Source organism: Pleurodeles waltl, chromosome 5 (genome assembly GCF_031143425.1).
Source record: "Pleurodeles waltl isolate 20211129_DDA chromosome 5, aPleWal1.hap1.20221129, whole genome shotgun sequence".
Classification (NCBI taxonomy): Eukaryota; Metazoa; Chordata; class Amphibia; order Caudata; family Salamandridae; genus Pleurodeles; species Pleurodeles waltl.
In genome coordinates this window covers 1,728,567,692-1,728,711,870 of record NC_090444.1, presented here as the reverse complement: position 1 = coordinate 1,728,711,870, position 144,179 = coordinate 1,728,567,692, and positions in this window count along the sequence as shown.

The window sequence follows — 144,179 nt, the reverse complement described above, 5'->3', positions numbered from 1 at the left end:
CACATCCACCACACATAAGCATACTAAACAGGCCCCTGCATCCACGTCCGGCACACCTACACCTGAAACAAGCACTCCCTCAACCTCCACTCCCAGACCTGCCTCCAAATCCCCTCCAACTGCACCTAAGAAGCTTTTCCTATCCTGTGTTGACCTGTTTGAACCTACTGCCCCACCCTGTCATGTGCTTCATTATTTGGCAATCCGGACCGCCAGCCTGTTGGCGGCAGTTACTGCCACCGCCGGAGGGGCATTATTTACTGCCATGTTCATAATGACCACCATATTCTTTACCCCTATGAGCTTTTGTTCAATGACTGAAACATTGACTGATTGCAAAAAAAAATACAAAAGCATTTTGTGGCTATACACCTGGCAGCTTCAATCTTTTGTGATTGTATCACAGTAAATGGTTATTAGCTTAATTCCATATAGATATTGATACGGATTGAACATCTTGAAATTATTTATTATTTAATTTACATTTATTTGGTTTAAATAACTCCCTTGTTGGCACCTTTACCTTATCTTTGTCTAATGTATGTCCCAAACTCAAAAGAAAAGGGATACCTTCATTTGCTTGTGTCCAAACCCCCATGCAAATGAGTGAACATGTGGTGGTGATAGTGCTGGAGCTATATGTGTGCAAGTGCTATCTGTGTTACAGAAAGGCCCACACAAGTGTCTGTGGCTCTTTTGGTAATACAAAAGTGTCCTAGGGATGCAAACAGCAGCTGCACATGCCCGTTACACTCCGGGCCAAATCTCTCATACCGACCCAGGTAGTGCAGGGCAGCTCAAGAGGCATTTGACAGGTACTGTTGTAACTGGGCATTACAGAACATCGGTGACACACAATTGTTTCAGCAAAACTCTGTGGGAGCGCAATTCACAAGTTATGGTGCAGGGAAGTTCAAAAAGTGTTCTGGTTGTGCTGGCCAGCATCAAAATGGAATCTCAGATTTGGTTTGAGGTTGTGAACTATGGAGCATTCCATTACTTTATCCCTGCTCAAGTACTCTAATTGGTGCCTTTAGCAAACACAGGCACCCTTGCCCAATGGTGCAGCAGTGTCTGCATTGTTGACACAATTGCTTTTGTACTGGAAGGCACTCCATCCTGCACAGAGACATTCAGTGGAAGTGTTTTCCATTATGTATGTGTGCAGTGGCGTGCACACACATACAATACTGAACAACGCAAAGATAATTGCTGATGATCTTCCTCATTATTCCTCCCCTGAGTAGGCGCGGCAATGAGACCTCCCATGGTTTACAGAGTTTTGCAATTCTGGGAAGGTGTCAAAACACATTTCTTTTGTTTGGGACAGCAATTGCAAAGGAAAAGGGATGCCCCCTTGACATAGAATATAGCTATGCTGTGCTTTTCACTGCCTTGCCTTTCTCCATACCTCTGAATGCATGCTAAGCCACGCAGGGTGGCTTTGCATGGCCTAATAGAAATGATTGAGAGGGCCATGCTACTGGAACACTTCTTATAAATGACACTCCAGTGGTTCACGCCTCTTGTAAGGGGCCCGACATATGTTACACGTGACCCCACTCACATGTAACTTTATCGAAATGTCTGCCAGGCTGAATTAGACACATCTGAATATATCTCATATATGTTGGTGTGCAATTTTTCAAAAATCTTTTTTGGGGCTTCAGAGGACATGTATGGACAATATATTGTACTATGCAAAACTACCACATGCTCATGAATTAAGGAACAAGGATGGCTACTGTGTGATGTATAATAGCATTTTCATGGACATGTAAAGATATGAGAAAGGCACGGGTATTGTAATACCTTACAGAGGGGGTCATTTTGACCTTGGCGGACGGCGGAGGCCGTCCGCCAAGGTACCGCCGCTGAATGACCGCACCGCGGTCAAAAGACCGCGGCGGCCATTCAGACATTTCCTCTGGGCCGGCGGGCGCTCACCAAAAGAGCGCCCGCCGGCCCAGAGGAAATGCCCCTGCAACGAGGACGCCGGCTCAGAATTGAGCCGGCGTAGTTGCAGGGGTGCGACGGGTGCAGTTGCACCCGTCGCGTATTTCAGTGTCTGCTTAGCAGACACTGAAATACTTTGCGGGGCCCTCTTACGGGCATTGGCACTGCAGGGGCCCCCAGGGGCCCCGCGGCACCCCCTACCGCCATCCTGTTCCTGGCGGGAGACCCGCCAGAAACAGGATGGCGGTAGGGGGTGTCAGAATCCCCATAGCTGCGGAGCACGCTCCGCAGCCATGGAGGATTCACAAGGGCAGTGGTAAACCGGCGGGAGACCGCCGGCTTACCCTTTCTGGCCGCGGCTGAACCGCCGCGGTCAGAATGCCCTCGGGAGCACCGCCAGCCTGTTGGCGGTGCTCCCGTGGTCGGTGACCCTGGCGGTCACCGGCCGCCAGGGTCAGAATGACCCCCAGAGTGTGGTATGTGAGTTTTTAGGTACACAGACCCATGACAGTCAGCTACTCATGTAACATTTTGTAGTGAGGTATTTGAATTGGTTCCTCAATCTGGACAGGAGATGCATGTTTTGGATCATCATATGTGTGTCCCCTTCAGCCTAACTTTAAGGCATGTCAACTGTACCATTTGATTCATTACAACCTGAAGAGTTACATAGCTACTTGCTAATCATATGTACTGTGCTTCACTTGCCCACAGTGTATGTGTTTTACATTCACAGTGCACTGTATCATGTTATGTCTTCTAGGTGTACCCGACCCGTACACAGTCGGTGAGGTGGAGAGCTTCAAAGATCCGGATATTACCAGTGAGAGTCGTCCTGAATGCTCATCGTTCAGTGCAAAGATTGTGGGTGTTGTAAGATGCTGTGTGCAATGCCATGTTCAATGTGCATCCCTAACATAAAGAAAAGATATGCCATATAAAGAATAGTTCAGAAAACTAAATTTTAATTGTAGCATGTGCAGTAGCATTTCACTTATGTTCAAGTAAGTATGTTGCCAATCTCTGCTGGACCACATGATAGATGGTCTCACAGAGGAGCCATGGTCGAAATGCCACAGTCTGTGAAAATATGTGGTAGTGGATTCATAGGTGAACATTGCGGGGGATGGTAAACCTTTCAAATGCACATTTCTACTGTAGTTGCTCACATTGCATTCTCTGTCTTGTTTGTATTGCTAGTCCACAGAAGAGGTGACGAATCACACCACAGTAAAGACATAAAGACTATGGGCCATATTTACAAAGGCCTGAAAAGCCAGTCAGGGTGACTTAACATGGCTTTGTAAATATGGCTCTGCTGTGTGCGCCACAGAACCGTCACTGAAAGTAAAGTTCCAGAGGGACAGAGGGGATTGCAAATAAGCCCCTAAATGTAGAAAGCCCATATGTCACCATTCTACACATGGTATTGCATTTGAGGGCCTCACTCATGTTGTCTAATGCCCCATACTCTATGGTGGATACATAAACATATCTTTGCCCTTTCTTCTTAACTGAAATTCCAAGATGTGTTTGACCAGAGGCATGTCTCCACAGCATAGTCATCCAACATGCCATTGCAAAATCCACCTTCAGATTGTGTTGCCTATGATAGTTTTCAAAATTTATCACAACCAGCATCACACTTTGGACAACAATTGCCATTTACATCAAGATACCTGGGCAGATGATATTAGGAGAATGCATGCTCACACCAATCACATGGATGTGCTGAGTGCTGATGTGCAGCAAGGTGACATTTATATATGACACATAGGGACTAACAGTAGGCTGTGTAGAGGGACACATACTATTACACAGGCTGCATGTAATGAGCCTTGGCATGGCCATCCATGGACTTACATCATTTCATATAGTAGATGTTTCATACATCTCAGTGTGATGTGGCTATCCAACCTCCATTCTTAGATGTAATACCTGGCACATGTGAAGTCAATGTTGCAATGTGTCCAGGTATGTGTCCTTGCCATATCAGGTATCCAACATTGTGCCACAATACATGTAGTTTCCAGACATTGCCCAACTTACTACTTTGGCTAATGGCAATGGAATCAAGACCATTGCAGGATGCAAAAGGGGCACTAATGATCAGTATCATGACATGTGTACCATATCATGTGTACACAACAGCATTGTTCCTGCGCATGCTCTTGGCCTCATTTACAAGAACTGACACATTGACATTGATGCGTCAGATTTCTTATGCCTGACGCAAATGCCCTAACAATGCCATGGATGCGCTTTATTTATAATACAGAGCCCCATACTGCTAAATCTGACGGCTCTGTTGGCGCTAAAGTGATGTATGCATCATAAAACTGACGCAGAATCCAGCAATCAGAACACATAGGAAAGTCCTATGTTAAAAGCCCTGCATAAATCCTTATGTCTGGTCTGAGCAGACATAAGAATTTTGATGTAGTCAAGTCACAGAGTGGCTCAGTGAAAAGTTATAAATGTTACTGCGTCACTTTCGTGAGGCTTTTAACAGGGGAACGCCTACCCTACATGCATAATACCTGATGCAGGTATAATGTGAAGCAGGCCTCCACAAACTGATGCATTTGGCCCAAAGCATCAGTCTATAGATATGGAGCAGTGTGGAGCACTGATTGCGCTGCAGCTGCGCCAAAAAAAATAATGCAACAGGCATGTAAGCTCTGTAAATGAGGCCTTCTGTACTGACATGGTCATACCTAGATGTGCCAAAATACTGCAATTGCATTGGCCAACATTTGCTAAACCTTTGTACTTTGTCCTTAGTGAATTTGTTGATGAGAAATATTAGGTAGCTGTATGCTCACTTTAACCTCACAGATCATTTTTGGGTTAAGGAAATGCCACATGTGATGTTTGAAACTTAAATTACGTATCTGAATGATTGAACCAGTTCCTAGTTACCCTTTGTGTGACAGTTTTCCATTCGGCTTAAACAGACAACATGACCCTGGAGCAGAAGTGGGTACACTACATCACGCAGAACGTTACTGTTACATCAGGCCAGTTGCCAAAGCTTATAAGGCAATGGGGAAGCAAATTCTGGAGGAGAGGGCACCTGGGAAATGGCGCATCACAACACAGGCACCACCAAAACCTAACAAGCCTGACAAAGACAAGGATGTCACAGCAGACCAGGGTGGTTCTGCAGAACCTGTTACCAGTACCTCCATCAGCCAGCCTGCGGGACAAGCGACACCCCAGGCTCAGACCACAGGACAGGTTAGCTCCTTTGAGCAGCTTATATTAAAGGACATTTCTGACCTCAATCACTGAGTTGCTGGCCTGGAGCACAAGGTGGCTACAGTTATTCGGCTCCTCCAGGATCTTCAGCAGGCTGTGTATAAACTTTCACCCCCACCTCCATAATAAGCTACAGGGACCCTTCCTGCCCTTCCCCATGTATATAGTTGTTTTTAGAAAATAATGTTTTTATAGCTTAGTTTAGGGTTAGCTAATGTAGATATCCTATAGCTAGAGTAGTTTTAAGGTTTTAGGTGGGGTGGGTAAAATTTTTGCGGGTAGTGGTATTTAGGGTTTTTGTCGGTGGGGGTTGTTGTTTTTTATATGTGTTTTCCAAAAAATAAAAAATAAACAAAATTTTAAAAAGTACAAAAACATATATTGTTTATATTTATTTAGGATTATGTGTAGGTAGTTTTTGTATTTAGATGTGTATTAAAGGGATGGGGTTGATATTTAACCTCCTGTGTTATAGGTTGAGAGTAGGCTAAGTTAAGATAAGGTTGTTGTTAGACCTGATAGCCTTAGGGTGGTCATCCCCCAACTTTCTGCCTGCCTCCCTCCACTTTTCTGACACAGTTTTTGCTGGTTTTAGGACTCTGTGCACTTTACCACTGCTAACCAGTGCTAACGTGCATACGCTCTCTCCCTTAAACATTGTAGCACCGGCTCATATCCAATTGGCATATTTAATTTATTTGTAAGTCCCTAGTAAAGAGCACTACATGTGCCCAGGGCCTGTAAATTAAATGCTGCTAGTGGACCTGCAGCACTGATCGTGTCACCTACATAAGTAGCCCCTTAACCATGTCTCAGGCCTGCCACTGCAAGGCCTGTGTGTGCAGTTTCACTGCCACTTCGACATGGCATTTAAAAGTGCTTGCCAAGCCTTAAACTCCCCTTTTTCTAAATATAAGTCACCTCTAAGGTAGGCCCTAGGTAACTCATAGTGCAGGGTGCTATGTAGGTAAAGGGCAGAACATATACCTGTGTGTTTTATACATCATGGTAGCGGAAAACAACTAAATTCATTTTCCACTACTGTGAGGCCTGCTCCTTTCATAGGCTAGCATTAGGGCTACTCTCATACACTGTTTGAGTGGTAGATTCTGATCAGAAATGGGTAAACAGGTCATGTTTAGTATGGCCAGACTGGTAAAAGAAAATCCTGCTTATTGGTGAGGTTGGATTTTAAACTGCTATTTCAGAAATGCCACTTTTAGAAAGTGAGCATTTCTCTGTACTTAAAATCCATCTGTACCTTACAGCCTGTCTCCAATCAATGCCTGGGCTGGACTGGTTGACAGCTTCCTTGTGCATTTCACCCAGACAACCACAAACACAGGATACTCAGTCACACCTGCACTCATTTGCATGCTGAATGGGGCTTCCTGGGCTGGAAGGGTTGGTGGCCTGACACATTTCAAAGGCTAGTGGCCTGCCCTCACACAATGGACTGCCAAACCCCCTACAGACATACCTGTACTGAAAGGGGACCTTGTGTACTTCGAAACCACTCTTTGAAGTCTCCCCCACTTCAAAGGCATTTTTGGGTACATAAAATGGGTCTCTGACCCCACCAAATCAGACACTTTTGGACCTGAACCTGAAACCTGTCAAGAGGTACTGCCTGGCTGCCCAAAAGACTCACCTGGACTGCACTGCTATGAAGGATTGCTGCCTTGCTGTTGCCCTGCTGCCTTGCTGGCCTCTGACTTTTCTGAGAAGTGCTCTCCAGGTGCTTGGATTGAGCTTGCCTCCTGTTTTCTGAAGTCTCAGGGCCAAAAAGACTTAGGCCCTCATTACAACCCTGGCGGTTGGCGGAGAAGCGGCGGTTATACCGCCAACAGGCTGGCAGTAAAAAGTTTTGAATTATCGCCATGGTCATCCGCCACTTCTCCGATCCGTCCGCCAGGGCGGAGACGACCGCTGGGCTGGAGACCAGGGTCTCCAGCCCGGCGGTCGTCACAAAACCGCCGGCGGTATCATGATCCTGCTGACCACCATGGATTTCCATGGCGGTGAGCACTATCAGTGCCAGGGAATTCCTTCCCTAGCACTGATAGGGGTCTCCCCCACCCCCCACCTCGAGTCCTTCCCCAACACCCCCCACCGCCCCTGCCACCCCCAAAGGTGGCAGGACCCCCTCCCCACCCCTACCCCCAACATTACATTACACATTCACACCCGACAAGCACGAAGGCACCACCAACACACATACCCGCACACACACCAACATACATGCCAACAGCCACACACACAGTCATACGCACACACCCACATTTAGACATACACGCACTCATCCATACAGACATACATACAGACACGCACTCATTTCCAAACACACAACACCCTGCATGCATACACGCACTCACACACCCCCTCTATATACACACATGCACACCCCCATGCCCCCACACATCACACAACACCCCCCACCCCCCTCCCCTAACGGACGATCAACTTACCTCGTCCGTTAATCCTCCGGGAGGGGACGGGATCCATGGGGGCAGCCCCGCCGCCAGCATCCCGTCAACAGAACACTGCCACGCCGAATCACAGGACGTGATTCGGTGGGTGGTGTTCTGTTGACGGGGCGGTGGAGGTGGAGATACCTCCACTTCCCCGCCATCCGCCATTATGGCTGCTGGCGGCTCTCCATCCGGAAAAGGACGGAGGGCTGCCAGCGGTCATAATGCGCCGAGCGGAAAACCGCCTGCACTGGCGGTCTTCAGCACGGCGGTCCCTCGGCGGTCTTGTAAAAAGACTGCCGAGGTTGTAATGACCACCTAAATCTCTTCAAGGAAATTCCTTGTGCGTCAAAAAAAGACGCACAACCTGCCTTGCAATGAGAAAATTGCCTCACAGCAGAACCGGAATGACCCAGCCTGACTTCCCGAGTAAAGATCGACACGGCGCCTGTGTTGTGACCGGAAATTAGATGCACAGCCCTACCGGATCGATTCTCAGCCGAGCCGGAAAAATGCAGCCCGACTTCCTGAGTCAAGAATCGACGCAGTGCCTGCCATGCAACAGACAAGTTTAGTCATCGCCTACCGGATTGATGCAATGCCTGTAACTTTGTACCGCACGGCCAGGATTTCCACACATCGTCCCTGGGCGTCAAAAGATCCCCACATCGCAGTGAGGAACCAAGACTGCATGCCAGAAATTGATGCAAAGCTCCTTGCAGTGTGGAAAGAAATGACGCATCATCTGTGCCACATCAGAAAATTCAACACTCTTAATGTGAAAGGGGAGACAGGCCTCACTTTATTGCTCTGTGTGTGTGTCATGCCACATGCAATGGAGGTGTGGTGATGTAAAACCATTGTCACGAATTCAGGGCCTCCGTGGTCACACACTGATTGACAGGCCCTTATGCACTGAGCATTTACTTGTCACAGCAGTGCAGTTTTTTGGCTAGTGTCCATTGAGAGACTCACCACTAGTGTTGTGAAGTGATTCAGCCTCAACATTGATTGAATGTTAAATGTTGCACTTCATGCTTGGGACCTTGGGTGACTCCATGCTAGTCTACATACATAGAGGGTTCACATGATCTATTTCCCTCAACCTGTGGAGCAATGTCCATGGCACCATTACACGTGTGTCCCTTTGGAGAGTATGTTTTGTTTTTCCACCAGGTTCTATTTAGTCCACCAGGTTCTATTTAGTCCATACTCCTACAGACATACACCACACACATTTAACTCAGTGCATTTATTTACATGTGCATCTTTTGTCGGATAACAGGCACAGTTCTTACATCAACGATACCACACAGTTTGAATTGACATTGAACGACCAGTGTCCATGGGTGAATCACTGCATGTTCCAAGTGGAGTGGAGAAGTGTTTCAGTGATGAGGAGAATAAACAAATTGGCAATACGGAAGATAAGATACATTGACAGTCCAAAAATGAATGAGCTCAACAGGTGGGACTGCAAATGGAGGACATTACCAGTTGTAACATTTACTGGCAGAGCCATCAGCACCCTGTCAAATGAGGAACTGGCATTTTGGCACAGAAAACTGCTACCGGGCAGTTTTATGTTGGAAAGAGGGAAAGTCCACATCTTACGCCTCTGATGGGTTTGGTGCTTCACTTGAGGGGGGAGCTGGAGGTGCTGGAGGTGACGGTGAAGGAGGCACACACACACATCAGGGGCAGAAGATGTGGGTCCCCACTCCACAGCAGCTTGTCTCTATGCCAACAAGTGAGGCAGCACTGCACTGAGAAGGGCCTGCTGGTTTATCAACAATGTACCAAGGCCACAGTGGTAGGCACTAATAGTGGCCTGTATGTGTCCTACTTCCACTCCATGGACTCCAGGATCTTGAATATAGCCCCCAGCTGTGTGGCAACCTCACTAGTGAAACTTTGGCAGAGCAGTTGTTTATTCCTCTGCCTCATCAAACCAGAAATTTCAGCCACAAAGCGGAGTGTAGATGCCTCGTATAGAGCGCAAGGTGTCCTGACTTGGATTGAGGCACCTATAGACTGCCTCTTAAGTGTCCGCCATGGTATCCATCCACACCAGCACAGCATCTAGCATCTTCCGTTGGACTCTTACCGCCCGACATTGTAATTATACTTGGTGGTCCTTAGAGTCCAGGACTGGGGGTGGTGTGGCAGGTAGTTTTGCTGTGTGCTGAGTGGATCCTCTTGAGACCCTGCAAAACTGTTGGCCATTCCCGCAACCGGAGATGGTGTGTCAAGGGAGCCCAGGATTTTCCAGAAGGTATCTTGATCAAGGGTGGGCAGGCTGTCATACTCAGCCAGATCGTCATCCCAGACAGACAGCTGCTCAGGAGGTGTAGGTACATCCTATGCAATAAGAAAGCAATTTTAAAGATATCATTAGTGAGATGTTGACATTGGTAAACTATTTAACAAACTGACTTGGTAATGTTTGACTTTCCCAAAAACATTTTTGTATAGGATGACTGTTACAAAGAGTCTTTGAGTACAGGTTGCACTGTACTTGCCTTTCGAATGGCAGTATCTATGCCTTTTCACCACAACCACTGTGTGCCCAGTCAGACATTTGGACTCATGACATATATTGGAACACTGTTACACAGGTCACTGGGCCTATGAATCCTGCACATAGAAAAATATATCATGTGAACATCTGTTAAGGTAATTTGAATTGATTGACATGGTGCCAATGGTGATTGCATTTTGAAATGTTGACCCCACTACTGTTCAGATTGCATCTAATCCCCAGGGTGGTTGCATTTCCTGTGCCAATATTCATCCCAGTGCTCCTGTGAATGTGATGTGGCTCTGCTCAAGATTTTGTTATGAATGTGCCATCTGGGTTTCACACTGTGCACTATGGGACTCTGCCTTGTTATGCTGTCTACCACGCACATCATGCATTCATGTGTGCAAGTGCTGATTTTGTTACCTTGCACAGGTCTACACACATGAAAGAGTTGAGAGCGCTGCACCGTGGGTGAACTCTCCTTGAAGTCACTTTTTTCCTAAGCTGCTTTTTGGTCAAATTATTCTTACTGTTTTTACTGTTTATCTGGCATTTTAACTTGGTGTAGTTTTTCAAGTTTGTTGGTTTGAATAAGCAACTGGGAAGAACGTAAATACTACAAGGCTTTGCTGTATTAGAGTGCTCCAAGGGGCGGGAGATCTTGGAGTTGCAATTTTCCCACCTTTTTACCATTAACTCACTGAGAGGTTGGCCCTCTAGTAGTCTGCCAGCCATCCCTTCTTTTGGTGGCGAGAGACAGGCATGTAGGTGAGAGCACTGCACCATAGGCAAATTTTCCTTGAAGCCACTTTTTTCCTAAACTGTTTTTTGGTCAAATTATTTTTACTGCTTTTATGGCGTTTTAACCTGGAGTAATTTTTCAAGTTTGTGGGTTCTGAATGAGCATCTGGGGGGAAAGTAAATACTAGAACGCTTTGCTGTATTGGAGTGCTGCAAGTGGTGGGAGATCATAGAGATGCAATTTTTTCACTTTTTGACCATAGAGTGGCCGGGAGGTTGGTGCTCTAGTGGCCTGCCGTCCACCCTTTTTTATGGCGGCTGAGAGACGGGCATGCAGCAGCCACACACCGATGGCGCACTGAGGGCATGCCAAGGGCAAGCCTGTCCATGCCCAAACAGGACCAGGGGCCAGGAACCCTGGCCTAATCACTCCCCATCATGTAAGTTACACAGGTCAGCAATTACTGGCTCTTAAGCCGCCGTGCAGGGAATTGCCATGCTCAGTCTTGGGCCAGTATAATTCAGATATAACAGGTTGTTGCTGTTGTTCCAAGTGTAATTTTGAGCTAAACCCTCTGTCACCTCCGAAGAAAGGGATAGGTGTTCCACCCAAAACTAAGAAATATTGGAGGATGGGAATAATTAACAGTAGATCACTTCTGAAACACAAGATAGAAATTAGATCACTATTAGAAGAGGAATGGGTGGACATTTTCTGCATCACTAAAAGTTGCCTTGATGAAAATGATGGCCCTGATTCATCGATGGCTCTTCCACTAGACTATTATATATGTAGGCTCGACTGCACTGATAAAACCGGCGGAGAGATTGCCCTTATTTTAAAAGCGGAATTTAGATGTCTAACATCGCCATTACCCATCTCTGCCTGTGAGAATTTCCAATTTAACATTTCACTTTCCCCAACTTATACATTCTCTGGATTACTAATTTACAGACCCCCCCAGGCCCTAGTACCACATTTGGGGAAGCCATACCTGCGATTTAGCTAGTCTACTGGTGAAGAACGATCATATCACTATTTTTGGTGATCTTAATGAACACCTAGATGAGACAAATGATTCGACCTGAAGGAGATTACTACTGGACTTAGAGAGTGTCCAACTTACTCAAAATACATGCCCCCACAGACGAGAAGGGACACATCCTGGATCCTATTTTTAGTAATGACTTAAAGCTTCAGGTAAAACAGCCTGTTCCCGTACCCTGGTCAGATCACTACTTAATTCCTTTCCTGTTAGAGAAACCCTTGACAAGACTGATAAATAACTCTGCCCTCCATCCCAGACACCATTGGTCCAATCTCTCCCCCACAGGCTGGCTGACTGCTTTAATGGTGTCAAGACCAGTGCTAAAAGAGAATTTAGATGGGAACTTTGGAGCGAGTAATCAGTAGATGAGTGTACCCCTATAACAAGAATAGGAGCTAAACTTAATAAAAAGAGAGCCCCTTGGTTTAACAGCCACCTCGCTTCATTGAGGAAACAGGGTAAGAAATTGGAAAGGAGATGGAGGAAAAATTATGAATCTAAGTTAAAGAATGAATACAAACAGGCCATTAAATTTTACTATAAGGAAATTAAGAAAGGCCAAGCCATGTTCTACGAGGAGAAGATCCGCCAGGCTTCCAATTCTCTGAAGGAGCTGTTTAGGATTGTTAAATCTCTTATGGACGCTGTATAGGGTAACATCCTTCTGCCATCTTCACTGGCTTGATCTAATGAACTAGCAGCTTTCTTTCAGAAGAAAGTCATGGATGTCTATGAATCCTTGCCAGCTAAGGCAGCTGTTCCCATAGATCAAAAAGAACATACCCTTCCCCGTCCAGCCTCTGTTGCCCTATCACATTATCCAGAGGTGAATGATGAGATTACTTGAGCACTGATCAGCAACGCAAAATTGGGCTCATCTCTAGACCCAGCTGTAATGAGCACATTACCTAAGGGCCTGCAAGCGCTACTTCAATCCATAGTCACTCTAATGAATTTGTCAGTAGAGGCAGGTACTGCCCCCCAAAAAATTGAAACATGCAGTGATTAGACCTTTGCTGAAGAAACCCCACCTTGACCCAGCCATACCTGGCAATTATAGTCCCATCTCCCTGCTACCAGGGATAGAGAAAGTACTAGAAAAGCATTTCAACCACATACTGTCACATTTCCTAGAAGACAACCATCTGCTATACTCCACTCAAATGGGTTTTGTGCACAAACCAGCATGGAATCAGCACTCCTAGTATTGATGGAGGAACTTAAAAGCTTACTTGACCAAGGAGGCACTGTGGCTATTCTTCTTTTAGATCTTAGCACAAGTTTGACACTACAGATCATACAACCCTGGTAGACAGGTTCAGAGAGGTGGGGTTTCAAGATAAAGCCTTGGAATGGCTTTCATTTTTTGTGTGAAAGATAGAACCTACCAAATAATGAAAAACATGTGCTTCTCAGACATCCTGCCTTGCAAGTGTGGGGTTCCACAGGGCTCGTCACTGAGTCCCACTGTGTTTAATATCTACATGCATCCGCTTGCAAATACTGGGCAAGAATTTGGGATATCCCTAGTCTCAAATGCGAATGATACACAATTAGTGGTTTCTTTTGCAAATGGCTCCAATCATCTCTTGGTGCCCTGTGTGGAAAAAGTGGCTAATTGGATGGCAATTTGTTGTCTAAAATGAAATGGTGAGAAAACAGAGCTAATGTTTATGGGAAATAATCCTTCCCTACGACCTGTTGTCAACCGGCCCAGTTGTATGGGACCCTCCCCAGCTCCCAGCTCTATAATAAAGAGTGTGGAAATGTGGCTGGCTCAATACCTAGCGAAGGAATCCCAGGCAAAAAAACTTGTGGCAACCTGCTTTGGCCTACTCTGAACAATCCAGAAGATATTGGAAGTCATCCCAGAAAACTAAAAGAGAACGGTGATTCAATCTTTGGTGGTCTCCCGACTGGATTACAGGAACTCACTTTTCTTAGGCTCTCCAAAATGTGGTTTAAAGAAACTACATATAGTTCAAAACACAGCAGCTGACTACTCCTCAAGATACCCAGTTGAGAACCAGTGAAAGAGGCCTTGAGGAATCTCCGCTGGCTGCCTATTGTTGCAAGCATCAAGTTTAAAGCTCTATGCCTGGCACATAAAGTCATTCACAACAAGGGTCCAGCAAGGATTAGGACCCTTCTTTCTTCTTATGTTCTGTCCAGAACTCTAAAATCATCTCACTAACAGCTATTGAGAATTCCGAAAGTTAGAACGACAAGGTTGGGCAGTAGATCCTTCTCTTATCTGATCCCCAAACTCTGGACACTATGCCCCACCAGTTAAGGCACCTGAAGGAGGAAACTAGCCTTAAGAAAAAGCTCAAAGCTTGGCCTTTTCCCTAGTAATATCTGCTCTTCTTAGCCACCTTCTCTACGGTGAGTTGTATCTACCAGCTCTTGGAAGTCCCTGGGCAGCCATGTGCTCTCCAAATACAAGAAAAGAACTTGATAGACTGCAGGAATGTGTAAGGGCATGTACATCCCATATAGTTCCTATTTCTGTCTCCTCATTTATAATGACTGAATACAACAAAAATAATTTGACATTGCCAAGCCCAAGATTGAGGTGACTGCTGTAGACATCGCCTCAGATGTGATGAGGCCTGTTACATAAACTGTTGCTGAATGTATGAGCAAACAGCCCCAAGAGGGAACCAGGCTTGTAGAGTATCAAAAGATTGGCACTATAGAAAGTGAAAAGCATCATGGCAGAAGGGCTACCCATACTGTATAATAAAGGTGTTGCCCTGCAAATGTCATTGAAAAATGAGCCCCTCAGTTCAGTGTTATTTTTTTTCTCTCAAACCCACCCATACCTGCTTTAACACAACTGTTTCATGGAAGTCTCACTTCTTGTCCCTCTAACTGCTTGGGAACAAATAGAGATTTTACATCTGGGCCCACAGACATTTATGTGGATTTCATCAATATTCAGTTGCATCTGATCTGTCAAATATCAGAAGTGAGGAGCATCAAAATAGAAGATGATGTGAAAGGTGTGATAATCACCTGATATCTTTTTAATCAAAAAGGCACCATCTTGTTACCTTCCGCAATAGCATATATGCTTTCAAAGCCTGTATTGAAAGTATTCTCCATTATAACACCAACACCATGGAAACCCATCTTTCAATAAGGCTCTCCTATGAGCACATATTTTCTTATTTTGAAGCTTAGGAACTTGCCAGCGATAAGAAAGGTTTTGTAAATAGAGAAAGTTTTGCATCCAGAATGAAACAGTTTGCCCTCTATACCTGCAAGAAATGCAAGACTCTTGTAAACAAACCTCAAAAAATCTTCCCAGCCCAGCTCCAAAAATAACAGGAGAGCCTTGAAAGAAATGGGTTTTTCACATCTGGGCTGGTTTCTCCCAGAGGTCTGGGTCATTGTATGGTTTCTTATGTATCATGTACAAAATGTTGATATCCTTTCAATATCCCCTGTTGTCTCAGAGCCTGAAATGAAGGTTTGCGATAACATTACCTTATTTAAAAGCCACTTCCTGTGACAGGTTATCAAATGTTGAGTCAGAAATGGTACGCAATTGGTTCTTGGAAACACAACATCATCTGGATCTTCATATACTGAATGTCAACAATTGTGTTATTGTTCCCCTGACCTGCAAGCATTTTAGCAAGGGAGAGTACCTGTCACTGACTCCCTGCTGTTCTACAATACTACTATATAGGCAGACAGTATTCCTGGAGCACTGGGATATCAGTTTATATAATTAGTTTACGAGAAATTGTTACCAACTTATCAGGGTAACATCCCAGCCGGTAGGCCAATGGATCTTTGACGTTAGATGAGATTAACCAGGAGCTGCACATCAATTAAATGATCATCACACTCTCAATTTATTTTCAGTCAATAATGAGAATTAATGTGAGTTTAAAATCTTTATTATTCATTCTTTTAGAAGCTCATCTTTATTGAGTCAGCATTAATTTCATCAATACGAATCATCAATTAATCAATAATCAATTATAAGCAATCACTAATTCATAATGAATGCATGAAGCATGTTCCATAAAAGAAAAAATCCCTATTCTAAGAATGAGGGTAGTTTAGGGAGCAGAACAAAAGGTGTCAGTCAGAACCCATAACAAGTTTTACATTGAGAGATCAAAGCATACGACTTCTGTGTCAAATAGCAGACTCCATCACAGCAGAACTTCCCATTAAAAGAGGTTCAATAGAATCAGTAGAGCCTCAACGTGAGCAGGATAGATTAGGGCAAGGGAAGTGGCATATGAATGAGTCAGTCAGAGATAGCCTACTGTGGGAACATGCACTTTTTTAGATAGTATAATCTTAGCTTTTGCAGAATGTTTCTTCTTCATTCTTCAATCAGTGAATCAGCTTTTGCTGTCTTCATGGAAACAGGAACACTCCGTCTTCTCAGTGGGACACAATACCACAGATGGCAACATCAAGTGACCGCAGCCATTTCTTATCACTAAATGTCCTTATTTTTCATGCTGTATGACCCAATCTTTTATTCAGAAAAACACATTTTGCCTATAGGAAAACTCACGCCTAACCTTCTGAATGAACTTCTCTATTCTTCTATCAACAGTGGTCCTTGACTTAGTAGAAAAACTTATTTTTATCAATACAATGCTTAGTTTTACGGTTGATTCTCACCATTCATTTGCTTCCATAAATTGCATTTTAACATATAAGGTTCTACATTACCGCACTAAAATGCAAGCTATCTATTCATCAATTTTACAGTGTTCTTTGTGTAAGTAGACACAATTACAGGGTTAGGCGACAACAATGTTATTCAACTGATACATTTTATAAAACATAGGCATATGGGAAGGTCAGAAAAAAAAAACTTTCACATTCTTGGACAAGGTCAGTTTGTCAGAAAATGCTGCTTCAGCTATTCAAGCCGAATATGTGTAACTATGATTGTCTGGACATTTTATTCTTTTTGTCAACAAATTAAAAGCATCTTTTTTTTCTTCTGAGACCTACATGTTAATTCTGCACACTATTAATGTTAAATGCATTATTTTCTTAATTTTATGAAAACTGCTTCTTCAGTATAAATACCCCATTAATATTAGAACATACGGGTCTAGCAGTGAAGTGCTTTTTAAATGGTCTACCTTTTCAAAACCCCTTTTTAAATTCTCTGGACACCTAAATTCTGTGTCAAGCTGGGGAGTTGACATTATCTAAAAATAGCTGATAATTTGCAGATGTGTTGAAGCTGGGTAGGGCTTTGTTCAAGGCATCAATCACAGTTGTGATGGTGAGGTATTGCCTCTTAGGAAATCTTACATATCTCTCTACACCCTGTGTGGACCATTAGGAACTTTTTTTGTAAATCCTCACTGTAAAAGCTATACAAACTCTTCACTGTCATAATCTTTTAAGAAATAAATACATATACCTTGTTTGAACACAATGTTTACCACTATAAACATTTCTTCACTAAAAGTCTACTATTAAAGTTTTGTTAAGATGCCTTTCTGCTTAGACACCCAAACATGATCATAAACCTATCACTGTACAGAGTTCCCTATAAGAATGAAAATTCTGTGGCATTACTGATTTGGATATATTTATTGGAGCAACGGTAACTATCATTATAAACTTCTAGAAATTATTGTACTAGGTTCATGTAGAGGTATGTAGTGTAAGCTGTAAAATATCTTCACATCTTACATTTTAAGGTTCTGTTAAAACATCCTATTACCATTGTTTCACCTTCATGTGTGTAATAAAATTAGGAATTATGTGCTGTTTAACAATCTGTGAAACAGTTTGTGTAAATATTCTTGCCAAAATGTTCTTGTAGATTTTGAGGGCTTCCCCCTTTACTTAATAATGCCCAAAAGGCTTAACTGATGTTAGGAACTAGGGGCCCCGATTTATAGTTTGACAGAGCGGGTACTTTGTTGCAATTGCGACAAAGTACACTCTCCATTAAACTGTTGCTCCACCTGCCTGATTTAGAGGCAGGCAGAAGTTCAGTATCTCAATGAGAAAGCCCACTTTGGTTCGTTACCAAGATAGTACTCTGACAGTCAGACTGAGGGCCTCATTCCAAGTTTGGCGGTCTGACGGTAGGACCCCACGGTGCGGTAGCCAAAAGACCACCAAGTTGGCACTCATATGTCTGGCGTATTACGAGTCACAATATGAACGCCGCCAATAAACAGCCAAATTGCAGAAACCACCAGGACAATGGAGGACGGAAAAGAGGCAGTCCCACCACCAGAACCACCAGCCTGACAAAAATCCCCCCATCATATTATGATCCACAAATCACAACAGCAGTTCTTCCATGCCGGAAAACCATTGGTGGTGCGAACCGCGACGGTCTCAACTCACTTCAATCAGTACACAACACCACATTGGATAGTTTGAATACCCAATACCTGCCATGCATCCACACACCTGACACACCTACTCACTGCACTATAAATCACACCCCTATACAACCCACAATCCTATGCATCCAGAACACCATTCAAATACACCGAGAAGTCAAAGAAGACAGATTTGCTATTTTACACCATAGGCACACATACACATTTCACTTAGCACTCACCCCACATCTGCACAAAATTCACAATACACACATCACTAGTACATACAATCCACTACAACCGTCACCCCCTCACATCACGGGCACCTACACCTCACCATTTACCAAACACTACACCCTTCCACTTACAACACCCAGACACACCGTCTCTGGAACCACTACCATGTCCCCACAAAAACACCCACATTTCACTGATGACAAGTTGAGGGTCATGGTGGATGAAATTGTAAGGGTTGAGCCACACTTGTTCGGAGCACAGGTCCAACAAACATTTATTGCCAGGAAAATTGAGTTGGACTGGTTCAATTCTGTAGGCAATAATCCACGCAGAAGGGAGGACATCAGGAAGAGGTGGCATGACCTACGGGGGAAGGTACTTTCCGTGGCATCCAAGCACCAGCTAACCGTACAGAAAACTGGCGGTCGGCCCCCACCTCCTCCCCTTACTTACACATCATGGGAGGAGAAGGTCCTGAACATCCTGCATCTTGAGGGCCTGACACGAATACCTGGGGAAGTGGAGTCTGGTAAGTACCCCCAATATTCATGTCACACAGTTCTCCTGTCCTGCATGCTCCCTCCCCACCTAAATCCACCCCAATTAACATCCACCCACTACACGTCTGTCCAAATCACCTAATAACCCTCCCTGGCATGCCACGTCTCCACTGAACTCATCTGGCCTCACAGCCCTTGGAAGTGGCACAGGTACAACTGGCTAATCACATAACTACAACTCCCAGAATGCACTATCCCATCATTGTGAAAACCTGAAATGTGCACAAAAGTCATGCATGTTCAACTAATTTAGCATCTACACCATCGTGAGTTTGCTAGTGTGGAACAGTACATGGCAATGACACCAGTGCAATGGCTCACTCACACTTGCATCCCAGGCACAACACAGCTATAGCTGGGTGCCCATTAACAATGGTCACAGATTAAAGATTCCAAGCTAGAAATTGACTCACCTGGATTGGAAAGTCAGATGTCTGAGTCGATGTACATGCAGTACATCCAGATATAGGTCTATGTCCCTTGCTTACTAACTTACTGTGTTCCTACAAGGACACCATTGTGCATTGTACAGCTCTCTTTTGTGCCATCTAGCATGCCTGACTGTTCGCTAGGTAACAGAGGTGAACAGTCATGTCTATAATCAGACAATATCCAATGCCATCAACAGTACAATCCCTACCAACCTAGTCTAACAACTTTTTACATGGCGTATGGAAACCAAGTCACAGAGTTGTATGTATAACTCGGGTATGCTGGGCAGCAGCTGTCAATGTCATTGCTGTGAATCATGTTAAGGCACTATCTGCATATCACACAAATGCAACTATACACCCATCTTAACCGGAACTCTGTGTGTCCTTCCCTCCACAGGTAACCTTGCCATAGCCACCATGGAGAGGATACCAGAGACTGTCACTCCCCCTCTGGATGAAGGCCCCAGAGAGGACAACACCCTTGGATATCTGGACACTGATGAACAACCTGGCCCATCTAGGACACCTGGGATACCTGGGACAGTCACCAACTCTCAGCTTCACCCTGCCCACATCAACTCCTCCCAGCCCTGTTGCATCAACATCAGGGGCAACCATTCATCCCCAAACCTGTGTCCGAAGGACTGTATCATCTATTGTGGGCCCCACAGTACAAGTACCTGATCTAACCTTGCCACCTCTGAGAATGATGGACCTGCAACCACTGGGAGTTGGCACACTGTGCCAGGGTCACAGGCACATGGGGGTAGGGTGTGTGGGAGGGATGCTGTGGGCCAGAAAATGGGGCCTCAAAGGGACACAACTGACCAGGAAACCATCTCCCAAGTCTTGAGAGCCTACCAAAGTTCCCAAGGCATGACGGGCCAAGTCATCACCATGGTGGGGGAAATTCAAATGCTGCAGCAGGACCACCACGAGGAAGTCATGGTGCAGTGGCAGACACAAAATACCCACCTGGCTTCCATTGCAGGGGTGCTGGTGGACCTGAGTACCACCCTGATTAGGTATTGTACTCAATATCTGGTCTTTTCCACTAGCAATGAAACATCAGCCCCTTCCACATCTGCAGCTGCTAGTGGAATGGAGACCCTGCCAGGTGAAAGGCATGCCTCAGACACCCCACCCTCTGTAGCTAAAGAACCCCTCCCCCCGCAAATGTGGATGTCCAGCCAGACCAAACTCACTGCCAGGAAGTGAACCTCTCCTGATTTGTTCCCCTTGTGTGCCAGAGATACACCCTGTTGACTGTTCTGAGACCTAACTCAATTTTCCCATGGTACAAGGACACTGAACTTGTGTGTACAACTGGTGTAGCAGCTAACCTGGTGATTTCATCCACCTTGACTTCACCCATCACATTTTCTTAATGTATTTCCTTTTATAGTCACAGATAATCTTTTGATGTGCATAATAAATCAAACTCAAACACAGGTCCTGTGCATGTGTCTTTTATCATTCATGTATAATAGTTATGCATGCCAACTTTGGTCAGGTCATGTCCCTCTTTATTGTGCGCCCATTGGTATGGACATCAAACGGGGACTCCATCAGCAGGAGACTCATTTCAACAGAAATGTAACAGGACAGATTTCCAATAAGTTGAAATCTAGTTCTACACACATTTATAGGTAGAATTGCAAACATCACTTAGAGCATGACCGAGAGTAGCATGCTGAGGATGTATGCTAAGGTGTCACACAATGCAAAAACACAGGATACAGAAGTCAGGGTCATGGTACACATCCTACAAGGCAGGAGGCACACTGATAGGTCCTCTGTATCACCTGGTATAGCCTCATCACAGATCCATACCATGGTTTTAAATTCACAGATCCCATGGAACATACATACATGAATATTGAAGTACCCATTCTTGGAACCTTTTACTTACATTGGTCTCATACCTGTAGGATTGTCACTCACCTATGTCAGTCTACAGTGACATGCACCTTGTTAAACAAAGTATGAGCACAATGATAACTAGGTCCAATGTAGCTCACAAACAACTAAACCCCCTGTGATGCGAGACACTATGATCCAACATTTACACATGAGCCAGACACATCTCCGGACACAAAATACACCATTTGACATCCTCCTGTACCCAACAGGTGAAATATACGGAAAAACACTTTTCCACCCCAGTGTCCAGACAGTATAACAATCTTGGTTACACCCCACTTAAACAACACTAATATCACCTGGTTTCAGTCATGTCCACTTGTCATGTCTGTTAGCAATTCCCATTTACTTCTGACGCTGTTTTCTATTAGCCAAGGCCGCTGAGCCACACAGGATCTAGGGCAATCTGTGAGTGAAAGGAAAAAGGGATAGGACATAGCAGAATACAATCCTCACCTCAGAGAAGGCATGTCCAGAAGTGTAAGTTTGCATCTGCTTTTACAATACATGATACTGTAGATCACACTTGCCTGTACACAATGCAAACTTTCAGGTTGCATTCACAAGTGACTCATTGGCATTGAAGCTCAATACACCCCCACAGATGATGTAAGTAAGGAGGTGACATGCTAGCCATCAATATCTGGTTGCACAATTACATCACAACAATAGGTCAACTTCACATATCTATTAGTCAGCTTAAGTAATGATTGATGAGATCTGCCCTAGAGTCTCCTGCTTCATCTTCCTCTGGCTCTTCATCACTTGACATTTCTGCATTTCTACCCACAAGTTCTGCCGCCTCCCTTTTATCTGGTATTAATGGTATCTGACGTCTCAGGGCAAGATTGTGGAGCATGCAGCAGGCAACTATTATTTGACATACCTTGGTGGGTGAGTAGAGGAGGGCCCTTCCTGATAAGTCCAAACACCTAGATTTTGCCTTCAGGTGCCCAAAAGCCACTCAGCTACCTGCCTTACCTTCCTGTGGACCCCATTGTAGCAGGCTTCCCCTGGCGTGGTTGGGTACCTCACTGGTATCAACAGCCAAGGACGGTTTGAATAGCCAGAGTCACCTGTGAACACAATGGTTGAACAACACAAACATGTTTGTGTGACATGCAACATTGTGATGGCAGAAGACATACATTTCAAACACACATTTCTATAGTAACTTACCAAGCAGCCAGGCCCTCTCTGTGTAGAGTTGTGTCATTAGCTGTGGGGCATTGCTGTTTCGCATGATGAAGGAATCATGGACTGATCCTGGATACTTTGCTGTGACTTGTGAAATGTACTGATCTGCCAGATACACCACTTCAACGCGGATGGAGTAGTAGTTTTTCCTGTTCCTAAACACCTGTATTGGCACTGGGGGGAACCAAGGCTACATGAGTGCCATCAATGGCTCCAACCACATGTGGAATGTGTCACATTGCATAAAAGTCTGCCTTCACATAAGCCAAATCCGCACTTTGATGAAACATGATGTAGCTGTCCAGGTTTCAGACTGAACACAGGCTGAGACATCCCTGCTTTTAGAGCCGCTGTATTCTGAAAGGAGCCAGTGGCCAGGAAGTGTAGCACTGACAAGACTTGAACAATGGGAGGTATGCTATAGAGGGGCAGGCATCAGATCTGGCTCCAACTGTGTACAAAGATCCATAATAGTATGACGATACAGACGATATGTCTGAATACAATGTCTTTCCTCCATGGTGTGCAGGTCTACTAGTGGACGGTACACTGGTGGTCGTCTTTCTCTCCTCATGGCAGGGTAACTATGTGAGAACATGTAAACATAGACATGTAGCATGCACACATCAAGTACAGTTAATGAAATTACTCACACATAACAGGTGTTGAGGATGGCTACTACCTCTGACACATACAGTACATATGTATGTGCCTGATGACACCCTCCTTGGTGCACATTGCCTCAACTTCATATGGGATTACACTTAATAATTAACCTGTTAGTGGACATGTTTGTTAGACCAATCGTTTAGACATGCGTCACACATATTTTGGGAAATAACCAACATTATTGAGACACACAGGAACCTCAGATTAGTTGTACATTGCAGTCACCACATGTCCTCCAACCACACTGCAATTGCTTCAAAGATGCACAAAAAGTCACCTAATCATGAGGGCAGTACTTACAGATGTACAGCACAATATGGGGTATAGTCAATGACACTGATTATTATATACTTCCATACATGAAATGTGTTCAAAATGGCAGCCACCTGACCTACTGTACTGGACATGTGAAAGTGATCTAAGTCCGCAGGCGCAAGTCGTCATGGCGGTATGTGGTCACAACCACGGTGTTATTTGCCATTGGAACACATTGCTGCCTTTGGTGGACTTGGGCCAATGGTGATGTCTGCCGGCAGTGACAGTCATGTACGTGGAGGACGTGACCACCATCTAATGCAGTATTGATCACTCAACTCCTGACAGTGCTGCTAGCAAGGCCTCCACAACCTGAGATGCTGTGTACTGCCTCTGGGAGCTATCATTCCACGTCCTGCAGGTGATAGGGCCCCTGCCTTCACTGCTGAAGAACTGGAGAAGCTAGTGGAGGAGGTTGCAACCCTGTATGGACAACTATATCGTGCACAGAGGAGCAGGTAAGTCCAATGTCATACCAATGTGTTATAGGTGTGGTGTATGGAGGTGTATCATTAATGTGAACTAGTGAAGGTATTGATATGTGCAGCTGGCATGTTGTGAAGGAGTGTGAGCTGAGAGGATGGAACTTTGTACCTACTGGCTGTTATTGATGTGTTCTGTCCAGGAAACATCCGGAACACGACTCCGGAACATTGAAGTTGTGAACAACGCAAGCGGAACAATGCTTGCATGAATAACAACTTCGTTTTTCCATGCCTTAACCACGCATGTGCGCATGGTTAAGGTACAGAAAAAGGGAGTCAGCATCGGGAGAGGACACGGTCAGGTAATTGGGTCTGGTTCAGGGTTGAGGGGTAGTTTTAAGGGGTGGGGTAGTTTGGTTTTTAGAGGTGGGGGGTTGGCATAGTTCTGTTTTTTAAGTGTCGGGTGTTGGGGGATGGGGTAGGTTTGTTTTTAGGGGTGGGGGTGGGGCATCAGGGTAGTTACAGTTTTTGGGGCAGGGGTGGGTGGTTGGGGTTGTTTTAGTTTTAGGGGCTGGTGGGGGATCAGAGTTGTTTTAGTTTTTAGGGGTGTGGGGTTGGGGTAGTTTTTGTTTTAGTGTTGGGGGTCAGATAGTTTTAGTTTTTAGGGGTGGGAGTGGGATGTCAGGTTGTTTTAGTTTTATGGGGCGGGGCAGGGGGTCGGGTAGTTTTAGTTTTTAGGGGTGGGGCTGGGGTTGTTTTAGCTTTAGCGGTGGAGTGGGGGAGTCGGAGTAGTTTTAGTCTTAGTGGTGGGGTACTTCAGGGCACTAGGGTAGGCGGGGTCTCATGCTGGAACCAGGCATGCGTGGTAAAGGCATTTTTGGTAACAACGCAGTCGTTGTTCCGACCGCGTTGTTTAGACATGCATGGTTCCAGGATTCATTGTTCTATCATACATTTGTTCTGTCCACTACTATTGGTATGGTGCATGTGGACATGACTTTCTCCTTTAGTCTGTGTCATCCATGCAGTTCAATGCCCATCAGAAGAAAGGAATCTGGTGTACCACCACCAAGCAAGTGCGGACCCTGGGGGTCCACAGCCGGCAGAGCACCCACTGTAGGAAGTGGTGGGAGGACCTGAGACGCCGGGCCCGGAAGACCGCAGAGGCCCAGCCGGTGTTGTCCTCCCAACGATGGAGGGGGGCCCATCAGACCTTCACCCCGCTAATGGCCCACATTTTGTCAGTGGCCTACCCTGAGGTGGATGGGCATTTGGGGGTAGCACAGTAGCCACAAGGAGGTCAGTATTGACAGAACCAATGTACTTTTGTCTGATAGTTTACTGTATGCTGTCTACGTATTGCAGCTGTGATGATGTTGTAGATGGTACAGGCATGTTGACTACTGGGAATACATGGTACTCGAGTTGCCAATATGCAAACACATATGTGGCCAGTGTAATGTCTATGTAAACATGTTAATCACCTGTATGTAGCAAATAGTGTGACTTCATGTGGAGATGCACATGTGACTGAATCATATGTGTGACTCTACTCAGCCATTTATATTTCTTCCCTGCTGTGTCATCCTTCCCACACAGTGTCCAGACGGCTATTCTTCCAAATGGTGAGTCATGTAGCTCTAAGGTGTCTGACCACTCCTATTTCACAGGAGCTGCCGAATATGCAACATTAGATGTGACAGATGAGTTACAGGGCTAAGTAATCCTGTGTCCTGAAATATTATCACACGTTGTCATCCAAATCTAGCTTTTGGTTTGGCCAACTTAGTACTGTCCCTTTGAAGTTTGGAGAGGTTTCCCCATTTTCATGTCATATTCATAAAATGGGAAATGGGAAATTTGATAAGGGTAAACACCCTACAATGCGGAACCCATGTAGTCCGTTAGACCTTCACATTTCATGGTATTTCATTGACATCTTTAAAAATAAACTGGTATCCCAATGTGTTTGTTGTAGAGAAGGCAAGCAGATAGGCTGCTTAACCCATAGCCCATGTGTATTGTCCATTCTAGATAGGCCAATGCCATACCTATATGAGAGGAATATATGCTATTTGCTACCTACATCATGTGTCAATTGATACTTCATGTCTGATTATATTTTGTTGCCTAATTCTTCCCAGACTTACCTTAGCTGATCTGAGGCTGTTTGGACAGCTATTGTTATGGTTATGCTCATTTCTGATTGACTTAATGGTGCAGCACATGTTCCATATCAAATACACTTGTAGGTGGAATGTGTTGTAAGTAGAATAGCTCTCCTCAGGGTACATGTGTCATTCATGGGTACACTGGTAATCAGTTGTGTAAGTGTTAACTCTGTACTTAGGTAGCGAGGATCACGTGTCAGGACAGTTGTTAGTGTTGTAGGTGTTCTTATGTTGTCATGTAGAGGCTTCTATTCAGCATGTCTGGTAGAATGATATAAGCCCTTCAAGCACAATGTATGGTGTTCATAATTTTGTTGGTGTAACTATGCTCCCTGTGGTTGTATCTTGTGTGCTAGGTAGTCCCCAATCGCAGTACATAGAGTTGTTGTCAATGTGACATTTTATCTGATTAGTGGGTCCAAAACTCCTGATGAATCTATAACTAGTATTTAGATGGATGTTTCCCAGGCATGTAATGTGACTAAGTGATGCCCACTGTATGGAAATGACACATATAGTGTATTCCACAAAAATGTATGCCATTGTGTAAGTAATGTACAGAATGATCAGTTAGGCATGTGATTGGAAGGCAAGATACTGTGCCGAATGTGAAGTGTGATGACTTACCTTTCATGGAACATGACTTCTGGTGATGGACTGGGCAGGTGTGGAGACGGAGTAGGCATGCTATTGTGCTATCAGTCCCCTGCATTTGCTTAGACTGATGTTATGATGGACAGTGATGAGCTGTATGTGGGTAAATGTTTTGGTTTAGCCAATCCATCTAGTGCTTCATGCTTTTGAGTACAGGTGATTTGATGGGATGGTCAAGTAGTGGTCAGATAGTTGGCTTATGTTGTTGGTGAGACTGTTGCCAAATGGGAAAGTTGGAAGTATCTTCTTATGACATGATGTAGGCTATGAAGGGTATTTGACTGGGCCTTTCCTAGCAGGAGATGTATAGCTACTGTTTTACATGCTGTAATGTTTGTGTGTGTGAAGAATGTGATGACCATCTTTCTCTCTTGCCCTCCCTCTCTGTTTGTATGCATCAGCATTGACAGGCGAAGGAGACGGGGCATAGGTGAGTAGGGAAGCTGCCAGCCATGGGACCCGGAGTGCTGAGACCACGGACAACGAGGGACCCAGTGGCCCGGAGGGTGAGGGGAGTGCCATGGCGGACTCCCCTCGACCTCATCATCCTCGGAATCCTCCTCCAGTGGACACTCCCTGGCAGTGGCGGACCCATCTGGGACCACCCCAGCACCATCTTTGTCCACCACCCCCCTTAATGCCACCACGCTCCCTGCAGTTCCCCACCCAGTTGGCAATGCCCCTGCCAGCCCTGCTCCCCTCAATGAGGAGGCCTTTGACCTCCTGAGGTCAATCTCTGTGGGTCAGTTGACCATCGTGAATTCCATCCAGGGACTTGCAACTCAAGTCCAATAGAGTAATGGGTTCCTTGAGGGCATTCACAGTGCACTTGCTGGCCTACAGAGATCCTTTCAGACTCTGGCCTCCACACTGACGGCAGCTAGTCACCCTTTGTATTCTGTCCCCCTCCACCTTCCTCTTTCCAATCCCAAACCCCTGCTCCCCAACCCAGCCAAAAGCACACAGACAAATAAGCGTGCATCCACCTCAACATCGAAAGATAGCTCAGACAAACACAAGCACCACAAGACACACCACCGGCATGCACACAAACAACATACGCCTGCAGACACAGCAATAGTCACAAACTGCCCTGACACCCCACCACCTCCAGCATCACAGACAGTACACCAGGTACACCTGCAGACACCGCAGCATTATTCACAGATCTAGCCACTACACTGATCTTACCCACAGACAGCACAACAGCAGACCCTCAGACATCTACCGCAGTCACCACATCCGCAGACACCACAACCACAGACACGCCTCCATGCAGCACCTCCACCATACCCGCAGTCACTACCCCAACAGAGTCACCCACCCACCATGGCATCCCCCAGCACCTATACCCCACTCATTCCCATACACATAAACACCCTCACTTACCCACCTGACAGACACCCCCCACCCACAAGCATACCTCCCACACACACGCACCCAGGACACCCACTCCAACACATCAGACAACTGCTCCGTCACCCTCCACTCCCAAACCCCTTTCTAATGACGCCCCATGTGTCTAAAAAAGTGTTCATTTCATATTTTGACCTTTTCCCTACTCCTCTTTCCCCATGAGACCCGTCCCTTCCACCGCGCCTGCCCCCAGGTAAGTACCAATGCCCCTCCCCCGCCAAGAAGTCTACTTCTCCCAAGAGTACCCAACCCTCCCCTAAGCCAAGGCCTAAACCCCCTCTCCCAAGCCCAAACATAAACCCAGTCCAAGGCCCAAACCCCCATCCTGCTACTGCCCCGCCAATCCCTGAGGTGCCTGCCTGTCCCCTTGATGTCATTGCATGTGCATTGTGTGCATTTTGCACATTGTTATTTTGGACTGGCTTCTGGCCTTGGACATTTTTAAATTATTTATTCACTTATGACATAATTGGGCCAACCACTTGTTGGTTTTGAAGTTTCATCTTTGCCAGGCATTTCTTTTGTTAGGGGATATTTGTTTCTGGCTGACATTGTTTGCATGTATGTGAGTATTTGTGTGTACGTGGTGGTTGTGCAACCTGTTTTGTCTGGGCAGCATGTGAGTTTGTGTGCAGTGCATTTGTCCCTTAGCGATGGGTGTGTGTTGTGTGCTGGGCATGTATATGTTGGAGACAAGTTGTTGTGATGGTATTGAGCGGTTTTTGTGTTGACATGTGTTTGTTGCAGTGTTGTGTGCCTTTGTGTGCATGAGCGGGTGTGGTGAATGGTGTGTCAGATACGTGGTGATGTGTGCTTGTCGGGGTATGTTGAATGTTGCATTGTATGGTTGTGCGATAGCGTGTTTGCTCCCTTATGGTGGTACATTGAGTTGTATGTGTGATTTGTCAATGGGTAGTGTCTGTTGTGGGTGCTTGCCAATGCTTTGATGGTGTTGTGGTTGTGGTGTTGTAGTGCCGTTTAGTGGTGTTGTGTGTTGTTGTGTGTGACGGTGCCGGTGCTGTATTTCTGGAGGTAGGGGTGTGTTATTGGTGTGTGTGTGTTTGATGGCAGTAGTGTGTGTACTGTGTTTCTGTGTGTGTCTATAGTTATCTGTGAGTGTACATGTCAGTGTGTGGTTACATGTGTGTGTCACCCTTTCCACCCCTTCCCAATTGGTTTGTTGTCTGTGAGTAGGTACTTGGACATTTTACAACAGTGACAGTTAAGTGTCTGTACTCACAGTAGCTGTAGTCATGGTCATTACAGATTCCGAAGTCGTTGGGCGAGTAGGAGCAGCAGGAAGACAAGTTGTTCAGGTCACATAGCAGTCCCGGACAAGTATGGCTTCCCGAAGGTGAGTTTCTCCTTTTATACAGATTCTGCCTGGGTTTCTGTGGTAGAGCGACCTCGGTGGAAACCTTGGGGGTGTGCAACCTCATAATCTGTCTGGCACTGTTGGTGCCGACTGTGGTTTGGCTATATTCTGTTGTGAATACCACCATGGTCATAATTTGGCAGTCTTCTCCGCCAGCCTGTTGGCAGTATAACCGCCACCGCTAACACCGACAGACTCGTAATCAAGACCCGGGGATGGATCTATGGAGTTTTAGCTATTTAGCAGTCCACCGATTTAGAGTAGGTGGTTAAATGGTCAGTTGAACCTGGTGGTAAGGGACAGTAAAATGTTTAAATGACCCCTATACTATAGGAAACAACTGCCATGGGTTGGAGGCCATTAGTATTTGAATTTTCAAAAAGCAAACTGCCCGTTTTGGAGGTTTTTTTTCTTCAAAAAAACAAAACAAGCATGTTAAAAGTTGACAAACATTGTTAATTTGACAATACCATCTGTCAAACCTTCAACACATTGGCAGGGACTACTGTTATAGCAGTTCCTGCCAATCACTATGTATGGCTGCAAAGCTGGTGGGTATCTCCAAATGCAGAAGATGGGTACTTTGCCAAGGTGACAGAGTATTTTACTCAGTTGCTCTCATGGAGTACAAACTGTACTCTGCTTTCTAGATGAGGTCCTTGGTCTTGTAAAGCTTTTGCAAAAGTCAAATTGGACAAATCGTCTATGCCAGTCAATATACATTATGCAAGATTGCTAGGTTTAGCAGAATCCTGAGGATTGATTAGGCATACCGTCTACTGCTAATCTATTTGTGAGTTTACAAGCTGGCTGGCTTGTGAAAGGAATATACGTCTTCCTCACAGAATCACTCCACCCCCAAAGTTCTCTCATCAGACTCTTTTTCAGCAGCTTCAGCACATCCAAAAACCCAAGGCCCACTTCTATTATAACAGATTTTCCATAACCCTTTCGCTGCTATGACTTTTCCTCCAAAGTGCTGAGCCCTTTTTTGGCAAATTGGGGTAGTTCGCCCATAGGCCTCCATAACTTTTTGTGCACATAAGTTATCCAAATTTGTGTGCTTTTTTCCAACATTCTGAAAACTCTAAAGTTGTCCAGGGTTTGTAGATTCCCCTGGAGGGAACTGAGAAAATGGGCAAAATATAGCACAATTTTGAGTTTTTTTAGAAAAATAGAGAAAGAGTGCTCCAGATAAAAGTCTCTGTTCTTTTCCCTATAAATGGAATCCATGAACGGTCTGCTGTACTAGTCACCATCTTCGCAGCTTTCAGGAACATGCAGCTGAATCAAAAAAAAAAAAATGTACTGCAGTTGTAGCATTTTTCTAAGAGGTAACCTTTTTTCCCTAGTTTTTATGCTAACAATCTACTTCTAGTTTGTGGTGGAAACCAGTGTGAAACCAATGAGTGATACAGAAAACCTAAATATTTCTGAAAAGAAGATAAAATTCAAAATTCAGCAAGGGGTCATATGTGTAGATCCTTCAAGGTTTTCCCAAGAAAAAAACCTGTTAAAATTAAGAAATATTGAAAATTAGTAGAAGAAAATGGCAAGTTGTGACAACATTTTCATCTGTAACGTTTTGTCGCAATGACCAAATAACAAAAGCAATATACCATTACTTCTCCTAGACACTTATGGTTGCAAGAATATATAGAATTTGTAGGTTCTCCAAAAAGAAGGTACCCAGAGCCAAAACCTGAGGTGCATCGTACAATGGTTTTTCATTGAGTACCAAGTATTGACCAATTCCTATCGCGAAATAGGCAGGGTGAAAAATGGGTATCAAGGAAACCTATGTATTTCTGAAATGGGCACAAGATATAGACCCTCATTACAACCCTGGTAGTAAAGTCCGCTGACCGTTGTGCTGACGGCCGCCAACATACCGTGTACGCGGCGGAAATCCGCTACGGGTATTATGACCCACACTTAGAAATTCTCCACAATACAGACACCCACACAAGTCCGCCACACCAAAGGTCAGTGATAAATTGGCGGTACCAAAACCCACATTGTTACGCCAACAGGAATACGCCCACACTATCACGACCCACGAATCAATGCGGCGGTCATTCAAATGCGGTAAACCATTGGCTGTACACACCGCTGCGCTCAAAATACACACACACCTACAAAACACCACCACATTGGACAATTCAAAATACACACACCTGATACACATACACGCACCACTCCCACACACCCAATGCAATATAAAACATATACCCACAACCCCTTACAATGAAATCTTTGGAAGAAGCAGAAAGACAGAAAAGCAAAGACCACACCAGCATCCAGAGGCACACAACACCATAATTCATACACCATCCACGCACAAAACATCACACACCCCAAACATCACCCCACACATCACCTCACACATCACTCACACCACATCATGGCACCTCAAAGACACCCCAGGTTTTCTGAGGAGGAGCTCAGGGTCATGGTGGAGGAAATCATCCGGGTAGAGCCACAGCTATTCTGATCACAGGTGCAGCAGACCACCATTGCAAGGAAAATGGAGCTAAGGAATTGTCGACAGGTTCAACGCAGTGGGACAGCACCCTAGAACACGGGATGACATCAGGAAGAGGTGAAACTACCTACGGGGGAAGGTACGTTCCGTGGTATCCAGACACCAGGTAGCCGTACAGAGGACTGGCGGTGAACCCCCACGACTAACAACATTGGGGGAGCCAGTCTTGGCGATCATGCATCCTGAGGACCTCGCAGGAGTAGCAGGAGGACTGGACTCCGGTAAGGCAAATCTTTACTACTTTATCCCCCCCACCCTACCTGCATGGCATCACAAACACCTACCCTCACACCCATAACTCCACCACCTCACATATACCCAACTATCACAAGCCACCCATCCCAATACCAAGCCCTGCATGCAACAACAATGTATGGACACCCATCACCAAAGCATGTCCAAGGGAGAGACTCACCCAGGGCACACAATCACCACTCACACAAGGGCCATGGCAATATTGCAAGCACAGTAGTAGAGGAAAACACACCCATTGCACAAGATGGCACACACAGATACAATAACAATGCATTTACACCCCAACAGGACCCCTACACAACGTCACCGGACAGGAGGTGCCAGCCATATCCAGTCCCCCTACAGAAGAGGCCCACAGTGATGACAGCAGCTCTGCAAGCCTGGATCAAGATGACCAGCCTGGCCCATCAGGGACCTCTGGACAGTCGGTTCCCCTGCCACAGTCCCAAACCACCACAGAACCTCCCCCCTCAGGAAACACCACCACAGCACCCACCCAGTGGGCCCATGCCACTGTCCCCAGGACACGTCAATCAGCAGCGTGTCCACCACTACAGGGATCCCAGGCAACCCCACAAACACAGGACAATCAGGGTCCCGGGGTCAGTGGCAGTGGGCACACGGTTCAGGAGACAAAGGTAGAGGATAACAGGGAAGCTGGGAGGACTGCTGTGCGACAGGGGGACAACAGGCCCAGGGAACCGACCCTCCACGAGGCTCCATCAAATAGCGTGGGAGCATACCACCATTCCTAGGAGACCATGGGCAGGGTACTGGCCAAGTTTCAGGAGACCCAGCGGCTGCAGGAGGGACAGTACCTGGGGATCAGGGAGGACTTGAAGTCCATTAACACCACCCTGATCACCATTGCAGGGGTGCTGGCAGACATGGCCAACACCATGAGGGAGACAGTAGCATACCACCGGGCCCCTGACACCAGCCCGAACGATGAACAGCCTTCCACATCCGCCGGTGCTAGTGGACCGTACTAGCCACCAGCACCCCACCCCCTGCAGAAGGAGAACCACCCCGCAAACGCTCCCTGCGATCCAGGCAGAAGACAGAGAACATTGCCAAGACCCCGCCAGGAAATAAGACTCTCCTGATTGTCACCTTGCTGTCCCACTCTGTCACCCTGTCCACCTTGAACTGACATTGCTCCCTTCCTATGCCCCATTGGACAATGCACCTGTGATACCGAGAGACTGGACTCTACTATGGACCTTTCTCCACCATCACCCCAGCCCCTTCCACATACCCCTATACACATTAGCCCATAAATAAACACCCTTGAATCACAAACCAATCTGGAGTCAGTCTGTTCTTTCACAATGTATAATTACAACTTCTTCCACAAATATCAATGTAAATGTTCATTTGCACATATCAATGTATGACAGTTGTTGGGCAGCAGTATATATAGCAGAAGGCAGAATGAGGTACCCAGATCTGTGAAATGGAAAGCCAAAGTGAACTTTCAGTGTCCATACACAGAGGTAAAGAGGCTGACTTATACAATGTCCTTCAGTAGTCAGATATGAGATGAGAAGTGCCAGTCTCTTATCTGTGTCTCACTGGAAGTACTGCATGATGATGTTGTTTCGGTTGTCAATATCTTCTTCCTCTGCCTCCTCTTCCTCACTGCCACAGGCTCCACAGCTGCCACAGTACCATCATCAGGCCCATCCTCCTGCAGAAAGGGCACCTGGAGTCGCAAAGCCAGGTTGTGCAACATTCAGCATGACACGATTATCTGGCACACCTTCTTCGGTGAGTAGTATAGGGAGCCACCTGTTAGATGTAGGCACCGGAATCTGGCCTTCAGGAGGCCGAAAGTCCGCTCAATAATACGCCTAGTTCGCCCATGTGCCTCATTGTAGCGTTCTTCTGCCCTTGTCCTGGCATTCCTCACTGGAGCCAGTAGCCATGAGAGGCTGGGGTAACCAGAGTCACCTGCAAATGTCGAGGAAAATCTGTTAGACACACACTAACACTTAGGGACTACCCCATACCCAGACACCTATTCATACTGTGTGGGGACCTTGGGCTCACCTATTAACCACACCCGGTGTCTATGGAGTTGGCCCATCACATAAAGGATGCTGCTATTCCTCAAAATGCAAGCGTGATGTACAGAGCCAGGATACTTTGTATTCACATGAGAGATGTACTGGTCTGCCAAACACACCATCTGCACATTCATAGAATGGTAGCTTTTTCGATTTCTGTACACCTGTTCATTTCTGCAGGGGTGGGGACAAATGCCACATGTGTACCATCAATGGCACCAATTATGTTATCACTGTGGGCAAATCCTCCACCTGGGGGAATACGATATAGCTGCCCATGTGTTTCAGCAGGGCTGACAACACTCTCATCAACACGTTAGAAAACATTGGCTGAGACATCCCTTATGCCATGGCCACTGTAGTTTGAAAGGAGCCACTTGCCAGGAAATGGAGCACTGACAGGACCTGCACTAGAGGGGGTATTCCTAAGGGGTGGCGGATAGCTGACATTAGGTCTGGCTCCAATTGGGCACACAGGTCTTGGATTGTGGCACGATCAAGTCTGTAGGTGATAATGATGGTTCTGTCTTCTATTGTCGACAGGTCCACCAGGGGTCTGTACACCAGAGGATGACGCCATCTCATCATCTGCCCTAGCGGATGTGCCCTATGGAGGAGAATGGTGAGTAGAGGGTCATGTACCACATAGGTTGCACAAGTGTTTATGCTGTAATGTGAGTAAATCTGTGTGTGGCGTTGATTGTCCGTATTTCTGCCAAAATGTGCTGTGATGCAGTTAGGTGCCATGCCATGTGCCCCCCTGAAATGGCGGCTGCCTGACCTATAAGGAGGGACAAGGGGAAATGAGGTAACTGCACTGGTGTTGTGCAGTGTCGCGGGAGGCGGTCGAAGACCGCCACGCAATTTAGCATTAGTTATCATTGGGCCCTATGGGTTCCAGGAGCCAATGGCGATGGACGCCGGCAGTGACGGTACGCAACGCTGCGGATGTGACCGCCATTTACTATCTGTTCACTCACTTGACACCTGACTTTCAACAGGAGAGGACCTACACTGCAAGTGCAGCTGTGACCTGTGTCTGAAAGCGACAATGGCTCGAGTGTCTGGGGAAAATGCCCCTGCCTTCACTTTATAGGAGTTGGAGAGACTAGTGGATGGGTTCCTTCCCCAGTACATGCTACTCTACGGTCCTCCAGAGAAACAGGTGAGTACACTGTGAGCATGATGCGTGGGCCATGAATGTATGGAGTTGTGTGGATGGAAGAAACATGTGGGGGGGCTGAGGCCTGTATGTGAGGATGGTGAGTGTATGTGCGTCAGGGCATGGGTGGGAACTGGTGGGCAATGACTATGACTGTCGGGATGGGAGAGTAATTTCCTTTCATCATGTACCTTTCCTCTAGGTCAGCGCCCACCAGAAGAAGGGTATTTGGCGTGCCATCGCCAAGGAAGTGCAGACCCTGGGGGTCTATCATAGACGGAGCACCCACTGCTGCAAGAGAAGGGAGGAACGGCGCCGCTGGAGCAAGAAGACGGCGGAGGCTCATTCAGCTGACTCTGCGCACTTTACGAGGTGTCTGGGTGGGGGATGTGGGCTGTTGGTACCCCTAGGCCAGGGCAAACTTGGTAGGCTAGGTCCCTTGTTAGGCAGGCTCTGAGGCACTCCAACCCCAATAGTGGTAGTGGGCATCTACAACTAGTCAGACTCCTGTGGGTTCCAGGTGTGCAGCAAATGGTGTTAGGCATAGTCCCCCATGTGCAGGTGATTTTCCTACTAATTGCTAGTGCATGGCCTAGTGAATAGGGCTTCTCCCTTTGTGTTGTGTCCGCCAACGGTAGTGGTGTTGCTGGCATTGACCATGCTACTCCTCTGTCTTTCCCCCCTTCTTGTTTGGTCACCCTGTCCTTGTGTGCATTAGCATTATCTGGCGGAGGAGCAGAGGTACCGGAGATGGAGGGAGCTGCATCCCACATGGCCCAGGAGGGTGAATCACCGACGGTGAAGGCACCAGTGGGACGGAGGGCGAGGGGAGCTCCATGACGGGGACAGGAGGGGACAACAGCGACAGCGACTCCTCCTCTGATGGGAGCTCCCTTGCGGTGGCGGACATCTCTGTGCCCACTGCAACAACAGGTACAACCGCCACCCCCTCTACCAGCACGGCCCTCCCAGCAGCCCCTCAGTGTGTTTCCAGTGCCCGCTCACCCAGGAGGGTGGGCATCTCCTTCGCTTCAGGCACCTCCGGCCCTGCCCCAGTCAGCCCTGCTGCCCTCGGTGAGGAGGCTATTGACCTCCTGAGATCCCTCACTGTTTGGCAGTCAACCATTCTGAATGCCATCCAGGGTGTCAAGAGGCATTTGCAGCAAACAAATGCATACCTGGAGGGCATTCATTCTGGCGTGGCAGCCCAACAGAGAGCAGTTCAGGCTCTGGCCTCAGCACTGATGGCAGTCATTGTTCCTGTGTCCAGCCTCCCCCTCCAACTTCCACTACCCAGACCCAATCCCCTCTACCTCATCCTATCCCAAGCACACCCTCAGACCAGCATGCACACACATCAACACACAAAAGTGGCTCAGGCAAACATAAGCACCACACATCACACAGACACTCACACAAGCACCATCCCCATGCAGACACACCAACATCCACTGCCTCCACTGTGTCCCTCTCCTCCACGTCCTCCACCTCCCTCCCAGTCTCGTCTCCACTCACACCTGCATGCACTACAACCTCAGCCACTACCTCCATCACCAGCATGCCCATCACTACACACCACTCACGTGCAATCACCACCCCACTACCATTCACACATCCCCTGTGTCCTCTCCCAGTGTGTCTGTGAGCCCTCCTCACAAAGTACGCAAACACAGGCACACACCCACTCAACAGCCATCCAACTAACAACAGCCTCCAACCCATGCACCTTCACCCAAACTCAGCAGACGTACGCCTCCTACAACCACTACCTCTTCCTTTACTCCCAATCCCCCTCCATCTTCCCATCCCAGTGTGTCCGAAGAAACTTACCTAGCTAACCTGGAACTCTTCCCTACACCTCCCCCCCATCCTTCTCCTAAGGCCAGGATGTCTAGATCCCAGCCCAGCACCTCAGCCACCAAATCTGCATCCGCTGTGGTCCCTGCTACTCCAGTACGGTCAAAGAGGGCACCCGTCAGAGCTGCCAGTGTGCCACCGACAGAAAAGAAGGACCACCCTATTCCACCACCTGCACAGCTCAAAAAAGGACCGGCTTCAATCAAGGGACAGTCACACCACCCACCCAGCAAGGCCTTGCACAAATACAGAGTGGACAGTGCCAAGGTCACTGCAGCGGCTGTCAAGATGGGGAAGGGGCACAAGCCAAAGGGCACATCACCTCTGGGCACGATTTCACCTGGGGATGAGCTGGTGATCACCAAATCATCAGGGATGGCAGCCACATACACCCCAGACACCACCACCGCTCCGACTGCCACCTGCACCGCCGCTGCGCTGCCACAACATCAGTCTGCAGCATCCTCCCCAAGAATCAGTCATCCGAGGCTGCCGGAGACGGAATAGTGTCTCCATCCACCCAAACAGTCACTTGCACCATGGCCAGCACTGGCAGCATCTCCGCCGCAGCCACCTCCGCCTTCACCACCATCAGCACTGCCACGTGCACAGCCGATGCCACTCTGTCGGACGTCAGCCTCATCCCCAGTGTGCAGTCGTCAGAGTCTGCAGGTGACGTCCTGGACCCTGGACACACCACTTGAGACACCACCTCCAGCACTGACACAAACCAGCAATTGTCAGCCTGAGTCGCCGCAGGATGGAATGTGGGTCTGCCTCCATGGAGTATCATGCTACCTGTTCCGGGTACATCGCGTGGCTGTGACACACAGGTGAGACGAAGTCAACATGCCACACCCCAGGTGCAGCATCACTGGGCACAAAGCCCCCACCAGAACCAGTGGAGAAAAACATCCACTCACACATTCCTTGGCAGGATGAAGCACTCTGGGCACAAAGCCCCCTCCAGAACCAGTGGAGAAAAACATCCACTCACACAGTCCTTGGCAGGATGAAGCACTCTGGGCAAAGAGCCCCCTTCAGAACCAGTGGGGAAAAACATCCACTAACACAGTCCTTGGCAGGATGAAGCACTCTGGGCACAAAGCCCCCTCCAGAACCAGTGGGGAAAAACATCCACTCACATAGTCCTTGGCAGGATGAAGCACTCTGGACACAAAGCCCCCTCCAGAACCAGTGGAACATGTCACCGACTTGAGAGACTGTGGCTTTGCACTCCCCAGGACCAAGCAGTGGGCATGGAGCCCCCTCGAGGAGCACTGGTGTCGTACCCCCTCTTCCTCCTGAGGTGCCTGTTTTTGTTTTAGACCTGATGCCCCTGCAGTGTTCTCTCCGTTTTGAGGCAGGTGTCTTGTGTGGGCTTCGCCCATACTTTTTGGGACCACTGGTCCACGGACATTTATTGGACAGTGTACGGACTTGTGTACTTGCTATAAATATTTGTGTAGACTGATTATTTACTGTTCTCTTGGGCTATCTGATTGTTCGAATATTACACTAGTTAAACTCATTTCGTTTGGCCCTTGCGTTCTTCCAGGGGGTGACGGGGTGTATCTGTGATGTTACTGGATATGTGTGTGTGTGTTTTTGTGGGTGGGGGGTGGGGGTGTTGCGTTTTGCGTGTGTATGTGTCAGTCTCTTTTCCCTCCTCCCCTCCCCTGTGTGCTAGGTGCAGTCCTCACTGTGGTCGTCATCGCCTTCTTTCCACTTTGTGGTGTATTAAGAGATACAGCAACATGGGCAGGACCTGTAGTTCGGGCTCCATGGCGTCCTGGTTCTTCGTTGCTGTGTTGTAAGGGGAGTGGTTTCCCTTCCAAATACTGTTTCCGCCTTGCTTTTGATGGCGTTGGTACCACCCCGGAAAAGCTGGCGGATTGGTGCCTTGTAATAGTGTGGGAGGTACATTGTGTTCTGCCTGTCTGTTGGCTGTTACTGCCGCGGTGTTTGTTGCTACCGCCGTGGCGGTCGGAGTGTTAAAGTGGCTGTCTGTGTTGGCGGTTTCCGCCATGGTTGTGATTCCATTCTTTTGACCGCCGGCCTGTTAGCGGTTTTACCACCGCTTTATCACCGACCGACAGGGTTGTAATGAGGGCCATAGTGTTTAGGAGCAGTTGTTATTTCTACATCTCAGAATTTTTGGATTCCCGTACTAGCATATGATTTGGAGGGTATTTTTCTAAATGTCATCTTTATTATACACTGGCTTAACATTTGAAAGGCATAAATGCAGTGAAATCCAATTGGTAATAACAAATGTTCTACTATTCGATGTTTCCACAAGTCTTCCAATAAAAATGGTACCTAACTTGCCTCGGTAGACCTAGAGCCACATTCATGAAATGGCTCAAAACACAACATGTATGCATGGCATTTTTTCACCGAAAACTGACCCTCTTTTTCTGATGTGGGTAGCTCTAGTTTTTGCACCCTAGCTCATCCGCTACCTGGTAAACCTACACAGTCTGTACATTTTTAAAAACTAGACACCTATGGGAATCGAGAATGATGTAACTTGCTTGAATTACATTGGGTTTGTCACCCACAATGCCCTGCAAATCTCTAACGTTTTCTGAAATTACATAGTTTCCTTATTTTCCTGAGATGGAAACTTCTGTAAACTTCAGGAACTCACAAAATTCATACCACCCAGCATTGCCTCACTTGTGCCAATAAAAACCTGTGTGGCTAGGCCTAATGCTACAACAGAAATGGTTCAAACCAAAGACAATGGGAGCTTTTGCGTACAGACTCCTATTGCCCTCGGTTGGACCTGTTCCTGTCGTTGGCACTAGGCCAGCCACACAAGTGGGGCAGTGTTTTTAATGGCAAATATCTAGATATTAGAAATGACATATGTGCCACTGTTGTGAAGATGTGTGTGTATTCCGCCCCCCTTGGATATGTTTGTATCATTTTGAGTCAGACAAGTATCACAAAGTCTGCCTTTAGTTCATGTTACAAAGACATTATAGTCAACCAGGAAAGAATTCCCATAAAAAAATGAGCATGAAACATCATCTAAAACCCAAACGCCTCACATATCAACACTAGACACTCTGCTAGCCATTCCTTCACCCTTGGATAAAACAGTTATAAGGCACTTAGTTGACTAGTCATGATGTTGTAAGTGCATTTATTCCATAAAATGCAACTGTTAGGGTAATTTCCCTAGTTGTGTTTAGAACACTACAAACCCCAGAATGCCCTCAGAAAAGAGCATTCCATTTGCTCCAAGGAAACATAGACATTGTAAGTACTGCAGGCATTATATATATATAGTGTGAAAGGTGAAAAAAAAACATGATGTTACATCTTTTTCACCACTCACATCATACTACCAGACATATAATGCAGTTTATGTGCTTACCAGGTCTCTGTGCCTCAACACAAATACACAAGATATTTCTAAACTGGAACATACATATATCACATATTACTGATCTTATACACAACTCAATACTAGTGTGCTTTCAATACTGTCTGAGTACATCACATAAGAAGCATGGAGAATGAAGGAGTGTATAGTATTTTAGTACAGCATTATACAACCCATCATGATACAACGTTGGGAAACAGTGATCATAGCCACTTATGGCCTTATTTACAAACATTTGGCGTAGGGCAGCACCACAAGATGTTTAGCTGCGCTGCCCTATGCCAAATGGAAAGGGCAGGAATGCACTGTATCTAGCAGGTACAGTACCTTCCTGTCTGTTCAGCCAGTGCAGAAATTGCTGCTGAGCACCAACGCAGGCACCCTTGCACCAAAATGAAAGGGCGTCTGTGTTGTTGACATGATTGTTTTTGTGCAGGAAGGGGCACATTCCTGCACAAGAAGAATCACAAGAGGCGTTTTCCTCATTCTATGTGTGCTGCAGAATGCAGCACATGTGGAAAGAGTAAACAATTAGGAGAAATGTAAATATTTCTTCTCTTTACACCTGCTCTGGGAAGGCTTATGTTCTTATGTTTTTAGTGCTGCCCCAGATTTACTCTATGTTGTAAATCTGGGGCAGTGTGAAAAAACCATGGATGCTAAGTGGGAACATCAACAGCAATGCCCATGGCATGCCTCCCTGACGCAGTGTGAGGCAACGCAGCAACTTGCACTGCGTTTCTTTACACCATATCTACAAGATCATGTAAAGCCACGCTGGGTGGGTCTGCACTATGCACCACCGGAGCATCAAAAAAAATGATGCTCCGGTGGCGCTGGGTGCTTTTAAATAAGCCCTTCTAGATTTTTACAACCCTAGCCTCACTATGGGCCTGATTTAGAAAAGTAAAATTACACTTTTGTACAATTTTACAATTGTTTTAATTCACAATAAAATGTATGACTAGTATCCTTACAAGTGCAGAGTCTAAGCACATGAAAAGATAGGTCTTTTTATCTCTCTTTGTGACAAGCAAAAAATCATAAACTTACACAAAAACGTAAGTTTACTTTTGTGAAGCAGGCCCTATGCCAGAACCACAACTTCTGTGTCTCAAACACTGACATCAAAATGTTTTTGTAATTAACAGTACATAGGGGCACATTTAAGAAAAGTGGCACTGCACTCTGAGCAGCGCCACTTTCCTTGCGCCCCCCCCACCGCCACCACGTGTGCGTCATATTTAAAATATGGCGCACCATGGCGCAGAGTAGGGGGCAATAGCGTCAAAATTTTTGACGCTATTGATGTACTATTCAGGGTTGGCTCCAAAATCTTGCCGCTAAACCTGAACCGTACATAGGGGCCCATTGTAACCAATGGTGTGCTCAGCGCAGGTATTAAAAGTAGCCACAAAAAATGACACAGTGGAATCTCCTAGATTCTACTTTGCTATTTTTGCAGTCCCCCTAATGGGGGAATGCCCCCTATGCTCATGCATAATGTGGCGCAAAGGGTACAAGGTGGCGCAGTGCATTGCGCCACCTTGTAAATATAACGCAGTGATTTTCTAAGCCTATTACAATGAGAACAATGACAATTCTCAACTCTGCCTGTCAACCCCATGTCACATATGAGTGTGAGGCCCATTGTCCAAAGTACAGTGTACCAAACAGCAAGCCTTATATAATGAATGGGGAGGATGTGTTTGTTTGGAGTATGGGTATCTCACAAATCTAAGGTTGATACCTAGGGCCAGATGTATCAAGGTTTTTTGCATTCGCAAACGGTGCGAATGCCCGTTTGCGAATGCAAAAAGCCAGTTCAGAATGTCTGAAAGACATTCTGAACGCAATTTTAAGGAATCACAAAAATAGCGATTCCTTAAAATTGCGACCCTGTTTAGAGAGTCTTTTTGCGACTCTCTAAATAAGAAATCGCAAATAAGGATTCCTCATTGCGATTTCTTAGCACATGTATGAAGCCATTCCTAAATGCGATTTGGGCATTTAGGAATCGCTAATTACCACCACCCTTTTGGCATGTGTGCACTTTACATGTCCCCCCAAAAAAATTTGGGGTGCAGCAGAGGGGGCCTTAGGCCCCCAGCACCCTGGGGTTTTGCATTTCCAAAATTGCGATTTCTGGTTAAGAAATCGCAATTTTGGAAATGCAAAGAATTTGCAGATATGGGCCAACAGGCCCATAGGTGTGAATGGGGACAGATTCTCTATTTGCGATTTGGTAATAGCATTTGCGATTTTTAAGAAATCGCTATTACCGAATTACAAAAATCGTACATCCCTTTTTGCATTTCTGAAATAGCGATTTCTTAAAAATCGCTATTTGAGAATCGCAAATCGGTTGTATGATACATCTGGCCCCTAATTGTAACATTTTCGGTTTCACATATGTCTGTAGGTGTTCTTCTTGTACGCAAAGCCAGTCCTCACTAACTGTATGCATTTTTTTTAACACATTTTATTGTGTTTCATAAGTACATGATACTTTCTCCATTGTCCCCTAGGGCATCACCCGTAGGACTCCCTCAGCAATAGTAGAAATAACAGGCATGTTCATTTCAGATGCAGCATGAAAACCAATTAACTCTGAACATCAGTACCTTCTTATTTGAACCCACACCAATCAAAAGGAAACCTCCCACTTCCCTCTCCCCAATCAGTGCATCTATGGTGTGTTCAGAATGCTGTTGTAAGTGCTCCAACAGGACTTCCGGGTGTAGGCCATTTTTTGCCTAGATAGCCTTTAAGACGAGTGTCTGCTGGGGGAGGTGGGACACCCAGGCACATGAACCTTAATGAGGAAGCAATCACTTAGCTTGGTATCAGACTCTCATGCAACCTCCCCCTCATGCCTCGGGGTTCTGAAAATCTGCAACAAGTGCCTCCCATGCTCAGGCCATCTCCAAAGTGCCTATCCCTCCCTTGGTTTCACACAGCAGCACCCTGCCCTTGCATGCCACTCACTTTTCGAGCTCTTTTCACCATTTCATTATATGTGGTTAACTTGTAGATTTCCAATTTCTTGTTATTTCCCTCTTTGCTATAAGAAATGCCACAATTTGAAATTCACCAGTGGTTTTAGTTTTGGAGGTATCTGCGTACTAATTCAAAAGGCAGTGCCCTGGGGTGCATGGAACCTCTATATTTAACACAGTCTCTAGGGTCTCCCTGAGTTCTTCCCAAAAGGAAGGTAATTGGGGGCATGACCACAGCATATAGAGGACAATTGCCCCCATCTTGCCCCATCTAGGGCAGGTCGTGTCTTCTACCTGAAAGTAGCGCTGAAAAAGTTTTGGGGTTAAATATGCCCTATGTAAAATGTAGAAACTGATCAATTTAAAGCAAGCTTTTCTGGACACCTGGGGGATTCTGACTAGAATGGAGGCCCAGGCAGCCTCTGGAATTGGTATCCCTAAGTCTCCCTCTTAACTATCCCATAGGTTCTCCAGAGAGCACCGTAGATCCACCCCAATGGCCTGATATAAGCAGGTTACAATCTTAATGGTTCCTAAACAAAGGAATATATAAGGGCAGCCTCCATGGGCCTGGGCTTCCACAGAACCCGTTTGCCAATGTCTTCTGCTTGCTGCGCTCTGTGCAGAAGGAAGTGTCCCTGTGGGAGGTCAAACTCTGCTTGAAAGTCTGAAAACTGAAGTAATTCCCCAGTGCCATACAGCTGACCCAGGTTGGTGGCCCCTGCTGTTATCCAGTCTCCCCCAGTCCACTCCATTGGGAAGTGCACAGAGCATAGTAATAGGTAAGTCTAGGGAGTAAGGAGTCCTAGTATGGGTTTTGCACTGGCATTGGATCCAGCATTTGGTTATTACCCGGAAATCCCCTGTGTCCATGGACAAAGGATGTTTCACCCTCAATAGCATTTTCGCCAGGTGCAAATGAACTAAGACCCCAGTCAGGTTTCCGAGGACCCGCCAACCACTGTACAAACCACTGCTGTTAGGTGCCAGGTAATATGCTTCAAAATCTGGTGTCTTTAACTTCCCCCCCATTGTAGGGAGTTGCAGTACAGTCAATGCCACTCTTTTGCGGGCCGACCCCAGATGAAGGAGGCAAGCAAGAAGTCTAGCTCTCTGAACAATCCCCCTAGGTATCCACACCAGGAGGGTCCCAAAGAAGTACAGCAAACGACGTAAGGAAACCAACTTCAGTAATGATGTCCTTCCAATCACTGGGCGTGGAAGTGTTTTCCCAAATTCCAGGCTTGATTTAAGGGATCTGATGGCTCCCCACATTCCCCTCTAGCAGGTCAACGTAGTCATGATATAGCCTAACTCCTAGGTAAGGCAAGCTTCTAGGGGCCCACTGCAACAGCTCCAGTAGCTCAGGTGGGGCAGCGTCTGGGCTAGCTGGGAACAGACAGGATTTCCACCTGTTTACCTTAAGTCCCGATAATTCCCCTAAGTCCTCCAGCATACTCCTTGTACCAATTAGGTCATTGCGTGCATCTTTCGGAAAAAGCAGTAGGTCATTGGCATAGAAGGCTATCCTGTGGCAGTGTCCATTTATATTCAGGCACTGGTAGTTCAGCCCTTATCTAGCCCTGGCAGCCAAGGGTTCCATGGCCAGGCCAAAGGGCAATGGGGACAAGAGGCATCCCGGTCTTGTTCCTCGCCCAACCTGGTAACTACATGATATTACCTTTCCAGTCCGGACTCAGGCAGTCCGGTCCACATAAAGCTGTCTGGTCCAAGCAGGTAACCCATCCTCCAGCTGCATGTAACGCACTACCTTATGCAAATAATCCCATTCTAGGATATCAAAGGCCTTCTCTATTTCGACCGCGAGGATTGCTGCATCATCTCAAGGAAGGTCTCTGTGTCCTAGGACTGACAGAAGGTGTCAAATATTGAGGGCATTATTTCGATCAGGAATGAAGCCAGCCTGGTCAGTGTGGCCGAGTCTGGTCATATAGGGGAGTAGTCGGGTCGCCAGGATCTTGCTCAGAATCTTATAATCCACATTGAGCATTGAGAATGGCCGATTCGCTTGTACTCGCTAGGGGATTCCTGGCTTCAGTAAGGGGACAATCACTGCTTCCCAAGTGGAATTGGGTAAGCTGCCCTAGGACGGGGCCACACTGTACAGCTTTTCCAGCCTAGGAGCCAGTAAGTCTGGGTAAGTGGCATATAGCTCTATCGGGAACGCGTCTGTCCCCGGTGTTCAATCCCGAGCCATTGCTTTGATGGCCCCTCTGATCTCCTGCTGTGTAACACTCACTGACTGTGTGCATAGACATCACTCCTTGTGACACATGGTGCTGACAACATTTCCAGATGTCCATTGTCCAGGAAGATCTCACAAATCCAGTGACGTACTCTCCTAAGGCAGTGGAGTCCTTTGAGACTTTGTCAACACTAATCACTGACATGGGCACAAAATATGTACCATGGCCTAACGTTTGTCTCTTGACAACATCTCTTGTTACATACATTATGTATGGCTTACAAGGTAGTCACAGGATGGATTTTATGGACAGTGTTAAATGTCCACCAATCATAGACAACAGACTTTGCAACCACATAAAGGCCATAACACAACTGGTAGCCTAGGAGAAAAAAGTGTCAGCCAGCTGGTCACACACCTGTATACACTGCCCTAAGTGTGGGACAATGGCCCTATTCCCTGGATTCAGACCTAGGTGAGGGTTTAGAGGTATGTGTAAGCCCTGACGTACTGCAGTGTTGTGTAAGACACAACACGCTACTATTATCTTGCACACAACTTCAGGGGAGTACAGCAGCACACTCCCTGTATGATCAAGACATCTAAATGGCAACTTTTGGAGCCCAAGCATACACTCTATGATGGCTTGTGGCGTGTGCCCTATTGTACCTATGTTGAGGTACAGTTATTGCTCATCTGTATAGTGTAAGTAGATAAGGGTAGAGTGCATATGCAGCATCACTTGAGAACGTAAATGTAGAAATGCTGGCGCATGTCCCTATTGAACTTGCAAAGTTACTAATGTAAGAAATGGTGGATGCAGTGTCTGTTTGATGTAATGTATGTGTCGCAAGAACAAATAAATTGTGATGGATGTGTTCATTAAAAAAATGTAAACATATACAAACATGTCTGTTGCTTCAGTACTTACCCAAAAGCCACATGTTGCCAAATTCTCCTGCTGCCAGCTGCGGGGCAAGAAGTGACCTATGGAATATGTCGCTGCCATGTGTACTACTGGTGAACACTGCATGCACATCCATAAAACAGCCACTGGCATCAGACACAACCTGCACACTAATGGACTGCTAGCGGTGTCTGTTGCGGAAGATGTGTGCATTGTGGCGAGGTGACTGAAGTGCCACATATGTGCAATCAATTGCACCAACACCACGTGGGAAGTGGGAAAAGAGGTGGAAATCTCTGGCAACCTTTTGCCTTCATGCCAGTGTATTTGGCATACGCATGCACAGATGCACTGATAACGTTTGTGAGAAATGCCCACAGTGTCACTTGACACTCTCTGGAATGACACAGTAGCAAATAAATGTAGAGCTGATAGGATCTTGACATAGGCTGGGATGGCAGGTCACAGATTCAAGATATTGGTCCTACTCAAAAACCATCTCCAAGATGGCATCAGGGGGAAAACAGAATCTGGTGATTACATCTTGGCGGATATCCCAAAGAGGTTAATCCTTTGTCTGAAGATCCACTCTGCTCTACTACTCCTTCTCCTCACATCATTCTGTGGCATTACAAGGGGCAACCCAACAAACACATTCAGCAATATGGAAGGTCGGAAAGGGTTTGTGTGTGGCATGCAGTCATGCTGGGATTGGTTTATACATTTCAGCTGGGTGAGGGGATGGTAAGCACTGACACAGGTGAGTGTGGTGTGTTTGGGAGAAATTTAGAAATCTGATGTTTGATCATACATTTAGAGTTGTATATTACATTCACAATTCGAGTGTGTAAGACATTACAGGAACCATAACCAAGAGTTAAATGTGAAACTGTGGAAAATGTTTTCTAGAACTTGTGATGTTTTTCTACACGCTTGTAGTGCTGTGTGTTTTTGCCAGAATATTTACCACTCCAATAAATACCCTACACAGATGTAACTGCCCAGTGCCTACAAGTAGCTATTTTATATTTTCACGTATGTATTTTGCACAATGTTGGTTGTTCAACTAGATGGTTTGTGTTCTGCCCCGAGTGTGGAGATTCTGCCTTGATTGAGGAGATTCCGACCCGAGCACAGAAACTCTGCAGTTGTAAAGATACAACTCGTATGTCCTTGTGAATACTGAAAGTAGTAAATTTAGGCTTTTGGTCTAACTTTGCCTTTGTGAATCTGGCCCTTTGCCTATAACTTATACACATAATACACTTGCTGTATTCAGTAGTTTGTGCAATTTTCTGTCAAATGGTACACACAATTTATTAGCAAAATAATTTTCAATCTAAAAAGATCTAAAGCATATTGCATGCTGATTTTGGGAGGTGGAATCAAACACTTCATTTAATAATTGTAAACGTGCCAATATTCATTACCTAGTGATGCACATCAGGCTGTAACACAGAGGTGTGTCTGTTGGAATATATGCCTTTGAATAGTTAGGAGTTTCAGGCTATATTTCAGCAATTTTTTCTTTAGGCAGCATGCATAACAAATTTCAGTGCAAACAGATTCAGAACATTAGAATATATTATAATCAGTTTGCAGCACGCCATTCTGGAACTCCCATTAGGAATAGGAATGTAAAATAAGAGCAGCATCAAAATGTAGGTACAGTATTTTACTACACTTCTTGAAGCCTAAAAAAAAAAAAGTTATCTGTTTTTAAAATAAACGTTGCACAAATATCGTTCCATAGCTCTTTTGGTCAGTCTGCTAACAAAAGTAGAACAATAACTCTGTATGCAAAGACATTTTCTGCAATGGTTACATGCACATTGTGTCTATGAACGTTTTTGACAAGATCTAAATCATTGCATGGTGAACATATTTGCCCTATCAAATTGCGCAACAGTATTGATATTTTCTAAACTTTGAGGGTGTCTCATAAAAACATATGCAATGGGTAGTAGTTGGCATGTATGAGGTTTGTAGACACTGGCCTGTTGAAGATTGTTGATTTTATGGCTGTAAGACAGAATAAAAAAGGTGCACTTGTGGTGGGTATTTACAACCATAGCTGCAAAATCTTTAACTCTCAGATGTCCTCCAGGGGCACAACTGAGACTTCCTTTTCAAACTCATAATATTATCAAAATAAGCACAGGTTTTACACATCTTTCCATTTTGGGTGGTTGAACATAAAGGGCCTGATTTAGAACTCGGTGGGCGGGTTACTCCATCACAACAGTGACCAATATCCCGTCCACCAAAATATAAATCCCATTATATCCTCTGGAATTTAGATTTCAGTGGATGGGATATCCGTCACCGTTATGACAAAGTAACCCGTACCCTGAGTTCCAAATCAGGCCCCACGTCATTTTGAACAGCAGAAATAATACAAATGAACAGTTTTACCAGTTGGCTTTGAGTCCCGTTGTTTCTTGCCGATGTTTTCTGTGGCTCAAAAAACAGAAAGAAAGGCAATCTATTAGTTAAACATTACTCTGTAGATACATACAGCATACAAAGGTGTGCTACCATTATTTCAGCAGCCAAACATGGAGCATGCTTACATAACTGTTTTCAAGTAAAAAATCGTTACATTGCATGGGAAGTTTTCCTGCCTTTACATAGGTGTCTTTTACATTTCAGGTAAGTCAATAAATACATTGTTGTTGTTTAGAATTTCAGCTATTCCTTCTATACAATTCACATGCAGTAACTTGAGGGATATCCTAGTGTAAAGATTTTTCTAGTACAACGAAACCCATAAATATTGGTTTTGGCTACAACCCTAGAAGCATTTTCTAAAAAACCTTTTATAAAACACCTTTTGCTGTAATTTAAAGATCCTGCTAAAAGTCATAAAAATGCTTATGCCTTACAGTACCAACAGTAGGCCTTTATATCACCCTTTTATAAAACACCACATGCAAGGTTTTATTGTGCCTGACAATACAAGGGTGTTCTACCTCATTAGTTTTATTAGTTTTGCACTTACTGTCAGTGACATATTCACTAAGTAGATCTTTTATACTGTCAAAATCAATTTTGATTCTGTTGTTAACATTTAAGATAATAATGTTTGTCATGATTTTGAGGAATGATGTTCATTGATGTCAACCATAAATCATCCTTTGCAGCATTAGTGATGGCAGAGACCCACAGTAACCACAAGAGGCTCCAACCAGAGACTCCAAGGGATAAAAAGAGAAGGGAAAGAGCCAAATTCTGGCATAGCCCCATCCTCTTAGACCAGAGGGTCGTTTATGGCAAGGCCTTTCCTCAGTTTTTATAATCCCGGTGACCTTTCAGAGCAGGGACAGTATACAATAAGTAAGGCACAGTATCTCAATTGTGTAATGAATAAAGGAAGATTTGGCAACAAAAACAGCTCACTAGGTATTCACCAATAACCACAGTGAAGATGCCTAGATGTGACCAGGACCCAAACTGCTGGAACCCAGGAGAATCCAATGTCATCAGCATCACTACAAGGAGGGAAGCTTAACATGTTATACAGAATAAACTGTGGCTGGAGCACCTAATATCAAGGGCACCAAGATAGTGGAAAAAAATACCAGAAGTAGAAGAAACACAAAGCCAACTGTGAACTGAATAGAATCAGTGGGGAAATTTTAGTGAACACAACGAGGCAAAATATTAGGATTTAACTCCGGAGTACATATGGCCATTATTACTAATAATATTGAAGTGAAGTAGTTCAACCCAGACATGATGGCTTGACACAGTCTCTCAAAACACTAGACCTCTCTTACTTATTTTCTAATATGCTATGCTCCATTCTTTTATAGGCACCTTGTTGGATGTCTAGGAACACTCCAACTCCCCACTCCCTCCCTGACCGGGCATGTTGTCTTTACTTATGGCCATATAACTGAGTTTCTATTTTTATAATACCCTTTATCCTAACACGTTTGACTTTCATGCATACCACATTTTTGGTTGTTTGATAAGAATACATTTAAGATGTATGGACACAAATTCTACAATATATTCTTCAGGGTCTAGACACTTGTCAAATCACCCAAATATTCTCCAGGATAATGGTCTTCATGCCCGGGTCAGCTCCCGAAAATGACTCAGTCTGTATCTTAATGCAAAGACGTTTGCCCATCACTTTTGATAGATCTGTGCAACAAAATCCAATGTGAAATGCTCTAAAAAATATTTCTATTACTGAAAGTAGTGAAATATTATTTTGAATATTACAAACACAAAGAAGAAGATAAATCTATAAACTCACAAATTTTCTCCACATAGAATTGAGGCAGAGTTTAGCTAAGTGGCATCTAATAGAATTAACTTCTATACACTTGGGTCTCGGTTGAATACCTTCATCTATGTAGTAATTGTGTCTATATTTTTGCTTTGTGACCTCCCTGTCACATCAATCTCAAAACCTGAGCTCTCCTGTATCTAAAAAATGTTCAAGTGTGGTCTTCTCAAAAGACTACATCTTGGATAGCTTTCCTATTCTGTAGCCTCTTTGCAGGGGTGCATATACCTGTATGCTACTGCAAGTACCTGTGATTAACTTTTCCCCTTCAGTGTGTATGCACTCACTGGTCTGTAGGAAAACAGTCGCCTGGGCGGGTAGACTTGACATTTAATCAGGCTGAAATATTCACTGAGATCTTTAAAAGTCCTCCAAAAGGGTGCATCAAAATCCTAGGAGGTTCAGTTTTTGTCTTGTTCACCTAAGTATATGGACTTGCAGAATCGTAGTAGTGTATTTTCTCACTATAGTTTGCAGTCTTGTACAATTGTATACTAATATTATGATCTCCAAATATGGCCTTGTGCAGCTTAGGAGAATCAGCCAATTCCCTGTTCTTTATTTACCAAATGAGTTTCTCACTTGATTTTGCCATGTCTGACTACTTGTGCTCAAATAAAGCTGTTTACAACATAAGGTGCCTTTAACAATAATCTGCAGTGCAGTTGCCCCAGATTGGTGCTCAGCACACTAATATACTTGTGGGATTTGTAGCTTTGGGTGCAACTGTGCTAGAAAAACATTTTGTATTCAAAAGCAGATTGACACCATTCATTACATCACATTCGGCTAGGAAACACGATCCCACCTGATATTCACCACCCTGCAAAATGTGCTGAATAAAGACTTTTTTCTCTTTCAGATACATAGATTACCCGTCAGTGAAATAAAGGATGTTGAATAGCTCATTTGGTAACAATTATAGGGCTCACCTCGTACCAGTTAATGCCTTCTTGCTGCAAAAACGTGTGTTTATAGGTAGCCATAAGGTTTAAAGCCAGCATTACATATTGAAATAGATCCATGTATTCAAAGGAGTTTAGCACATCTGGGGTGTTCAGCTGTAGAACGCTTTCTTGTTTTGTCTCCTCCACGACCCTGTTTCTAAAAAGGCTAGAAGTTTTCTTTCTTAAGATAAATACATCTTTTTTCCACAATCCTCTCAGCTCGTCTTGTTGCAGTTTCCCGTGCACCGTTTCTTTCTCCCCCGCATCATAAAACCAACACTTTAGTTTTCAGAGATAGAAACAGAACTTACATATTATTATATATAAAAGCATGAATGATGAACTTTAGACTCTGTAAAATGATAAGGTATTGGCAATTTACTCAATCACGGACAATTTGTTTTTAGAATCAGTGAATCTTCAATGGAGGGGTACCACCAAGAGGAGCATCGCTTTAGAGCTTGCGTGACGAGCTGCACTGGAACATTCTCAAGAATAATTTCTTTCAAGGTGAAGAAAAAATAAGCTTTTCAATAATGGTATGGACCCATGAATGTTTTTGTTGGAAGGGATTAAGGAAATCTTTCGTTATGAAGCAAAGCTAGAGGTGACACTTACCTTTATGTATGGTCCAAGTCTAAGAAACCACATGAAGTTATGGTATCCCTTATTTTGCAATTTTACAGAAGCCAAGAATAAACTATGCTCATCTTCTCCAAAATACCATATAGTGGTACAGATTATTTTTTTTCTGTTTATTGCAATTATCAAATTCTGTACAGTGGAGATAATCTATTTGTCGTAGCATTCCTCCAGGGAAAAACATCTCTTTGCATTTCACACCATAATAACAAATCTTATAATCAACATTCAAATTAACAATAATTAGGGAAAAACAATAAAGTGCCATAAGATAAGAAAGAGGGAAGGATAGAGAGAAGAGAATTGCTCATCGGGGGATCAATAACTGCTCCATAGTCGGCGGGGGGGAAGGAGGTAGAAGGGGAAGGGGAGACAGAGGCGAAAGGGGAGGAGGACATGTCGAGGAATTTGTCAACCAGCGAAGGGAGAGCAGCGACGGATGAGTGGAGTTAAAGTCAGTATGTGATCACTTGAGCCAAATACCCTAGTTAGTCCCCCCTCACGTCAGTCCGTACTGAACTAACGTCCACTGATAAAGTGGGGTGGGTGTTGTCTTTTCCTTGCAGCTGGTCTATGAAAGAGTCCCATGTGTCTACTCCCATGATCACTACCCCGCTATCGCGCAGCGCGTGTAATATTTGTGCCCCCGCTCTGGCCCAGTGCAACAGGTCAGATGACCAGCGATGCACGTCTGGGGTGCTAGGTGACTTCCACTGTGTTGCTATGAGTCGTTTGTATATAACAAACGCGAGGTCTGCGCATCTGTGTTTCTGTTTGTCTCTCCCGTGTCGACGACATACCCACAGTAAACAGGATTCAGGAGTAGGAGATAAGAGCAGTACCGACCAGGTAGCTGTCTGTGCTGTGATATATCGCCATGCGCGGAGAATCAATGAACAGCTCCACGTCATATGATAGAAATCTGGTTCTGGGCACCCGCATCCTGGGCAATCAGAATTAACTTGTGGGAACATGCAGTTTATCCTGGCTGGGGTTCACCTGAAGGATCACCTTCTGGCTCCTCACCCACGCACACAAAGCCCTCCACAACAAGGGACCCGAATACCTCAACCGTCGCCTCAGTTTCTACACGCCCACCCATCAACTTCGTTCCGCCAACCTCGCAGTCGCCGCCGTCCCTCGCATCCGCCGCACCACGGCAGGTGGGAAATCCTTTTCCTACCTGGCGGCCAAGACATGGAATTCCCTCCCCACCAACCTCAGGACCACCAAGGACCACCTCGCATTCCGGAGGCAACTCAAGACCTGGCTCTTCGAGCAGCAGTAACCTCCTCCCCCTAGCGCCTTGAGACCCTCACGGGTGAGCAGCGCGCTTTATAAATGTTTGTGATTTGATTTGTGATTTGGGGTTAAATACGTCTGGTGGAGATAGTTGAACTGAGTAAATCGGAAGCGGGCGTTCCGTGACACCTCTTGCGTGGTTGTGAGAGCCATGGTCCATGTGCGTGCATTCAGGGGTGAGTGCAGAGCCGTTTCCCATCTAGCCTTGGCTTGTGACTGTGCCTCCGATGGGCAGGCTTGTAATATTTTGTATATCCAAGAGATATTTGATTGTTTTCCCGAGCCCGACAACAGTTTGTGAAGAACTGGTGATGTCTGTGGCTCATTGTTACCATTCCCCCAGGCAGTACGTATCAATCGTTGTAGCGCCCCATGTGTGATGAATTCACCTCTTCCTAAGGTGTATGCATCCGTTAGCACCTCATATGAAAGAAGACGTCCCTCCTCAAAGAGTTCGCCGACGGTTTGGATACCTCTTTCAACCCAGTTTGCCAGTCTCAGCCGTCCGTAAATTTTATCTGCCCCTGGAATGGCCGTCAGTGGGACCCTAGGTGAGTACGAAGGAGACCGTTCTCCCGCTATCACATATCGGTGCCAAATTTGGTCTGCCACTTTTAGTAGGACGTTGCTGCATTGCGGTAGGGTCTCACGACCTACTAGCCATCTCAGCACGTCGGAATGTTAAAGGTCTGCGTTTACCATGCGGCTCTCCAAGCCGAGGGGGTCTTTCTTCCAAGTCATGATCCAGTGTATTTGTGCTGCAGCATAGTACAGCTCAAACTGCGGTACACCCATCCCACCCTTCTCCAGAGGGAGATGTGTCTTAGCAAAGGCCACTCGGCGGCATCCTCCGCCCCACAGCAGGTCTGTCAGTAGGCTAGATAGCGGCGCAAAGAAGGTTTTAGGGAGCATGAGCGGCAGTGCGGAAAAATAGTATAGTAGCCGGGGAAGGATAATCATTTTAGCTAATGCTACCCTTCCCATGGGTGAGAGTGGTAGTGATTGCCAGAAAGGTATCAAGCTTTTTACTGACCTGATCGTCTGTTCTAGATTTCCCTCTCTTAGGTCTAATTCGTCATGATATATATTTACCCCTAAATACTTCAAAGTAGTATAACTTCACTGTAAGTTGTGCGTAGAGGGCGCAATGCGCTGCAGGCCTGAGATCGGCCGCATCAGAAGCAAACATGATTTTGACCAGTTTACGCATAGACCTGATAATTCACCAAAGGAGTTGAGCAACTGTAGTAAATGCGTTAAGGACTCAGGCCAGTCGCCCAAGTACATTAGGGCATCATCTGCATATAGGGAGATGACACGATAATCGCCTCCGTCGGGGATACCCCAGCGTGCTGCCTCGCTACGTAATCTAGCTGCAAGAAGTTTGATTACTAATGCGAACAGTAATGGCGATAAGGGGCAGCCTTGATGGGTGCCTCCCCCTATCGCGAATTCTTCGGACATTACTGCGCCAATTTTCATGCATGCTTTTGGGTTTGTGTATAGAATTGATATCCAGCGCATGAACGCAGCACCAAATCCCATATGTTTTAATGCAGCCATCAGAAATGGCCAACCTACCGTGTCAAACGCTTTTTCAACGTCCAGGGAGACCACCACTCGTGTATGATCTGTTTCTGGGGTCTCAGCCATCAGTCGCAAGAGGTTCCTAATATTAATGAAGGTGCTACGTCTGGGTATGAAACCGGATTGATCCGGGTGAATCAGGATGGGCATCAATGGGAGAAGGCGATTCGCCAACACCTTCCCCAGCAGTTTACAGTCTGAGTTTAGTAATGATAGAGGACGGTAAGAGCGGACGTCCAGGGGGTCACGACCCTTTTTATGTAAGACCACAATTATTGCTTCGTGCTATGACTCAGGGAGGTATCCTAATTTGTACGCCTCTTGTAGCATTGTCAGATAAGGCGTAAGCGTCTGTGTCGGGAAGGCCTGGTAGCATTCGATTGGTAACCCATCTCCCCCAGGAGCCTTATTATGGGCTAGTTGTCGCAAGGCTTGTTGTATCTTATCCATTTCTATAGGTCTATCCAAGTTTAGAAGTTGCGCTTCAGTTAGGCGAGGTAGTGGGGAGAGCTGAAAAAATTCCCTTATCTGGTCTGGGTGTGGGGGAGGCCCAGCCCTGTACAATGTGTCATAATACTGTCTGAAAGCTTCATTGATCTCTGACTGTGTATTAACTATTGTTCCTGTGTCTAGGCAGATGGCACTTATGGGGGTATGTTGCTGTTCACCCTTCACCAGCCAGGCCAGCAACCTGCTAGAACGATCGCCCTCTGCATAGAGCCGTGCTGTATAGTGACGATAGTCAAATTTTCTTAAGCGCTCATCGGACTCGTCCCATTGCTTTTTAAGTTTAGCCACCTCCGTCCGGTCATTTTTGTCTGTCGCCGCCCCGCGTTCCGCGTAGTGTCTCCGTGATGTTGCACGATTCGAGATTCAATGTACGCCTGACCCCCCCCCCTGCTACCGCCATGCACATACCCCTCATCACCACTTTGTGTCCTTCCCACTCGATCAACCGCGAGGATGCGGACCGGTTGTTCATTTTGAAGTAGGAGTCTATGTTATCTGCTAGCTCTGCGCGGAAGTGGGGATCGCGCAATGGGGCTGGTTGTAAGCGCCATGTGGGAATACGCGTGCGCTGCCTACCCCATCTCAGTGTAGTGACCAAGGGGCAGTGGTCCGTCAAGGTCTTAGCCATATATGAAGCATTGCCCAGTAAGTGTGTGATCTCTTCTGAACACAACAGTAAATCTATTTGGGTGTGGAGTTGGTGCACCGGAGAGTAGAAGGAGTATTCCCTGTTGGTGGAATGTAAGTCTCTCACTAACTTCCAGGACCGCAGCATCTGGGATATTCTTCTGCTGTGGGCTCCCTCCAATGGGGGGTAAGATCTATATAGGGTTATATCTGGCACGCTGTTAAAGTCACCTCCCAGATGGTGGGTGTGGACGGGTCATGCAATAGTAATACAGAGGTAGATCGTAGGAAGTCCCCCTGTCCAGTGTTAGGCGCGTACAGGCCAGTTGTGGCTAGCTGTTTACCATCTAATTCTCCTACCAGGTGGACATATCTACCGTCCACGTCTATTTGTGATCGTTTGACCGTGTACGGGACTCCCGGGGCTATCCAAATCAGTACCCCCTTTGCATATGTTGAGGTCTTAGTTCCATAAATCGCGCCCGACCATCTCTTATCAATATTGCCCAGTTTATGAGCATTGGTATGTGTCTCTTGGAGTATGGCTATGTGTATGTTATACTGTTTAATGTAAGCATATACTCTGCGGCTTTTTGTGGCATTTGCCAACCCTCGTGCGTTCCATGTTAAAATATTATAGGTTGCCATGATGTATGGTTTTGGTATTGTATACCCATTAAGAAGGGTCTCTTCGCTCTGCGCACTGCCCCCAACCCTACCCACCCCGTGAGCATGAGAAAGTTGGCTCATAAAGGAAAGATAGGGAAGAATAATGCAGCTTACAATGGCTAATTCTCCAATAAACAATAAGGCACAACAGGTGCACGTGTAAACAACAGTTTGTACCAGTTCCATTTGGTGACCCAAGGAGGAGGGTCGAGGGCGCGGCTGGAGTGCAATCTGAAGCTGTTCCTGTTCTTCGGTCTGGTCGGATGTTCTAGCTTCCCTTGTGGGCTCAAGCATATCTGTTTTTGTCATCTTCTTGCAGTGATATGACAGCTTGCGTTGCCATTTGATCCGGGCACTTATTCAGACAGAGAGAGAGTGGACATATTAAAGACGTAGGAGCTATGTATACCCAGCCGAAGAGGGTCCGGGCATGTCAAGAATGTCTATGACTGTGGCTGTGTGTTGTGAAATCAAGGAGTTCTAGGAGAACATAGTTGACATGCACTATTTCAGAGGTCGTCGGCCAAGCGCGGTGTAAGTTCTGGGCCGAATATCAGAGGTGATGAAGGGGGGCTACACCGACTTCCCGGTGAGCCCGAGTCTGTAGCTCTAGCTTCAGATCTGATCGGTATTTGCATGGTCGAGAACATGTTGACCTCCTTCAGGGCTTGCGCCTGCCCATCTGCCGCCTGTATCCTGGTCGGTCGTGTTGCAGTCCCGTGCCTGTTCTCTTCCTCCGTCGGGGGCGCTGGGCGAGCCATTCCTTTTGTTCAAAGTCTTCCTCGATTGGATCAGCCAGGCCTTTAGCGTGTAGCCACGTCTACGCATCCTCCGAAGTAGGAAAGATGAGGGTCCTATCCCCGTCTACCACACGCAGTCTGGCCTGGAACATGAAGGAGTAAGCAATATTTTTATCCCTTAGTACCTGCTTCGCTTTGGCAAACGTGGCTCGTCTGCGCTGGACCTCCGCTGTGTAATCTGGATAGGCCGTGATCTTTGCATTCTCCAGATTTATAGAGCCTAGTGTCCGAAAACCCTGCAGGACTAGATCTCTGTCACGGTAATTCAAAAATCTCACAATCAAGGGTCGAGGAGGGGCATCCGGGCGAGGGGGTCCACCCGGGATCCGATGTGCTCGTTCCACCGTCAGTAAAGGTGATGCCCCCTGTGTCAGCACAGCGCCCTTCAACCATTGTTCTAGAAACATTTCTGCATTGGGGAGCTCTGTGCGCTCCGGGATCCCCAGGAATCTGCCGCTGTTGCGGCATGAACGGCCTTCTGCATCTTCAGCCCATCTTTGTAACAGCGTGACTTCTGCTTCCAGGTGTCGGAGTTTTGTTTTCATGTCTGCAATATCGGGTTGGGCTGTTTCGAGTACTGATTCAGTGGTTGTTACCCTTTCCGCTAGTTTATGGTGTTCAACGCGGAGGATATTGACTTCCGCTGCTACCAAGTCTATTTTCCCCTCTAAAGATGTCCTGGTTTCTAGCACAACTTGCAGTAGTTTATCGAACTGCGCAGTATGGTAGGCCAGAGTGTCAGTCATTTTACGTAGGGCACCAGCTTGAGTATCTGCGTCCCCCTCCGAGGGTGTTGTCTCAGTCCTAATTTCGAGGTGTCCTTCGCGCAATTGCGTCTATTAGTTATGATCTAAGAGGGAGACTCGCTGTGTGTGGCGCGTACCTCACGAGGTCTACTGTTGAGCGCTGATCTCCCTCCGTCCCTCTCGGTCAGGGTTGGCGCGAGTATCGTAAGGTGTCTTTTCTTTGAAATCGCGCTTAAAGTCTATACACACAGGACGTCTGGTGTGGCGTTCGTAGGGGAGAGACTACTGTTGAGCACCTTTGAGGGCGGCAGATGGTAGGGTCCTGGATGGCAGCGGGCCAAGTTCCGCTGTCTCAAAGGGGTCATCCAGGATGGTGCGTGGATCCCCTGTTTGTGTTCACCCTCTGGAGCTCCCTGGGAGCTTGGGATGAACACCGGTGAGCCTGTCACTCTGTAGAGAGGTGAGAAGGTTCAATGTATGAGTTGCCAAATGCAAGTGCCCTCCGACCAATGAGGGCCGTTGTGTCGCTGAGGCCTCTGGTGTCGGGGGGGAGAAGGTCCTAAGTCTTTTGCCTCTGCATAAAAATATCCCCCTCGTTAATGTCAACAGTGTATATTATATACAGTTCGGGGTTCGGCAGGCCTCCCTGAGGGCACCCAAGACGGATCGGGATAGCAGCGGTGTCCTCACCCGCTCTCCGTCAGACCCTCTCGCGAAATGCTCTCGCAGTACAGCGCCGCAACTAAGACGTGCCCATGTACCTTCGCTGGGCCCGACGGCCCAGTCCGGTTCTTCTTTGGGGGCCACCGGGAGTCGGCACGCTCCACTGGGATCGCCCCCATGCTGTTCGCGAGCGCGAGCCTCCGTCGCACGTAGCTCCTAATTACTCTGGAGCAGGACTCCAGCCTCCGTTGCAATGAGAGCAGCATCACGGCACTGCCTCCGCTCAACTCCTGGCTCGCGCTGAGGCCGAGTCTCACCGCCCTTGCTATATCTTCAATCTGAGCAGTCGCCTGCAGGTCCCCGGGATCGTATGGGCGCCGACTGCAGCTGGGGCAAAGTTTAGGGGCCCTGAATACGGATATTTTACAGGATTAAAGCGGGCCGTGAACGGAGCTTTCTTTTAGGCGTCTGCTCCCGCCGCCATCTTGGCCACACCCTATAGTGGTACAGCTTAAGGTAGTTCTTCTAAACATTGGTAGTGGAGTGAGTGCACATGCATATAGTGACCTGTTTATACAAAGATATTAATAAGGTACATCTATTTGCAATTACACTTACACGCAGTATTCCAAATTAATGACAATTTACTCAACATTGATTTTTCTTGACATAAATGCACTACAACTAGAAAACCTCCTGAACCATGGAAGTGACGAGGCAGGATGGGGAGTCCTGTGTCTCTGTTTTCTCTCTTGTCTCATTCCCATTTTCCTTATTGTTTAGTATATGTGGTCATTGGTGGGGATGGTGGGAGACAAAGAAGAACATTGCTTCTGTTGATTCCTGTGACATTTTCCGACAGAAGGTTTATGCAATCTCCCAGGTCTCATTGGAATTTCTATGATGAGTAAATATGTAATTGGGATCATGCACGGTGTGCTCTTGGGTACAATCCAGATCAAATACAATGTATTTTTACACTTGAAGGCTAAGGATGGCGTTCAGTATATTCTTTTCTTCCAGAAAAATGCATGTTATACAGAGTACATTTCATTCCTTTGCCTTCATGGTCAGTATAAGTGTATTAGCCGCATTTCCATAAATATTTTTTGGGTAGGCATTTACTCCGACCTGCATTGGGAGTCTGTCCCTGTTTAAGTAAACTTTTTTGTGAAAAAAAGATTTGATTACAGACCAGCAATTCACTTTAGAATCAGGATCTAAGATGCAGCGTTTCCCCAGCCACACTTTAGAGTCCGTTTCAAACTGGTGAGCAGATTTTGTATTCTAGTTATGGTTGCAATTTGTACAAACATATTTCACCCATAAAAACCCATTATGTTTCAGATGCAATACAAATTCCTGTCATGGTGTAGAATCTAAGCCATGTTCATCCTTGAACGCTCGCCAGACGTGAAGTACTTTCAAGGACAGATATGACTCAGAACCTTGACAGAAACATGAAAATATTTTTCAAACAAGCTCAATTGGCCTAAGGCTACTAACAGGTCATGGAGTATTTCAAGAATGGCATGGGCTTGTGTTACCCTGAATAGTTTAAGGGCCTCTGTTATGCTGTATTCTGAAAGCAACCCAATAGTGCTCACCACTTGACATGTGTTGGTCCCACTATGGTTAAAGTTAACTAACCAACTGATTTTACTTAAAGTATACTCTAAGGTTCTGCACACCCCGCCCTCTTATTCACTTTGATAAGCAGTGCATAATGGGGGCATGAATTATAGTTTGTTGACTAAAATATAACTGCAAAATGTCAGTGTTTCTTGGATTTTTGTAACGTACATTCTTGTCTCATTCTGTCAGCTAACTCTCATGTCACGTTAATCATTGTTTTTGTCAGTTTATGGATATCCAGTGCTGCAGGGCCACTCAATGTGATTGGTAGTAACAACATGAATTAAAATGTTGTGGCTGCCATTACAGTACTGGGGGATTTAATCCCACAAATCCTGAAAATATTTTTAAAAACATATAGAAGTTGACAGGATGCAGGTATCCTAACCTTCTAGCCCTCATGGCAATCAGGGGAAGCCCCTCTAGGGCAGCATTGTGGTCCTGCAGAACTCCTGCAGGACTCAGGGATGCTACCCTGTGTGCTCCACTACCAAGGGAGTGCTACAGTACCAAAAAAAACATACAAGAATAAGTGGGATGGGGATCTATGGCTGGATGGCTACTCATGGGAGTATTAGCTGCCAGCGGGGTGTTGGACACATGTGCACATAGTGCTTTTTCAGTGAATGTCTAAGGTTATTTAACATACCTAGATTTTTTTTTTAATATAAGCATTTCTAAAACATGGGCTTCAAAGAGTCAATGCTTTTGTACATCTTGTCAGTTAAGAAGCAATTTGTTAATTAAGCTTATAATTTTGGCATCCTCTGACAAATAGCCCTTAAATTTTGTACACATGTAGGGACCTATTCACTTTACAATAGAACTACTAAATAACTAAAAAATGCTATTCACAAACTTGCAAATGTAAATATTCACCTCCACCTCTCCTATTTTTTTCTATGAGGAAATCCTCACACTTAGATGTTTACTACTTAGTAGTAAATGTAAGAGGGCCCAGGGGAGTGGTAGGAAAAAAGGGGCATGCTTAATATTAAATAGGAGGGGTATACATAAGAATAAGGAGTGGTTTAGAGAGGGATTCAGGGAGTGTTGTGCAATCCCATTGCTATTGAAAACCTGCCCTTCTAAAATTATTACAGCCAAAAAATTGAACCAAGCTATGCCTGGATGGTAAGCTCTAACTAGGGCAATAGTGGTCCTTGGTTGCTTACATTCTGGTTCTGGGAGGACGTAGCCTGGAAGTTTAGGCTGGACTGTTCCTATTGGAGCAGGGTTGAGAATGATTTAAATATGGCTGGTTCCAAACTGAGGTGGCATGGCATGCAAAATAAAGATGGAATGGAATGCAGCCCTGTGTAATTATCAATGGCTGAGATTAATTAAATCATTCTATCCATCACTTTTTAAGAATTCACTTTTTGTGTGCATACTTTAGTGTGTCACCCTAGTTGGGATGGGTATGGTCAGATGTGGGTGCCATGTGCAAGGCGTCACTGGAACAAAGATATGCATGGCTGATGAGACCTAACTAAGGCAAAACTGATCCTGCATTGCCTGTGTTTCGATAAAGAAAAGACCTGGTTTGGGAGTTAGGGCTGGACTATTCCCACGGGGTAGGATCAAGACTGATTTGCATATGGTTGTGTGTAAGCTGAGGTAGTATGGTGTGCAAACTAACAATGGATCGGGATGTGGCTGAGAAATTACCATTGGCAGAGAATAATTCATGCATTCCATCCATTAGTTTTGTATACTTTAGTATGTTTCCCTAAGTGGGACAGATTTGCTCAGACATGGATCCTGTGCACACTGTGTCAGTGGAACCAAGATATCCCTGGCTGATGAGTCCTAACTAGCATAAAACTGGTCCTGGGTTGCTTGTGTTCCTTTTCAGGAAGGACCTGGCCTGGCAGTTCAGGGTGGACTGTTCCTAATGGAGTAGGGTCAAGGCTGATTTGCATATGGGTAGCTCCAAAATGAGGTGGTATGGTGAACAAAATAACAATTGTTTGGGATGCAGCCAGAGTAACTACCAGTGGATGAGATTAATTGAAGCATGCCATCTATCACTTTTGTGTATACTTCAATGTATTGCACTAAACAGGAAGGGTATGCCCAGGTGTGGGTCCTGTGCACACTCTGTCACTGGAACCAAGCTATCTTTGGCTGATGAGCCCTAGCTAGGTTGAAATGGGTTCTAGGTTGCTTGTGTTCCAGTTCAGGGAGGACCTGTCTTGTCAGTTCAGGCTGGACTGTTCCCATTGGAGCTGGGTCAAAACTGATTTGCAAATAGTTGTGTTTAAACTGAGGCGGTATGGTATTCAATATAATGATGTATTGGGATACAGCCAGAGTAATTACCAGTGCCTGAGATTAATTCACACATTCCATCCATCACTTTTCTTGTATACTTTAGTGTGTCACCCTAAGTGAGCTAGTGTGCCCAGACATGGGTCCTGTGCACACTGTGACACTGGCACCAAACTATACTTGGCTTACGAGCCCTAGTCAGTGTGAAGTCAGTCCTCGGTTGCTTGTGTTATGATTTAGGGAGGACCTGGGCTGGCAGTTCAGGATAGACCGCTCCCATTGGAACAGGATCAAGATTTAGTTGCATATGACTGGGTCCAAACTGATGTGGTTTGGTGAGCAAAATAACAATGAATTGGGGTGCTCCTCAAGTAAATACCAGTGGCTGAGATTACTTCAAGTATTCCTTCCATCATTTTTTGGTATGATTCATTGTGTCGCCCTGCATCAGATGGGTATGCACAGACATGGATCCTGTGCACACAGTGTTACTGGAACCAAACTATATCTAGCTAATGAGCCCTAACTAAGGTGAACCAGTCCTGGGTTGCTTGTGTTCCAGGTCAGGGAGGACCTGGCCTGGCAGTTTGGGCTGGACTGTTCTCAGTGGAGCAAGGTCAAGACTGATTTGAAGGAATTCCCTGGCACTGATAGTGCCTACCGCCATGGTTTTCGTGGCGGTAAGATTGCCACGAAAACCATGGCGGTAGGCGGGGTCATAATCCCGCAGGTGGGACAGTGACAGCCGCTGGCTGGAGACCGGAGTCTACAGCCCGGCCGCTGTTACTGTCCTGGTGGACGGAGTTGTATGTTGGCGGTTTGGCTTGAACCAAACCGCCAATGTCAAATTTTGGGGAAAGGTACCGCCAGCCTGTTGGCAGTACCTTTATCCAAAATACTGCCGTCCGCCAGGGACGTAATGAAGGCCTACATTTTGAACTTCACTATTGTGCTCCATTCTGTTGTATCTCTCTTTGCTTCAGAAATGTTGGGAAAAAATACATTATTGCTCTAACCTCTGAAATCTGTAAGAGGTACATTGCATCAACTGTCATGAATGCATAGACTCACTTAATTAACAGCCATGATTTCACCTTTAACTTATCCCTGAGTCATTCTTGGTTCTGGGTCTCAAAGGATTGATTCTGATGACCTAGTAAACCTAGCATTTCAGAATGGTCACCAATAAATCACATATAACCAAGTTCACATAATGATGGCAAATTATTCCCTTTGAAAGGTGTCCCAAGAACATCATAAAGGTAAAATGGAACTGCCAAAGAATCATCACGAAGGTCTGTGCTACCACAAATGTTGACCTCAGTAGTCTCTCTTTTCTCCTCCCAGCCTACCTTTCTCTTACATGGCAGAAAACAACCCAGAAGGGGCATCACCAGCACTTTGAAGGCTGTCAGTATTGACTATTCAGCTGGACTCTTCCCTTGTCTGGCTGCTAGATATGTTAAAAAAAAGAATGTCCGTACACTGAAGAGATGGGTGTGGTTGCACTTGCTGTTTGACACTTACCTACCTATAACTATCTTACCCCATCTAAAAGAAGGATGAGCAATCTTATGCAAATCAAATCCAAAATGTCAAATCTAGTCCTGATAATATACTCAGACAAGGAAACTGAAAGATGTTTGGGAACAAGCTTGTAACAGAACCCTATAAACCTTTACTGTGTATTAAAGCGCCTGCTTGGTAACAACACTAGCTGGAACAAGAAGGCAACTGCAGGAACAATCAGGCTCTCTGGCGACTGTGTCCCCAATGGTCCAGTCAGCATGAGCCAGAGAAACATCCCCAGTGTGTGCACTCTCCCCGTGCTTTGCCAGGCCAATTAAAAGGCTGGGTTACTGATTTTGTGCCCCCCCTACAGATTTAAGACTCTCAACATTCACCTTTTTAAGAGCCCAAGCAGGATTCTGTCCTTGTACACTGAAAAAGATTAACATAAGCTTCTATTGGAGCTGTGTAACAGTGGCTGGAAGCGGCACCACTGGGAGCAGCTCTTTCAATGTGGTCAACAATTTGGAGGCATTAAGGGTGCTGCTGGCTCCAGAGTGGGGGGATGGGTGTGTGGGTCCAGTCTGTCTTCTGACTTAAGTGGTCAGAGCGGAAGAAACATGAGCACACAGGAGAGTAAGCAGAGGGAATGAAATGCAGCTCTAGGGAGAAAGAAGCAGTAGGATAAGACTGAAGGTAGAAGACAGGTAAGAGGCAAGAGACATACATCGGGGCTGAATACAAATGGGGAGTTAAACAAGCAGACACACATAACTTTGTGGAATGTAAAGTATGTGTGTTGCCTATAGCTTCCAAATGGCCAAATTCCTATGGTGATGCCGTTTTTGATAACATTTATGCTGCATTCTGGGACTTCAATTTAACGTTTACATTGTCAGCATGAACCAAACAATCTCAACATTCAAACTGGCTAAAAGACAGAATTGGCTCAAGCTACCTCTTGACATGGGGGTCACTTGCCGCAATCCAGAAACAGTAGCAGCACAACAGTTAGGAGAGACAGGGCCAGAGGACTGGGGAAAACTGGGCACAGGAAGAGTGTGTCTCCTAATATGGTCTATAGAAGGCCTCAGGCTTTTGTACTTCTCTTGTCTCTCATGTCATGCACTCAATTGCCTGGCTTAGAGGACAAGGTCAGTGTCTTAATTATATACTTTGTAGGAGTCACAGGTGCTGTTATGTAGTTGCTCGACCCCTCACAAACCGGATTCCGAACCAACCACAGCACTGAAACCGCCCTCATCTCAGTCACAGACGACATCAGAACCCTGATGGACAACGGTGAAACAGTCGCCCTCATTCTTCTCGACCTCTCGGCTGCCTTTGACACCGTCTGTCACCGCACCCTAATCACCCGCCTCCGCTCCACCGGGATCCAAGGCCAGGCCCTGGACTGGATCGCCTCCTTCCTCGCAAACCGTTCACAAAGAGTTTACCTCCCTCCATTTCACTCAGAACCCACCGAGATCATCTGCGGCGTACCTCAAGGCTCATCGCTCAGCCCGACACTCTTCAATGTCTACATGAGCCCCCTCGCCAACATCATACGCAAGCACGACATCATCATCACCTCCTACACCGACGACACCCAACTTATACTCTCCCTCACCAAGGACCCCGCCAGCGCCAAGACCAACCTACAAGAGGGTATGAAGGACGTCGCAGATTGGATGAGGCTCAGCCGCCTAAAGCTGAACTCTGAAAAAAGGAAAGTCCTCATCCTCGGCAACACCCCGTCCGCCTGGGACGACTCCTGGTGGCCCACGGCCCTCGGCACCGCACCGACCCCCACAGACCACGCCCGCAACCTCGGCTTCATCTTGGACCCTCATCTCACCATGACCAAGCAAGTCAACGCCGTGTCCTCCGCCTGCTTCCTCACCCTCCGCATGCTCCGCAAGGTCTTCCACTGGATCCCCGCCGACACCAGAAAAACCGTGACCCACGCCCTCGTCACGAGCCGCCTGGACTACGGCAACACCCTCTACGCCGGGACCACAGCCAAACTCCAAAATCGCCTGCAACGCATTCAAAACGCCTCGGCCCGCCTCATCCTCGACGTACCCCGCAGCAGCCACATCTCCGCACACCTGAGACACCTGCATTGGCTCCCAGTCAGCAAAAGGATCACCTTCCGACTTCTCACCCACACACACAAAGCCCTCCACGACAAGGGACCGGAATACCTCTACAGACGCCTCAGCTTCTACGTCCCCACCCGCCTCCTCCGCTCCTCTGGCCTCGCACTCGCTGCTGTCCCTCGCTTCCGCCGCTCCACGGCGGGTGGGAGATCTTTCTCCTTCCTGGCGGCCAAGACCTGGAACTCCCTCCCCACCAGCCTCACAGCCTCAGGACCACCCAGGACCACTACGCTTTCCGGAGACTCCTAAAGACCTGGCTGTTCGAGCAGCGATAACCCCCCCCCTTTTCCCCTAGCGCCTTGAGACCCGCACGGGTGAGTAGCGCGCTTTATAAATGTTAATGATTTGATTTGATTTGCTTGTTCAACCACGACTCCCCAGCGCTTAGTACAGAGGTAGGTTTCACCTGCTTGGAGAGTCACAGGGCCTCATCTACAAGGAAATGGCACAGCAGTGGCACAAGCAATCTTGCTAAAAGAATACTATGAATCCATGTGTTTTCCCCTGTGCCAGCGCTAAATTAGTTGCCTACGGCCAACACAGTCACCCTTGCAAGGATACCTGTGTTGTGGGGGAGCTTGTTTTTGTGCAGTAAGGGACACCTTCCTGCACAAAAACAATCTTTAATGGTGATTTGCTCCCTGTGTGCTGCAGAAAGAGCTAAAAATGAGAAGAAATAAAAAGTGTTTCTCCTTGTTGCACCACTCTAACACCTCCTCTGGGGAAGAGTTAGTTTTTGGCGCTGCCTCAGGTTGATGATTTCTCATCAATCTGAGGCAGTGTCAAAAAGCAATGGGTGTTGTGTGGGTATGCACACAGCAACAACCATTGCATGCCCCCTAGCCTCAGAAAACTGCGTTGGGCGGCCCATACCTACAAGGCCGCATTAAGCTAGGAAAAGTGGCTTAACACAACCTTGTAGATATGGTGCACATCACAGCACCAGTGACACTGCATTGGCACTTGGGCCTCATAAATGAGGCCCATACTGTGTATACATGAGGTGTGCTCACTTGGAGAAGAGCACTGAGCATAACAACTGCACAGTGTGTGTTGTTGAGTTTTATTGCCACAGCGTTCAGCACTCGAATTGCCATGACCTAGGTGACACAACAGCACCCCAACAAGTATGGAGCTACAAGCAAAACACCACCAATTGCAATTCAACACCGAGAGTGTCCTGGAGCTTGATGCTGGCAATTGCCTGAGGTGAAGAAGATGCAGGAGCTGGTTGCACAGCACAAGCCTGTCCCTCGTGGCCATCTGTACAGTAGGTAGCCTGATTCACCAGATCAACTGAAACAATCCAAAAAGGTAAATTAAGCAGAGCTTTTTGTCTCGCCCTAGCAAAATATGAGAACACTGTATGTGGCCTTGCCTGTGCAACTCCCTTGTTGGCTATTCTGAAATATGCCATTTAGGATATGCATCAACCAGCAGGAAGTAGGCCATCCAGACACACATCAATGTCCCAGCTCAGATGTCCTGGTGAAAATGTGTACATCCTAGACAAGTGTGAATTTCCCCATTCTCAAATTTTGAGCCAATCAGTTTTCCTTCACCATCATACCACCACAGGCATGCAGTAATCCACTATGCTCAGCTAAGCTGCCAATGTGGTTGAGAGAGCATAATGTAGCTGTGCCATTTTGCGTTCCAGAAGGGGAAAAGGAATGTACTCAATGACATATATTATGTGTGCTTAAATGTATTCATGCAAACAAAGAAAGCTGAAAGTCGGGAGCTGAAGTATACCTATAAGTAGAAATGTAAAATTATCATATGCAAATCACATGTATGCAGTATTATTCAATATATGAATATTATGATAATCTAGTCAATTGACATTTCCATAGTTATTCCCCATTTATAGTACTTATGTGAAATGCACGTATAACCATGTATTTCAATGTGCATTAATGTCTGTGTTAAGTTGGCTGGAGTTAAGGCCTGACATGTTTTTCTGTGTTTAATTTTCAACGTGGGTGTTTTGCTCTTGCAGAATATATCTTTATTTGCAGGTGCGTCTACATAATTCTTCAGTTAATGAAAAGCTTGTTGTTAGTTGTAGATATGATGTTCTCAGAAGACAGATTGCCAAGGACTGGGGGTGTTAACAAGGAGTTGTGAAGATTTTCCCTCCAGATTCGTAAACATGAGAACGATCCAAGGTGGTCCTGATATTTGAACCAAGAGATACAACCCTAATGAGAAGTTAACATTCACAATCATGTACAGACCATGTAATGTTACTGCCAGTGACATCAACTATCTGAGTTTTGGTGGGATATGAGTGTTTTAGCCGATCAGAGATTCAGATTTCCTTTGTCCTTTGACTAGACCAGACTCTTAAAGCTTTCAGAGGTTCAGACCTCTGTTTTCCCTTCACCTTGGCTGATGTGGCTTTATGTTATGCATGTCTCTCTTTCAGAAACCTTTATTGAGGTTGTGCTGACATTTTTAACTCATTTTCTATTGGCTTGAATTGGAGAAACAAGAGATTTTATAGCTTTTTGGAGTAGATATATCTCTGAAGGTTTAATGGTCAGGCAGGAAAATCAAAGCCACAATTCTGAGCACCAAATGCTGTTTCTAATTTTCTGTACTGCTGCTACTGAGGTTTTAGTATGTCTGATGTTAGTACACCTTGACTTGATTCAATGCTTTAACTCACCTTTGGTAATTCTGTACTTATATAATATATTTTTTAAACTAATTTCCGTAAGTGTGGCTTTAAACTTGTAATAAATCTTTTCAACTCCGAGATTCAATGCGTACCCAAATGGGTTGCACTGTAAATTGATTAGAATGGTTTAACCTGTGTCTCCTCACCCCTTTGAACTTTCAAAAGATTCATCGGATCTAGAAAACTAGTAAAAGTGCCAGACAATGGATCAGATGGTATTTACAGAGGATTGTTGATAATATAAAGTGAGACGAACTGGAACCCTGTTCTAGATTAGTTAGTTCCCAGAGGGAAGTTTCTAGTGCTCATGCCTAGACCTTGAAGGATAACCGGATTTGTGGAGATTCAGACGAGAGTTGTTTTGGCAACAGAGGTGTGAGTAACAATAGCGCTGCAAATTACAGTACTTCATATTTATTCCACAGTGGGCGATTGTTGTGAGATTGGGTGGTGTCTTGAACAGATGTTTTTAAAGTTGCGTGAGTGTGGTGCTTTATGAAGAAGTTGAAGCGGTTATGGGGTCATATGTGGTCTAATATCTCAGGATAGCATTAAAAGGTACAGAAGATACCATGTTGTAATTGTCTGCTAAGTGGTTGTGTTTGTTGTGAGACGTTGTCGATGGCACAGTTGAGATAGGGACTCATTTTAATGTGAATATGAGACTAGTGTTGTAGTGGATATAATGAGCTGAGTGAATCTATACTAATCTGAATGATACCCCACAGGTCGAGGTTTCATTCGAAGTGTTTGGAAAAGTTTTTGTGTGACTGAAAACTGTTGATTCTTTAGTGGAGCAGAAAAAGGTTAGAGTATATGTTATATGTGTGCAACATTGAGAAGAGAGTGTGCATGCAGCTTGTATAGGAGGGTGAACTCCTATGAGGAGCAAGAGTGACGTCAAAAGGAAATGTTTTAAAATAAAATTATAATTTTGGTTATACAAGATGCTCATACACCTAGCAGAGAGGGAGAAGACGCGCCACCTACAGATACCCAGGTAACTATATGGTGATTATTTTAGGGTTTCAGACATGTGTTTGGCTTGGTCAGTGGCACAAGATCACAGAAAAGGAAGGTACATTGAGGTTTCCAAAACATGGCACATTCAATTTGAGAATTATTGAAAATTTGCGGAGGATCTTGTACAAGATGAAACCGCCTCCTAGACCTGCACAGTATGAAGCACTCAATGCTTGGGAACAAGCTGCTCATGCTAGAGAAAGAGAAAAGTATCACGGTAAAGCTTGAAAGGTCGTGCGCACTTTTTCAGAATCTAGATGGGATGCCGAACAGAAAAGGTGAGGACTGGCATGATAGAGGGAGTCAGATTGTACCCAGCTTTAACAACTGAAGTGACCTAATTTGGAGTTTGTGGGATGGGTTACTCCATTACACATGTGACGGAAATCCCATCTCCCCAGTACTACTGGAACCCCTTAATGGGAATCGCTGTTAAATGGTACCAATGGTGCACAGGGAAATGTGACCTTCTCTAAGGTTCCGGTGGTGAGTCGAACTATCAGTGGTAGGGAAATAAATGACTGAGTGAAGATTTTTAACATGATACACTTAAAGTGTGAGTACGGAGTTGAGTCAGGGAATACTTTAATCACCTCCAAAGGAGAATTTCGTGGATGTGGCGAAAGGTAATTTAGAATTGGATAAAATGATGAGTGGGAATCTTCGATAGGAGCAATTAGACACCATGAAGATGAACTTGTGTTTATGTGTAGGGACATTACCAAGCATGCAGGTCAAGCTCATGACAAGGTAGTGGAATTGGCCCAAGGGTACAAGGTGGATTTGAATAAAACCAAAGCTTTAAAGAGGAGTTATTGAGTGCGCTTTAATGAAAGGGACATTAATGACATGAGAATTCTGGGAATGAACACCCAGATTAGAGATTTAATTCAAAATATTTGGAAATGGAATGAATTGGATAAGTGGGAAGCTAAATGGGCGAAAAAGAAAGATGTAAATAAACCCCTAGAAGAACCGCCTCCTGTAGCAGGAGGGGGTCGCATGACAAGTTTCCCATTGAGAGAAGGACCTTGTGGAGGTTATGTACATGTACTTTAAAGTAGAAGTGATCTTGTAGCTGAGCAATTTCTGAAGATATTGCAGGTGTTGTGGGTCAATTTGCACACCTTGTTTGACATTGTTGTCCTGAGTGATTTGTGGACAGAATATAAGGTAGCTGTTCGGTGGCCTGAGGCAGAACTGACTAGAAGTGCAATGACAAAAGGTCCCTCGCTCTTGGTGATGAAAAAGCATCAACAGCTTACGACATTTTTTAAGACAAAGGTACTACCTCAAGATATAGATTGACAGAACAAAATAGGAACCAAAAGAGTCGATTCATGCTTAAATAGGAGAGATTGTTGCAAGCAGTCATGCAGTATGTTAGATTGGAGGCACTTGAAGCTAAAGATTTGGGACATTTTGTGTCAAGGTTTGTGACAGGATTGAGACCCGAGATTAGCATGATGATTCAGCAGAATTTAATCTGTTGACAGAACAAGTCAGATGACAAGTTTTTGAGAAATGCCAAATATTGTAGTGACAAGATTGAGATGAAACAAACGAAGTTAAAGGAGAAGTTGATGGTTGCTCAGATGAAAGCAGAACAGAGAACAAATCAGATTCAGCCATTTGTAGTGAACTGGGTAACATGCAAAGTGTGTTTCAGAAAGGACCTAATTCAATGCAGGGTAGAGGTCGAGAAGTTCCTATTGATCCAAGTACTAGAATGGATGTCAATAGTTTGATTAAGGTCAACCCCGTGTCATATCTGTAATAAGCTGGGACATTGTAAGTGGGAATGTTGTTTGGATTACAAAATTCAGTATTTGCCCTTTCCAGAGTAATAACTTGACACAAATGCAGAATGTGCAGAGACATAGGAGTCAAAATTTTAATGTGCCCCAAGCTCCAGTGATGCAAGTCCCACAACCTCTGATGCCACAGAAAAATGCTGTAGGGCCTATACAAAATCTGAATCAGGGTTCAAGAACGAATACAAATGTGGTTCATAATAATAATCCTTTACAACAATTTTCTCTGTTTGAAAGTCAGGAAAGGTATGGCTCTGATCAGTCAGCCTGACGGTGCCAGAGAGAGGGAGGAAGACTGCGTGCTTGGCGCAGACTTGGAGGTAGACCAGAGCAGACCATTCATAGATAGTGAGGTAGATGGCCACCCCATGTCATTTTTGGTTGACATTGGTGCTACCCATTCTACTTTAAGAACAGTAGAAGTCCCAGACCTACCCAGCTCTGGAAAAGAAGTCCAAGTTGTAGGTGTAGCGAACAAGCAGATGATGACTCAGGAAACTGTACCAATTTCCGTGACAATAGGGTCCTTTGAGGAGAAACATAAGTTTGTAATATGTGATTCCAGCCCTGAGAACCTCTTAGGAAAGGACCTATTTTGCAAATTAAACTGCATCATCTTTTGTACGCTGGCAGGCATAGACATGCAGACTCATGATGAGGACGCTGCTTTTAAATTGACTAGTAATGGGTCATATTGTACATTGCTAACTCTGCTGACATTTGATGATTTACCTCCAGATTTGAAAGAGACGGTTAAATCTGAGGTGTGGATTTTTTCATAAAAATATGTTGGACTGATTAAAGATGTTGAGCCTGTCCAAATTACCATCAAACCAAATGGTGAATTCCTGAAAACACCACAATACATTTTGCACCCGAGACAACTGAAGGGATAACTCACATAATCCAGTCTATTATTCAACAGGGAATACTGAAGAAAATAATGGGCATTCCTTGTTACTCTCCGGTTAGGGGCTTACAAAAACAGGGTGGAAAGTACAGGATTGTACAAGATCTTTGAAAAGTAAACAACATTGTTATTCCAGTGCTAAAGTGCAAGTGCTCCTTTCCAAAATGTGTATGTAATTGGCTTATCCATGATAGGCATATTTGATTTATTAGTAAGTCCCTAGTACAGTGCACCAGAGGTGCCTAGGGCCTGTAAAGCAAATGCTACTAGTGGGCCTGTAGCAATGGTTGTGCCACCCACATAAGTAGCTCTGTAATCATGTCTCAGACCTGCCATTGCAGTGTCTGTGTGTGCAGTTTTAACTGTAAATTCGACTTGGCAAGTGTACCCACTTGCCAGGCCTAAGCCTTCCCTTTTCTTATATGTCAAACACCCCTAAGGTAGGCCCTAGGTAGCCCCAAGGGCAGGGTGCAGTGTATGGTTAAGGTAGGACATTTAGTAATGTGTTTTATATGTCCTGACAGTGAAATATTGCTAAATTCGTTTTTCACTGTTGCAAGGCCTGTCCCTCCCATAAGTTAACATGGGGACTACCTTTAAATCTGATTAAAGTGTAGAATCCCCTTTGGAAGCGGATGAACATGTGGAGTTTGGGGTCTCTGAGCTCACAATTTAAAAATACATCTTTTAGTAAAGTTGATTTTAAGATTGTGTGTTTGAAAATGCCACTTTTAGAAAGTGAGCATTTTCTTGCTTATACCATTTCTGTGACTCTGTCTGTTCTGGGTCAGTTTGACATTTGGGCTGGTTGCACCTCACACTAGACAGTGACACAAAGGGAGCTGGGGTGTAGTCTCCATTTCCCGATGACCCATCTGTGCTAGGAGGGAGGGGAGGAGTGGTCACTCACACCTGAAAGGGCTGTGCCTGCCCTCACACAATGCAGCCTCCAACCCCTTGGTGAGTGCCTGGGGCCTGGCTTGGGCAAGGCAGGATTTTTCATGCAAGAGAGACTTTGCTTTGAAGTAAGCCTACTTCAAAGAAGAAATTGGGTATAAGAAGGGCACCCAAAACCACAGACTTTAGAACACTTCTGGAAACCAAGAGGAACCTCTGCCTGGAGAAAAGCTGAAGAGCTGAGGAAGAAGAGCTGCCCTGCCTGTGACTGTGCTTTGTGGAGCTATCCTGCAGTTGTTGCTTCTGCCAGATTGAGAGGGCAAAGACTGGACTTTGTGTGCCTTGCATCTTGTGAAGATCGCCAAGGGCTTGATTTAGAGCTTGCCTCCTGTTGTTTGAAGTATCAGGTACTGCAAGGACTTCTCTCTGCCAGCACCTGGAGTCTCTGGAGAGACTCCTACTCTGCCCTGTGGTGCCCATCCAGTTCCTAGGACCCTGGAAGGAGAAGCTGGCAGCCTAAGAGGAATAAATCCACGCGCAGAAAAGATCAAAACGACTCCGATCAGCGGCTGGGAAATCGCAGCGCTGCCGGCTTCACAGCTGAAAATCGATGCTTACCTGTAATGCGACCGAAGAACCGACGCACAGAGCTGGAGAAACGCATGCATCATCTCTGACGGAGGCTGGGAGATCGCAACCTGTGCTGCATGGTTTTCGGGTCATCTTGCGGCTGGATTTGCGACGCAAACATCGCTGGGCATGTAAAAACAACGCAAGACCTGCCTGGACCCGAGAGTACTGACCAGATGGACGCATCGCTCTCCTGCGGAGAGAAGAAACAACGCGCCTGACCCGAAGAAAGGAGAAACAGCGCAGGTTCTCGCTCGTGAGTGAAATCGACGCATCGCAAGCCCTTTTTGACGCCTGTGCGGGGGTTATTTTTGATGCACCTAAGGTACATTTTCACGCTAACAGTGTTAGTGTGTGTTTAAAACTACATGAAGACTCTTTTTGCATTTTAATTGATAACTTGACTTGTGTATTGTGGATTTTTGTTGTTTTGGTTTTGTTTTGTTTAGATAAATATTTCCTATTTTTCTAAACCTGTGTTGTGTCATTTTGTAGTGTTTTCATTAAATTACTGTGTGTGTTGGTACAAATACGTTACACCTAGCCCTCTGAAGTTAAGCCTACTGCTCGTGCCAAGCTACCAAGGGGGTAAGCAGGGGTTAGCTGAGGGTGAGACTCTTTTACCCTGACTAGAGTGAGGGTCCTCCCTTGGACAGGGGGTAACATTAGTGATCAGTGGTTGGGACTGGACTTGTATTTGTTCTTGACATATAGTAATTAAGTGTAAACTACTGTTTTGAGTTCAGACAACTACGTGACAACATACTACTTGTCTTGTGATTTTTGCTTTTCTCTTTGGAACTTCTTTTTGTTCTATTTCTCGTTGATCCCTTGACTGACTTTTTTTAAACTTGATTTGGGAACTTGTTTTTCTGCCTTTGGAACTTTGCACTTGTTTTTGAATCTTCATCATGTCCCAAGCTGGAGATGTATTATTTGGAGCTGATTTTGACCTTGAGAAATTGGAGAGTTATACCAAGGCTCAGTTGAAGCAGCTCTGTAAAGGTTTTGACTGTCCCATTAAGAGCTCATCCAAGAAGGAGAGCTGCAAAAGGCGCTGAGGGCCTGGGTGACAGCCAAGAGCACTGAAGGGCACACAGAGGATGAGAGAGATGAGGAGGAGGAAGAGTGTTCCACACACAATGGTATTGTGGGTGGGCCTGTTATGTCCAGGAAGAAGGTCTCCTGCGCCGGTAGCAGTGTCTCATCTAAGGGTCTGACACCTGAAGAGTTACAAGTCAGACAGGCAGAGAGAGAGTATCAATTGGAGCTGGAAAAGCTCAAGCACAAGATGGAGAGGGAAAGGGAGGACAGGAGGATGGCCATTGAAGAAAGATACTACTAGCTCATGAACTTAGCTTAAGGGAGTTAGATCAGAGGAGCCAGTCTAGTAGAGATGGTGGCAGCAACAGTACAGTGTAGCCTGAAAGAAGTGTACACATCCCAAAAGACCTACTGAGGGATTACAAGAGGAAGGATGACATATACTTGTGGTTCAAGGGATATGAGTCTGCTCTACACATAAACCTGGTCCCGAAGCTCATTAGGGGGCAGCTCTGTGGAAGCACTTTGACGTAGAGGGGAGGGATGCTCTGACAGCCTTAGGGGATGCTCAGAGTCTCACCTACGCTATCATGAAGGATGCCCTACTCACAAGATATGGTCTCACCCCTGAGCAGTATAAGGACAAGTTTAGGTCCTCTAAGAAAAAGGAATCCAAAACATGGTTGGAATGTGTTGATTCTTATTGCAGGTCACTGGATGGTTGGGTGAAGGGCAGAAAGGTAACTACGTATGAGGGGCTTCACAATCTGATTGCTTGGGAGCACTTGTACAGTTTATGTTTTCCAGAGCTGCGCCGGCACCTGATTGACAGCAAGCTGACTGATCCCAGGAAGCTTGCGCAGTAAACGGACCGCTGGGAGAGCACCAGGGTCCAAAAGAGGTATGGGGAGACCACGCCAAGGGTGGGCAGGGGCCCTTTCAGAAGAAAGGGGGGTAGGGGTAAACAGGGGGAGTTCTCTAAAGGGCCCCCAAATGATTCCCAACCCCCCAGTGAGAAGAATCCTTGGTTCTCCAAAGAGAGGCCAGTGGCAAGTGGTCCCCCACATAAGTGCAATGCCGGTGACCAGGTGGGTCATGTAAGAGGGACCCCATATGCCCCAAAAGTACACCAGTACCCACTGGTGCACCCTCCCAGGGTTTGGCCAGTGTAGCACTTGGGGAGGAGTAGGTTTCAGGTGGGTGGGAACCAGCTGAGAGGACAATTGTCTCACTAGGGAACAGTTAGATGGTACAGAGAACCCTAGTGCCTGAAAACACTAAGAAGTACAGGCAGTGGGTGACCATTAATGGGCAGAGGGTGGAGGCTCTGAGAGACACAGGAGCCAGCGTGACTACAGTGACGAGTCAGCTGGTGTCTGAAGAGCAGATTGATCCCCTGGTACTTCACCAAGTAGTTGCATGGACAACTCAGAGCGCCTGTGCAGAGTGGCGCAGGTTCCCTTTGAATGGGGGGGATCTCAGGTTCCTTGAAGGTAGCTGTGAGTCCAACCATACCTGTGGATTGATTGCTAGGCAATGATCTGGAGGATTCCCTTTGGAAGGAGGTGGAACACAGGTCTCACTTGGAGATGTTGGGTCTGCCTGGGTGGGTATGCGTTTCCACCCGGTCAATGGCAGCCCGTCATGGTAGTCAAGATCCCCTGGAGCCTGAAACAGTGGCCCAGGGGGCCATCAAGAAGAGGAAGAGCAGGGGGCATGGGAAACCGGCCCCAGAAGGTCCCACGGTCCGGGAGGAGACGGAGCCTGAGGGTGACGCCCTGGAGCCTTCAGGGGAACAGGTGGCTGAACTGGGGGAGGTCCCTGAGCTATTGCAGTGGCAGCAGGAAGTGGGGGCCCCCCCAGGGAAGCATTCTGTGCAGCACAGAAGACATGCCCTACTCTGGAGGGTTTGCGGCAGCAGGCTGCAGACCAGCCGGCTTGCAAGGAGCCAGGATCACACCTAATTTATTGGGAGGATGACCTCCTGTATAGCGAGCCTAAGGTTCCTGAGCCTGGGTCTGCCCATGTGCTGGTGATACCCGAGTGCTTCAGGGCATTCCTACTGGGGTTGGCTCATGATGTGCCTTTAGCTGGACATTTGGGGTGGGACAAGACCTTTGAGAGGCTTATCACCCACTTTGACTGCCCCCTAATGCGCAGGCACTCAGATGCACATTCCAGGTATGGTCAGACTTGCCAGGCAAGTAGCAAGAGTGGGGGGAAATGTAAGGCTCCCCTCCAGCCTTTGCCTGTTGTCAGTACTCCCTTTGAGAGGGTAGGCATTGACATTGTGGGGCCTCTGGATCCCAAGATAGCCATGGGCAACATGTTCTTCCTGGTCTTGGTGGACAATGCCACTCGGTACCCAGAAGCCATTCCTTTGAGATCAATCACTTCCCCTGTGGTGGGTCATGCTTTGATGGGGGTTTTTACCCGCATGGGGTTCCCCAAGGAAGTGGTATCTGATAGGGGTACCAACTTCATATCCATGTATATGAAGTCTCTATGAAATGAGTGTGGGGTAACCTACAAGTTCACCACCCCTTACCACCCCCAAAGTAATGGTCTGGTTGAGAGATTCAACCGCACCTTGAAAGGCATGATCATGGGCCTGTCAGAGCCCTTGAGGCGGAAGTGGGACGTCCTCTTGGCATGCCTTCTGTTCGCCTAAAGGAGGTGCCTCAAAAGGGACTTGGGTTTAGTCCCTTTGAGCTCATCTATGGCCACCCTGTGAGGGGACCTTTGAGTCTGGTGAAGGAAGCTTTGGAGAAAGCTCCTAGTAAACCCGCCCAGGATGTATTAGCTACATGCTGGATTTGAGAAACCAGACTGCCTGCTTCAGGAGTCTCTCTCAGGAGAACCTAGAAGCAAGCCAGGAGGATATGAAACAGTGGTATGACCAGAATGCCACTCTGGTTGAGTTTCAACCTGGACAAAAAGTGTGGGTGATGGCACCAGTGGAGCCTAGGGTGCTCCAAGATAAGTGGACTGGGTCATTTGAGGTGGTGGAGCGCAAGAGCGAAGTCACCTATCTGGTGGACTTGTAGTCTCCAAGGAACACTTCAAGGGTCCTGCATGTCAACTGCCTCAAACCTCACTTTGAGAGGACTGAACTGTCCATGCACCTTGCGACAGATGATGTTGTAGAGGAGGAGAGTGAGCCTCTTCCTGACCTCCTGTCTGCAGGAGAAAAGGATGGGTCAGTGAAGGGAGTGATCCTCTCCCCCTCCCTGACTGAGGAGCAGCACGGTGACTGTCGCCACGTGTTGGGACAGTTTGTCTCACTGTTTTCCCTGATCCCAGGAGTCACACACTTGTGCACACATGATGTAGACACTGGGGACTGTACACCTATTAAACAAAAAGTTTACAGGATGGCTGACAGAGTCAGGACATGCATTAATGATGAAGTATACAAAATGCTTAGCCTAGGGGTTATTGAGCACTCCAGCAGTCCTTGGGCCAGCCCAGTGGTATTGGTCCCAAAGGGTGCTGCACCTGGTGCCACTCCAGAACTCAGGTTCTGTGTGGACTACCGGGGGCTCAATGCGGTCATCAAGACTGACGCACACCCCATCCCCTGAGCTGATGAGCTCATTGTCCGGTTAGGAGCTGCCAAGTACTCCAGTATGTTTGACTTAACATCTGGGTACTAGCAGATTGCCTTAACTGAGGGGGCCAAGGAGAGATCAGCATTCTGTACCCCAGATGGACACTTTCAATTTAAAGTCATGCCATTTGGGATGAAGAATACCCCTGCCACCTTTCAGAGGTTGGTCAACCAGGTATTGGCTGGGCTGGATGAGTTCAGTGCCGCCTACCTGGATGACATTGCTGTTTTCAGTTCCACATGGGAGGAACACCTGCAACACCTCTGGAGAGTGTTAGAGGCCCTGCAGAAGGCAGGCCTCACTATTAAGGCGAGCAAGTACTAAATAGGGCAGGGTTCTGTGGTGTACTTAGGACACCAGGTGGGGAGTGGCCAGGTGGCAACCCTACAGCCTAAGATTGATACAATTCTGGCTTGGGAGCCTCCCAAGACCCAGACTGAAGTGAGAGCCTTTTTAGGTCTCACAGGATACTACAGGAGGTTTATTAAGGGATACAGTACCATTGCTACACCCTTAACTGAGTTGACTTTGAAGAAGCAACCCAGGAAAGTGATCTGGACAGAGGCTTGCCAGAATGCTTTTGATGCCCTGAAGGCTGCCTTGTGCACAGCACCTGTGCTGAAGGCACCTGACTACTCCAAGGAGTTTGTTGTGCAAACAGATGCCTCAGAGCATGGTATTGGAGCAGTACTCTCACAGCTTAATGAAGAGGGCCTAGATTAACCCGTAGCCTTCATTAGCAGGAGGTTACTTCCCAGGGAACGTAGGTGGAGTGCTATAGAACGTTAAGCGTTTGCTGTGGTCTGGGCACTGAAGAAGCTAAGACCCTACTTGTTTGGGACTCACTTCCAAGTTCAGACCGACCACAGGCCCCTCAGATGGTTAATGCAGGGGTGAGAATCCAAAACTGTTGAGGTGGTTCATTTCCCTACATGGAATGGACTTTACGGTGGAACACCATCCTGGTACAGAACACTCCAATGCTGATGGTCTGACCAGGTTCTTCCGCCTTAGTGATGAGAACTCCAATGAGGTTGAGTAGTTGCTCCCCACTTTCAGCTGGGGGGTCACGTGTTAGACTTTTCATCCTTGGCATGGTCTCCCTTAACGTTTTCCCTGTTCCCCAGGATGTTGATGTGTGCTGGACTCTGATTTTGCTGTTTTTGTTACTCTGGGCACTTTACCACTGCTAACCAGCGCTAAAGTGCAAGTGCTCCTTTACAAAATGTGTATGTAATTGGCTTATCCATGATTGGCATATTTGATTTATTAGTAAGTCCCTAGTACAGTGCACCAGAGGTGCCCAGGGCCTGTAAACCAAATGCTACTAGTGGGCCTGCAGCACTGGTTGTGCCACCCACATAAGATGCTCTGTAATCATGTCTCAGACCTGCCATTGCAGTGTCTGTGTGTGCAGTTTTAACTGTAAATTCGACTTGGCAAGTGTACCCACTTGCCAGGCCTAAGCTTTCCCTTTTCTTACATGTCAGACACCCCTAAGGTAGGCACTAGGTAGCCCCAAGGGCAGGGTGCAGTGTATGGTTAAGGTAGGACATTTAGTAATGTGTTTTATATGTCCTGACAGTGAAATATTGCTAAATTCGTTTTTCACTGTTGCAAGGCCTGTCCCTCTCATAGGTTAACATGGGGGCTACCTTTAAATATGATTAAAGTGTAGATTTGCTTTGGGAGCAGATGGACATGTGGAGTTTGGGGTCTCTGAGCTCACAATTTAAAAATACATCTTTTAGAAAAGTTGATTGTGTGTTTGAAAATGACCCTTTTAGAAAGTGAGCATTTTCTTGCTCATATCATTTCTGTGACTCTGCCTGTTTGTTGATTCCCTGTCTAGGTCAGTTTGACAGTTAGGCTGGTTGCACCTCACACTAGACAGTGACACAAAGGGAGCTGGGGCGTAGTCTGCATTTCCTGATGAGCCATTTGTGCTAGGCTAGGAGGGAGGGGAAGAGTGGTCATTCACACCTGAAAGGGCTGTGCCTGCCCTCACACAATGCAGTCTCCAACCCCCTGGTGAGTGTCTGGGGCCTGGCCTGGGCAAGGCAAGATTTTATATTCAAGAGAGACTTTGCTTTGAAGTAGGCCTACTTCAAAGGAGAAATTGGGTATAAGAAGGGCACCCAAAACCACAGACTTTAGAACACTTCTGGGAACAAGAGGAACCTCTGCCTGGAGAAGAGCTGAAGAGAAGTGCTGCCCTGCTTGTGACTGTGCTTTGTGGAGCTATCCTGCAGTTGCTGCTTCTGCCAGAGTAAGAGGGCAAAGACTGGACTTTGTGTCCCTTCCATCTTGTGAAGATCTCCAAGGGCTTGATTTAGAGCGTGCCTCTTGTTGTTTGAAGTCTCAGGGACTGCAAAGACTTCTCTCTGCCAGCACCTGGAGTCTCTGGAGAGACTCCTACTCTGCCCTGTGGTGCCCATCCAGTTCCTGGAACCCTGAAAGGAGAAGCTGGCAGCCTAAGAAGAAGAAATCCCCGTGCGGGGAAAAGATCAGCGTGACTCCGATCTGGTGCTGGGAAATTGCTGCATCACCGGCTTTGCAGCTGAAAATCGACGCTTACCTGTAACGCGACCGAAGAATCGATGCACGGAGCTGGAGAAACGACACGCAGCATCGCTGACGGTGGCTGGGAGATCGCAACCCGTGCTGCGTGGTTTTCGGATCATTGTGCAGTTGGATTTCTGATGCAAACACCCCTGGGCGTGTAAAAACAACGCAAGGCCTGCCCAGACCTGAGAGAGCTGACCGGATAGATGCATTGCTCTCCTACGGAGAGAAGAAACGACATGCCCGACCCGACGAAAGGAGAAACGACGCAAGGTCTCACTCGTGAGTGAAATCGACGCATCGACGCATCGCAAGCCCTTTTTGACGCACACTCGCCCGAGTGGGGTTATTTTTGACGCACCCAAGGTACATTTTCACGCTAACAGTGTTAGTGTGTGTTTAAAACTACACGAAGACTCTTTTTGCTTTTTAATTGATAACTTGACTTGTGTATTGTGGAAGTTTGTTGTTTTGGTCTTGTTTTGTTTAGATAAATATTTCCTATTTTTCTAAACCTGTGTTGTGTCATTTTGTAGTGTTTTCATCAAATTACTGTGTGTGTTGGTACAAATACTTTACACCTAGCCCTCTGAAGTTAAGCCTACTGCTCGTGCCAAGCTACCAAGGGGGTAAGCAGGGGTTAGCTGAGGGTGATTCTCTTTTACCCTGACTAGAGTGAGGGTCCTTGCTTGACAGGGGGTAACCTGACTGCCAACCAAAGACCCCATTTCTAACACAGACAATGAACAATGGTGACCCACTCCTGTCTGTGGCACCCCATGAAACAGACGCCCATTATGAATCTACTATGCTGCAAACAGTTTCCCATGTACATATATGTGAGGGAATACAGACATCATCCCATCAACATAGGTAGAACATGCAGGGAACTGCAGCATATACACGTTTTCTAAAGAGAAATGACACCTGCTGACATGTAGGCACAAGGAATGTTGGCAACAGTGGTAACACATCATACATGTCAATAACCATTTCCCACTTACCAAGGGAAAGTAGTTTGCTACAGCTGTAAACAAATAGCTATGTAGGCCATGTCATATGTATGATGGACACCTACACATCACAGATTGCATTGAGGCACCAGCACCCATCATACACAGAAGATAACTAGCTCCTGGGTGGCAGATGTCTACATACACATATACCCAGAAATATGGCAGAGTACAGTGATCCACAACCTGCTTACTGTTGGCCTGCAACATATAGGAAGAATGATCTGTTGGATAGAAATTAGACCCACTAGGACAACAATCAGTAAATGAATGATCACTGTACACAGCCATTTGTGGTCCCCGCTGAGCAAATGATCTGAGGATTCCCTTCTGTTTTGTCCTAGGTTCCAAGTCCAAAAGGCAAGACACACCAGTTTGGTAGACATGACATGTCAACACAAAGAGTCTCCCATCTACTATGTGACACATGGCTCATCCCTCATTGTCAGGGGGAGCAGTCAGTACCTCACTCAATCACCTGGCAATGGGACAGGCAGGATTTTGCCATGTACTCACCCCCTTCTGGCTGCTGTGCTGCCCTCAAACGCCCATCCACCTCCAGGTAGGCCACCACCAGAATGTGGCCATGGTCGGACGGGAACCCCACCCACATTGGGAAGACATCCCCAGCTGGGCCTCCACGATCTTCTGGTCCCAGCATCTCAGGTCCTCCCACCTCTTGCAACAATGGGTGCTCTGCTGGCTGTGGTCTGCCAGGGGCCTCACCTTCTTGGCAATGGCTCTCCAAATCCCTTTCTTCTGATGGACGTTGACCTTCATGGGTCCAAAAGAGAAAACAAGAAATTATCTCACATACATGCCAGTGTACCAAGACGAGAACATCCTGTTTTGCCTATACTGCCCAAGTGTGGACCATAGCAGTCATTGAATACAGGGAGATGACTACAAACACTTCCCAATATGCAGCCCTACCCACCACCCAGCTCAGGCACTGCACTGAGTAGGTAGGTCAACTGACATCTTGTGGGACATGATCTGGAAATCTGAAAGAGATCAGAAACACTAATATATACATCACACCTATGTGGCTTCTGGAAGGTAAACTCCTCAGCCATGAATGCCTCCAAACACTCACAATCTGTGAAAATGATCTTCTGCACACAGTCCCTACAGGCTACTGCCAATGTACAATTCTAACATCACACATGGGTAACAATGAAGGAATTGGCATTGTGGGCACAGACGTCCATGTGTGGACACGTGCAAATACAGATGCAGACTCATGCCACTTCAGGGGGTGGGGGTCTATGTCTCTCATCATCAACGCAAAACACACATTTTGGCATATGTGTCCATAATACATAGATTACCTTCAGAAAAACCTAAGTATGCATTGTACATTTTCTTTGATGTGCCCAGACACCTGAGTCACATATCAAGGGTTGTCAGTAAACAACACACAGTATGTACTTATGCAATGCCAGAAATGCAATGAGCGTGTACAGGACACATGTGACCTGTAGGAAGGTGAACACACGGCTGAGGGATCAAGGGACCTGTCAAGGCTCTGAAACACACATTGACAGTGATGCTAAGTGAACATCAGCCACAGATCATTAGCTCTCCCCTAATACCATGTACATTCTATTAGAGGATAGAGGCTCAATGCGTTGCGTATTAGCACTGAGGCAAGATTTTGCTTCATAACATGTTGTGCTGGGATACAGGGGGTGGGCACAGTGCCACAGTGCCATAAAAGTGACTCAACACCAACCCAGACTTGGACAAATGCAGTGAGATACATTTGACAGGCCCCAGTCTCTGCAGGCTGAACAGAGAGACCTACATGAAACTCCATTCCCAACTCTTCCATGAATGACAGTACATCATGCAGCCACCATTGAGCTGTCAATACAAGGGTATGACCTCAGACACCAGATTATCCAGCTCCTCTGGTAAGAAGACGGGGGCCCTATCACCTGCTGGACGTGGCATGATTGATCCCAGAGGCTGTACACAGCAGCTCAGGTATGGAGGACATCCTGGGAGCAGGTTCAGGAATCAAGTGAGGGATTTTGCAGAACATGGCAGCACGTCCGCCACATATGCAGGCGTCACAGCCGGCGGACACGGCCATTGGCCTACAGCCACCACTGGCATCAATGTTGGCCTATGGCTCTGTCCACCATGGTTGCAATGGCCTTCCACCAAGACAACTGCATTTTTAGGTCTTTGGTTCATGTTTTTTTGGATGCACACAGGTTGAGCTGTCCTTCCTGTCCAGAATAATTTCATCTTTTCTTAGCTGCTCAAGATGGATATAGGTGAGTGTACCATGGTCTGTCTCTTGGACCCTCCCAGTTCATTTGTGAGTTCAGTGTTCTGGTGATTAGAGGTACAGGGACTGGCCCTCCTGGAATTTACAGAAATGTTACTCCAAGTACTACACAGTATATCTAGGATATCCTCCTAGGTGTGCACACTTCCATTGCGAGTTCATAAACAAGGATATTGGGACAGATGCACACTGGGCTTGTGTTTGGATTTTGTGAGACAAAGTCTCCTGGCCTTATCAGTTATGTTCCTCCCTATTCTTCATGCAGTTGTTATATGTCATCCCACCAGATGCGCGAACTTCATGTGTAAGGTCCCAAAGAAGGGTATTTTGGCAAGTGTACACTGGACTAGTGTTTGGTGTGACATTAAGGGATTCTCCTGTGAGTTGCAACCATGTAACTCCCTGTATTACACAACTATATTGATGGTTCCCGCCAAGGTGAATATACTTCAGTGATGATTTGGTACACAGGGGTATTTTGGGGATGACACAGTTTTGGATTCTTGATTTAGGGGGAGCATTGCCTGCTGTGAGTTGCATTCTCACTGCTTCACAGTACCTGACAGCTACCAACTACCCCAGTGAGTACACAACATATGAGATTTGACATACAGTTGTCTTCAGGGAAGGGGACACTGTCCTAGTGTTCATAGTAACAGTGTCAGTGCTTCCTGGTCTTATCAGCCCTGTCAGTGCTTGTACTACCTGCACACTATCCAGATATCAACCTCTCAGGTAAGTACCCTTTAATGGTGAGTTTAGGGACAAGGATCATTGGAGCAGAGGACACTGCGTGGCTGAGTGGACTGACAGTAGCAGTGTCTCCTGGCCTTAGCAGTCCTGTCAGTGGTTGTGCTACCCACACACTATACAGATATCAAACACTCAGGTGAATACTCTTCAATGGTGAATTCAGGGACAAGGGTCATTGGAGTGGAGGACACGGAGGTGGCTGAGTGGAGTGACAGTAGCAATGCCTCCTGTCCTTAGCAGTCTTTTTATGGCGTGTACTACCCACACACTATACAAATGTCATCTTCTCAGGTGGGTACACTTCACTAGGGATTTGCCAAACAAGGTAAATTTGAGTATGATACACTGTTTTGGCTTTTTGGAATTGTACAACAGTACCTGCTGGGAATTGGAGTGCTGTCAATCCCTGTACTACACACAATGTACACAGATATTGTTCCCCCAGGTGACTCTAGTTCACATGTCAGATGCCAGACAGTGGTCTATGAACAAGTGGACACTGGGTTGGTGAGTGGGGAGGCAGTGACGGAAGTCAAATGTGAGCAGTGAGCATGCTTAACAGTACATTTTGGTGATATATTAGTGTTGTGACTTACCCGACTCCACTCCCTGAGGTATTCCTGTTAAGCCCTCGGATGCAGGATGGTTAAGACCTTCTCTTCCCAGGATGTGAGTTGTAAGGGAGGAGGGGGGCCACTGCCAGTCTTCTGGACATGCAGCTAGAACTTGGATGCCATGGAACGGACCATCGCCCTGAGGTTGTTCCATCTCTTCCTGATATTATCCCTTGTACGCGGGGTGGGGCCTACAGAACTCACTCTGTCGACTATTCTTTGCCACATTTCCATTTTCCTGGTGATAGTAGTGTGCTGGACTAGTGCTCCAAATAAATGTGGCTCTACATCTACCATGATTCTTCACTCATCGTCAGTGAAACGGGGAGATTTCTGGGGTGATATGGTCGTGCTAAGGGAATGGATTGAAATTAACAGGTGACAGTGAGTGAGTGAAGTTGGTAAGTGCAAATGGATTTGTGTGAAAAAATAGAGGGTGTGGTATGTGATGTGGGAAAACTGCAGGGGTGCCCATTCTAATTCATTTTTTTCTCTATTGTATGCTCTGGCTACAGTGTGTTGCGTTGGAGATGCAAAGGACTGTGGTGTGTGAAGGGGTGTGTCTTATAGTCTGCTTTGCAGGTGTGTCAATTGTGGCAATGTGTGCCAGCTGCGTTGTTTTCAAATCCATCTAATGTGGCATTGTGTATTACTGTGGTGACTGCGAACCGCTGTGGTTTGGACCACCATTGGTAGACTGCCATGGCTGAACTGCCACTACAACTTTTTTCTTGTAATACCGTCAGTGGTTGGTCGACGTGCTATCCGTGCTGGTGGTCTGCCCACCTATTTCATGCCCTTCACGGGACTGGTGATTTTGAGTTTTTGACTCACTTTTGTCGGTCCTGCCTGTGTAACTCGTAATACGGTGGTCTGTGTGAAAGTCAACATGGCAGTCTCTTGGCGGCCGCCACTATGGTGGTCTGGCGGTCCCACTGCCAAATTTATAATGAGGCCCAAAGTCAGTATTCTATGCCTGTCTTGAGGTTCTAACTAAATGGTCATGCAAGCAATCCAGAAAGCCATTTTGTCACACTCCATCACTATTTTTCCCATCATAGCAGTAATAGTCTGCGGACTAATGGTTTATGCTTGTATAGGAGCAGCTTGTCCAGCTGCTAAAGCAGGTCTGTAGTTTAAAGTACATTGTACAAACTCTATGAGTCTCCTGTATAAGGCAAACGTATAGTTTAAAACCCCAATCACCTGAGCGGGTGCTAGGTTGTCTGCTGAGAGGAACAGGTGTGTAGCCAGCCAAAACTGACTGCGTAGCCCCTTCTTTACTCAAGCAACCCAAATAAATATTTCTGTGTGTATGTGGGAATTTACTAGCAAACCAGTTAAGGTTTTCCTGGTAAGTCAAAGGGAGTTCCAAATCTTGGTAAAGTCTATAATGTGCTGGTGGGTCTACAACTGTGTAGGCATTAAAGTGCCCTAAGGCAGCATTGAGAGGTTCAAACTCCATCCCTGAGTAAAATGTCTCAAAGGCATATGCTGCATGTATAGCTATTACAAAAAAAGTAACTGCCCCCCCTTCGTCAGAGACACCTCGAGATTTGAGATGTTGAGTGACTCTTCCCTGTAACTGGCCTCCATCACAATAGGTGCCACCATGGTAAACAGATTCAACTGAAATTAGAATCAACTAATTAGAAAGCCCATAGAATGGAGAATAACCTTTCAGAAGTCAAGCTTGACAAGGTATGACATCTGTGTGGAAGATGGTTGCTTCTGTGATATAAAATGATGCCATGTCCTTCTCAAAATGGAGTCAGACCATATGGGCTTTACATAATGTAGTGGTTCAATAGCAACTACATTGGTCTAAAAATAAAACCAATTGGATGTGTCTTTGTGTGGTTCACACAGGACTAATTGGTTTCTGGACACTTTACAGATTGGCACATAGAAACATTGGTTTGAGTTTTAATATATTCATTAATGGAAACTACTGGAACACTAATAAAGCAAATTCGATCATGAGAGAAAGCACACACTTTAAGGTTTATGGTTTTCAAACACAACATATCCATTTTTGTTCTAACATACCTCTTTAGATGGACAAAACATTGTTGTGTACAGAAAATACTAGTGTGTGTAACACAATTGTGTATTGGTTGTAAGGCATACTCCATTGGTTTGCTTTCATAATACATTGATTCACAAGCATAACATTATGGTTCACAATCATACCCTACTGTTGTGCATCCATGTTACACTGGTCAGACATACAATATGGCCCTCATTCTGACCTTGGCGGTCTTTTCGCAAGACCGCTGAGTTACCGCCGCGGTGAAGACCGCCGACCGCGGCGGTGTGCCGCTGTGCGCATTCTGACCGCTGGGAGCGTTCCGCCGGAAAACCGCCAGCAGCCACACTGGCGGTCGGCGGGAAAGTGGAGACTGGTCAACCTCCACCGCCACGCCAGCAGAACACCGCCCACAGAATTACGACCCACATTTCTGTGTGGCGGTCTTCTGTTGGCGGTCTTCTGTTGGCGGTCACGTCCCTATGGCTCCCGTCGCCTCCCGGAGGACCAACGCACAAGGTAAGTTGATCGTCCGTGAGGGGAGGGGGTGGGGGGGTGTTGTGTGATGTGGGCGTGCATGGGGGTGTGCGTGTGAGTGTGTAGAGGGAGTGTGTGAGTGCGTGTATGCGGGCGGGGGGTGCCGCTGTGTCTATGGGTAATGTGTGCTGTTCGGCAGGTGCGCATGTCGGCATGTATGTGTGCGGGTATGTGTCCCCGTTGTGTATGTGTGTGTAGGGGGTGTGTATATGTGCATGTTGGGGGTGTGTGCATGTCGGGGTACATGTATGTGCATGTCGGGGTGGGGGTGGGGAGGGGGTTCGTACCACCTCTGGGGGGTGGCAGGGGGGTGGAGGGTGTGGGGGGAGGACTCGGGTGGGTAGTGGGGGGTGGGGGAGACCCCTATCAGTGCCAGGGAAGGAATTCCCTGGCCCCGATAGTGCTTACCGCCATGGTTCGCACGGCGGTTCCCGCCCGCAAGAAACCGCGGCGGTAGGCAGGGTCATAATACCCTTGGCGGTCTTGGGACGACCGCCGGGCCGGAGTGCGCAAACTCCAGCCCCGCGGTCATGACCGCCGTGGCGGTCGGAGTGGAGAAGTAGCGGTCGGTCGCGGCGGGGACCGCCGCGGTCAGAATGCCATTTTTAATACCGCCGGTCTGTTCGCGGTCCGACCGCCGTCTCTCCGCCGACCGCCAGGGTCAGAATGAGGGCCTATATTGGTTAAGATGTTTTGCCCTTGTAATGTACAAGTTGTATGCAAAGCACACTGATCCACATGCTTATCATTCTATTTTGCAAGAGTACCATTTGGGTACGGATATTTAGGCCCTCATTATGACTTTGGCGGTCTATTTCTTAGACCACCGAAGTGACACCCGTCATATGACCGCCAACCCCCATATTATGGATGCTGGCTGCTCTCTGTCACTATTTGGGGGGAAGCTGCCAGCAGCCATACTAGCAGTCGGCGGTCTAGTATAGCTTGCTCCGTGGTCTCGCCACGTCACCACAACACTAACTGCCGTATTACTGCATTGTAGACAGTGTGATAGTGTTGTGTTGGCAGGGCGCTGGTGACGGAGCAAGCACCACGGACGCTGTTCCCTCCCAGACGACCACCGCAACCACCAGGTAAGGTGGTCGACTGACAGGGGCGAGGGGGTGTTGAATGTTGAGTGCATGAATGGGGGTGTGTTTGTGTGAATGGAGGGGAATGTTGTGTGTGTTTGTGTGTACGTGTGCAAGCATCTGTGTGATTGTGTGAATGCGTGTATGCGGGGGTGGGTAGAGTATGTGTGCATGTATGCATGCCTAGGGTGGGAGGGGTGCCGTAGCTGTGTGTGCATGTGTGTGTGAATGAGAGAGTGTGGATTTGTGCGTGTATGTATGCAGGTGTGTTGTGTGCGTACGTGGATGGGGCAGGGGGTACAGAACGGGGATTGGGGAGGGAGGTAGAGAACGGGGATCGGGAAGGGGGATGTCGCTGCTTGGAGGTGTGGGGGGCTTATGATGGGGTCAGGGGTTGGGGGCTCCTATATAGAGGTGGGTTGGGGAGTCCTGTAGTGGTGACAGGAATTCCTGTCGCCAGTATCCTTAGCGCCAGGGATTTTGTGGTTGGGCTGCTGCCACGGAATCCCTGGTGGTAAGGACACACAAAATACAGCAGGCAGTGTCAGGTGGACCGCCGGGTCGAAGGTGGTCAACCTTCAGCCAGGTGGTCCCACCCCCTAGTGGTACAGGTGGTGAACTGGCTGGTGATGCAGGCAGGGAGACAGAGGAAACAATTGCTCTCAGAGAGGGAGCTCCTTTAGCAATGCTGGCTCCCACAGGAGGCATGAAGCCAGCTGAGACCTTTGGGGCCTTCAGGCTCCCCCCAAGGTCCCCAGCATTGTGACTTGGTGCCCCAGCGGGCCCAGGGGCTGGGGTGGGGGCCATGTGGGGTGTGGTTGATATAGTGGTTGGCTGCAGGGACTGGTCACAGGCCAGGCCCTGCGGCCAGCATCTGCTGTGTACGGCCAAAGGCCGTGCACAGCACAGGCTTGGGTGGTTATAAGGATTGGCTGCAGGGCCTGGCCGCAGGCCAGGTCTTGCAGCCAACTCCTGCTGCGCACAGCCAAAGGCTGTGTGCAACATGGGGCTGGATTGATATAGGGGTTGGGTGTAACTATAACGCATGCCCTAAGGGAACTATAACATACACCCCTGCCATGCAAATTTTTTTATGAATAATTTTATAACAAATGTTATAGTGATATTATCAAAGATATTATAAAAGATGCCATGATTGCTGTAATATCTTGGGTAATTAGCAATGCATGGCCAGGGCGTGAGTTATAGTTACCTTAGGGCATGAGTTGTAGTTACTTGAAATAACTCTTGTTATAACAGGTGAATTTCTATGGTTTCGTATGTTTAAAATGTGAGCATAACTATAACATCTCTGAAACCTTTGTGTTTTTAGGTGAATTTCTATGGCTTTCAATTCTATTTCCTAACTATACCATCCCTGTGATTATTGTTTTTTCAGTGAAATTCTATGTTTTTTTAACTTAAAATGTTAGTAATATAGTAAATTTTAATTACTATACATTAATCCAACCACCGCCACGCATTCCCTTCGGCCGTGCACAGTGGGGGTTGGCCGCAGGGCCCGGCCTGCTGACAGGCCCTGTGGACACTCCCCCTATAACCACCCAAATCTGGGCTATGCACAGCCTTTGGCCATGCGCATCGGCGGTTGACCACAGGGTCTGGCCTGCAGCCAGGCCCTACAGTCAACCCCCTTTAAGCTCCAAATTCAGTGTCATGAATGACTAAAGGGGTTTGGTGCTTCAAGGGGGCAATATTAAATATGTATATTTAGAGGGCTGCATCTGGCCTGCTAGGCCCTGGGGACCACCACCTCCCTAGGCTACCTAATAAAAATTTTTGAGGGGGCCATGCAAACACCTTTGGGCTCCATGGACCACCACCTCTCCAGGGCAATCTATGGGGAGCATTGTGGCCACCTTCTCTAGGCTAATTTCCGCCCCAGGGGCCCCATCCTCAGGGCACAGCCACATGCTACTGGGTGCACAGGACCGTGGGTGAAGCCTCAAGGCACCCAACACTGCAACTGGCTGCCATCTCTTGCGGGAGCCAGCATTACTCCTGCACGCAGGAAGCTGCTACAAATAGCAGCTCCTGCAGGCGGTGAGCTGCTACAAATAGCAGCTCCCTCCAAGCGGGAGCACCGCTTTCATCTCTTTCCCTGCCCGCATGTAAGCAGGTAGAGAAAGAGATGAAAACTGCACTTTCAGCAAGCAGGAGCACTTTTAAAGCTCCTGCTTGGTGAAAGCGGCTTGTTTGCTTTTGCTTGGTGGCTGCTGTCAGCTCCCACCAAGCAAAAGCAAACAGATACCTCCTGAGGGTGGGCACCTCAGGAGGCAGCAGGAGCCATCCTGGGGGGGGGGGGTGGTGGTCCAAAGGGCCATATATGGCTCCTGGAGGAAGGCCGTGCGGCCCCCTCCTCATATTTATTTACATTGCCCCAGGGAGGTAGTGGCCTCCGGGGCCCAGAGGGGCGGCACGGTCCCCACACACTTAGTTAATTGTATTGCCCAAGGGAAGTGGAGGTCCCTGAGATGAGGGGGGCACCTGGCCCCAGCATACTTAGCAAATTGTATTGCTCTGGGGCGGTGGCCATCCCTGGGGCATGGGAGGTACGTGTCCCTCTGCATTTTTACCTAAATGTACTGCCCCAGGAAGGTGGCCCCCTGCATACTTCATCTTTTTCCCCAGGGATGTAGTTGTCCCTGGGGCATGGGGAGCCATGTAGCCCTCCCAGCATACTTTATATACTTAGCCCTGGGGAGGTGGCGATCCCCAGGCCTGGGGGGGGGGGGGGGGGAGGGTGGTTCTGCAGGACCCTCCATTATTTAACTTTTAAACTTGCCCCGGGGAGGTGGTGGTCCCCGGAGCCAAGTCCCATAATGGCTGCGAACACATCATGTTTGATGTGTTGGCAGCCAATTAAATCTCAGCAGGAGATCTCCCTGGATCAGCGGCCCTAGACATACACATTTCTTTTGCATGTAATATCACAAAAACAGATGTACACTAAATAAAAAAGGCTGATCTGCAGACCAAAAGCAAACTTTTTGTCAAATTTGGTGTATTTCCATCCAGTTGTTCGGGCTGCAGGCGTATCTAAATAGTCTATGTGAATTAAAGTGGGATACACACTTTTTTGACACCTCATTTTACTCGACCCTTTCTTGACAGATTCCATTCCATGCACAACAAGAACCTTGGTCACACATCTTTTGGAAAATTTTGTGAAGAGATGTCAAACGGCACCAAAGATATAGCCAAGTCAAAAAACTCTTTTTCTTTGGAAACTAGGTCCTAACTATAACTACCTTCTGGCAACCAGTAGGTAATGTATATATTATATATATATGTATAACATATAACATCCCTGTAACCTTTGTTTTTTTAATGATATATATGTGTGTATATATACATATATATATAATATATATACACACATATATATCATTAAAAAAACAAAGGTTACAGGGATGTTATAGTTAGGTTCTGAATTTCCTCAGACAAAACCATAGAAATTCAGCAGTTATAGTTATGGGTACCTCAAGTAACTAAAACTCGGGCCCCAAAGTAACTATAACTGGCGCTCCCACCATGCAGTTTTTTCATCAAAAATGGTATTGCAAATGTTGCAGTAATCTTATCAATGATGCCATAGAAAGTATCATCAATGATGTAATATGTGGAGTAATTAGCTGTGCATGGAGAAGGCGCAAGTTATAGTTTCCTTAGGACGCAAGTTATAGTTATTTTAGTTAACCATAACTATAACTGCTGAATTTCTATGATTTTTCTCCAGAACCGCGGATTCACAAGTGGATTCGTGGATCCATGGATCCACCTGTGGATCCCCGGATCCGTGGATCTGCGGATCAGACAAAAAAAATGATTGGCCAATTTTTTGCCCATGAGAGGGTCCCTAAGGGATCCCGCTATGTGCCCTATGGGGTCAGAATACCTGTATCCTGATCCCTTATGTATTTTTGCACTCATCTTTTCCCAACCCCAAGCCAACCTTTTCTGTCAGGTTGCAGCCAGCCAATCAGGGCCTTGCTTTTCTCCCAAATTCATTGATCCGGACCCGGATCCGCAGGTTCGGATTCACATCCCTATATATCTATATTTTCTGGCCTTAAATTACTCCAAAACTACTGAACAGATTTACACCAATTCACAAAAAGTGTAGTCTGCGGAACAGGATCTAGCTCCTTTCACATTTGGTGTAATTTTGTTCAGCAGTTTAGGCTGTAGCCATGACTAAAGACCCTATGGAAAAATTAATGGGAACAATGCATATTAGGACCCCCTTGGCCTCCACTTGACGGATTACCCCGAAACCTTTTAAGACAGCAGCTAAACTGACCAAAGTATAAGTTTTGAAAATGTTGTGAAGTTTTGTCAAACGGTGCCAAAGATATAGGCAAAACTAAAAATACCCTGTTTATGGAAACTAGGTCCTAACTATAACTACCTACTGCCAGACGGAGTGAACATCACTGACAATACCACTTGATTTCTGCATATCCAAAGAGTTCTCAGGACTGCATTGATTCCAAATTCCAATTGGAACCTTCACTCATAATGTTTTTTGAAAATCCAGCAGTGTCAGTTGTGCAGCCACTTTGCAAACCATCTTGCACTACTTGAGGAAGGGGGAAACCAAAACGTTGTAGTGGAAATATATTTGTGTTCTTTGGTGGGAACCATCTGTTTGAGTCACTCCTTTCTTGGATATATAGAAAAAGATATATAGATATGTAGGTATACACACACACACATATGTATTTGGGCCCCTGTGATTAGACTCCTGTGTTTTTAGAATATCATTCTTTTGTACTGCATTTTCTTGCTTTGAATACATACCAGACACTTTAAGGACTTTAAGTGAGTGACTTTGCAAATGTATTTTTACTGCGCTTGATGTGCTAATTCTTGTTTTCATTGACTGACAGGAAGCCAATCAGGAACTTGGGGGCGGAGCTTGTTAGAGCACCGTGCCTTTCAAATGGAGTCTGCAGCCTGGACACGTAGTGGGTGCGCCACAGGCACGCCTAAGGCAAGCCTGTCTGCGCCCTGCCGGGACTACAGACCATGAACTCTGGCCCTTCTCAGGCTAACAGGCTGGTGTATTCTGCCAGAAAACTCCTGGCTCTGCAGCCATCTTGCCCAAATAATTGTTCAACAATTGATTTAGGGGTGAGTTTACCCACTTGTGATTTTTTAAAAGTCTTATCCTGACCGGTGGGTTATTGTGGTACCCCCGGAACTATGAACACAGCTTTGAGCAATGCAGCTCTGCATTTGGGGTGCAAAAATAAGTCACAGTTTAACTTTTCTAGTGTCAATTGCTGCTCTCTTCCCCAACACCAGCAGAACATTTTTAGCTTACTGTGGGACTATAATCCTGATATGTTGTTTCTAACGGAGACTTGGCTGCAGGATAGTTCAATGCTTGACACAATTTCAGCATTACCGCCAAACTACTCCATTGCTTGGAGAGATAAACAAAGGCCATGATTTATAAGAAAGCTTATAATTGCAAAATTGAAATTCTTCCTATTCATGCTTGCAAGGCCCTTCTTTTTTCCCTCACACTTACACCTAAGTTTACTTTGTCTGGGGCCTTCATTTATAGGCCTCCTGGGTATGCCAGGAGTTGGTGTACCTCTATTTCTGACCTGATTGCTTCTTTTGCTCTTAAATTTGCAAGGTTCATGCTGTTGGTGGATTTTAATATTTATTTATAGGACCCCAAATGTAGTCTTCGACATGGCCCCATTGATGACTTAGGTATTTTAAATCTCACCCTGTGTAATATGCTTCCTACTTTTGAAGAAGGTCATCTTTTGGACCCGATTTTTGCTAATATTTGGGACTTAGTGACTGCTTCACCTATTACTCTGACTTGGTTAGATGATGGAGCACTTTCTTTACTATTAAAGCTCCTATCTCTCCTTGTCATAGGTGGCTTTTATTACCTCTATTATGACCAGGAAATTATCTACACTGTATGTTGCCACCTTGAACCACCAACTTTCTATTGCTAAATGGGTGCTTAAAGATTCAGCTTGCTCTGATCAGGGCCTGGTAGACAGCTGGATACGGAATACACTGGATGAAGTCCTACCTACAACTCCCAGATATTCGGCCAGAATTACCCCACCTGCCCCTTGGTTTAATGACACATTGCAGCTGGAGAAAAAATGGTGTAAAGTTTTAGAGAGGATCTGGAGGAGATCCTATGATGCGTTCTTGAAAGTCCAATATAGGAAAGCGATTTCCCACTATCAAGGGTTCTATAGAAAGGTGTGTGCACTATTTTACTCTGAGAAAATTATCAAGGCACACAACTGTGACAAGACTCTCTTAAATATGGTAAAGGAGCTCTCTGATCCCAGTCGAACATTTCCTGCGCTGTCACTTTCACAATCTCAGTGTGGCTCTGTTTTTTTACAGAAAAGGTCATTAACATGCAGGTGCAGCTATTTAATGACTCCAAATGTAGCATATTGGTGTCTAGCCATGGCAGTCTGGGTGAGGATGCCAAATTCACCCTTATCTCATCTATTAGAGCTACTCCCTAGGCTAACTCCCTGCAGAGCAAACTGAGATCATGGACCTCATTGGATGTTACCTCCATTTTGGGTATCCTAAAGTCCGTTAAATCTGGCTCCCCATTAGATTCCTTATCCCCTGCTAAGTTTGATTTGGTAAACATGAAACTACTTCAGGTAGTAGTAAACCTTCTTAACGCCTCTCTTCATGAGGGTGGGTATTCTTCCAGCATGTTGGAAACACGATATGGTGCTTCCATATTTAAAGAAACCCAATCTAGACCCCAACATCTGATTGAATTACCGGCCCATCTCTTTGTTGCCCTGCCTCTCAAAGGTGTTGGAGAAGCATGTGAATGCCTTATTAACAGCACATGTGGAGAACCTACATTTTCTTCACCCCTTCCACAGAGTCTGCCCTCCTGGGACTTATGCAACACCTTAGAAAGTTCCTGGATGAAGGCAGAACTGATGCGCTCATTTTACTCGATCTGGCACTGCATTTGGCATTGTGTCCCACTCTATTCTGATTGAGAGTTTGTCAGCATTGGGTCTTGAGGATACAGCATTGTCCTGGCTATACTCATTTCTTTATAATCGTTTTTTTCAGGTTTTCTCGGCCAGTGACGAGTCTGCTAGGCAGTGCTTAACATCATGTGTCCCTCAGGGCTCAGTGTTCAGTCCCCTGCTTTTTAACATTTATGTTTGCCCGCTGGCAGAAGTAGTGGAGAACTGTAGTTTGACCCTCTTTTTTTATGCAGATGATACACAAATTCTTTTCTCGTCATCGTCTGCTCAGGAGCAGGGCCCGTCTGACCATAACTGCGGCCTGAAGTCCAATGCCACCTGGATGAGTAGCAACTCGCTCAAGCTAAACGGCAACAAGACGGAGGTGATGATTTTGGTCAAGAATCCCCAACTCTGGGGTCCTCAACACTGGCATGCTATTTTGGGGCCCCCTCCTACCCCGTCTTCCAAAGTTGAGAAGCTATGCTTCTTAATGGATGCAAATCTGTCAATGAAATCTCAGATTGTGAAGGTAACTTCCGCCTGTTTTATCATACTCAATTGGTTTAAAACTATAATCTGGTTTCTTCTCCTGTCCACTGAAAAGACTTTAATCCAAGCTTTAATCCCATCCAGATTGGACTAAAGTAGCATCCTTTATGTTGGCGTAAACCAAGCTTCCATCCGCCATTTGCAGACTTTTCAGATTGCTTCAGCCCTCCTTCTGTTCCGTCTCCCGAAATCGGCTTTGGTTGCCCTTCTTCTGCAAAAATGTCACTGGGTTGCCGATCCTGAAGTAGATCCAATTGAACGCTCTGTGCTTCATATTTAATGCCAGAGTGAGGGCTGGTCCTCGCTGTAGTCAGGAACTGTTACTGCCCTACCTGCCAACCCACTCCCTCAGATCTCAGCATCTGGATTTGTGTACAGTTCTGAGGTTTCGCTTGGTCTTGATGGATGGTTGCTTGTTTTCAGTTTTGGGTCCCAAGCTCTGGAACTCACTTACAGGTATTTTAAAGAATTGTTCTGTACTTCTTGCCTTTGTAAGAATCTAAAGATGTGATTATTCTAGTGTTGGGAGTCAACTTCTTTCTTTTCTTTTGGCTCCGTGCCAGGAAACCCTTTTGGGTAGCTGGGCACTCTACAAAATAATTACAATTACAATATGTGTGTGTGTGTGTTTTTGTAGGAGTATACTGGTCTTGGGAGCAGCTAATAATTTTTCTGTGAGGCTTATATAATATTTAATCAGTCTTCATTTCCTGATTCCTCTACCACAAGTGATTTGATTTTAATCTGTACATTGATAACCCCAACTGAAGTGGGACAAGCTTTTCTTGGATACTTTAAAGGGTTTCAATCTCACACAACACGTAGCCGGGCCAACTCAAAATACTAGGCACACACTTGAACTGATCTTTTCCCACTCAGATGGATTCTATTCTTAAAGCATTATGGTCAGGCCATTTTCTTGTAATGTTCAAAGTTAGCATGCCCTGCTCCATGAATTTGCAACCCGCTTTCCAGAAAATATCCAGAACTTGAAAGCAAGTGTCAAAAACGTTGTTTTCGGAAGCACTTCAAGAAACCTCAGTTGATTTTACAGGGGCTGTTTGCACCGACTTGACCAAGGTAGATAATTGGTAAATCCCTGCCCTTGATCTTACTGCTCCCCAAAAATCTGTTTCCCAACGGAGATCCAGGCCTTCTGCTCCATGGTTTACTGATGCACTTAAAATAGAAAGAACACATTGTAAAAATCTTGAGCGCAGATGGGGATAATCTTACGACCCTGTCGCTAAGGCTGCTCATAAAACAGCCTTAGACAATATAAGAAGCACTGTGTGCAAAGCACATAAATTGTTTAGCTCTGCTTTCAACTCTTCTGCTGCTAATAAACCCTGTGAATTGTTCAGGGTTGTGAATTCCTTTATGTCACCTGGTGAGTTGCAAACTGCCTTCAGTCCTTCATTTTCTATGTGCAAAGAATTTTTAAATTTCTTTTACAATAAAATACAAGCCATTTATTATACTTTTCCCCCACAAAGAGCTTCAGTAATGCTTACTGACAAGCTTCCTCATTCAGGCCCCTCACTAGCCAATTTTGACCTTCTTACACTTAAGGATGTATCTATCTTTTTGGCTAGCTGTAAACTGGGGTCTCCTTTAGACCCTTGTCCTCCAGAAAGTTTGAGACAGGTTGCACCAACAATAATTCCCATCTTGCATAACTTGATGAATGCTTCATTGGAGGCTGCTGCAGTGTATCAGAGCTGGAAGCAGGCAATGCTGCTTCCTTTTCTGAAGAAAGTTAACGCAGACCGCAAGGTGTATAGCAACCTCTGCCCCATTTCCATACTTCTAACCGGCATTAAAATGTTGGGGAACTGGGTGTACCATCAAATTTAGTCTTGGAGAACAACAACCTTCTGTATGACTCTCAGTCAGTATTCTGTGGCGGTTATAGCACTGAAGCTGCTCTCCTGGGGTTCTCTGGCTTCATTAAGGGCAACCTAGTTTAGGGTTTAGCAGCTATTGATGTCCTTCTTGATTTGTCAGCAGCCTTCGACACAGACTTCCACTCTATTCTCTTGGATAGACTATGGGAAGTGGGCATTCAGGGTTGTGATTGGACTTGGCTTAAATCCACGTGGATGGCCACTCTCAAAGGGGTTTTCTGCCCCCATTTACATCTTCTCCCAAACCATTAGATTGTGGGGTCCCTTAAAGCTCTGAGCCCAACACTCTTTAATATCTACCTCACCCCTTTTGCCAACCTTGTGGAAGCATGGGGTATAAGAGTTATCTCCTATGCAGATGACACGCAGTTGATTATCTCTTTCCTGGAAAAGGAGTTAGGGGCATTGTCTGCATTCAAGGATTGTCTGAAAGATGTTTGTGCCTGGAGGAGGGCAAACTGCCTTAAGTTAAACTTGGATAAAACCAAGATTGTTTTTTTCGGTGCTAATCTGCATTCATTTGCCTCCAACTGGTGGCCTTCCTATTTAGGACTTCCTCCTTTCCCTGCCTGGGTGGCACAAATCAAAGGGTCAAATTTGACAGCAATCTATCTTTTGAACTCCAGGTCAGAGCTGTCTCAGCCAGCTGTTTCCTGATGCTGAAATCAGTCAGGAAAATGAAGCATTTGATTCCAGCACGGACCACCCTGCTGGGATTATATGAAGCCTCGGGGACCACAACTTCCCGGGACCCTTTAAAATTTTAAAGAAGGGAAGGGGGGCTGGGTGGCCCCCTCCCAGGTCATATATAGGTCCCTGGGGAACACCATCTCCCTGGGGCCAGCCCATGCAGAACAAAGGAGGTGTGATGCTATTAATTGTGTTTGACCAATGACTTTGTGTTTCACCACTGCGCATATTAGTTGCTCAATGTTCACCAGTAGCACACTATGGGGGTCATTACAACATTGGCGGTATAAGGCGCTCACCGCCGTGCAGAAGACCGCCAATACACCGCCGCGGCCGCGGTAGACCGCCACAGCTATTATGACACACAACACAGAATCCGCCGAAATTCAGACACCTACACAACACCGCCACACCAAAGGTCAGCGATAAACTTGCGGAAACAAAACCTCCACCTCCACGCCAACAGAAACACGCCCATGCTATTATGACCCACGAATCCACGCGGCGGTCTTTCAACCGCGGGATTCCATTGGCGGTACACACCGCTGCGCTCAAAATACACACACATATACAAAACACCGCCACATTGGACAATTCAAAATACACACACCTGATACACATACACACACCACTCCCACACACCCAACACAATATAAAATACACACCCACATCACACACAAACCCCTACAACCAGAAATTCTGAGAGAAGGCCAGAGAGACAGCACAGCTATTGACAACCCCATCACACAGAGGAACACAACACCATCACCCACACAACATCCACGCACAAAACACCACATACCACTACACTCACCACACTCATCAACACATACACCACCCCACACATCACACATAACACCCCATGTCACGCCAAAGACACCCCCGCTTCTCCGAGGAGGAGCTCAGGGTCATGGTGGAGGAAATCGTACGGGTAGAGCCACAGCTATTTGGCTCACAGGTACAGCACACATCAATAGCCAGGAAGATGGAGCTATGGCGCAGAATAGCGGACAGGGTCAACGCAGTGGGACAGCACCCAAGAAATAGGGAGGACATCAGGAAGAGGTGGAACGACCTACGGGGGAAGGTGCGTTCAACGGTCTCCAGGCACAACATCGCGGTGCAGCGGACTGGCGGCGGACCCTCACCTCCTCCCCCACAATAACAACATGGGAGGAGCAAGTCCTGACCATCTTGCATCCTGAGGGCCTCGCAGGAGTCGGTGGAGGATGGGACACTGGTAAGTCAACTCTTAACTATCACATCCCCCACCCTACCTGCATGCTATCACACACCCCCACCCTCACACCCTCCCCTATCACCCCAAATCCTCACCAATCTACCCATGACACCAAGCACCCATCCCAACAACAAGCCCTGCATGACACAACTAAGCATGGACACCCCTCACTAAAGCATGCCCACTGCACATACCCAGAACACCCCCCCAACCATCACCACACAAGCCCCCAAACAGGAATGCCTGCACTGGGGATCACGCACACCCAACCATTGCACACCATTACACACACAGATGCAATAATCATGTGCTTATACCCCTGCAGGAACCCAAAGGAATGTCACCACACCAGAGGGTCCAGACAACACCACTCCACCTCCAGAAGAGGCCCAGAGTGACGACAGCAGCTCTGCCCCACTGGATTCTGATGACCAGCCCGGACCATGGTGGGCCTCAGGACAGTCGGTTCCCTTTGCCCAGCCACAGCCCAACACCGAGCTGCCACCCTCTGGTAACACCAGCACAGCACCCACCCAGCGGGCCCAAACCTCCCTACCCAGGACAGGTCAATCAGCGGTGTGTCCACCGCTACAGGGCACCCAGGCTAACCCACCACCCCAACAACAACAGGGACCTGGGGGCAGTGGTAGTGGGCACACGGTCCAGGGGACGGATGCACAGGAACACCGGGGAACTGGGAGGGCTGCTGTGCGACAGAGGGAGGACAGGCCAAGGGAACCAACTCTCCACGAGGCCCTATCCTCCATCATGAGAGCATACCACCACTCCCAGGAGACGATGGCCACGGTCCTGGACAAGTTGCAGGAGACCCTGCGTCTGCAGGACGAACTGTATTTGGGGTTCAGGGAGGAACTCAGGACCATCAGCTCCGCCCTGGGCACCATCGTAGGGGTGCTGACGGACATTCAAAAGACCTTGAGGGACACCGTGGCACTCCAAGGGGCCCCTGACACTGGCCAGGACGATGAACTGCCCACCACCTCCGTCGGTGCTAGTGGACAGGACGCCCCGCCACAGGACCACCACACCAGCACCCCATCCCCTGCAGACGGACAACCACCACGCAAGCGGTCCCTGAGATCCAGGAACAGGACAGAGCAAGATGGAAAGACCCCGCCAGGAAATAAGACCACCCTGATAGTCCCCCCACTGTCCCACTTTGTCACCCTGTCCAGATTGGAACTGCCCCAGCTCCACTTCCAATGCCCAGATGGGCAGTGCACCTGTGAGACGAATAGACTGGACTCTGCCATGGACATTCCTCCACCATCACCTATCACCATTTTACAACCTTCCTTGATTTTTTTAGCACTTAAATAAACACCCTTGAAAGCCAAAAAAATCTTTAGTCAGTCTATGATTTGGAACTTTGTATTATCAATTACAGTGTCATATTGGGTTACCCATTGTAAGGCTAACATACCAATGTCACACACCACAAGCCCTTGAAGGATGCAAGCAGTTGACACGTAGGTTACCACACTTGTGAAACTGAAATGGAAGGGTACAACTCAATTAACAAATAGTGAGTGAAATGTCGGTACAGGATAGAGGTAGACGTGTGAAAGTTAATGTAATGTTAAACCAGAAAATGTTCTCACCTGTGTGTCACTGGAAATATTGCTGTATGACTGACTCCCTGTTGTCGTTTTCTTCATCCTCATCACTGTCCACTGGCTCCACAGACTCCACAGCTGCCACAACACCGTAATCTTGATCATCCTCCTGCAGAAAAGGCACCTGGCGTCGCAATGCCAAATTATGGAGCATGGAGCAGGCGATGATGATGTCGCACACCTTCTTCGGTGAGTAGAATAGGGATCCACCTGTCATATGGAGGCACCTGAACCTGGCCTTAAGAAGGCCGAAGGTGCGTTCGATTACCCTCCTAGTCCGCCCATGGGCATCATTGTACCATTCCTCTGCCCTGGTCCTGGGATTCCTCACTGGGGTCAATAGCCATGAAAGGTTGGGGTAACCAGAGTCACCCAATAGCCATACACGGTGCCTCTGGAGTTGACCCATCATATCAGGGATGCTGCTATTCCGCAGGATGTAGGCGTCATGCACTGAGCCAGGGAACATTGCATTTACCTGCGAGATGTATTGGTCTGCCAAACAGACCATCTGGACATTCATGGAATGATAACTCTTCCGGTTTCTGTACACCTGTTCACTCCTGCGGGGGGACCAGAGCTACATCGGTCCCATCAATGGCACCTATGACGTTGGGGATATGTCCAAGGGCATAGAAGTCACCTTTCACTGTAGGCAAATCCTCAACCTCAGGGAAAATGATGTATCTCCTTACGTGTTTCAGCAGGGCAGACAACACTCTGGACAGCACGTTGGAAAACATAGGCTGGGACATCCCTGATGCCATGGCCAGTGTTGTCTGAAATGACCCACTTGCAAGGAAATGGAGCACTGACAGCACCTGCACGTCAGGGGGGATTCCAGTCGGATGGCGGATTGGTGACATCAGGTCTGGCTCCAACTGGGTACATAGTTCCTGGATTGTGGCACGGTCAAACCGGTAGGTGACGATGATATGTCTTTCTTCCATTGTCAACAGGACCACCAGCGGTCGGTACACCAGAGGATTCCGCCATCTTCTCATATGTCCCAGCTGACGGTGCCTAAGAAGGACAACAGCGAAGAACCAGTCACTATTCCTCCAGGTATGTACCCACAGTTACACACAAGACTACACCAGACAAAAAAGCCTTCCTGTATGTGTGTTGAGTATAGGCCTAGCTATGTGTGACGCAGTAGTAAATGAAGCCATGTGGGCCCCTGAAATGGCGGCTGCCTAACCTCTAAACTTGGACAATGGGATTGTGGGGTAACTGCGCTGGCGTTGCACACCGTCGCGGTAGGCGGTCGTAGACCGCGGCGCAATGCTGCATTGGTTAACATTGGACCCTATGGGTCCCAGGAGCCAATGAACAGGTGCGCCGGCGGTGATGATGCGCACCGCCGCGGACGTCACCGCCGCGGACGTCACCGCCATTTTCTATCTGTTCACTCACTAGATACCTGACCTTCGACAGGAGAGGACCTACACTGCTAGTGCTGCTGTGACCTCGGTCTGAAAGCGACGATGGCTGCTGCGTCTGGGGAAAGGGCCCCTGCCTTCACTGCACAGGAGTTGGAGAAACTTGTGGATGGGGTCCTCCCCCAGTACACGCTGCTCTACGGTCCTGTAGACCAACAGGTTAGTACACAGGGAGCACGTTGTATGGGCTAGGCCTGGGTGGAGAGGGCTGGGTGGAAGAGGGAAGGGGGCAGAGTACATAGAACAGTTATGCATGGGAATGAATGGGCCACATGGCCAGAGTAGGGAGGGGGCCACTCACATTGACGGTGCTGTTGTTATGACTGTTCCTCTTTCCTTGTGCATGTCATGTAGGTCAGCGCCCACCAGAAGAGGGACATTTGGCGTGCCATCGCCAAGGAGGTCCGGACCCTGGGGGCCCACCAGAGACGGGGCACCCACTGCCGTAAGAGATGGGAGGACATTTGCCGCTGCAGCAAGAAGACGGCGGAGGCTCAGCTGGGGATGGCCTCCCAACGTGGGAGGGGTGCACGTCGCACCATGACCCCCCTGATGTTCTGGATCCTGGCGGTGGCCTACCCGGAGTTGGATGGGCGCTTGACGACATCACAGAAGACAGAAGGGGGTGAGTACAACCTCATTCAGCGGACTTTGCGTGCAGTGGAGGGGTCTGGGTGGGGGAGGTGGACTGTGGGTGTCCCTAGGCCAGGGCGAGTTAGGTAGGCAAGGCCCCTCCGTTATGTAGGCCATGTGGCACTCAAACCCACCTCAGCAGAGTGCCAAGTTGAGGTATAGTTGCCCCTGTGGCATCAATGTGCGCAGATTCCCACCATTGCCATGTAGGCCATGTCCTAGAAATTGCATGTGCAGAGGTCAGGATAACGGCGTAATGCAGGGTGCTGCTGCGTCTGTCTTGTCCGCCAACGGTAGCGGCATGCCATGCACTAAAACTCTCTTTGTTCTGTCTCCCCCCTTTTCCTGCTCTCCCTGACCTTTTGTACATCAGCATCATCAGGCGGAGGTACAGTGGCACCGGAGCACGAGGGAGCTGCATCCCACATGGCCATGGAGGGCCACACCACAGACTCTGAATGCACCAGTGGGACGGAGGGCGAGAGGAGCTTCACGTCGCCCATCGGATCACCAACCAGCGACACGGACTCGTCCGCCGATGGGAGCTCCCCTGTGGTGGCGGCACCACCTGTGCGCCCCACTTCTACAGGTACAGCCGCCACCCCCCCTACCAGCACCGCCCTCCCAGCAGCCCCTCAGCGTTCGCCCTGTGCCCGCTCACCCAGGAGGGTGTGCATCACCTTCGCCCCAGGCACCTCAGGCCCTGCCCCAGTCACCCCTGCTGCCCTCAGTGAGGAGGCCATTGACCTCCTCAGGTCACTCACTGTTGGGCAGTCTACCATTGTGAATGCCATCCAGGGTGTAGAAAGGGAGTTGCAACACAGTAATGCATTCCTGGAGGGCATTCATTCTGGTCAGGCTGTCCTTCAGCGAACCCTGCAATCTCTGGCCTCAGCACTGATGGCAGCCATTGTCCCTGTGTCTAGCCTCCCCCCTCCAACTTCCTCCACCCAGACCCAATCTCCTGTACCCCAGCCCATCCCAAGCACACCTCCGGACCAGCATGCACACAAGTCAACACACACAAGTAGCTCAAGCAAACATAGGCATCACACACACCACAGGCACTCACGCAAGCTTCAGACACATACAGACACAGCAACATCCACTGTCTCCACTGTGTCCCCCTCCTCCTCTTCTCCCTCCTCCCTCCCAGTCTCGTCTACACACACACCTGTATGCACCACATCTACAGGCACTAGGACTCGCACCAGGACACCCAGCACCACAAGCCGCTCACCTGCACTCACCACCTCCACTGCCATTTACACGTCCCCTGTGTCCTTTCCCAATGTGTCTGTGATGCCCCCTCCCAAAGTACCGAAACGCCGGCAATCACTCACCCAACATCCATCCACCTCACGACAGCCACCAGTACCTACACCTGCACCCAAAACACCTAAAGTGACACCTCCTACAACCACCTCCTCTTCCTCCACTCCCAGACCCCCTCCAGCTACCCATCCCAGTGTTCGTCAGAAACCGTCCCTCTGTCAAATTGACCTTTTTGCCCCCACACCCCCCTCCAATTCATCAGTCCCGTCGAGCGCCTCAGCCAAAAAGCCTCCAGTACCAGTGGTGCGTGTTCCAGGTTTTTGGAGTGCACCGGCCACCAGGGCAGGCAGTAGGACCCGGAGCCAAGGCAGTGGCAGCCCACCCCCTGTAAAGGCTCTGAAAATGGAGAGTGGACGACGGGACCGTCTTAAGACTCCTGGTGGGACAACAAGTGACATGGGATCGAAGGCGATTGGTGAGTCAGCTGTAACTCCAACAAAGGTGGGGAAGGTCCAGAGGAAGTCTGCCCAGCCTGTTGTGAGTGTCACGGCGGAGAAGTGCGCCATCATATCCGGCGGTCCAGACACAACCGCCAGCACTGTCGTCACTGGTCCAGATACCACCGCCAGAGTCACAGCCCAGGAGGGCACAAGTATCGTCACTGGTCCAGAGACCACCGCCAGAGTCACAGCCCAGGAGGGCACAAGTATCGTCACTGGTCCGGAGACCACCGCCAGAGTCACAGCCCAGGAGGGCAAAAGTATCGTCACAGGTCAGTAGACCACCGCCATAGTCACAGCCCAGGAGGGCCCATGTATCGTCACTGGTCCAGAGACCACCGCCAGAGTCACAGCCCAGGAGGGCCCAAGTATCGTCACTGGTCCAGAGACCACCGCCAGAGTCACAGCCCAGGAGGGCCCAAGTATCGTCACTGGTCCAGAGACCACCGCCAGAGTCACAGCCCAGGAGGGCACAAGTATCGTCACAGGTCAGGAGACCACCGCCGGAGTCATTGCCCAGGAGGGCCCAGGATGCCACAGCCCCGCTGGGCAATGATGGAACGTCATGCCACACACCAATGCCCATTGGAGAGATCGTCATGCCACACACCAATGCCCAGTGTAGAGATCGTCATGCCACACACCAATGTCCGTATCAGAACCGCCATGGCAAAGCACCGCTGAACAGGGCAAAGACCGCCATGTGAAAGCACCGCTGAACAGGGCTAAGACCACCATGGCAAAGCACCGCTGAACAGGGCAAAGACCGCCATGTGAAAGCACCGCTGAACAGGGCAAAGACCGCCATGTCAAAGCACCACTGAACAGGGCAAAGACCGCCATGGCAAAGCACTGCTGAACAGTCCTGAAACGCCATGTCAAAGCACCACTGAACAGGGCAAAGACCGCCATGGCAAAGCACCGCTGAACAGTCCTGAAACGCCATGTCAAAGCACCGCTGAACAGGGCAAAGACCGCCATGGCAAAGCACCGCTGAACAGTCCTGAAACGCCATGTCAAAGCACCGCTGAACAGGGCAAAGACGGCCATGGCAAAGCACCGCTGAACAGGGCAAAGACCTCCATGTGAAAGCACCGTTGAACAGTCCTGAAACGCCATGTCAAAGCACCGCTGAACAGGGCAAAGACCGCCATGGCAAAGCACCGCTGAAGAGGGCAAAGACCGCCATGGCAAAGCACCGCTGAACAGTCCTGAAACGCCATGTCAAAGCCCCGCTGAACAGGGCAAAGACCGCCATGGCAAAGCACCACTGAACAGGGCATGCACCGTCTAGGAATGAATGGACCGCCACATCAGGCATCCTTATCCCATGTGCAGCTGGGAAAGTGACAGGACAGGTACGTTCACGTGGAGACTCATCCAGTCTGGGCACCAGTCCCCCTCCAGAACCAGTGGAGACCTGCATCTACTTGAGAGACTGTGGCTTTGAACTCCCCAGGATGGCACAGTGGGAAAACCACCCAATGTAGTGACTTGAGAGACTGTGGCTTTGCACTCCCCAGGATAGCACAGTGGGAAAACAACCCACTGTAGTGACTTGAGAGACTGTGGCTTTGCACTCCCCAGGATGGCACAGTGGGCAAACCACCCATAGTAGTGACTTGAGAGACTGTGGCTTTGCACTCCTCAGGATGGCACAGTGGGCAAACCACCCACTGTAGTGACTTGAGAGACTGTGGCTTTGCACTCCCCAGGATGGCACAGTGGGCAAACCACCCACTGTAGTGACTTGAGAGACTGTGGCTTTGCACTCCCCAGGATACATCAATGGGCATGGAGCCCCGTCGTGGATCTGGCTTTGCATTCATCTGGCTGAGGTGCCCCCCTATCCCTTCCCCCTGAGGTGCCTGTAGTGTTTCCATCTAATGCCCCGGCAGTGTTCTCTCCGATTTTGGTCAGGTATCTATTGTGGGCCTCGCCCATGATTTTTTGGACTGTTGGTGCACGGACATTGTTGTGTACATATCTGCACTACTTCTCGGATTGTATGTGTAAATAAGAGTGTTTTTGAGATATGTATATCTGAATATTTTTGTATGACATGTATATTGGCACATTACAATGTTTGCCCGATTTTCGCATTGTCTTTGCATTGTTCCGGGGGGATTGTGGGTTGTTACTGTGATTTTTGTGACTGCATTGGTGTGTATGTTGTGATATGCGAGGGTGGGGGTAGGGCAGGTAGGATTTGTAATTTGGGCTCCATGGTGTCCTCCTTCCTCGTGGGATGTGTTGAGGTGAGCGTTTTCCCATAGCAAAAGCTGTTTCCGCCGTGTTTTTATCCGCGGTGCATCCGCCCCGGAAAAGGTGGCGGATTGGCGGGTTGTAATAGTGTGGGCGGTACATTGTCTCCCGCCTGTCTGTTGGCGGTAACCGCCGCGCTGCTTGTCTGTACCGCCGTGGCGGGCGGTGTGTTAAAGTGGCTGTCTTTGTTGGCGGTTTCCGCCAGGGTCATGATTCCCTTTTTTTGTCCGCCGGCCTGTTTGCGGTATTACCGCACCTTTAACACCGTCTCCAGGGTTGTAATGACCCCCTATATGTTTTGTTCAGTTTAGCTGCCTATTGGCCACTGAGTTTGCTTTTAAGGATGACTCTGGGCTACAGTGGGTTGGATTCGAATCTGCTTGACTTCTGGCTGGAGCTAGACGTCAGTTGCCAGTCTCCCGTTTGGGTAGATAATCTCTTTCTCGCAGTTGACCGGAGTCATCAACTTACAGACCCCAGAAAGATGAAGCTGAATATATAGGCCCTGCCGCCTTGCCCATACGGTGATGAATTTGACTTTTATGCTTTGCTTTGATACTATAATCATATATATATATTTGCTGTGTACGTTGCAACTGAGAAGTACTGTGATGTATTTTGCTTTCATTGCTGCGACTACGTTGTGTGCTTGAAATCTACTAATTTGTCTCTCAAGAACTTGTGGGTGGGGAGAATTAACAACAATAAAGGACTTCTTTGAACTCAGAAGTGCATTCCAGAGAGGTTCTGTAAGCTCTGATAGGAGATATGTAGGAAAGCAGAACAGGAGGGGGGCCAGGTAGCCCCCTACCTGGAACTGTATATGGCTCTGGGGACCACCACCGCCCCAGGGCTGGCTCCTGTTATCTCCTGAGATGCCCACCCTCAGGAAATAGCTGTTTGCTTTTGCTTGGGGGGGCCTGTGACAGCTCCCACCAAGGAAAAGTAAACACTCCACTTCCCGCAAGCAGGAGCTGTCATAAGGCTCCCACTTGCTGGAAGAGGAGTGTTCAGGGGAAGAGATTAAAGTATTGCTCCGGCAAGCAGGGAGCTGCATTTTCAGCGGCTCCCTGTGTGTGGAAGCGCTGCAGGCTCCAGCAGGAGGTGAGGAGCCAGCTGGGACCGCAGCGGCCTTGAGGCTCCCCTCGCAGACCCGACATTTATTAAAAAAATGAATAATCTTAGATAAATGCACATGCAGGTGTGACAGAGGATACCGTAATGACAACTTGTAGCCAGTGGTATGATGTAAAGATTGTCTTTATTTTGATAGTATAAATGGTGCAGAGTTTATAATCTTGGTTGCTTCTTTGGTGGGTTGTTGGGACTTCCCAAGGTTTTCATCTTCGTCTCTGTTCTCTTCCTTCCAGATGGATTCTCAGGAGGCACATGTGGGAAGAAGAAGAGAAACACAACTGTTGGTGGAGTGGTAAGTTCTCTCGGTTCTTTGTTTTCTCTCTGTTTTTCCTCTTCTCTACACTGGTTTATCCTTTTCCTGATCTTCTCTTGTTTACTGTTCTTTCTCTTTAAATCGTGTTCCCTTTCTTTTGTTTGGCCTTCTCTGACGTACTTTTTGGCTGTCTTCTACTTCTCTGAGCTTTATTCTTTTTTTTTATTTTTTTTTCCTTTGTGCTAATTTTTTCTCTGGCTCACTTCAACTCTTCTGCGGTTTTCATAGCTCTCTTCGTGCCTCTATCCCTGTTCCTTCTAGTTGCTGTTCTTCTTAATATTACCAAAATAAATTAAAAAAACAAATCAGCTGTCCTGGCTTTTCTTGTTGACTTTTGTAAAACTCCCCCCCCAAAAAAATACATAAAAGATCCAAGGGTTTGAACCTCCTGCTGTCTTGCGGGGTTCAATTTTTTTTTTTTTTTTTTTTTACTTTGTTGGTTAGTATTAAACGGGTTATGCGCCTATCTCAACTCTAAATCTCCGGTTATTTTTTTTATGGGTTAAACACAAAACAAGGAAACAAAAGAACCAAATTTCCTATTATCAATCCTACAAATACCATTCAATGTGCAATTGGTATCTCTGCCTTCCGCCTCCCGCCTCGCACCGTTTATTCTGCCGACGTCGTGTGCCGCTTGTAGCATCGAGGTCCTGCAGCGCTGGTCTCTGTATGTGGACGGTTTGTCCGAATTCGTCCGCCGTTTCCCGCAATCCTCCATCGCCTCCTCCAGGCTCGTTGCGGTCTTCCTCCTTCTCTTCCTTCTCTCGTCAGCTCTGGAAGGCCCAGATGAGGGATTTCCGTATCCCTCCTTCACCCGTAAGTCGCTCCGGATTGGAGGAAGGCGTCTGTAGCTCCAGGTCAGGCCAGCTGGAGCCATCGGTGCCCCTGGGGTACTGTGGTGCCGACGTTGTGGCGGCCCGCCCGTCACAGCAGGATTCATTCTGGCACGATGCTCATTTCACAGAAATGAAACCTCAACGGGAAGCACTTACAGATATAAACAAAGGAGGTGCCCAAGTTGAAGCTTTACTTCTGTGAAGTAGTAATCATCCTAATTTCTTGCACACAGTGGAGCCAAAGCAAGCCTTTTTTCTCTGTATTATTACCTTGAAAAGTTATCTGTAAACCTTGATGGAGGTGTTTGCATCCTTTCTTTTTTCGAGAGCAAATTCTCATGTAGTGATTGTGACAAGTGAATTCTTTCTAGTCATCTGCTGCTGAGACCAGAGATTGTGTTCTCGCCTCTTCTTGGATAAATACCCAGGGTAAGATTGATTCAAGCACAATGCTCATTTCAAAGAAATTAAACCTCAACAGAAGCACTTAAAGATATAAACAAGACAGGTGCCAAAGTTGAAGTACTAATCACCCTAATTTTGTGTGCATAGTCAAGGGAAAGCAAGTGTTTTTCTCTGCATTTTAACCTTGAAAAGTTATCTGTAAACCTTGATGGAGGAGTTTGCATCCTTGCTTTGTTTAAGCGCAATATCCCAAGTAGTGAATGTGATGAGTGGGTTCTTCTTTTTGGTCATTTGCTGCTGATACCAGAGATCGTGTTCTCCCTTTTGAAAACTACAAGTATGAAATATGGCCTGGAATCCACACCCTTTTGGGTACACCCCAGATACATTACTGGTGCGCAACATCTTCCTGCCATTTTCCCAGGATAATGGACAGATTACTAAAAGGACAACCCCCCCAAGAGTGTTTGCCGCAGATTTTGGAGACACGTTCTTGATGCACAGGAATATGATCATATCTCCACCAAACAAAGAAGCACTTCTTGAGTGGCATGTGGTTAGGTAGTTAAAGGGGCTAGGCAGCAGCAGCCAGGCCCTGTATGCAAACCCCACCGTGCATGGCCCAAGGCCATGCGTGGCGCAGGTTTGGGAGGGTTACAGGAGGTTGGCCACAGGGCCTGGCCACTGGCCAGGTCTTGCTGCAGACTCTTCAGCTCAGCACGGTGGTGGTTGGATTAACGGTTAGTAATTAGAATTACTTACTGTTTAAAAAAAAGCATAGAAATTCACTAAACAAAAACAAAGGTTAGAGGGATATTATAGTTAGGTAATATAATTTAAAAAACTATGAAATTGACTTCAAAACCAAAGGTTACAGGGACGTTATAGTTACATTCTGAAATTACTCACACAAAACCATAGAAATTCAGCATTTCTAGTTAGAGTTATTTTAAGTAACTATAACTTGTGCCCTAAAGGTAACTATAACTCGCGCAATTTCCATGGACTGCTAATTATCCTAGATATTACATCACTTATGACCTCTTTGAAAACAGCATTGCTAATACCAATGTAACATTTACACTAACATTATTGAGGAGAAAACTATGCATGATGGGGAAGAGATTTATAGTTACCTTAGGGCACTAGTTATAGTTACTTGAAATAACTCTAACAGGTGAATTTCTATGGTTTTGTACACTTAAAATATGAGCCTAACTATAAGGTCCCTGTAATCTTTGTTTTTTAAGTGAATAATTCTATGTTTTTTTTAATTCTATTTCCTAACTATAACTTCCCTGTAACCTTTGTTTTTTCAGTGGATATATATATATATACATATATATATATATATATATGGTTATTTTTAGGTTTTAGGGTGGGTATGGGTTTTTGGGTGGAAAGGACATTTTAAGGATTTAGGGTGGTATGGGTTTTTCGGTGGCAAAGGTTTTTTTAATGGTTTAGGGTGGGTATGGGGTTTTCGGTGGCAAGGGCATTTTTAGGGTTTAGGGTGGATATAGGTTTTCGGGTGGCAAGAATATTTCTAGGGTTTACGGTGGGTATAGGTTTTTGGAAGGCAAGGGGTTTTCAGGGTATTGAGTGTGTATGGGTTTTTGGGTGGCAAGGGTATTTCTAGGGTTTAGGGTGGATATGGGTTTTTGGGTGGCAAGGCCATTCTTGGGTTTTAGGGTTGGTATAGGTGTTTGGGCAGTAAGAGGTTTTTAGGTTTTAGGGTGGGCATGCGTTTTTGGGTGGCAAGGGTGTTTTTATGGTTTAAGGAGAGTACAGGTTTTTGGATGGTAAGGGTATTTTTAGGTTGGTTATGGATTTTTGGGTGGCAAGTGTATTTTTGGAGGTTTTATGGTGGGTATGGGTTTTTGATTGTAAGGCTTTTTTGGTGGATATGGGCTTTTGGGAGGCAAGAGTATTTTTAGGGTTTAGATTTGGTATGGGTTTTTGGGTGTCAAGGATATTTTTAGGGTTTGGGGTGAGTATGGGTTTATGGGTGGCAAGGGCATTTTTTGGTTTTAGGGTGGGTATGGATTTTTGGGTTGTAAGGGGTTTTCTAGATTTCATGGTTTGGTCTGGGCTTTTGGGTAGCAAGGGTATTTTTAGGGTTTAGATTAGGTATGGGTTTTTGGGTGTCAAGGATATTTTTAGGGTTTGGGGTGGGTATGGGTTTTTGGGTGGCAAGGGCATTTTTTGGGTTTTAGGGTGGGTATGGATTTTTGGGTTGTAAGGGGTTTCTAGATTTCATGGTTTGGTCTGGGCTTTTGGGTAGCAAGGGTATTTTTAGGGTTTAGATTGGGTATGGGTTTTTGGGTGTCAAAGATATTTTTAGGGTTTGGGGTGGGTATGGGTTTTTGGGTGGCAAGGGAATTTTTTGGTTTTAGGGTGGGTATGAATTTTTGGGTTGTAACGGGTATTTAGATTTTAGGGTGCGTATGGGTTTTTGGGTAGGAAGTGTATTTTTATGGTTTATGGTGGGTATGGGTTTTTGGATGATAAGTGGTTTTTAAGGCTTAGGTTGATTAACAAGGGTATTTTTTATTGACAAAATATTCACAAAATTCTCCAAAAAAAAGTGTGCCCAAGAATCATGTTGTGCATTGGAAGTTTTGGGGTGATCTGTCAAACGGGGACCGAGAAAAAGGGGAGTAAAAAAAAGTGCATTTCCCATTTTAATTCCCATAGATATTTTAGACATGACTACAGCCCGAACTGCTGGTCGTAATTACACCAAATTTGGCAGGAAGATAGCTGTTGGTCAAGAAAGAGTGCATTTTGTTATGTGGTGTATATCTTTTCAGTAGTTTTTGAAATATTATATCTATATCTAGAGGTGAGAAGGCTTTGCAAATACTGCTGATCTCATGCAGAGATCTGATTGGCTGCTAACACTTCACCCAGGAACGTCACCTCCCCAGGGCTATTTCTTAATAGTATGCAGGGGGCCACATGGTCCCCCACACCCTGGGGATCACCACCTCAGAAGGGCAAGAAAATATAAAAATAATAGGTGGGGTAAAGCAGACCCCCCCAGGCCCTGGGGACCGCCACCTCCTTGCGGTTGTCCCTTAATAAAATGATGGAGGCCCGCGCAGCCCCCTCGTGGCCTAGGGACCACCACCTCCCTGTGGCAAATTTCAAACGATGAAGCAGGCTGCACAGCCTCTCTCTTGGAGCCATACATGGCCTCAGGGACCACCACCTCCAGGGCTAGCTCTGCTACCTCCTGAGGTGCCCATCCTCAGGAGGTAGCTGATTGCTTTTTCTTGGTGGAAGCAAACATAACTCTGCTTTCAGCGAGTGGGCGCTGTCAAACTGTTCCCACTTGCTGAAAGCAAAGTTTTCAGCTCTTTCCCTGTTCCCTGTCATGCAGGTAGGGAAAGATATGAAAACATTGCTACTGCAAGCAGGGAGATGCTGTCTCACTATGGGATGGAGGAGACAGAGAGAGAGAGAGAGAGAGAGAGAAAGAGAGAGAGAGAGAGAGAGAGATTATAGGGAAATTGTCTTTCCATACAATTACTTAAAAGCGTCACACCTGCAAGATGTTTGGTTGAAAGGGTGTAGTTACCTTTTGATGCACAGTAGAACAGTCACCTCTGGCCTACTGGTAAAGCCCCTGGACTGCCACTCAATAGGATGAAGGTTCTAATTATGATATCTCGTAGCAGTGTGTCTGTTTATTTACTCGTGTTTTGAATGTTAAACATTCCTTGTGATGGAACATTTACGTCTTTAACCTATCACCATCTTTGGATTGAATGTCATAGAGCCATCTGGACAGTGCTTAGTAAGGAGTCACCTATGGCCTGGTGGTTAAGGACTCAGACTCTCACACAGAAGGTGGACGGTGCCAGTCTAGGTGTGTCAATTGTCATTTCTTAGCTTTAAATTCTTTTTAACTTCAAATATTTAAGGTACATACAGAAAGGCCATCTCACTCTTTTTACTTGTCAAACAATTTTATTTTCAATTTATCAGAACATTTCTCATCCTAAGTGGCATGTGGTTGGGTGGTCATAGTGGGGGTTGGCTGCAGGGCCTGGGCACAGGCCAGGCCCTGTGGCCTACCTCTGCAGCACACGGCCAAAGGCCATGCGTGACGCAAGGTTGGGTGGTTATTGGGGGTTGGATGCAGGGCCTGACCACAGGCCAGGCCCTTCGGCCAACCCCCACCATGCACGGCCAAAGGCCATGCATTGTGGTGGTTGGATTCACGTTTAGTAATTAAAATTACTTTACATTACAAAAAAACATAGAAATTCACTGAAAAAAGGTTACAGGGATGTTCAAAGGTTACAGGGACATTATAGTTAGGCTCACATTTCAAATGCACCACACCAAAGACATTCACCTGTTATACTTAGAGTTATTTCACGAAACTAAAACTCATACCCTAAGGTAACCATAAATCTCACACTCGCCATGCACTGCTATCTACCCCAGATATTACAGCACTCATGAGATCTTTTAAGAAACATTGATAATATGACTATTACATTTGCTGCAAAATTATTAATAATAAAACTGTGAATGGCGGTGGACGCAAGTCCAGAATGATTACCAAAATATTATACACCAAGTTTAGTTTCGCTGAAAAGACCCTCCTACTTGGCATCAGAGTAATTGTCATCTTTTGGTATTTAATGGTGCAAGCTACCTGGTCCACGTGGCAATCTCTTGAATCTTCACTGGCAGTCTAGTACAGGATTGAAAGAAAGGATTGGCATGGGAGTCATCCTCTTGTTTAATTTATGAAATGTAGGCTTCCTTTGCCAGGGACTATTTCTCATTTCAAGGTCTACGGATGATCCGAAGGTTGAGTTAGTCCTTCTGATATCTCACCGCTTAGTCAGTCCCAGACAAAAGTTTCTGTATCCTCATTGATTGACGATCTGTGTCATACAAACTAGTTTATTCACAATTGCTCACAAGAGCTTGATAAGTCGAAGTGGTATAGTGTTTGGTAGGTGTGTATATACACTGGAAAAAAACAAAGGTCAAAGTGACTTATAGTTAACCCCTTACCTGCTAGACCTTCTTTCACCAGTGCTAAGTCTTTTTTGGAGTAGTTCATGCTTAGGCTTCGATAACTTTTGTCCACATAAGTTATCCAAGTCAAATTTGTGTCCTTCTGTTCTAACATACTGGGGATTCTAAAGGTGTCCAAGGTTTGTGGAAATATAGCAAAATCAAGAGCTTTTTAAGAGACATAGGGAAAAAGTGGTCAAGGTAAAAGTGTCTGTTTTTTTTAACATAAAAATGACATTTATAAACGGTGTGCTGTACTAAAGTCACACTCAACCTAACTCAACCTAACTTTGTACCACATTTTTAGCATTTTTTCACAGAAGTAGCCTATTTCCCTATTTCTGTGCTCTCAACCTACTTCCAGTTTGTGATGGAAATCAGTTTAAAACTCATGGGTGATCCTGAAAATCTATAGCTTTCTGAAAAGTATACAAACAAATTCATCAAAGGGTCATATGTAAAAATCCCTCATGGTTTTCCCAAGAAAAATATTGAAAATGAGTAGGAAAAAATGGGCATCTGTGACAACATTTTCATCTATCATTTTTTGTCAAGATGGCTTATTGACAAAAAAAATATACCGTTAGATCCACTATACCCTTCTGGTTGCGGGAATATATAGAGTTTGTAGGTCTCCAGGAAACCAAGGTACCCAGAGAAAACAACTGAGCTGCACTGTACAATGTTTTTTTATTGAGTACTGAGTACAGACCAATTCTTATGGCAAAATAGGCAGAGTGAAAAATGGGTATCAAGGAAACGTATGTATTTTTTCAAATCGGCATAAGATATGGAGTTTAGGAGCAGTGCTTATTTCTACATCTCGGAACTTGTGGGTACCTGTACTAGCGTATGATTTGGAGGCTATTTTTACAAATGTCATTGTCCTTATACACTGGCTTACATCTGAAAGGCACAAATGCAGTGAAATTCAACTAGTAATAGCAATTTTTCTTCTATCCTATGCTACTACAAGTACCTCACTTGTGTGGGTAGGCCTAGTGACTGTGACAGTAAACAACCAAAAATGCAACATAGATGCAGCACATTATTTTACCGAAAACTGACCCTCTTTTTCCAATGTGGGTAGCTCTAGATTTTGGACCCTAGCTCAGCTGGCACCTAGAGACACCTAGCCAATGTGTACATTTTTTAAAACTATACACCTATGGGTATCTAGGATGTGCTGCCTTGCATGGCTCTCATCAAATTGTTTTACCCAGAATCACTTGCAATCCTCAAACTTTGACTAAAAAACACATTTTCCTCAAATTTCTGTGATATAAAGTTCTGGAATCTGCAGGGAGCCACAAACTTCTTTTTACGCAGCATTCCTCCAAGTTTCTCAATAAAAATGGTACCTCACTTGTGTGGGTAGACATAGTCCCATGACAGGAAACAACAAAAAACACAACATGGACGCAGCATATTTTTCCACTGAAAACTGACCATCTTTTCCCAATGTGGGTAGCTCTAGATTTTGTAGCCTAGCTCAGCTGGCACCTAAGGAAACCTAGCACCCCTATACAATTATGAAAACTAGACACCATGGGGTATCCAGGGTAAGCTAACTTGTGTGGCTCTCACCATGTTTTTTGTACCCAAAACCCACTTAGCATTCCCAAAAGCCTCCTCAAAAAATGGCAGCTGACGTCTATGGGTAGACCTAGTGCCTGTGACAGTAATGGCCCACAATGCAACATGGAAGCAGCACATTTTTTCCACTGAAAAGTGACCCTCTTTTTCTGATGTGGCTAGCTCCAGATTTTGGACCATAGCTCACCCAACACCAAAGGAAACCTAGCCAATCTGTACATTAAAAAAAAACTAGAATACAGAAGGGTGTGACTTGCATGGATCCCATTAGTTTTTTATTTACCCACAATGCCCTGCAAACCTCAAACTATGCCTGAAATCATGCATTTTCCTTACATTTCTGTGATGGAAACTTCTGTAATTCACAGGAATCCACAAAATGTCTACCCTGCATTGCCCAGCATCTAGCCGATGACAACACAACTTGTTTCTGGAACAGTAGCGCATTTAGGCCCATATTTATTCTTTTTTAGCGCCGCATTTGCGCCACTTTTTGATGCAAAAGCGGTGCAAATTTACAAAATACAATTGGATTTTGTAAATTTGCACCGCTTTTGCGGCAAAAAGCAGCACAAATGCGGCGCTAAAAAAGTATAAATATGGGCCTTAGTCTGCTCAGCTTGTCATAATTTACATTAGTAGTATTAATGTGAGGCCACATTTTTGCTACTCTTATCTCTTGTGTGGGGAGGAATAGAACATGTCCACAACAAGCTACAATTTGAGAGACTGGTCTCATTCCGCAACAGCTCTGTTCGTTCAGAACCACATAACTTCCATTCAAAAGTATATAACATGCTGACCGAATCAAAGGGATGGGAGTACTCTTCAGAAAGCATGCCAAGTTTGCCACCCCTCGCATTGTAAAAGCTGTGAAGTGACACCTGCTTGCAGATCAATGAATGACTAACTGTAGTCTTGCATTCACTTCCACTCAAAAAGACCTCTGTTTTGCTGTTGAGACATTTGTACTCGAAAGGCAACTCCCACTCTTCTTTAATAAAGCTATCTCCTAGCCGCTTATATCTGTCTACAGCCAAAATTTTCAAACATTTCGTAAAAGAAAAGGTAGAAATTAGTAGATTTATAATGCATTGTATGAGCCATAGTATTGAAGGACGTTCGGCTAGTGTGAAAGGCAGTTGTTCTAACTTTTCTATATTGAGCATGGTGTAACCTACTTCTTTTTTGGACACTATCTGTTGCTCCCTGGATAAATTAAAAGCAGAGAACAAGTCATTACTGTTAATGTATTTCCATGGGATACGGCTATTATTCAGAATCTGTAACATTCAACCTAACACATGATGGAGCGCAGCTGAATTTGTCCATGGTGTAAAAGGGACATTTCATTCTGAATGATGTCTATTGCAGAAGACACTATGGCCCTCATTATGACTGCAGCAGTCTTTTGCCAAGACCGCCGCAGCCGTGGCTGCCGGAAGACCACCAGTGCTGGCGGTCTTTGGTTCACCATATAATGACTACCACCAGATATCTGCACCGGCAGCGGTCGGATATCCGGCAGCATTCATTACGGCGGTTGGCAGTGCTAAGGGGGGTCCATCACCGGCACCGCCACACCTGAAAAAGACCGCCCACAGAATTACAACCAGTAATTCTGTGTGGCGGTCTTCTGTTGGCGTAAAGGTGCCGATGGTGGGAGCACCGGTCCCGTCCCCTATCGGTGGAACACCCCTTTGGATGAGGTAAGTGCCATCCACAAGGGGAGGGGGCGCGGGTTGTGTAAATGGGTGTGTGTGTGAGTGTGTGTATGCGTGTCATGAATGGGGGGAAGGTGGAGTGTCTGTGCATGCGTGCGTGTGTGTATGCATGTGGACGAGGGGTTGGGGTGTGTGCATGGGTGAATGTGTTAGGGATAAGGGGTGTGAGTGAGTGCATGCAGGTGGGTGTATGTATGTAGTTGAAGGGGAGAGTGGGGGGTTGGAGAGTGTATGCGTGCGTGTGTGATGTGTATAGGTATGAATGCGTGTCTACGGGATAAATGTTGTGAGTGCATGCGTAAGTGGGGGTGTTGGTGTATGATTGTGTGTGATTGTGTGTGTTGGTGTATGCGTGCGTTGTTTGGGGCAATGTCGTGGATACTTTACTGCCAGCATTTTGTGGCGGTGTCCCGAGTCGGAATGACCCCAGCGGTCATCTGACTCCCGCCAGGCTGCAGGTGGAAACCTCCAGTCCAGCGGGCCCTGGTAAAGCAGCGGGACGGGCAGGAATGCGGCGGTTTGGCAGTAGCCAAATCGTCGCTGTGGTAATATAGCGGTCTGCACCGCCGGTTCCGCTGTGTTGAGACCACCACAGTGGAGGGCCTATGTTATTAAGTGTGTATATTCTGTTGGACAGAGTATTCATGCCATTAATGACACCAGCTAAAGCTTTTTCCATATTTTCCTCATCTATCTGCCTTAAACGTGCAGCTGCTTCCATTTGAGAAACTTCCATATTTCATTATATATCGCCTACAGGAATTTAGAGCTTTCGTGGACCTATTAAGAAATCTTACAAGTCTTCGTCCTCTGATAGGAGATTAAGATGTTCCTTAACTGCTGCTGAGGTGTTCGTCTGCAACCATTGTTGGCACAATTTACCCACACTGTATGTGGTAGCTATACCCGAGTGTTGACCCAAGACAAAGCAAGGGTCCTGCCGGCTAATCTTGAAACCCAGTGAGGAATTAACAAAATGCTCTTGACACTCATTTGTGTCTATTGGCCACAATAACCACCCGCCAGGACTTGAAAGTGCATCCTGAACCCAGGCATTTAGTTCTTCCTCTGTGACATTGAGGAATGATTTGGCTGGTGTGAGGATACTGGGGACATTCATTTCCTTTATTTTGCTAACCCTAGGCAGGATGTTTGTTGTATTGTGTCATTTACAAAGTTTCCCTACCCTGAATTTGCCAATCTTGAGTTATCAATACAATTTTTACATCAATAGTGCTCTTCCAGTATTTGTAGTGCTCAACTGCAAGTCTGGAAGCAAAGGAATCTGAATACATCAATTTTGTATCAGTTAGCAAAATTCTCCACATCTTGGAAGGTGGTAGTTTGAAGTAATATGACTGCATTTGTAGTGGTATGCCTAGAAACGTATGCACATTTGTCTATATAGCTTTTGGGTCTCCCCACAGGTGGAGTTGAACAGTGCTTCCACTGTGTGTAATTAAATACTGATCTATGTCTAGTTGCTCAGTGAAGATAGTAATGTCCCTAATGATTGTAACAGAGTGTTGGAAAATGGGTTATTGGTAGGGCAGGTAGGTACCTACACCTAGCAACAAGCCACTAACCTCCACCTAGGTACAGTTAGGTCTCAGTAAATTAATTCCAGCTCAACCCTTGGTAGCTTGGCAACGAGCGTCAAGGCTTAACTTAGGAGACAAAGTGTAAAGCATTCAAACATCACAAAACAGTAATTAAACAAAACACAGGAAACTGTTTAAAAATCCAAAACCAATTTATAAAAATAGTTTATATTTTTATCTTTAAAATGACACCAAAACGAATAAAATCGGATAAAGGGAACCGGAGATATGAATTTTTAAAGAATTATTACTTTTCTAGCGCTTAGAAACAAAAAGCGCCAATCGGGTCATCTGGTTGCACCAGGACCGGGGCAAAGTCAAACTTTCAGGCCGACCGCGATGGAGCCCTGCTCGGCTACAGGTCGCGGGAGGCCTCGGTTAAAAAGTTACCTTCTGACTTAGTCTTTATTTTGAAGATTTTTCTTCACCGGGACGAACCTGCCAGTTGAATCCGACCTCCTGGAGCCCTTGTCCGGATACGCGATGTGGGTTTCCTCGGTGGTGATTTCTACCTTCGGACTTAGTCGTTTTTTCGAGATGAAAATCCTTCGACCGGGGTAAACCTGGATCTTGATCCGACGTCCGTGGAGCCCTTCTCGGATACGATGGCTGGGAGGTCCCGGTCAACTTTTTACGTTCGGACTTAGGCCCTCATTCTGACCTTGGCGGGCGGCGGAGGCCGCCCGCCAAAGTCCCGCCGTCAGGTTACCGTTCCGCGGTCGAAAGACCGCGGCGGTAATTCTGACATTCCCGCTGGGCTGGCGGGCGGCCGCCTTCAGGCCGCCCGCCAGCCCAGCAGGAAAGAGGCTTCAACGATGAAGCCGGCTCGGAATCGAGCCGGCGGAGTGGAAGCTGTGCGACGGGTGCAGTTGCACCCGTCGCGTATTTCACTGTCTGCGCAGCAGACAGTGAAATACATTTAGGGGCCCTCTTACGGGGGCCCCTGCAGTGCCCATGCCAGTGGCATGGGCACTGCAGGGGCCCCCAGGGGCCCCGCGACCCCCCCTACCGCCATCCGGTTCCCGACGGGCGGACCGCCCGGAAACTGGATGGCGGTAGGGGGGGTCGGAATCCCCTCGGCGGCGCATCTAGCTGCGCCGCCTTGGAGGATTCCAATGGGCGGCAGTACACTGGCGGGAGACCGCCAGTGTTGCCGGTCCGACCGCGGCTTTACCGCCGTGGTCGGAATGCCCATTGGAGCACCGCCGGCCTGTCGGCGGTGCTCCCGCGGTCCTCCAACCCGGCGGTCATGGACCGCCAGGGTTGGAATGACCACCTTAGTCTCTTTTTCGGATGTTTTTCTTTACCGGGACGAACCACGAAGTCAGGCCGGGTCGCGGTTGAGGCAAGCCTGCTAGAATTTCCGCGGCGGGTCGGTCCCTCTCTGGAGCTTTTTTACAAAATTTGTCAAATCTTCTCCAAACTTCTGGGGCTTCACCCAGATGTCCTTTTAAGGTTCTTTTGGGGTCCACAGCTCACCCCAAGGGTCCAGAAGTTCTGTGATGGTCCTTGGGGGGTGCGGACTTCAACTCCCAGAATGCACCTGGCGCAAACTCCTTTCTGGCCACTGGACAGTGGTCAGCTGGTCACTTTTCAGGAGTTGGTGCAGGGGGACTCTGGATAGCAATTTTTCACCTGTAGCAAACAGGGAGTCCCTCCTTGAACCAGTTGAAGCCAGGCAAAGTCCTTCTTGTGGTGAAGCCCAAGTGTGCAGCTGGTGCAGTCCTTCTGAGTGCAGGTTCCAGGTGCAGGCCAGGGGTCCAGCAGGGCAGTCCTTCTTCTTCTTTAGTTCCTTTCTTGTTGAATTCTGGAGGGGATATGAGGTGTGGGTGCAGGTCTGCCAGTTTTATCCTTGCTCCTGGGTGAAAAGCAGGGGGGCCCTGGTTCTCCAATCAGGGACAGGGTCGTCCCCCTGTGATGACCACTTCCTGGGAAGTGTGGAAAAAATCCATCCCAGAAGGCAACAGTCTCTAAAAATCCAACATGGATGAATCTGATTTTTGGAGGTTACATCTGGCTGAGCCCACCCACTGGTGTGGCTAAAAATCATAAACACACCCCTCTCCTGCCCTCTCCTAATCTAATCATGGGGGCACCTAGCTGTCTGGGGTTGCAGGATGTGGGGGTGTTGCTGGGTGCTGCAAATGTCCTTCTCTGCCTTTGAAGACCAGTTTGGCAGCCCTCCCCCTTCCTGCCTCACCATCTGCTGAGGGGAGATTCTCTCCCCCAAGCACATTCCTTTGTGTGAAGTCTGGCCACTTCACACCTCATCAAGGCAGCCTGGCAGAAGCTGCTGCAGGCTGGCCAATCAGAGCACAGCAGCAAAAACAATGCAGAGCTGAAATTGGCAACTTTTTAGGTAAAGTCTAAACTTTTTACCTGGACAAGTTATATTAAATCCAACAACTGGAAGTTGTGGGATTTATTACAACAATCAATTTGATACCAAATTCTTGGTATGTAACATTTAAGGAGACTTTAAAATTTAAAATAAAGTCTGCCCATTCTAGCCTATGAAGGCCATTTACTTCAATGAGGGAAAAACGAATTTGGCTGTTTTTACCTCACCAGGGCTTATAAATCTATTTGTATAAAGTCCCTGCTTATAGTTACATGGCACCCAGCCCTAGGGGCACATAGGGCACACCTTAGGGGTGACTTATATGTACAAATAAGGTAGTTTAAGACTTTGGAAGTACCTTTAATTCCAAAGTCGAATTTGCATATAACTTTAATTTAAAAGCAGCCAGCAAGGCAGGCTTGCTTTTAAAATGACACTGGGCACCTCAGCAATGCACCTAGGTGTGCACCACCTATGCTGTGGTCCCTAAACCTACATGCCCTACCATATACTAGGGACTTATAGGTAGGTTAACTTAGCCAATTATAATTAGCCTAATTTGCATATCCATTTTACACAGAGCACAGGCCCTGGGACTGATTAGCAGTACCCAGGGCACCTTTAAAGTCAGGAAAACACCAGCATAAAGTGAAAAATGGGGGCAAAAAGTTATGGGGCCTCTGCAATCAGCCCTGTTTTCTCACACAGAGCATTTCCCTATAATTCGCTGTGTCAGTATACACATCATCACTTTCAAATACAGTATAATCCTGCAGCTCAGCAAGCATTAAATCAACTGTTTGAACATCCCAGTCATGAGAAACAACACCAAGTGTAATTACATCAGTCATTGAAATGTTGAAGACATATGGAATTTGTATAACCTCAGTAGGCCCGTATATATCAAAGGGAACTTTATCCCAAACAATCTTATCTGGAATCAGTACTGCTGAAATGTTCACAAGGGACAAATCTCTTCAGACCTTATGTGAGGAAAGATGTGGAGTTAGAACTTCATCCACAGGCTCGACAGAAGTGCGTTCAGGAAGATAATGACCATTTATCAAGAGAAAGAAAACAGTCATGAAACAAATCCATAACAGAAAGTCAAACAATGTCAGAAACATCCACATATAATACCATGGATAAACCAAACAGTTATGGTTAAGCCGTATGTACCACTTACGTGTCTTTGAAACAGTTTCAGTAACAGGTGCAGATGAAGTTGAAGTTGAAGAAAAGTCATCTTGGTCGATGAAGTAACCAGAAGCAGCTTGTAGAAAAACAGGAGTAGGTGCATTGCTGCTAGATGATTCCACTTTGCATGGAGGCTCATAGTAGACCATGTTGTCTGTTTGTGTTGAGTTGGAGTAAAAGACAGCCATGTCTTAGACAGTTCTTGTCGGTGAAGTGGTAACAAGGATCTGCAGAAGCTCATTTTCCGCTCTCTCCATGCTCGTGGAAACATTTGTAGCATCGTTGTACATGCTGGTATATTCAGAAGTGTTATTGTTTCTTCTTGGAAGAGGTATGTCTGGTTGGGTAGTGAGACGGGACCGGAAACTACCCAAGGGACCTCTGGGTCTAATGTGCAGGATCGACCACATGATGCAATTAGATGTTGTCGATGGAGACAAATCGGTTAGCTTTGGAACCTGGCAGCGGTGGTAGGGTGTTAGTTCTGGTGCCTTATATTCCCAGGACTGGAACCAGTGCTCTGTAAGGTGGGCAGAATTCCTTCTTCAAAGCAATCTTCTCACAAACCAGATCCCCAACTTTAGAAATCCAGCCTGTAGAAGTTGTTGGCAAATTTCTTATTTCTAAGGCGGCAGCACTGGCAGATGAATTATCATCACAAAATTGCTGAAGCTCCCCTAAAACAGTGAGATGATCATTTATGTCAAAAGGCGTGTCTGCTGCCACCATACTAGGGCCATCTAGATCTGGGACATACATAGGTTTCCCAAAGAGGACCTCATAAGGAGGTCGCCCTTCCAGTCCTCCAGTGCTCTCTTGACCCCGTAAAAGTGATAAAGCCAAGTACGACCTGAACCTAATACTCTAGCTGTTAAGGACTGCTTTAGAACTTGGTTCCTCCTCTCCAGGACCTAATTACCCACGGGATGGTAGGTTGAGGAGTAATGGAGTTCAACACCCATCGTCTCACTGGTGTACCTGAATGCCTTAGATGCAAAGGCAGGGCCCTGCTCCAAATGGTATGCTGCAATCTTATATATACCGATAAAGATCAGCAAGTCTTTTATAACAGTTCAAGGGTCAGCTGACCGCTGTGGCCATACCCAAAGGAATCTAGAACAAGAATCAACAGGGATTAAGATGTATTTGTATGCACCATCAGGTTGTAAGGGACCACAATGGCCCAGGTACACACATTGTAGTGGCCTGTTGGACACTAAGAGTGATGGCGCTGTGGGTGTCTGATGTTTGAGTCCTTTATTTGCTGGCAAGTGTCACAGCAAATAACATATTGCTTGGCCACCAGAAGCGTTTCTACAACAGTGTTATTGTGGCTGCAACACCAGCATGAGCAGATGCAACATCCTCATGCGCTGCTTTGATGAGATCTAATCTCTGGTTTTGGTTGGGGATCACTTGATCTCCAACCCCAGAAATTGTTGCAAAGTTAACATTCTGTGCACTGATATGGTAAGAATATTTTGTAGGGCATGCTTTTGGGAGAGGCTTGCCTTCAGCCAAAGCTTTCACAGCAGCCACTATTTCATTATCCAATCTTGTGTGGGAATGAGTCACTGCAGCAACAGAAGCCATGGCTACTGTGGATTTGGCTGCTTCATCAGCCAAGGTGTTTTCAATAACATGTACCCCTACACATTGGTGGCCCAATGTATGTACTACATGAGCCTCTGGTAGCTTATCCTTAAGATCAGCCACCCTCCCCCACAGAGTTCTGTTTTTTATGGTGTTCAGCCGTCAATGATTAAGATAATCACTGTACGACTCAACACAGTAGTACGAATAACACAAAATCAATGTGAGCTGTCCTGGATCCGTATGTTCTATTACTAAGATAAGAGCCTTAAGTTCAGCCAGCTGGGCTGGGCAGTCTCCCACGGTTTGCATGTAGGTATTCTGAGGGTGGAATACACCATCCTTCATCACTCTGCTCAGAGCTGCGCAAGCGGCTGAGTATTGATGTTTTTTACCTACAGCTGGTTGTGCTGAACCATCAGTGTAAACGTCAGTGGAGTATCTGTCAAGTGGCAAGATGTTAAGAGTTGTGGGGTACTCCTATTCGTATTAGAGAAATTCTTGTGTTTGAGGCTTTGAATCAAAGATGTAATCAACTTCAGTGGCAGTCAGAGAGGTTGCCCATTGAATCAAAGGTGGATGTAATGATTTAGCGTTAGGAACGCTTGCTTTGGTGATGGCCTCTAAAGCCGGCACCAGGTTAACGACAATGATGCGTTTCCCTTGGGCAAGTGGCCTCTCCTTGATGACAGCAGTTAGCATTTTTTCAGTGGTAGCAAAGCGTTGTACTGCATTGAAATATAAATGTGATTTAGATTTTATGGGCACCCTGTCGGCTTCATTAAAGGTGACATAAGTGAAACCAATGGCACTAGCAATTATTCTGCTGACCACATTTGTTTTGTTGTCACATGTATGTAAGTGTTTTGCTTCTACCACGTTTTGCTGCAATCCTCTAAGGATGCACGTGTGTTCAATTGTCCAGTGTCCGATTGAGAAATCTGGGCAAATTAAGTCATAGAGTGGCTTGATCCATTGTGTATAGTTGGGAATGTAAGTTCTGCCAAAGTTGAAGAAACCAATTAAAGACTGCTGTTTCTTGATAGTGTTTGGTGGTTAGAGATGAGCACATTTTTCTTAAAAGTGCGGGGCTAGGCTCTTGCCCTCGTTTGATAGCTTGTATCCCAGGAACAATCCATTGACAAAGGCTATTTTAGTTTTGCTAAAATTGAATCTGTAGCCAAGGACTGCGAATCCTACAACGATCCAATCGCCCCTGGCAAGATGAATGTCAAGGTTGTCATCTGTGAGATAGATATCATCCACATAGGACAACATCTCGGAATCAATATCATGCAATAATAATGTTTCACAGGCTGAGAACAAACCTAGGCTTTTCTTATATCCTTGGCACAAACGACAGAAGTGTTTTTGTGAGCCAAATGAGAATGCACTCAGGTTCTGACTTTCATGTGCTAAGTTCTAGCAGAAAAAACTGTTGGAACTATCCAATGTTGTTTTGTGTTTTTTATGCACTATGTTGTTAATTAGTGCAGTGCTGTGTGAATTCTGTATTGCATATGTGCGTGTAGGACTGTTTAAGTGTCTGTAGTCTGACTATTCTATATGAATGGTCGGGTTTTGCAATGGGAAATAACGGGTTATTCATTGCAGAGACACAGGGCTCTATTAATCCATGGTACTCAAATATTCTGAGTGAGAATCTCCCTCACTGGAGCTTTAGCTTCGTGTTTACTAGGATCTTGGGGCTGAAGCTGGGGTGTAGACCTGATCGGGATTTCATGGTGGGGAGGATCTCTATCCCACCCTACATGGTTGAGGTATAGCTCAGGTGCCTGCACCAAAGCCAAATTGACAGTGTGGGCTTGTTTTACCGCTTCTGGAACAAGCTCTGAAAAAGAAGGTTAAATTACATCTTCCCCATGTGGGAGCTTATGTACGTGTTCAGGTGGCCAGTCTCTTTCTGCCAATAGGATATCATAATTAAGTTCATCCCAGAAAAATACACTAATGGTGCTCTCTATGTCTCCCTCAATCTGCATATTTAGATCAAAAACCCTATTGGGTGGGAGAACGCACCCATCTGCAGTCTTGACTGCAAGGGAGTCTTTAGTTGCTGTCGCATTCAGGTGATCTTTTAGACTCTGGCAACATATCGTGACTTCAGCTGTTCTGTCTAGCAGGGTCACTGCCCACGTCTTGTTATTCAGAAATGTTCTCAAGTTTGCTGGTATGTTTAATTGAAATTGCTGCCACCTTTTTCTTTTTAAATTGTGGCTTTTGCTGTGGGGATTTGTCTTCTTTCTTGTCTGAAGACCACTGTGAGTCTTTCTTCTGTTTCACGTAGTCAGGACGTTGCTCTGACCAGACCAGCCCACTCTCTCGCTACATCTATCCGGTGCGTCCTTTAAGGAATGAGAGGGACATGATTCAGTATATATGTCAGGAGCCTTGATATTTTCTCTAGTTCTGAGATTATATTTGCTTATGGAGATCTATGGATGTGGAGAATCTGCTCTCTGACTTCGTATGTCTTTATTTTGTTTTTGTCTATCCCAGTGCTTTTTAGAACTCTCTTGTGCTTGTTTCGTAACTTCCATAGGGGTGGCACTCTGAATTTCAGGCTTTTTTGCCTTGGCTCCCAAACTTTCTCGTCCCATACTAGTATAGATGTCAGAAATAGTTTTCCCGGAGCTGCTGGCGTATAGCCAACACTACCACTTCCCCTTCAATGTTACTGAGGATGATTGAGGATACTGTTGAAGTTACACATCAGTTTCATCCACACATCCAGGGCTGGTGCAGCCCCGTGCTCATTTTGAATTTGTTTTAACACTCCTGGCAAATTTTCAAGTGTCGGGGTACCAATTGTGGTATTGTATATTGCAGCGACGACTGTACCCCATGTGGTACAGTCGTCCACTAAACAAACCATTCTGAATGTCAAGCACATTGTGAGAATTCTGTGTTTTTCTTGTGGTCCCGTGTGGGGAAACACAACTTCCAGCTGATTCATTTTTTTTGCTATCCAGAACAGGATTTTCTCTTTTTCCGTGGGCTCCTTGCCCATGATAGAATGTACTGTTTGTGGGTTAATACCCCAAACGGCCAATTGGTATCCAGCTTGTATTGGTGGTGCAGGGCACGCTGGGGTTGTGTTCAAAGTTTGCAAGATGAACTGAACAAGTTGTTTATATAAGGTTACTAGTTCATTGTAAGGATTGCACAGATCAGCTGCCTGCATGTTTTGTACACCTGGATGTGGTGTTGACAAACATGGGCCACATTGGTCCGTCATTACTTAAGGGACCTGGAGCCAGATGTACGAAGAATTTTTCTGTGAATCGGCCCCTTTGCGACTTGAAAAATGCTTTTTGGGATGTACAAAGCCCAAACTGCGATTTGGTAACTTGTTACCGAATCGCAGTTTGGGTTTTGCGATTCGGTATTAGGAAGGGGCGTGTCAAGGGCGTCCCTTCCTAATACCGAAGACAAATGTATGTATGATTGTTTTGTGACCGCGAATGCGGATGCAAAACAATCGTAGTTAGCACCAATTTCTTTTTTTTGTGTTGTATTTTTTTTTTTATTGTTAATTGCATCATATTACATAGTATAGTGAACAGTCTGTTAACCTAAGCCATTTCTGTTTCCAATCAGGTTTTCTCATAGGGAAGACAACAAGTACAGTTTTACATTCTATGAGTCATTATCAATACACATGTCTGTTTTTTCTAGGCATTATACATGTACAATTGTTATTTTATATCTCTCTTGTCTATTGCTATGCCATTTGCCATAGTTGCGGCTTTTTTCTTATAATAATGCATATACAATCAGAGATATGTTAAACGATTCAATGAAACCAACTTCTAAAAGAAGAGGGAGAGAACAAAAAAAACAAGGATCCATTTGCTCCATGATGTCCTCGTTATACAATTCTACTGTAATAACAGTCGGGGTCAATACTAACCAGGTGTCCCATTTGCCATCTCCTTGAGTCTCCCTGGAATATGCTGCTAGTCATTTAAAGAGTGTGAGTCATAACGTTTTGTGGTAAGGGTGGGATACGGTCAAGGGTAGTGGGGGACCATTAGGAGTGTACTGAGGGATATAAAGAAAAGTAGTGATTAGTGTGGGTTATGAGAATGGGGGAAGGAAGGGGGGGTGGCGGGTGAGGGGGAGAGGTGTCTGGGTAGGAATCTAAGTGTATAGAAAATGTAGAGTAGGGAGGGAGGGTATGGAAGGGGTAAGGGGAGAGAGGGCGTATATATGGATTGCATTAGTGTCCATGGTGTCTAATAGGCAGAAGAAGAATAAGGAAGTGGTAACGATAGTAACAATAAAAATCACTGTAATAATAATGATGTTAACATTAGTAGTGATATTAGTAGTGATAGTGATAGCGATAGTGACCAAGGGGAGGGGGCCGTGTGAATTCAAAAGGCAAATCATTATAGTGGCTGCTTCCATATGAAGAGAAAAATAGAGCCAGACTATAAAGTGTTATAAGATGTTTTGGGGCAGGGGGGTGTGGTGGGGGGGAGAATGGATCGGGGAATGACACAGTGATATGAACATCAATATTATGTATAAGGATTGGGATATGAATAACGGAATAGGTTATGCCAAAAAGGTCAATGAATAGTGGATGGTGAGCAGCGTTTTTTATCATAGGTTATACGGTAGCTTTCTACCTTTCTACCAGGGAGGTACGGGGGGTCATCTGAGTCCAGGAGGGGAGGGATGGTGTGTTAGGTATGGGTGGATGTGCATGGGTATGATAGCAGGAATGGTATATTCCCACTACGTGGTATTTTGTGGAGTTCTCTAGGGGTAATCTGGTCCTAGTGTCCGGAGATGAAGGATGACCAGGTCTGGAGAAAAACCTCTGTTCTGTCCTGTAAACTGTAGATAAGTCGTTCGTGTGTGGCTGCTTGGTACATTGCTGTCAACCATTCATCATGGGAGGGGACGGTCGGTGCACGCCAGTGTCTAAGGATGCATAAGTTGGCCGTTGAAAGCGCGGTGTGTAGGAGTCTACTTTGAGCTCGTGTGATCTTATGGAGTTCTCCCATGTCGTGTAGCAATAGAAGAGATGGGGTGAGGAGTGGTGGGAGGGGTAGGGATTCTCGGAGGGTGTTTCCCACTGTTCTCCAAAAAGGTTGTACGGCTGCGCAATCGTGTAGGATATGGAGTAAGTCGCAGTGTGTGTGTGGGCACCTCGAGCAGTTTGCATGGGGGAGAAGTCTTGCCATATGTATTTTTTGTGGGGTCCAATACCAATCATGTAGTGTCTTAAAGAGGCAGAATTTCAGACGAGCCTCGCGTGCTCCGCGGTCCCTGGCTTCGATCAGGTCAGTCCAGTCCTCCAGGTCATATTCAGTTTGTAGGTGCTTCTGCCATTTGTTTTTGAGGGAAGTCAGGAGTGGGAGTGAGAAGAGGTGGCGATTCAGCAATGCCTGGAGTCCCGATATCGCACCTTTCATCTTCCCCCATGTTTCTAGATAGTGTAGTATAGGAGAGCGCGGGAGCTGTCAGGGAAGGGCACCTAGTCTCTGTTTAAGGCAATGTCTGAGTTGGAGGTAACACCATGAGTGGTATTCCGGGAGGTTGAATTCCACCTGTAGGTCCCTAAAAGTTTTCCAGGTTTCCCCTGATATAAGTTGGTCCACTCGTCTGATGCCTCGTTGACCCCAATCCTTCCAGGTAATAGTTTTCCCTCCGATTTGGAACCCTTTGTTGCCCCATAACGGAGCCCTGTCATGTAAGTGGGGGTCTATCTTAAGGAGCCGATGTACCCGCTGCCAGGTTTTCTTCATGGCTCCTATCATAGGATTGGTGGGTCGGGGGCATTTTTGGCTCGTATCGTATAATAGCTGGAGGCCGTAGGGGGCCCCTGTAAGGGCTCGTTCTACGTCCACCCATAGCGGCGGGGTTGTTACAGTCGGGAGTAGGAGGGCCATTTGTGAAAGATGTAACGCGTACGAATAGTGTTCGATCGAGGGAAGGCTTAGTCCACCGCATTCCCGACGGGCTATCAAGGTGGTTTTGGGTAGTCGTGGGCGCATGGATCCCCAAGCAAAGGAGCGGATACAGCGGTCTATCTCTCTTAATACAGGTAAGGGGATCTGTAAGGGGAGCATGCCTAGGACATATAGGAACCTCGGCAAGGTTACCATCCGCACCGCCTGTACTCTGCCCCACATGTAGAGGTTCAGTTGGCCCCATTTCTCAAAGTCCTGTTTCATGGTATTGATCAGTGGGTCTATATTGTCTGACACCACATTGACCAACCCTGTATTTACGTCAATTCCTAGATATCTTAGTCTGGAGTGTTTCCATTTAATCAGTAAGCCTTGTATGGAGACACTCACTGTAACTGGGGAAAGAGGTAGAGCTTCGCACTTGTCCCAATTGATTCGATATCCTGATATGCATTCAAATTCCGTTAGAATCTCCCTCAGGGCAGTGATGGAAGTGGGCAGGTCAGTGAGGGTAAGTAAGATATCGTCTGCGTATAAATATATGTCAGATTTTCCGCCTAGTAGCGGGATTCCTGATATGAGATTGGAACTACGGATGGCTGCCGCCAGAGGCTCCACCGCGAGTAGAAATAGGAGGGGTGATAGTGGGCATCCTTGACGTGTCCCTCTCCGGATCTCAAAAGTGTCTGACAGGAACCCCCCACAGTTTACGTGTGCTGTCGGGGAGCCATATAGGAGGCGCACCTTGTTAATGAAGCCTTCTCCTAACCCGAATCGTTTCACAATTTCGAAGAGGTACCACCATTCTATTCGGTCGAACGCTTTCTCGGCATCCAACGAGAGGGCTAGAGCTTCTTCTTGTGTATCGCGGGCGGCCCAAATGGCATGGAAAAGTGTGCAGAGGTGATTCCTGGAGGAGCGGCCCAGTACAAAGCCTACTTGGGAGTGATGGATTAACGAGAGGATAACTTTTTTAAGGCGAGTGGCCAGTATTCCCGCTAATATTTTAATATCTCCATTCAATAAGGAGATAGGGCGATAGCTTCCGCTAAGAAGTGGGTCTTTTCCGGGTTTCGGCAAGACTGTGATAGTGGCTTTATTAGACATAGGATGTATGGTGCCTTCCCTTTCGGCTCCATGAAATGCCTCGTATAAGACATCTACAGTGTCGGTTCCCGTCCATTTATAGAATTCAGATGTAAACCCATCCTCCCCCGGTGCTTTGTGATATGATAGATTAGCTATTGCTTGTTGTATCTCTTCCTTACTAATATCCCCTTCTAGAAGAGCCCTGCCTTCATCTGTAAGATGGGGGATGTGCGTCCTCTGCAGGAATGCGTCTAAGCGGGCAGTGTCTTCCGATGTTTCTGAGGAATATAAAGTTTGGTAGTACCGGCCGAATTCTTCTGCAATCGCCTGGGGGTGTGCAATGAGTAAGTTATCCTGGATGCGTAGTGCCAGTATAGCAAGTGCTGTTTCCCGTTGGCGTAGTTGGGCAGCCAGTAAGCGGCCCGCTTTCTCTCCGTGCTCATAGTGGCGTCCCTTCAGCCGTTGTAGGGCATATTCTGCCTGTGAGGTGTAGAGGGTGTTAAGCTCCATTTTAGCCTGTTCTAGGGAGCAGCGATTGGGGGGAGGTGGGTTGTTGTGTGTATTTCCTCATGGCCTGTGTTATTGTGTCTTCTAGCGTATGTTGTCGGGCCCGTCTATGGGCATTGGAGATAGCTGCATCTCTCATTAATTGCCCTCTGATAGTTGCTTTCACCGCAGCCCAGAGAAGTTGTGGTGAGGTCACTGAGCCTTTATTGTCCTTCAAGTATGTGGCCATATGGGTCTTAAGTTGTTCCTTCCCAGTCGGGGATCGGTATCTAGTGTTAGGGAGGCGCCAGGGTTTACGGCCGGGTGAAATCATTCCGAGTTCCAGGGTTATTACTACCGGAGAATGGTCTGAAAGTGCGGTTACCAGTATTTCTATTGACTTAACCGCTTGTAGTATTCTATGATTAAGTAAGAAATAGTCTAGCCGTGACTGGGTCCCGTGGACCGAAGAGACAAAAGTATATTCCCTATTGGAAGGGTGGGAGAGACGCCAACAATCTATTAGGCCATGATCTGAGAGGATGTCTTTGAAAACGGCTCTATCTGCATTGTTACCCGCGTCAAGACCAATTGATCGGTCTAGAATGGCATCTTGGACTATGTTCCAGTCCCCCCCAAGAATATATTGTGAGGCACCTATCTGTGTCAGAAGACGGTTGAGGGAGAGGAAAAAGGTGCGCTTCGAGCCGGTGGGGGCGTATATGGAGCCTATGCATATTGTGGAGGATCCCACCACTAGCTTAGCCAGTACGTAGCGTCCCTCTGGGTCATGCCATGTTTTCATTAGTCAGAATCGCAGGGAGCGACGCAGGAGTATTGCCACTCCACATTTTCTTCCCGTTCCTTGTGTACCTGCCAACATGGGTGGTGTTCCGCTGTATATTACTTTTCCCACCCAATCTCTACGTAATTTCTCTGATTCCGTCAAGGAGAGGTGTGTTTCCTGTAGTAGAGCAATGTCGGTATGTTTGGAGCGGAGATAGGACAGTATCTTCTGTTGTTTAATATAATGGGTCATGCCGTGTACATTCCAGGACAGTGCCGTGAGTGGGGTTGTCGATCCCGAGGGCGCCGGGTGTGTCATGGTTTATGGTGTATTGAATATGTTATGGTCCGTGTGGTGGGACCAGGAAGTAAGTAAGGACTGGGCTGAGAGGCAAGGAATATGGATTTCTTGTTCAGTTAGGCCTTGGAGGTTGGGAGAGTTCCCCTTGGTCACAATACGAAAAATATAGAAGAGAAGGGAAAAGAAAAGAAAGGGAGGGAGGGGGATGGAGAGGAATAGCGTGGAATGTGCAGAGAGAGACGAACAACGATTAAGAATAATTGATAAAAGTGATAAAGAATAAATAGGAAAAGGAAAAAGGAATAGCAAATGGAAATTGGTCAGAGGATGAAAACACTCACTACTGTCTAAAACCTTCTAATCTGCGGGTCTAACCTGTAAGGCCCGCGCGCTGGTAGGGTATTATATCAATGGGGCATGATAAGGGACTAGATGCTTCGTTCCTGGTATCATGGGACCTCCCAGGGGGGTGGGGGGGGGCCTCAGTCGTGTGGGTTCATAAATGGGTGCATGAAGTGCCGGGGTGGGCTGGGCACGGGCCCGGAGTAGATGTTATGGTCCAAGAACGGGGAGGGAGGGGGGAGGGGGAGAGGGACAGGCCCGGGGCCATGTGTCACAGGACCTCCCGCTACACGTTCTGTGCTTATCATCTGTTAAGACATCTTAGAATATGAGAATTCTTAGTATCTTATGATGGCCTGCGGTGTTGCATTTTGAGTGTTCGTCCGGGAGCATGCCCCTTGTGGTAGTCTTGGAGCCGCCAAGACCCCGAGTTGTGTTAGTCTGATTACTCTCTTCAGTGCAATTGTTATATGCCTGAGAGTTAACTGTGCTGTTCTACAAGTATACCTATGTGTTACATTGTGGCAATCAGTACTTGATAAATGTGTTTTTAGTAGGTCCCCACTCCCCTATTGGGTGAGCAGCAGATGTGGTGAATGGGTATGTCACTTATCTGTCCCAAGGTGAAGAGTAGATGTTCTAGAAGCGGTTCCGGATCTCCAGGGCAGCTGTCCTACTGTGGGTTTAGTGTTCAGCATGCTGATCTTCTGATGGTGGTTTCAGGGGGGAGCGGGATTTGTCTCTGCCCGTGTCTTGAGTGTGATCAATCACTGCTTGCAGGATGTGCTACCGGGATTCCTGTGTCTTTGGTGACCGATCATATCCTCGGCCTCTTTTTTGCGAAGGGGGACGTTGAGTCTGGGGCCATGGAGTTGACAGACTAATAGCAGTTTCTGTATGCGCCGTTGGAGAGTCCGGACGGCCGGGGGCGGTGTCCATACATTGCGGAGTCACACTATGTAGATAAGCGCTGAGGTCCTCGGGGTCAGTGAAGTCTCTGGATGTGCTGTGGTGTGTGATCCACATACGTGCTGGTTCAAAAAGACCATACTTGGGGGGTTATTCCAACTTTGGAGGAAGTGGTAATCCGTCCCAAAAGTGACGGTAAAGTGACGGATATACCACCAGCAGTATTACGAGTCCATTATATCCTATGGAACTCGTAATACGGCTGGTGGTAAATCCGTCACATTTGGGACGGATTACCACCTCCTCCAAAGTTGGAATAACCCCCTTGATGTCTAGAGATCTTAGTTGCGGACGTAGGGCAAGAAATGCTCCTCTTCTGTCATTCGTTAACCTTGAGAAGTCTGCTGCCACTCTGATTTCATGTCCATCCAGTGATATCAGTTGTCGTGCTTTAGCTGTTGAGAGGACCTGGCGGGCTTGTTCATGGCGCAGGAAGCATGCGATGATAGGGCGCGGTTTATTTGCAGACGCTTTGTGTGAAGGACCAATTCTGTGCACCCTCTGAAATTCTGGAGGTGGTGAAAACTCTATGCCGAAGTGGTTGGTCAGCAGTGAGCTAAGAAAGGTTTTGATATCGGATCCTTCTTTTTGTTCCGGTATACCGAAAAAGCGTACATTGTCTCTACGACTTCGGTCCTCCAGTTCAGTAAGTTTAGCTCTGAGCGACTTTAGTTCTTCTTCCTGATCAGGGGTTGTCGATATATGGTCTTCTACTGCCGACAGGCGCTGATCTAGGTTATTTGCTGTTTCTCTGAAGCCTGCTATATCAGCGCGGATTTAGGAGGATGCTAAAGTTAAGTCTGTTATTTTTAAGTCCATTGCCTCCAAGCGTCGTCCAACTGAGGCAATCTCTTGCAGTATACGGTCTGTGGCGTCTAGTGCGGGTTGATCTACCGGGGGAGATGTATGCCCCTGTGATGCCGTTTGTGCCGTCATAGCTTTGGGTTGAACAATGGCTTCCGAGAATAGCAGTTGACCAGAATGTTTACTTGCGGTCTTGTCGTTGGGCATTGTTCTCAAGGGGTGGAAATCAATTAGGAGATATTATTTTAAGAGCTAGCACTTGTAGGTCCACGGAAAGTTTCCTCGACTTCCAAGGATGGGTCAGACCTTGGAGTATAGGATCTGCTGTGGTTTGCTAAGCTTTAGAGCGTGATCTATAGAGGATTAGAATATGCTCAGTTTCTGATAGAGGTCCATTGATATAAAGCTGAAGAGAGATCAATGAATTTGAGTGTGATGCAGCGTGCAATAGGGGGGGGTATATTGTTTATCTTTTATTTTAGATCAGTCTCTTATTGTTTGGTTGGAGGGTCAGGTTGCGTAGTGCGACACGTGTTGTTCTACTCTTCTTTCTTCTTCCTATTCCGGCTTTCCTCCCCCTTCTTTGCTTCTTTATCGTTCCTTATGTGAGAAATCTTTGTCCCTCTGTTGCTCTTTGAGATCCTTTCTCTGTCTCCCTTTTGTCTTCCTTCTCCCTTTTCCTCTGCCTCCCCTCTGGATGTCGTGGAGATTCATATTCTTTGCGCGCTAGGTCATAAACGAGGGGGGGGGGAGTATGTCCTTTGTTTGCTGCTGGTGGTGTCGCTAGATAATGTTGTTTGAGGGGTCTCACCGTCTCAGCGTGCGGTCTCCTTCAGGCACTATTTAGTCCTCGTGTGATATTGCTTCTTTTCCTTTCCACCGTGGTCGTCGTGGTCGTCCTCAGGCCTAGGTTCCTCAGTGATCCATCCTCCTCGGGGTCCCCTCTTTCTCCATCCGCATGAGGGGGCAGTGCGGCGCTCCAGCGCCCGTGGAGCCGAGGCGGAAGAGGGCCGATCCGGGCGCCTCCACCGCAACGCGTTCCGGGCCCGTGTGGCACCGCACCTTAGTCCGCGGCTCCGCGGAAGCTCGGAGGCTGCATTTGCTCTCGCGTCTCCGGAAGTGTCTGCCGTCGCTCTGGTCCCACAACTTTGCCCCTCCGGAGGCCCCCTCCCTCCGCCAGCCGGGAGGCCACACTAGGGGTCAGGATCGCAGGGGGAAGACCCTCTGTTTGCCAGCTTGACCTGCCCGGCACGCGGAGATCTTTTCTCAGGCGGCCATTTTCTTCGAGGGCCAGACCACGCCCCAGTTAGCACCAATTTCAAATTGTTGCTAACCCATTCGCAAAAGTGAATGCATGTGAAAACATATTTTCAGAGCAGGCAGTGGGCCCACTGCCTGCTCTGAATAAATGAAAAGAAAGCTTTTCAGTTTTGTTTTTGAAATGCATTCTGTTTTCCTTTAAGGAAAATGGGCTGCATTTAAAAAAAAAAATGCTTTATTTAAAAGCAGTCACAGACATGCTGGTCTGCTGACATCTACATACATTACTTGAGTTTGACGCTGATAGTCACGCCGTCATAGAGTGGCGCTGACAACGTAAAATCAAAATATTTCTCTAACTATAAACATGGCAGCCATTTTAAAAGAAATAATAAAATAAAAAGGCTAAGACAGAGCAAACTAAGTAGGTTAAAAATCACTAGGTGATGGGGGCACAGGCCTGCAAGCCAGAAGGCTAAGCTAAACCCCTGAGACCCAATAAAACTAAAGAGGATCCACTACAGGCTGAAAATATGAAAAGCAAATATGAATAGGAAACTGTGTGCACTGACAGCTTCAAGTGTCCTATGCACACAAGGGGTTAAGAGTTGTAATTGTAATAATAGCTTACTTTATATTTTTTTTTAAAGTCTTAAAAATTCACAGAAAAAACAGAAGTTAATGACACTTTATAGTTAGGTGAAAATCTCAGTTAAAACATACTCTTGTAAACGAAAAAGCCGCCTGAAATTCACCAGTCAAAGTTATCTCAAGTAACCATAACTTGAGCTCTGAAGTAACTTTAACTTATGCCCTACCTTGCACAGTGTTGTGCTCATCATGAGTGATGTTATCAATGCTGCCATTGTACATGAAATCAGTGATGTAATGTATGAGGGGATAACCAGATCATGGAGAGTGTGAGAGCAAACCACTACAGCTGGCTCCTGCTGCACTGCATTAGGTGCAAACAGAGGAGCCAGCAAGGGCCACAGGGGCCCTGGGGCTCCCCGTGTGGCCAAATGGGCAGCAATTGCTTTGAGTGTCCTGGATGGGCACAGGAGCACACACATCAGGTGCAAAAACTGTTGCTGCCCCAGGAGGATGGTTTAGTAGTTGCTGGCAATGTTGTTGGTTGATGCTGCAGAGACTGAGAGCCAACAGCACTGCCTTCTCTGGAGGTTGAAAGCTGCACTTCATTTCTAACCTGGCTGTGAATTTGCAGTTGTTCTACATCTAGACCAATGGCTTTTCTGATGATCCAAGTCTTGTAAACTGTGACACCCAGTTCTGAGACAGGAATGAAAGTGGTTAGAGCTGTTTTGTACTGTGGCGCGAATACTGTGGCACAGATGTACAATTGGGAGGACAGAATCTCTTTTCACAGGCTTTGTTTGGTTGTCAAGTAAATACTTTAGGGTTTGAGCAAAGCAGCTGCTTCTTCACTGACATTGCTAAATGTATTTTTTTACCTTTTACAAATGTTCCTACAGCATGGGCATTGCTCATTGTAATCTCCTTGCTGATTCCCAGTGAAATAATCTCAAAAGGGAGTAGCATTTGGATCAGGCACTCCTCTCGCACGCATTTGTCCACCTTCATCTTCATGGCTTTGGGAGTATCCCATCTCCTGTGAATTAAATATTCCTGGGGAGACTTAGGCGGTCATTCTGACCGCGGCGGGCGGCGGTAGCCGCCCGCCAAGCGGTCACCGCCATTTGGCCGCTCCGCGGTCAAAAGACCGCGGAGGCCATTCTGGCTTTCCCGCTGGGCCGGCGGGCGCCCGCCAAAGGAGCGCCCGCCGGCCCAGCGGGAAAGGCCCTGCAACACAGAGGCCGGCTCCGAAAGAAGGCCGGCGGTGTTGCAGTGGTGCGACGGGTGCAGTTAGGGGGCCCCTGCACTGCCCATGCCAGTGGCATGGGCAGTGCAGGGGCCCCCAGGGGCCCCACGACACCCGTTCCCGCCATCCTGTTCCTGGCGGTCAAAACCGCCAGAAACAGGCTGGCGGGAAGGGGGTCGGAATCCCCATGGCGGCGCTGCTTGCAGCGCCGCCATGGAGGTTCAGCCCTGCCAGGGGTATTCCGGCGGGAAACCACCGGAACCCCTTTTCTGACCGCGGCTTTACCGCCACGGTCAGAATGGGCAATGAAGCACCGCCAGCCTGTTGGCGGTGCTTCCGTTGCCCGCGGCCCTGGCGGTTTAGGACCGCCAGGGTCAGAATGAGGGCCTTAGACTTTTCAAAGAGGCATTGCAGCTAGTTGTAGGTTGACTTACAGCATGTTGGCATGCCCTGTATGAGTGCTTTTACAGGTATTGTATTAGTATGTGAATGACCCTCAGCTGATTACGGGCTTTGAACATATGACTAAAATAAGCATAAATTCGTTGACCATGTGGTTGACAACTACTTTTTAAAGAAGCCCTGCACAATTAGGAGTATACACTGCATTAAACAGTAGACTGTGAAGTATCCTCCATCAGCTATATTATGCGATTTCTCCAGGGTAAACTTTGTAACAGTTGCATGCCACTGAATGCCCCGAAAAGTATCATCAGCAGTGAACCCAGCAGTCAGCCAATGCTTCACTCCCTTGAAGGAGGTCCTGTGTACAGTGATGCATATATAATCTGTTGCTTGAAAACTGGTCCACATGCCTGTTGAGAGGTGGATGAACTGAACAGCACTCTCCTTTATTGTGTCACCAGCCAACTGCAGTAGTTTATGCAGCAGCACCCGAAAAGCAACAGTGGAAAGATAGGTCCTGCTTGGAACCTCACATTTTGGATAGAGGGCCTCAACAAAGGCAGAAGTACTTCCCCTTCCATGAAAAAAGAGGTCAACTGCTAACATTTTTGCCAGTTTACCACTGTACAAGTGGACTTTCTCATGGATGTGGCGCCTGTGTGGCGAATCCATTTTAGTTTCCTCCTGTGACACAGGACTCAGCTTAGCCTCTGGCTTGCAGGCCTGTGCCCCTGTCACCTAGTGACCTTTTACCCATTTAGCATGCTCTGTTTTATTCCATTAATTTTATTATTTCCTTTATCCTTTTTCATGGCTTACATGTTTTGATCTTCATTATCAGTGCCATTCTGAGAAGGCGTCATTATCAGCGTTTCTATCTGTGATACACGTATGTATTGTCATCATGTCCATTTCTCACTTATGTCTGATAGGAACATCATGCACACTTGTTGCTGATTGTTTATGCAATTCCAGACACACGCCTGCGACATTATCAGTTGTTTAGAAACATACCTGTGTCCAGGATCCTACATGATCTGCATAAATACACCTCACATGAACAAGGTAATTAGAGGGGTTCCTTCGAGATGTCATCTATGCTGCACATCACCATGCTGCAGAACTCAGCCTTTGTTTCACCACAGAGTCTGACCTAGAGACCTCATTCTAAGGTAACAAGGGTTAGGGGGTGCTTCTCATGGACATGGTACTGGCAGATTAGGTTTAGCATACCTACCTCTCACTAGGGTAGAGAATTAGGCTTTCTTGGTTAGGTATTTATTTTTTCATTTTTATTATGAGATGATGGGAGGTTTTTTATTCACCACGCAGAGGAAACAGTGCTCTGTAAGATGGGCCAAATGCCTTCTTCACAGCAAACATGCACTTTATCGTAGATTGCAGTCTTCTCAATAATACTATTGAAAATTCTCCTGCATCTCCGTCATTGCCTGTATATGTATGAGACTTATTGCTAACGAGAGAAAAGGGTAACGTCCGTTCCACCACAACTTCCCTGAGAGGTCTAATCTAGAGTCCATGCGTAAGGCTGTCAGAAATCACCTTTACTGTCTGAGTTTTGGTGAGGTACTGCTTGTGAGCCGTGAGAGTTGGGCTGACAGTTGCGACTTGCTACAAGAGTGACTTTGTCACCTACAAACAAAAGTGCTGTCACCCCTAAACCAGCAGTCTCACTAAGGAGCAAGAGTCCAACTATGACTTTTTGAATAAATGAATCAAACAAAGGCTGGTGCTCCTCCAAGGGACCCTATGGGAAGCGAGGGGACAGGCAAAGATTTAATAAATACATGAAACAATTGCTGGTGTCCCTTCATGCCCCTTGTGAACTCTATGAGAGCTGGGGGACAGGCAAAAATCCAGTAAATTAATCCAATATTTGCTGATGTCTCCCTTGGCTCATGGAGATCTATGGAAGGTGGGAGGGGAACAGGCAAAATCAAATAAGTGACTGAAATAAGTGCTGACGTCCCTTCA